At 39.7% G+C, this 142,314-nt stretch overlaps 11 protein-coding genes and 3 long non-coding RNA genes across 43 annotated transcripts; 9 read left to right on the forward strand and 5 right to left on the reverse strand.

Annotated features, from left to right (window-relative positions):
• Positions 1-12,853: 12,853 nt before the first annotated feature.
• LOC135619194 (mannose-P-dolichol utilization defect 1 protein homolog 2-like) lies at positions 12,854-19,464 on the forward strand. Its single transcript, XM_065120960.1, has 8 exons — positions 12,854-13,112; positions 14,312-14,465; positions 14,591-14,663; positions 14,851-14,917; positions 15,047-15,106; positions 17,059-17,119; positions 17,562-17,603; positions 19,050-19,464. The coding sequence occupies exons 1-8, from the start codon at positions 12,960-12,962 to the stop codon at positions 19,151-19,153; spliced, it is 714 nt and encodes a 237-aa protein (XP_064977032.1). The 5' UTR covers positions 12,854-12,959; the 3' UTR covers positions 19,154-19,464.
• A 211-nt stretch (positions 19,465-19,675) lies between these two features.
• LOC108953610 (uncharacterized) lies at positions 19,676-21,104 on the forward strand. Its single transcript, XR_010489331.1, has 3 exons — positions 19,676-19,994; positions 20,083-20,344; positions 20,448-21,104. It is a non-coding gene; the product is annotated as an uncharacterized LOC108953610 (long non-coding RNA).
• A 1,409-nt stretch (positions 21,105-22,513) lies between these two features.
• On the forward strand, positions 22,514-26,023 carry LOC103994429 (probable protein phosphatase 2C 60). 5 transcript variants are annotated; one of them, XM_065120961.1, is made up of 6 exons: positions 22,518-22,665; positions 22,974-23,114; positions 23,305-23,708; positions 23,972-24,339; positions 25,146-25,382; positions 25,553-26,023. In XM_065120961.1, exons 3-6 carry the CDS (start codon positions 23,405-23,407, stop codon positions 25,820-25,822), a joined length of 1,179 nt encoding a protein of 392 aa, XP_064977033.1. In that variant the 5' UTR covers positions 22,518-22,665; positions 22,974-23,114; positions 23,305-23,404; the 3' UTR covers positions 25,823-26,023. The 5 variants fall into 5 exon arrangements, with proteins under 5 accessions (XP_064977037.1, XP_064977033.1, XP_064977034.1 ...); XM_065120962.1 differs by having other exon boundaries at positions 22,523-22,665; positions 22,760-23,114; XM_065120964.1 differs by having other exon boundaries at positions 22,524-22,665; positions 22,813-23,114.
• Positions 26,024-26,849: 826 nt separating this feature from the next.
• LOC103994525 (protein CHAPERONE-LIKE PROTEIN OF POR1, chloroplastic) lies at positions 26,850-44,780 on the reverse strand. Its single transcript, XM_009414889.3, has 3 exons — positions 44,411-44,780; positions 42,326-42,686; positions 26,850-27,232 (listed from the first exon to the last, which is right to left on the reverse strand). The coding sequence occupies exons 1-3, from the start codon at positions 44,744-44,746 to the stop codon at positions 27,057-27,059; spliced, it is 873 nt and encodes a 290-aa protein (XP_009413164.2). The 5' UTR covers positions 44,747-44,780; the 3' UTR covers positions 26,850-27,056.
• A 4,781-nt stretch (positions 44,781-49,561) lies between these two features.
• LOC135619326 (uncharacterized) lies at positions 49,562-52,709 on the reverse strand. The gene is made up of 5 exons (XM_065121227.1): positions 52,550-52,709; positions 52,326-52,448; positions 51,577-51,837; positions 51,310-51,474; positions 49,562-50,207 (listed from the first exon to the last, which is right to left on the reverse strand). The coding sequence occupies exons 1-5, from the start codon at positions 52,676-52,678 to the stop codon at positions 49,893-49,895; spliced, it is 993 nt and encodes a 330-aa protein (XP_064977299.1). The 5' UTR covers positions 52,679-52,709; the 3' UTR covers positions 49,562-49,892.
• Positions 52,710-53,314: 605 nt separating this feature from the next.
• Positions 53,315-59,340, forward strand: LOC103994426 (probable 26S proteasome non-ATPase regulatory subunit 3). 3 transcript variants are annotated; one of them, XM_009414754.3, is made up of 10 exons: positions 53,315-53,437; positions 53,549-53,648; positions 53,757-53,947; positions 56,654-56,791; positions 56,881-57,017; positions 57,151-57,205; positions 57,282-57,392; positions 57,581-57,820; positions 57,896-58,422; positions 59,073-59,340. In XM_009414754.3, the coding sequence occupies exons 2-9, from the start codon at positions 53,567-53,569 to the stop codon at positions 58,403-58,405; spliced, it is 1,464 nt and encodes a 487-aa protein (XP_009413029.2). In that variant the 5' UTR covers positions 53,315-53,437; positions 53,549-53,566; the 3' UTR covers positions 58,406-58,422; positions 59,073-59,340. The 3 variants fall into 3 exon arrangements, with proteins under 3 accessions (XP_009413029.2, XP_018686560.2, XP_018686559.2); XM_018831015.2 differs by lacking the exon at positions 59,073-59,340 and having other exon boundaries at positions 57,896-58,627; XM_018831014.2 differs by having other exon boundaries at positions 53,366-53,648; positions 59,018-59,340.
• A 1,005-nt stretch (positions 59,341-60,345) lies between these two features.
• Positions 60,346-64,782, forward strand: LOC108953536 (uncharacterized). Of its 9 annotated transcripts, none has more exons than XR_010489335.1 (7): positions 60,346-60,923; positions 61,043-62,409; positions 62,658-62,761; positions 62,891-63,028; positions 63,580-64,070; positions 64,180-64,338; positions 64,462-64,782. It is a non-coding gene; the product is annotated as an uncharacterized LOC108953536 (long non-coding RNA). The 9 variants fall into 9 exon arrangements; XR_010489337.1 differs by having other exon boundaries at positions 62,690-62,761; XR_010489336.1 differs by having other exon boundaries at positions 61,043-61,705; positions 62,253-62,761.
• On the reverse strand, positions 63,544-64,747 carry LOC135619196 (F-box protein At4g35930-like). Of its 2 annotated transcripts, XM_065120968.1 has the most exons (4): positions 64,394-64,747; positions 64,244-64,318; positions 63,885-63,994; positions 63,544-63,790 (listed from the first exon to the last, which is right to left on the reverse strand). In XM_065120968.1, the coding sequence occupies exons 1-4, from the start codon at positions 64,745-64,747 to the stop codon at positions 63,544-63,546; spliced, it is 786 nt and encodes a 261-aa protein (XP_064977040.1). The 2 variants fall into 2 exon arrangements, with proteins under 2 accessions (XP_064977040.1, XP_064977039.1); XM_065120967.1 differs by having other exon boundaries at positions 63,620-63,994.
• Positions 64,783-69,983: 5,201 nt separating the features above from the next.
• LOC135619197 (uncharacterized) lies at positions 69,984-72,790 on the forward strand. The gene is made up of 3 exons (XM_065120984.1): positions 69,984-70,494; positions 71,407-71,835; positions 71,920-72,790. Exons 1-3 carry the CDS (start codon positions 70,405-70,407, stop codon positions 72,601-72,603), a joined length of 1,203 nt encoding a protein of 400 aa, XP_064977056.1. The 5' UTR covers positions 69,984-70,404; the 3' UTR covers positions 72,604-72,790.
• Positions 72,791-73,747: 957 nt separating this feature from the next.
• LOC135619198 (SKP1-like protein 1) lies at positions 73,748-79,122 on the forward strand. Its single transcript, XM_065120985.1, has 2 exons — positions 73,748-74,193; positions 78,718-79,122. Exons 1-2 carry the CDS (start codon positions 73,861-73,863, stop codon positions 78,889-78,891), a joined length of 507 nt encoding a protein of 168 aa, XP_064977057.1. The 5' UTR covers positions 73,748-73,860; the 3' UTR covers positions 78,892-79,122.
• Positions 77,367-90,671, reverse strand: LOC135583351 (uncharacterized protein At4g18490-like). Of its 13 annotated transcripts, XM_065120975.1 has the most exons (19): positions 90,588-90,671; positions 90,295-90,452; positions 90,161-90,202; positions 88,530-88,629; positions 88,141-88,264; positions 87,863-88,039; positions 87,544-87,650; positions 87,051-87,459; positions 86,291-86,470; positions 86,101-86,203; positions 85,034-85,098; positions 84,150-84,296; positions 83,919-84,063; positions 82,231-82,292; positions 82,112-82,151; positions 81,815-81,985; positions 79,653-79,804; positions 77,905-78,238; positions 77,367-77,802 (listed from the first exon to the last, which is right to left on the reverse strand). In XM_065120975.1, exons 4-18 carry the CDS (start codon positions 88,588-88,590, stop codon positions 78,190-78,192), a joined length of 1,992 nt encoding a protein of 663 aa, XP_064977047.1. In that variant the 5' UTR covers positions 88,591-88,629; positions 90,161-90,202; positions 90,295-90,452; positions 90,588-90,671; the 3' UTR covers positions 77,367-77,802; positions 77,905-78,189. The 13 variants fall into 13 exon arrangements, with proteins under 13 accessions (XP_064977047.1, XP_064977045.1, XP_064977042.1 ...); XM_065120973.1 differs by lacking the exons at positions 77,367-77,802; positions 77,905-78,238 and having other exon boundaries at positions 79,336-79,804; positions 90,333-90,452; XM_065120970.1 differs by lacking the exons at positions 77,367-77,802; positions 77,905-78,238 and having other exon boundaries at positions 79,336-79,804; positions 90,306-90,452.
• Positions 90,672-91,106: 435 nt separating this feature from the next.
• On the forward strand, positions 91,107-93,380 carry LOC103994523 (SKP1-like protein 1A). The gene is made up of 2 exons (XM_009414887.3): positions 91,107-91,576; positions 92,965-93,380. The coding sequence occupies exons 1-2, from the start codon at positions 91,145-91,147 to the stop codon at positions 93,130-93,132; spliced, it is 600 nt and encodes a 199-aa protein (XP_009413162.2). The 5' UTR covers positions 91,107-91,144; the 3' UTR covers positions 93,133-93,380.
• A 2,075-nt stretch (positions 93,381-95,455) lies between these two features.
• Positions 95,456-97,024, forward strand: LOC135619199 (uncharacterized). The gene is made up of 2 exons (XR_010489341.1): positions 95,456-95,760; positions 95,842-97,024. It is a non-coding gene; the product is annotated as an uncharacterized LOC135619199 (long non-coding RNA).
• Positions 97,025-104,004: 6,980 nt separating this feature from the next.
• LOC135619200 (E3 ubiquitin-protein ligase UPL3-like) lies at positions 104,005-117,954 on the reverse strand. 3 transcript variants are annotated; one of them, XR_010489342.1, is made up of 18 exons: positions 116,728-117,954; positions 116,015-116,125; positions 115,775-115,891; positions 115,465-115,632; positions 115,234-115,395; positions 113,063-113,311; positions 112,860-112,981; positions 111,341-112,757; positions 109,336-109,425; positions 107,507-109,075; positions 107,199-107,426; positions 107,006-107,110; positions 105,166-105,246; positions 105,011-105,079; positions 104,795-104,923; positions 104,574-104,696; positions 104,338-104,497; positions 104,005-104,166 (listed from the first exon to the last, which is right to left on the reverse strand). XR_010489342.1 is itself a non-coding variant. In XM_065120987.1 (17 exons), the coding sequence occupies exons 1-17, from the start codon at positions 117,601-117,603 to the stop codon at positions 104,432-104,434; spliced, it is 5,679 nt and encodes a 1,892-aa protein (XP_064977059.1). In that variant the 5' UTR covers positions 117,604-117,954; the 3' UTR covers positions 104,168-104,431. The 3 variants fall into 3 exon arrangements, 2 of the variants coding, with proteins under 2 accessions (XP_064977059.1, XP_064977058.1); XM_065120987.1 differs by lacking the exon at positions 104,005-104,166 and having other exon boundaries at positions 104,168-104,497; positions 109,339-109,425; XM_065120986.1 differs by lacking the exon at positions 104,005-104,166 and having other exon boundaries at positions 104,168-104,497.
• Positions 117,955-142,314: the final 24,360 nt, after the last annotated feature.

Below are 142,314 nucleotides of genomic sequence, written 5' to 3' on the forward strand. Positions count from 1 at the left end.
AATGCATCTAGAGCCCCCCGAGTAACTCACCGAGGTACCCTTGAAATGAAACTGGCTCGATTTGACCATAAAAATTGGGACGACACTCCTCGAAGCAAATCAGCTCCAACTCATAGACTTCCTGAGGGAAAATGCTGATGTGTTTGCATGGTCCTCCAAGGAGATTCCCAGGATCGACCTAGGGGTGACCCAGCACCACCTCAACATCGACCCCGAGGCTAGGCCGGTGAAGTAAAAGCCAAGGAAGTTCACTCCCGACTGGCAAAAGGCGATCAGCGACGAGGTCAACCATCTTAAAGAGGCAGGATTTATAACCGAGGTGAAATACCCTCAGTAGTTGTCGAATGTAGTCTTCGTAAAGAAACCTAATGGGAAGCTGGAGGATGTGTGTTGACTACATCGATCTCAACTAGGCATGCCCCAAAGACTGCTATCCACTCCCGAGAATAGACCAGTTGGTCAATGCCATCGCAGGCTATGAACTCCTTACGTTTATGGACGCATTCTCAGGCTACAACCAGATTCGGATGGCACCACAAGACTAAGAGAACACTATCTTCATCACCGATAGAGGAGTGTACTGTTACAAAGTAATGGCTTTCGGCCTGAAAAACGTTGGGGCGACTTACCAAAGAATGGTCGATGAGCTGTTCAACCAACAACTCGGGAGGAACATGGAAGTGTATGTAAACGACATGATCATGAAAAGCAAGGTTGCAAGCACACATCTGGTCGATCTGGCGGAGACATTCCAAATGCTCAGGTGGTTCAACATTTGCCTGAATCCCTCGAAGTGCGTCTTCAGGTCAACTCGAGAAAATTCCTCGGTTTCGTCATCCACTAGAGGGGAATAGATGCCAACCCCAAAGGATGTGCAGCGCCTCATCGGGAAGCTGGCAGCACTCAGTAGTTTGTGTCACGATTAGGCGACAAGTGCCTCCCCTTCTTCCGGGCTCTATGGCAGGCCGACAGCTTTGCGTTGACCACGGAATGTGAGGAAGCCTTCGAAAAGCTAAAGGTGTGCCTCGCTCGCTTTCCCCAACTTGCCTCACCCGAGCCGGGCGAGACCCTCGGTCTTTATCTTACAGCCTCGGCACAAGCGGTTAGCTCGGTGCTAACTCGAGAAACGCCACCGACACAACCATTTGTCTATTATATCAGCCACGTTCTCATCAAGCTCGAGGTACGGTACTCCCCGATTGAGAAGTTGACCCTCGCACTGATGAAGATGGCCCAAAAGCTACAACCGTACTTTTAGGCCCACACGATCAAAGTGATGACCGACCAACTATTGCGGCAAATCCTCTCCAAGTTCGATGCATCGGGTCGGATGCTGCGATGGTCGGTCGAGCTCGACGAATTTAACATTCAATACCCCTCCCCCCAGAATGACCATCAAAGCCTAGGTATTGGCTGACTTCATCTTCGAGCTAACTCCTGAAGATCATGCTATTGGACAGGAGCACAACGAGAGCACGTGGACCATGCTGATAAGACCCTAAAGTCTTATCGTCACTCTGATACCAAATGATAAGACCCTAAAGTTTTATCGTGGAAGAAATGAGAGAAATGAGAATGATAATGATCGCTTCGAGGGGATCGACCTCCTTGATTGCTTCGAGGGGATTGGCCCTCCTTGATCACTTCGAGGGAATCGGCCTCCTGGGTTTGTCCAAAGACAGAATAGTATTTTTCATAGATTACTAAAAAGAAGCAGTTACATCCCTATTTATAGAGTTCCACCCAAAGTCCATCAGGACTTGAACTCTAATAATAAATAAATATTAAATAAACCTCTACTTGACTCTAATTGAACTAAACCGACTCAATAAACAACTGGACTAAACAGACTCAATAAACATTATTCAAAAGCTCAGAAAAAGGGTCCTAATAGTTCCTCCCTCTTCAAATCAGCCTTGTCCTCAAGGCTGAGCAGCATCAATCTCTGGGAGCTTCTCTTTCAGCACTTTAGTCATAGACTATCTGTAACGCATCACAACCCGTTGATCAAGTATGATCTCCACTTTTTGATAGTATAAGCAATAAGTCGATCTTTCAATGTAGCAATCATTGCATGAAACTTCTGGCCCTGTATAATCAATTTTATCTTTGAACCTTTGCTATCACAAATGAAAATCTGTCCATCAACGATCTTTACTTCGAATCTGTCATAGTCTTCAATGTGGTGGGCCAATCGGTCAACAGTCTCACTGTCCATAAAATTGTTAGTGCTACCAGTATCAATCAAAACTATAACAGGCTGATGTTCTAGAGTTTCGCTAACTTCCATAGTTTGCGGGTTAGAGTAGTCGGCTAATGCATGCATTGTATATATGATAGGTCCAACATCATTATTAGAATTTATACCTTCATGATCAGAGTCCATATTCTTAGCTTTCGGTTCCTCTCCAATTGGTTCAATCATCAGAAGTTGCCCTTGTTTACATCGGTGCTCCATACTCCATTTTTCATCATAATACAAACCCCTTGCTGATCTTTCCTTGCTAATTTTTTTCTCATGTAGATTTGCAAATGAGATCGCAGCTATCATAGTACGGGGTTGACGAGCCTTAACTTCACAACGGATCTCTAGAATAAGCCCTTTAATAAATGTATCCAGAAGTTGTCGGTTCGACCAATCTCTAGCTTGATTTGATAATGTTTGAAACCTACTATGATATTCTAACACTATAGAAGTTTGATGAATTTTGGTGAGTTGACAATCAACATTCTCATATTCGGATGGGCCAAAGCGAACAAGAAGCCCTCTTTTGAATTGCTCCCATGAAGGAACTCCGTGGAAAGTTTCATACTAATCGTACCACTGGAGTGCATCTCCCTCGAGCTGGATTGAGGCCACTTCTACCTTGGATTCTTCTGAGGTTCTGTGAAAATGGGAAAAAATTTCTGCCTTAGAGATCCAATTGGTCGGATCTCCATATTTCCATCTCGGAAATTCCATCTTCATGTGTGAGTAATTTGTGTCACAATCTTGGGGCCCTTTTCCTGTATTTTCAGATCTTTGCAACGTAGAACTTGAGTCCTCATTTTGTTGAAATTTGCTGAGGCTCTCCAGTAGGCTCTTTTTGAAATCATTAAGTGTTTCTTGCAGTCGATTCTCAATTCTGATTTCCAATGCTTCCATTTGTGCTTTCACCGAATTATCAGTGGCCATTGCGTAAGATTGTAAATCTGTAATCTCAACTCCTATTTGGTGTCGGTCAAGGGCATCAATACTGTCGATGCGAAGTTGCCGAGGAGGTGGACGCCAAGGGCAGTGCTGCGATAGCTGCGTTGGAGGAAGAGTAGCTGCCCTGTTTCTATCGCTGCTTGAGGTGAGAGTGCCGGGGTTGGAAGACGACTACGTTGATGTGGTTGCAGTTGCTGCGACCCAAGGGGCGATCGCCAAGCAACGGGGTTGAGGCAAGGCAGCGTACTTGCTGCGGTTGCTGCGTTCACTCTTGGAGGGCGGCTGCTGCAGAACGCGGGTTGGTCGTTGGCCGGGAGCGACGACGGTGGTTTCAATCGGCCACTGCGGTAGCAGAGGGTGCCACTATTTTTGTTGATGCGTACTCTGTTTTTGTCGCACCACCGAAGGAGTTGGCCGGAAGGATCACGACCAGTAGAGGAGAAGGCTGCGGTGACTGGAAGCAGCGGTGGTCGCTAGCCGGAGCGCAGCGTTGGCGGTGGAGAAGGAGGCAGCGAGGGTCGCGGACGGAATCGACGGGGCTGCAGCAACAGAGGAAGCTCTGTTTCTGCAACCGTTGCAACGAGGGCTGCGGCAACCGGCGGCTGCGGCTGCGACCCAAGGGGGGGGCACGGCGAGGGTTGCCGCTGGGAGGCGGGCGGCGGTGATAGAGCGATCGAGAAGCAGCGGCGGCGGTGGAGAAAAAGGCAGCGAGCGTCGTCGCTGGCCGGAAAGTTGCGATGCTGGAGATGGGAAACAGGGTGCTCTGTTTCTATCGCATCACAACCGGGAGCCGCTGGCGATGCTGGCAACGGCGGTGCGGCGGTGATCGTGCGGCCGAGAAGCAGCGGCAACGGTGGAGAAGGAGGAGTCGGCGGCTGTAGAGGCGACTGACGCCTGCGGCAGCAGAGGGACCGGCGGCTGCTCTGTTTCTATCGCACCACAGAAACAGCGACGCCGACAGATCGCACGGCCGAAGCTGCAACCAAGGGAAGCCAGCGATGGCGGTGCGGCTAGGACAGCGTCGCCGACGGTATAAGCGGCGATGGGTGGTCCGCTGGCTGGGAATCGGCGGCCGCAGCCCTTCTCGCTCGAGCGAGATGCGGGCAGCGAGGAGGCGAGGTGAGAAGGTTGCTGGCCGGGGCACAGCGGCAGCGGTAGGCGCTGACCGGGGAGCAGCGGCGGCGGTGGTCGCCGACCAGGAAGCAGCGCCGGCGGTGGAGGAGAAGGGAAGCAGGGGTGGTCGCCGCCGGGAAGCAAATGTTCCTTCTTGGTTGAGAAAGAACAGCGTGCGTGGCTGCTGGCTTCGCACTCACAATTTTTATTTTTATTTTTTTTAAAGATGACGAACTAAGAACACTGAGAATCACCGCTGTCATACCAAATGATAAGACTCTAAAGTTTTATCGTTCTAATACCTTAAAATCTTATCGTCGAAGAAAGGAGAGAAATGAAGATGATAATGATCGCTTCGAGGGGATCGTCCAAAGACAGAATAGTATTTTTCATAGATTACTGAAAAGAAACAGTTACATCCCTATTTATAAAGTTCCACCCAAAGTCTATCAGGACTTGAACTCTAATAATAAATAAATATTAAATAAACTTCTACTCGACTTTAACTGAACCAAACCGACTCAATAAACAACTGGACTAAACAGACTCAATAAACATTATTCAAAAGCTCGAAAAAAGGGTCCTAACACATGCATGTGGATGGCTTGGCCACTGCCGAAGCGGTTGGGGTCAGACTTATCCTCAAAAACCCGTTTGGAGAAACCTACAAGAAATCACTCGGTTACAATTCTGGGCCACCAACAATGAAGCCAAGTACGAGGCATCACTCCACGACCTACGCCTTGCCCTGGAGATGCATGTGGGCAACCTCAAGGTTTTCAGTGACTCCCAACTGGTGATAGGACATGTCAACGGGAGCTACGAAGCCCGGGACCCGACAATGACGTTATACCTGACAGAAGCAAAAAGGCTCACCCGTCGTTTCAACTGCCTCTCAGTCACAAGAGTACCTCGGGCACAAAATGTGCAAGTCGATGCTTTGGCCAGGTCGGCCTCTACTCGCAGCCTAGAGGCAATCCCAACAACTAAATCCATAGTGGCACCGACAATACCAACCCGTGACATCGCCGAAACAGAGGTATCGCCGAACTGGATAGAAGAAATCCTCCGCTTCAAGAAGGACGAGATGCAGCCCGATGACCTAACGGTCGCGCGATGACCCGGCGATCGCGCGATGACTAAGGCGAGCCCAAGCCTGGTATTGTGAGGTTGGTGGAAAGCTGTACCAGAGAGCCTTCTCCCAACCCCTCCTGCGCTGGCTTGCACCACCCGAGGTCGAAACGGTCCTCGCCGAACTCCATGAGGGGATCTACGGGGAGCACATCGGGGGCCGAACCTTGGCCTTCAAGATTCTCAGACAGGGATACTACTGGCCAACCATGCGCCAAGACGCCCTATCATACATACAATAGTGCCAATAGTGTCAAGGCACGCCCGACTACAACACCAGCTAGCGGTGCCTCTTACCCCGATGGATGCGGCCTGGCCCTTTGCCCAATGGGGACTTGACCTCCTCGGGCCTTTTCCTCCGGCTTCGAGACAATGGTGCTTCCTTATAATCGGGGTCGACTACTTCACAAAGTGGGTTGAAGCCGAACCCCTAGCATTCATCACCGAGAAACAAGTTCAAGGCTTCACATAGAAGAACATTATCAACCGGTTCAGAATCCCGAGGGCTATCATCACCGACAAAGGAGCTAAATTCAACAATGCTAAATTCAATGCCTATTGCCAGTCATATGGGATGCAATTGAAGTTCGGCTTGGTCACACACTCCCAAACCAACGGCCAGGCTGAAGTAGTGAATCGGGTGATCTTGGAAGGCCTCAAGAAGAGAGTCTTGGGCGCACGCGGGGCTTGGGTGGACGAGCTCCCTAGCGTCCTGTGGGCAATGTGAACAACCCTCAAGACCACTTCGGGGGTGTCTTCATTCAGCCTGACGTTCGGGACCGAAGCAGTCATTCTGCCCGAAATGGTGTTCCCGACCTTGCGCACCATCGCCTACGAGCAAGACAACTCCGAGGAGGGCCTACGAGCAAACCTAGATCTCCTTGAAGAAAGAAGAGCCAAGGCGCACCTGTGCACCTTGGCATACAAGAAGGCTATGGCTCGAATCTACAACCGCAAAGTTCGCCCACGACCAATCAAGGTCATAGACCTCGTCCTTCGAAAGGCTGAGGTGAGCGACTTGACCCGAGTGAGGGGAAAGCTCGCGCCAAATTGGGAAGGCCCTTATTGGATCTACGACATGGTCTGAGAAGGGACCTACCATCTCAAGACTATGGAAGGCCCCTATCGGGTCTACGATGTGGCCCGAGGCCCACTATTCGACCATGGCAACGGCCTCCGGGCCATATCCGCTCTTCAACTCCAAGACCTCCAGGTGGAGAGCGAAGTTGACGTCCGACAAATGCTCGATCACCCTCCCAACATCATAGACGCGGTCGATCAGCGCCATGGTATAATGCTGGCCCTGCACGAAGATCGACATTAGAATCCACACGCAAAAAGAAGAATTAAACGTGGGAAGAGCGCCACTACTTACCCAGACAAACGACTTGGCCACCCGATCCATCAGCACATCCGAGGAGGAGCAGTAGAGCTCCTTTGCCAACACCGGGTGAAGCGCTCCCCGGGTAAACTCCTGAGCAGTCGACCCGTCAGCCCGGATCTGATTGTCGGCCTTGAGGTTTGCCCACCATGAGGCATAGGGAGTCCCCGGCTCCCTTTGTGGGGAGGTCGGCCATGCACAAGGCCTGAAACTAGTCGCCCTCAGCCCGAGAGCGGATGCAACACAAGTCCTACATCGACTTTGGGTGCGCCGATGGCCTCCTCAAGGCGTCACGACCAGGAAATCTGGTCGCCCCCTTTCCCTTCGCGCTCCCTGAACCCTCGCTTGGAGGAGCGGCTCCCGACGACCCCAGGGCAGCACTCGTACGAGCAATCGAGCCCGCGTACACCTTTCGGGTCCTGGTCTTCACCCTCTTCGGTGGGCAACTGTTGGGAAATCATAGGGGGGGGCGACATCATATGCGCAGCGGAAGAACAAGAAAACAAAAATCCCCGATTCCCAAAAGGATGTTCATCGTCGTGCGAAGATTGGTGCGCAAAATCCGCAAAAAACACAAAACTGCGTATAGAGATTGTGTTACCTAGGGAGATCGTATATCCCTGTTTCCTTGCAGATCCTTAGGAGAGGGTGAAGGAGGTCAAGCGTCCTCCTCTCTAGCGGTGATCCACACAGCAGGGTTGCGACGACGCTCCTCAAAAACTCCAGGCCTACTCTGAGGTGGAGAGGGAGAGGAGAATAGGAAGGGCAAGCAAAGACTCTAGCCTATGAGGCTGTGAATCCCTCCTATTTATAGAGATCCCGTGTCAAAACCCTAATGGGTCCTTTCCCTAGTGGGTATTGGATCTGCATCCAATAAGACAAGGGCTCCGTCGGATATCTCATATCCGAACCTCTACTCATCGCAATGCCTACCATATGTGTGTGACCCTCTAGGCCCAATATCGAGCTGGCCGTGAGTCATACCTGTCAGAACTCCTTCTAACTCAGTGAATTATTATCTCTGTAATAATTCACTCGACTCATCGACTACGGAAGTACTATGCCACTACGCCGTAGTCCCCAGACGATACAGGGGAATCCAATCCATTGGACCTGTCTGTCCTCAGTTACCATGTACCTATAGTCCCTCATCCATCTAATATCCCAGAGACCGTATATCGAGCATGGTGCTGTCAGACCCATACGGTTTCTACTCGAGTCTCGCTCTAATCTGATTCTCCCGGAGAACTCTTTCTCTCTCAACCCGAATGACCCTGGCCAGGGATTTGTCTGAGCAAGAACACATGGGATATTCCTCTCATGATACCGAGAGTGGATGATCCTCTATCGACACTCAATAGCCCTCGTAAGGTCGACTACCACTCCCAATGACCAGCTGTACTAGATCTGGGAATAGCCAAACCTATAAGTCTGGTATCAAAGAGTGGAGCACTCATACAGGACATCCTTGGTGTCTCAAGTCTAAGAACCAGATACACCACTAGGACTACGGAATCGTTGTCTGACAATAAGGCATCATCAACCATCCAGCATTCCGTAAGCGGATCAATCAGTGAACTCATTCTCCAATGAGCACCTGTACTGTATCCCTAGTGTCCCTACACGAGCAGCTATGAGACCAGCTGCATCCATCATATGGACGGGTATACAGCACACCAGTCTATCCGGTTATCACGATGTCCCTCTCGAGTAACCTATGACCGGGATTATTTAGGATATGTGTTTAAAGGTGAATCGATCTCATTATCGTGATCTCATCACGATCCGATTCCCATTGCACAAATCCAAGGACATCACAATATATATGCATTTATGCAATAGTTATAAAGTGATATACGCCAAAATATAATAAGCAAAAAGATTATATATCAAGTCACACGTGCCATCACTCACGTGATTGGCTTGCTGGGCACCTATGACTAGCAGCAACTTGCCTCCGGAGACCCCGACGTCCTCCTCGGCATGCCCTTCTATGGCGTGCCCTTCTACGAAGCATCGCCAGCACCAGAACCCTTGCCATCCCGAGATGGCGGCACAACGACCTTGGCATGAGACATCGTCTTCACCGACTGGAGGTTCACCATCTCTGCAAACAAAAGATCGGTCGATCAACAACTCGAGGCAAGACGAACGATCTGAAACATAAGAACGATCGTACCCCTAGTGGCTGGGCTTAGTTCCGCCTCGACCAGCCACTCCTCGATCATCTCCCTGATTGCCCGAGAAGAGGACAAAATACCCCTTAAACGACTCACGCCCGCGGTTTCTCCATCAGAAAGAAACAATGGGATATTGTTGATGGTTCGGGAAGTCCATCCAGTGTTGAAACCCTTCCCCCGACTACAACTGATGAAAAATAAGCGACTTTTCCAACCTTTGTTGTTGGAAGGAGCGCCACTGATCTTGAGTCCGCTACGAGCTGTCAGGTAATACCCACCTCGCCCCTTACACAGACGGAAGCAAGCCAAGAAGAGTGTTCGGGTCAGCTCGATCCCCGGTCCCTGATACTCCCCGAGGAAAGCCACCATATAGCGCCAAGAGTTCGGTGCCATCTGGGGCGACGATATCCTCCATTCATGAAGACACTCCTCGATAACGGGATGCAATGAGAACCACAGTCCCGCCTTGAGGGCACCCACGATCAACCCAAATCCATCGGGAAATGGATCATATGGCCACTGACTGGGCTGAGGGGCATAAATACCGTAACACCTCGGGATACAATAGCAATCCTAAATTGCCCGCAAAAGGTTCTCGGTCACCACCGAGTCTACATCATGCCATAACTTGAGGTTTTCAAGCATGGCAGAACCCCCTGCACCCTCCAAGGGCACGCCACCCAAAGACGAGCTAATGACTTCTACCCCCGGACCCCCAGAGGATGGCCCTAGCTCCCTGGCAACCGATCAACTTGAAGAAGAAGACGAAGAGGAAGAAGACGAAGACATCCCGATCTCAAGGTTAGAAGGAAGGAGCCAAGGCATGAAATGGAAGGCTGGGCAACGCAACGACAACTGCTTTGAGAGGAGTTTATAAAGGGGGAGGCACATCCACCGCGAGGCAATGTTTGGGCTCCCCGAGGGAAGAGATGATTGTAGCATTTAAAACCCATCATGACTCCTTGGATTCCCCCATATTCTCCAGTCTCGGAGATCCCGCCAAAAGCCGCTCGTGGCAAGAGGCCTCCCGCCAGAAGCCGCTCGTGACAGGTCCAATCTTTACCCGAGTCACGCAGCTCAACCTCCGACTTGCGACTCGCCAATCTCAAACCTGAGCCCAAGATCAGTCCCTCGGCCAACAGGTCCAGTTTTTGTTCGAGTCGCGCAACTCGACCCTCGACTTGCGACTCACCAGTCTTATACCTGAGCCCGAGATTAGTCACTCGGCCAATAAGTCCAGTCTTTACCCGAGTCGCACAGCTCAGTCCCCTGACCAGCGACTCACCAGTATCATCCTGCCTGGGCCTAGCCACCCGGCTAATAGTTCCAACCCTTCCCAAAGCCAAGGGCGCCACCCACCGAGCTGCTCCACGATAAGCTGGCCCAACTTTCGCAAGCAATCAATACATCTACGACACTCCAACCCAGGCGCGCCCCTCGCCCTCTCGCAAGGACCCCACGACACGCCTCAGTGGGGGGGGGGAGTAATAAGGTATATTTTGGGTCCGGGCCATGTCACAATCAACGCCACGCCATGCCACCTCTAGGTCAGTAAGAGGAGCACTCCCAACCGAGCTAGAATTCGTACCAAGGCATTCCTCGGTACGTCCCATACCGGAAAGCTTAGGACGGTGCCGTATGGTGCCGTTCTACATGTCCCGGGACGGCGACAGCACAAAGGTACCATCTCACCTCTCGAGGATCGGTAGCCATGCTAAACCCGCGTACGGTCGACCCTCGTGAAGTAGTATAAAAACCCTGGTCGGCATCCGACCCAAGGGGAGAAAAAAAAACAAACCAACCAAGCACTGACTTACTCGTTGAGGGGTCAAAGTCGGCAACCACTTAACGAAGGCCTTCTGTGCAGGAGAGCGGCCACCCCTCGAGCCATGACCATCCCGATGAAGAGCCGCCAACCAGCATCTCGATTGAGAGACGCCAATCAACATTCCGGTGCCAGCAGCCCGTCTGAGGGCGTGACCGACCTCGGCAACCAGTTCAACCGACCGAAGACTCCTGACATCGACCCGTAAACTAGACCGTGCTGACTCATCAGTCACGACACATCAAGTTCTTCTTACGGTGACGAGAATTTATCTTGGTGGGAAAATTTTTATTTGTACATTGTTTTAATCTATTACTGTAATATATATATATATATATATATATCCGAGAAGACCTATCTAATGATAAAGATAGCATCTGTTCACAACGGACTAAAAAAGTCTAGAAAGAGGTTGGAGTGTTTAGTTTATTCAAAATTTATAAGTGTCCCAAGAATTCCCTTTTATTACATTGATGGTGTAGTTGCTGTCGGTTATTAATACTTGCATTTAAGTATGATAACATATTCATTTTTAGATAATATTTTGTTTTAATTTAATGATAGAGTATTCTCTTTATATATCATATTGATGTGATATATCTGATTGACGTGTCACCATTATTTAAGATAATTGGGCTTCATGTTTCCAATCATGATTGATCTAAAATAATTATTATAATATTTGTATTATATTATTATTTGATATTTGAAAAGTATCTTCCTAATATATGTGATGCAATGTCTAGAAAAAATAAATATCTGAAGTGCTTAACATATTCTATAAAATATCAAATATTAAAAAAAAATTAATATGACTCAAGATATATCTGTACGTTTGATACATTCATTTAGGATATAAAGAAATCATCTAAATTATCAAACACAACTAAGACATTCGTCTTATCGGTGATAGATCTATTCAGGATAAAAAAAAACATGTAAAGTCTTCTCTTCCGCATAATGTATCCATCCAAAACATAAACAATTATAATGTTCGATACATCATAACTAGATAAAACATATCATTGTATACAATGTATTCGTTTAGAATATAAGCATCAAAACTCTTTATATATCATAATAAATTATTGTTTTTTACATAGAAAGCATTCATCTATTACATAAGCATGCATTTTAATTAGATAAAAGCATCAAAGCATCATATGCATCGTAAATATGCAAACCCTACATATTATGTGTCCATCTTAATCAAAAATATCTAAAAGACCCTATGAGTTATAATAAAAAATATCTAAAATCATGTCCCTACATATATTTATCTAGTAAGAAGGCACCTCAAGTACTTTTAATCATTTTTTATGTAGAAAAACACTATAGATACTTGAGATAGATATTATGTTCTATTAATATCAACAAGCTCTAATCTTGACCCACGATAAGGCATATGATATGATCATTATTATTATTTTAATAGATAATTGGATATTGGATATGTCAGTGCACGTATGGAGTGTATCACCGTAACATAATATCTAAATGATGAACACATACATAATTTTTTACATGCATAATTAAAATATGATACAATGAATTTCTTTATCTTTAAGAAAAATTATTCCTAGTCATACTCTTGGACTACATCTCTTAAAAGAACTTATTTCTCTTTTCTAGACCACTAAAAAAAGAGTCATTGTAGATTAATTTTGCCGTATCGACCAAAAATTACAATATCAAACAACAATGAATTATTTTACTTGTATTCAAGGAACTTTTTTTTTTCATCGTTAGATCCTAAAAGCTTCGAATAATGAATTGTGAGATGAGTGGGGACTGGACGGAATCAACCCGCTTTTTCCACCCTCAGCGCGAGGAGTGAGGCAGACGTATGATTAGGCTCAGGTCTTGCCTACGTGGACAGCGTGGTAAGATTCGGGGTCGTATATCGCAGTCTCCCTCCGTTCATCGTGTGTTGTGCGCCCTTCGCGCTGTATGATTCGTGCAAAATCGATCGGCTCTTTCGGTCCCACAAAAGATACTAGCCCGGATCACTGGACCTGGCGCGAATCTTGTGGCAAGGATTGTCGTAGCCAAAGCAAAGGATCTTCGCACCCAAAGGCGAAGCGGGGCATCGGAAAGAGAGATAGAGAGAGAGAGAGAGGAGACGACGAACGGGAGACGATGGAGTTGGAGATCTTGGGAATCAACTTTGGGTGCGTGATCGGGGCGCTGCGAGCGTGGGAGTTCCCGGAGAAGGATTGCCTGCTTCCCCTCGTCGCCAAGATCCTCGGCTACTGCATCGTCGCCGCCTCCACCACCGTCAAAGTGCCCCAGGTCTGGTTGAGAATGTCCCTCCGATTTCCGAACCCTGATCTTCGTTTCATATAGTCCTTGATCTATTTGATCTCCTTCTTGTTTCTTGGATACGATATTATGAATTCTTACCGGTGCCATTAAGGATCTGGGCTACTTGCGAACTCTTCTTTTGAGAATGCCCCTCCGATTTCCAAACCCAGATTGCGGTGTAATTTGGAGGGAGATCCCTCTTCTTGGTTATTTTACGGGATAGGAAGCCAACGGAGAAAGGACAAAAGAACTCGAGACCGGGTGAGGTGTTTAGGGTTTGTAGATTGGTTGGGGGTGAGACAACTCATTTTCACATGGATCTTTAGAATTGAATTATGCACAAGTGTTGAGATTATGGGTTCTTACCAGAGAGTTAGTTGGCTGGGGAGACGTTTCATGGAATATTTGGAGCGGTCACTCTTTGGGATGGCAGCGGATCTGAGCCCGTCAGTCAAATGGTCATGGCAAGGCCGTGAGTTCTTCACACATGGAGCAGTAGGAAGTGGGCTCTACTTTCACCCTTGTGCCAGGACAAAGAGTGACCTGTAATGGTCAAACATTTCAAGCATACTAGTTCATGAACATTATATGAAAATGTGTTCTTTTTTGGTCTGAAAGTGTAACAAGATGTTAAGCGACACCATATTAAGCCGAGACATCTTAATATTTTTCACTTTTTGTAGTCCATCAACAGCTTTGATGTCCTGACTTACTCAACTATCTCATTGGTCTTCTGATCTTTGAATCTACAAGTGTTATGTTAACGGCATTCTTCTTAATTGTTTATTACCTTTTGTTTGGTAATTGGTAGTAGTTGCATTCTTTATTTTCTGAATGACTCTTGGCATGGTCAATCTAGAATTCTCTGTGCAAGATCGGAAGGATCCAAAACATCATTGTTCTTGTGAAATATATGCAGTTGCCTGCAGATAAGTACCAGGAGAAGGTTCCACATGTACATATTATCTCTAGAATTTAACTTATATTAATATGATCACATATGTGATTTTGGCTGACTTCAGTATTCTTCTTTTGATCTCTTATTGCCATTTACCTCCAGTTGTTGCAAAGTAGCTTTTTGATTGGAGGCTTTGTTTATTTCTTTACTGTTATGACCTGTGAGCATCTGTACATATTCTGTTAGTTTGTTATTAATCCCTTTTATTAATGCTTCTTTCCATTTACAGATACTTAAAATTTTGAAAAATAGCAGTGTCAGGGGACTTAGTGTTGTGGCCTTTGAGTTAGAAGCTGTTGGTTACACAATTGCTTTGGCATATTGTATTCACAAGGGGCTTTCCTTTTCAGCTTATGGAGAATTACTTTTTCTCTTAATTCAAGGTACATATGCTTCATTATCCAAGGGATGTTTTGCTAAAAACCATGCAATTCTCTTATTTTATTCAAATTTAGTATCTGCATCATTTCGTTATGGTTGTTCATGAATTTTATGGTTTCCCTTGCAGCCATAATTTTAGTTGCAATTATCTACTACTATTCCCAGCCAGTGGGAGGTAAAGCCTGGATAAAACCTCTGCTGTATCCTGCATATAATTAGACAACTATGTCATTCAATGTTTTGTGAAATAGCTGCCTGGTATGTCGGGTTAAATTTGAATGCTGACTAATGCTTTCTAAGGAATTGTCAGAGGCCTTTTGAATTTCCACATCTTCTTTGTGATTCATGATGTGCTGATTTGTTTTTCCTCAAGCAATTGTCTATTAGATATTGTGCTGTAGCACCAACTGTTTTAGCTGGCCAGATTGACCCTTTACTTTTTGAAGCCCTATATGTAAGTAGGAACCAGTTCTACCATTTAGTTACATTAAATGTTATTTTATGGGTTTTATATTTTAATTTATTTAGGATTACATTTGTATTTCATATGCTCTTACTGCTGCTGACTTTCATTTTTTTACAGGCTTCTCAACATGCGATTTTTTTCTTTGCAAGAGTACCACAAATATGGGAGAACTATAAAGTAAGTAAACATGTTCGTAAGGTTTGAACTTTAAGCTCTAATTTCTGATGTTCAATCAACATATCCTCCTGTCTATGATAAACATTAGTTCTCTTTTCCTTATAGCAAAACATTAAAAATAAATACAGTGCGTGGTCTGACTAAAGAAGTTAGGCAATAGATCTTCAGAACAAGACCATCTTTAAGGCTTTGTGATAATTTTTGTATAGTGGATATTGCATTAAGTAGGACATCCTTTAGTTTCGAGCTGGTACACAACTTGGACAGATGATTTGTGGATTAGTAGTTGTCATACTTGAGGAATATCCTTATGTCCACACAAGAAATTGGACTTCTATATTGTGCTAGCTTTAGTTGTGCTACTTAAGTATATTGTACTGTATATACAGACCTAACACATTATGATCCATTAGAAGGTGATATGTATTTCATCAGCACATGTGACGATGTTGTATCTCCAGAAGCACTCCGATAGCAGCAGATAGATATAGGAGGAGGAGGATGACGAGGAGATAGAAAGAAAAAGGGGAAAAGTGAGAACAAATAAAGAAGGGATTTATCTATAACTCCCGGATGATTAAGAGATCTGAACTAACACGAAAACCCATAAATAACAATAAAAATCCCTTTTAGGGGCCAGTGCTTTGCTGATAAAAGTTCTCGATATCAGGGGTACAGTTCTGATGCATTGTCATAAAATTGCAACATGACCAGGGAAGCAATTTATATATGTGGTATATAAAAAACACTTGAATTTTTGATTGGTGCTTCCTATCTCATAATTTTTTTTCTATTTCTTGGAGCAACTTTGTCATTCTTCTTAATTCTGTTGGAATATGATTTGCATATTTTTAACTAATTTTGTATGCCTAGTCTCTGAAAAGAATATGATTTCCTAATACCAAGGCCCGCCCTCAATGTATTTTATGGATACCACCAAAAATCCACCGAGAAGAAGATATTATGCACTAAAATAAAGATATTGGTCTTGAGGCTTGAAACATGTCCTCAAAGTTTTTTGATAGTAGAGCTTTTAGTGACTAATACTGCCTTATCGCATTTAGCTAATCTATTGAGACTGGTTGCTGCACATAGTGCTTGGCGTCTTTCAACATGCATGTTTGCAAGTATCTGTCAATCATTCATCCATATTATTTTATTTGGGAACAGGAAGATTTTGCTTTTTTTGGTATTCAGTCTGCTGATCATGGTGTTGAATATTAGTTGGATGGGTCCTTTCCCCCTTTCTGCATCAAGCATGTCAAATCTGGCCGGATGCTCTGTGTTCTTTATTGACTATGTTCAACAAATCTGAGCTAGTATTTTTTTCTTAAATCTGCAATAAATTCTTTACATGCCTGCATTATTATTACTATTTCTTTCTTTTCTTTCAACTGTTGCACAATTGTACACCAATGCTTCCTCTGGTTTTCTTCCTTACTCCATATTTTATTGTTTTTAGAGTATAAACTCTTGCACATGCCTGTACGATTTTTGTTTTCTTTTCTTTCTTTAAATTTGTCACACAAGTGCACACCGATGCTTCATCTGATATACTTTCGTTTATACTCCATATTTTCTTGTTTTAAGAGTATCCATCAGTATCATCATGTTTCTTGTGTTGTATGCTACCACAGTTTTTTAAGTTTATTTTTTCTCTATTGCAAAATTTGTTTGGTTTCCTTAGCAAGAAATAGGCTCCAGTGCAAGATCATTGTCATTTCTGTCCTCTGTTATTACTCTGTGGTTTAAGTTTATATACTAGTCTTTCTTAAAGTTCATTCATAAATTATGAGAGAACAGGACAAAAAAATCCCAGGTTACTGCCAATATTCTTTAGCTCATTATGAACTTATATTGTAAACTTTAATCAAAACATGTTCAATTTAGGTTTCATTTATTCTTTATAAAATGAATGTGTCTTTTTTATGATCCGTGTCACATGTGTGCAGAACAAGAGTACTGGGGAATTGAGCTTCTTGACATGTTTTATGAACTTTTGTGGCTCTATTGGTAAGTCCCAGCACATAGTTCTTAACAAGAGATTAATGAGTTTGTGTCACTCATTTTCATCTCTAAAGCACTCCCTGAGCTTCAGCTTTCTTGATTTTACAATATTGCGGTGACTGACGATGACATCTTTCTTTTGTTTTCTAGGATAAACTAATTTTGACTGTTCTAATTACCAATGAAATTTCCTTATACCAACTTTTAACCATGTTTCAATCTTTCTTTTTCTTGCATATCCACTGGTAATATGTTGCTTACAGTATCTAATATCTTCTGAAGTTCTATTGGTTATTTTTTGGTTAAGAACCTTTACCGGATAGGTCATGGATTATTATAATATGCTTAAACTGCTGAGAATAGGTTATTGTTTTTTTCTGCAACTGTTGCTGCTTTATTCTTCCGGTTTTGATGACTTATGTGAACCTTCTATTTCTTTTCTTTGCAGCGAGAGTCTTTACTAGCATTCAGGAAAATGCTCCACTTAGTGGTATCCTTCAACTTGCAAACATAATTAGTTAATACTCTGATTTCATATGCTTAGTTTCATAAAATAGTTTAGTGCTGCACTAGTTGCCTAAGAACTCTCACATCCATTTTTCTTTTTTCTTTTCCTGATATTTGAGCTGCAGCTTCAGTTTAATAGAAATTTCATGACTGTTCCCTTCATGCAATTTTTATGATACTCTAAATTGTTCTCTTTTGTTTATGACTTTCCACAGCAATTGTTTTGATGCAGTTTTATGTATACTTGGGTTCTCGCCTATTTAATTAAAAAAGATCTCTTGTAGTGTCCGCACATTGCTAACCAAACACTGTACATATATGTCACAAGAATAACCATAACAAATAGGCACCATAAACAGATGCAAGGTCTTAATGAGTTTCTGTCATAAATTCACAATAACTATTATACTTATGTTGAATTTTTAAAAGTTTCCAATTGGAATGAGTAAGAACAGTAACTAAATTCTTGCTCTTTTGCTTACATGACTCTTGCCTAAAATGGAGGCCTTTTTGCCTTTTGACCCATATTTTTAAGAATAGCGATGATTCTCACTTGACCTCTCCTGTCTCTTCCAATACTTACAAGAAGCTAAAGTTTCACCTTCTGTTTTCTCTTTCTTATACATCCTTGCACAATAACAAACTGGAGCTCAATATCTCTTCGATCTCCTAACTGCCCTGGAAAAAACAGAAAAAGAACCAAAAGAGATGGGAAAACATGTACACTGGAAGGTTGTGTAACAAAGGTTACTACTCCTGTGCTTAATATAGATTTAAGTTGCATCTCAAGTCGAGCAGCAAGATGGCAGGAATATCAAGACCATTGCATAAAAGAACTGCTTAAAGCAAGTATCTTCAACCACTTTCAAATGCTGATATTCTAAATCCTTGATAACCGGTTGGTATTATGACTGAATCTTGTTATCATCTGAATGCTTTCTTTACTAATTATATACCTATATATCTATGAATTACATAAATAGTTCTTGAGAAAGTATTGCCAAAGAAGCATGATTTTTCTCTAACTCTGTGCTGTGTGCCAACAACATGGCAACATGGATCACAGTGTTGCCTGGCACACACTAACAATTTGAAAAGGGTATAGCAGGACATGCTTCACACGGTATAAATTCTTGCGCAATGCTACCTTTCACATATTACAACTTCCTGAAATGTCAAGAGATTATTAATCTTAATAGTTTTTCTGCCTATTTATCTTGTCCTTATCTTTTCCATTGAATGTGCAAACTACATACAAGATTGGTTAATTGTTTTGCCATCCTAAGATGTAATTATGTATGTTTATGTGCCATGCATCTTGCTACCAATTTAAGCAAGTCTATGACAAGAAAAATATTCAAACATCATATTCATAGTAGACTTGCTTTGACGAATGAGCTGCCTCAGTTTGCCCTTAATTCATGCCAAGTGATTATGGGTTCGGTCATTGGTATTGCGACGAATGGCACCATCTTGAGTCAAATACTCGTGTACCAAAAACCAGATGCAAAGAAAGAGAAGAAAGTACAGTAAACTACACCATTTTCATCCAAAGATTTGCTGCGACTTGTTACAAGATTACTTGTCAATGGAGCACTGGGAAGTCTTACCTGTTTCACTTTTCAAGACTATGAAAATGCAACTTGTACAATATTTATCCCTTGACCCAAGGCATTTCTTCTTGTAAGGCGACATATTTATAATCTTCATTACTAGTACCAAATGCTTTCTACTATACTGCTCAACAGTTTACATTTTAGATTGAGTTGTAAGTTATAATCATGGTCCTCATTTACATATGACGGGAAGGAAACATTTGATTCAATTATAGCCAGTTTTATCAACGTCTTGATTGCCAATTAACTGTTGTCTCTTATTTCTAGAATATTTTTTTTAAAATAACTTAATATTCATTCTTGTATTATTATGCCAGAGCTTTCTTATCGGCTTCACGAATTGTGACCAACCGAACCACCAACCCCATTTGCACATACGCGTTTAATGTACGCCTTTGATTTGCATCTTTTTCCTGTTAATCAGTGCATCATTCTTGTTTACAAGTTTCTTAGCATTTGCATTAGAAATCCTGGAGATGCTTTAGTCCGTGACATTCGTATTGGTAGGATATCGGGACGGTGACAGAGAAGTTAGAAGAATGTGAGCATAAGGTGTGGATGCCGAAGCTATGGTGCAAGCAATTCATATACGATGTACATAGAGAGAGAGAGAGAGATTGTTTGGATGAATCGGTCCACCCCGACCGCTTTATCTTTTCTCCTCTTGATTGTCCATATATATACGAATGGTCATTTCTTCTTTTGAAACGAGATAGACAGACGCCAGCATGTTGGAACTCATCAGCCCGGAAGATGAGGTAATCTCAGTTCTATTTTTTTTTTTTCCTTGTGGGCTCAGCTGGGATTGGGATATAACCTTGTGATATCTATCTATTCTCCTGTCAGTGTGGATTGAAATGGGCTTCGATAGGACTTATTGGATGTGGGTCTATGGATTTGGGTTGTGATTCAGTGACGAGCCAAGCTGCAGCTGCATTGATCCAAGGCGGACAGGACAGGTATAATGTCACCATATAACAAGATTGAGCTTACGGTGATTGTGGTTTTAGCCTCCCGGTGGTCGGGATGTCTGTTTGCTGGCGATGCGAAGATGTCGATGCTGGTGCTCCTCTACGCGGTTGCAGCAGCGACAAGACTTTTGTTTATGGTATGACTCGATTGAAATGTTCTGCCTCTTCTTCTTCTTCTTCTCTGGATTTCGTTTTTTTGGGACGCGACTTGATCCGTCTGAAACCTATATGCGATCGAAGAGAAGCCGTCACGAGGGACAAGGCCACATGTGACACCGTATTGCAACGATCAAACTAAATATGCTATCAGCATCCGCAAGCAAATGTAACACAATCGGACGATACGGAGTTGCCACCCAAGCAAAAGTTGCGAGGTGAAAGGAGGAGGAGCAGCAGCAGCAGCAGCATCAGCATCAGAGGAGTGACGGTGATCGCATCCTGCTCACAGCGTGCCTCGGGATGCATCTCATCAAAGGAGAACATTGGGTTCCGCTTTAGGGAAGCAAGACAAGGAGCCTTTCCATGTGGATTGTTAGCTGCACGCAGCCATCGCTCGTCCTTGGAGAAAAAGAGGAGCGAGGGTTTCACTCCTCCATCACCCGAGATGACTGACTCCAACCCATAATATCCACCGAGGAGCAGACAGTGCCACCCTGAATCGTCCTCTCCATGTCCATGTCGAGGAACACTTGCTATTCCGAAAGAAAAATACACGTGGTCTCACCTGCTATAGTTCCCATCAGTGTCGGAGTCTTACCTTCATCACCAGATCGACAGGAAGCGCAAAAAAATTATTGCAAAAACAACTTATCGTCGTTGGGCTCCAAGTGTTCTCATGTTTAATATTTTATGTTGGATCTCAGTATTTATTAAATAAACGGGACACTTTCTTTTTCATCACCTGTATTGAATTTATTATTCGCAATTTTTTTTTCCTATATCCATCCAGGATATATTTTGACCAGTAAAATCTTATCGATCATGTTTTTTATTTATATTTATCATCTCGGACGAATGATCAAAATGCTCCGCGTCATCCATCCATCCATCCATCCATCCATTAGATTAATTATTTGATTTAAATCTTGGGCGTCTTCTATTCCACTTGAATATGATTCAGTCTGGACCCTATAGAAATTGGGTCGTGGCGCTCCCAACAATGTCTCTCCAAAGCTTAAGTATATTGATAAGTAAAAAAAATCAAACATTGAATATTCAATGTGTTTATATGTACCTATTTACCCCCTTTTATGGTATGCACTTAGGGTTGTTATGTTCGTTCATTATATAGTTCGTATAGTAACGAGAACGTGACATTCAATCGATACTGTCATCGGCCTACGTACTACATGACTCTTCTCCATGTAGCATTCATCAGACGTAATCAACTGACTTCATTTCTAGATAGTCCAATGCGATACGACCAAATGGGTCTGACATATCAATTAAGTGACTTCAACATGTCAACTCTGTGGAGCCACCATGTGCAGCTAACGTGTTAACATGTACCATTTTTTCATGATAATATCATATATGTAATATTATATATATATATATATATATATATATATATATATATATATATATATATATATATATATATATATATGGTCGAGATCATAGTTAGGTCAGTTTCCAAACAGTTTGGGATAGGCGTGACCAAGCTCGTGTGACAATTGGGTCACAAGTCGGTGGGCTCCAGCACAAATTAGCCCACATGTAAACCTTCTCCAACCACTCACGTCCCCATCCAAACCTAAACCACTTTTATTTTCGCAGCTAAGCAAGTTTGGGATGTGTCTAAAAGTCGGGAGGGTTCGGCGAGAGATCCTATTAATAATATTAACAGAATTTCTTGAAACTTAAGTCAATAAAAAAATAAATAAAGTATTTAGAAAATATTAATATGTTGTACTTAAATTGCTGGTGAGATTTTAAAGAGTGCTCTTTAAGTAAAGTGGGCGTTAAATAAGAAATTAATATATATGATAATTATTTGAATTCATCAATTATTTTGACATCGAGATCGAACCCTCGAGCATTACGAGTGCTATGTGGATGGCACATTAGATGATGTCGATGGACATACATGATGTCGGATGGATGGCGTGACATAATGTCGGATCATCGACATGTGAGAATTGTTATTTTGATAATTAAAAAAAATGCTTTCACGTCAAATAAATCATAAATGAAAAGAAGCACGAGTTAAATCGCGAAAATTTCACTCGGTCAGTCTCTCCGTTACGACCCGGGAGATTCTTATTTTCCATCAAGCTTCCGTCGGGGGCTATATAATCCCATGAACTCGTTCTTCTGAGTCAGTCAACCTAAACACTGCGACGAGTGTCTCCTGTCAGTTATCCCCTGAGCTCCGATGCAGATGAGCAATCAGACGTAGAGCAGAAAGGAGGCACCTTTTGCCTTCTCTCCGCCCTGTTTCTGCGGAATCAGAAAGGTAAGCATCGTGCGTTTGTGTTTCTGATCTCATGGCATCGTCTGTCACAAATTCTAATCTTAGAAACGTGTTCATTATAAATCTGATTTTTTAGTGAGAGATAATGGTGAGAACTGCGACTAAAAGTGTCCTCTCACAGAGAGAGAGAGAGAGAGAGAGAGAGAGAGTCACTGTAAAGAGAGCGAGGAGGAACGATGGCAACATAACCCCATAAACTTTTCCCAAGTGATTCAGTCACTTTTAGTAGCGGAAGAGCGATTCCTTGTTATTTATGCCGAGCTTCTTCTTCTGATTCTTTCCCCCGGCAGAGCTCGACGAAGACGAGCGATTAGAACTGAGGCAAAAAGGAAGCTCCTTCGCTTGTTTGTTCCTGAGGATTTCTTGGACAAGTTTTTTCTTTGCTTCTTCTTCTTTCTCACGCATCCCATGCGATTTGGTGGCTCCCAAAGGTGCGGTTTTTACTGTTTCTTTTCTTTCCCTTTTTTTGCTTTGCCAACAAGTTTTGCTTCAATTCCTTTCTATTTGGTGGTATTACTCCATTGCCAAGATCAAAGAAAGGGGAATGGAACGATCTTGCTGACATTAACGAGGGCAAATCAGGATTTTGAGTGTTCTTTTTCCTCGTTTACCTGATTGCAGGGGAATTTGAAGACAAGGCAGCAATCGTCGAGATCGATGGATCGATGTTGTCGGGTGGTGGAAGGTGTTATGGGGTGAGACGAGTGAGGTGGAGGCGCTTATGGACCTGCTCAGATACTGCTGGGGGCCGTCGTTAGCTCACTATGTCAACTCGGGCTCCGACGCCGTCGGGCGGCGGGACGGGCTGCTCTGGTACAAGGACTCAGGGCGGCACGCGTGCGGCGAGTTCTCCATGGCCGTCGTCCAGGCCAACAACTTGCTCGAAGACCAGAGCCAGATCGAGTCAGGGCCGCTGAGCTCGGGTGAGTTGGGCTTATATGGCACATTTGTCGGGATCTATGATGGGCACGGTGGTCAGGAGACCTCGCGGTATGTCAACGATCATCTGTTCCACCATCTCAAGAGTAAGGTTCTGCAGCCCGAAGCTAATCCTTCTTCATCTGCTTCGCTACCTTTTCTTCTCATTGCATCTGTTGCTGCCGGTGAAAACCTGCCCGCATTCAATCCATTACCATCACCATCACCATCACCATCACCATTTGAGCTTTGCATACTAAATGTGCAGACCGGTTATTGCACCTTCATATGACATGTTCTGATTCTAACACTCAAGAAACAACAACAATCCTCCAAGTTTTCGACTGATTTCGCAGCAAATTGCTGTCAGGATTTGCGTCGGAACAGCAGACGATCTCTGTTGACGTTATTCGAAAGGCGATCCAAGCTACAGAGGAGGGGTTTTTAGCTCTGGTCGCCAAACAATGGCCTGCGAAGCCTCAGATTGCAGCTGTGGGTTCTTGCTGCCTGCTCGGCATAATCTGCAGCGGAACACTATACATTGCCAACCTTGGGGATTCTCGTGTTGTTTTGGGGAGGCTTGTGAAGGCAACCGGAGAAGTTCTTGCTGTACAATTATCGGCAGAACACAATGCAGGATTGGAGTCAGTCAGACAAGAATTGTGTTCTCTGCATCCGAATGATCCTCAAATTGTAGTCTTAAAACACGATGTTTGGCGTGTCAAAGGCCTCATTCAGGTAATGGACTACTTTGCTCACGCAGCACAGAGATCAAAAACTCAACATTGCTAGATCTTAGCTACCACCTACTTATTTTGTTTGAATGATCCTCAAATTGTAGTCTTAAAACACGATGTTTGGCGTGTCAAAGGCCTCATTCAGGTAATGGACTACTTTGCTCACGCAGCACAGAGATAAAAAAACTCAACAGTGCTAGATCTTAGCTACCACCTACATATTTTGTTTGAATGTTTCATCCTTATCATGTTAGTGTTTCTCGAGTTGAATTGCATTTTTGCTTGGTAATGCAGCTAACACTGGTTTCTTCTGTAGCCTAGCTTAGGTGTACGATGGTATAGATCCTGTTTTCTTTATCTTCTTCCAACTTTTCTGCTACAGTTGATTAAGTAATGATCGATACATGCAATTGTTCGTCATTGTCTACACAGAGTTTAGTATAAATTAAGTGAGTTTTTGATGGACATGAACTCTTTGAAAAGACAAGGGTTGCTTGAGAAAAAGATTGAGGATGAGGAAATACATCTGATTTCTTTTTCTATGTTCATTTACTGAATACAAAAACACAGGTGATGTTGGCCAAATAAGACCAATTAATCTTACAATGCACCTCATGCGGCACAGTGAAGTATGTTGATGCCTATGCAACTATTTTTGGTGCTATAGATCGATACACTAGGTTATGTTCTTGATGCTACAACAGAAATAGCCGAATGCTAAATGCTCAGAATGCAAAGATTGTGTTCTTCTCTTTTCATCCAAAAATTGGTCTTGTATCCACAGGATGTATGATTGTTTTGGTGCAGGTTTCTAGGACGATCGGAGACGCATATCTCAAAAGGGCAGAGTTCAACAGGGAGCCTCTGCAAGCCAAGTTTTGCCTTCAAGAACCTTTCAAGAAGCCAATACTTAGTTCTGAACCCTCCATTTCTGCACAACCGCTGCAGCGAGAAGACCAGTTCCTTATATTTGCCTCCGATGGCCTTTGGGAGCACCTAAGCAATCAGGAGGCAGTCGACATCGTTCAACACCATCCCCGCAGCGTATGTTGTGCATTCTTCACATGTCTATTAGACCATTGGTCACTAGACCAGCTCTGAACGTTCGATCTTTGTGCTTCTTATGGTTTTCATATGATTATGGTATAGTGATGAGTTGAGACATTACGGCTTTGTTGAATCGATACTCTTGTATTGTTGGTTGATTGGTGCAGGGGAGTGCCAGGAGGCTGGTTAACGCTGCACTGCAAGCAGCCGCAAAGAAGAGGGAGATTAGGTGCTCCGACCTTGAGAAGATCGATCGAGGGGTTCGCAGGCACTTCCATGATGACATGACTGTGATTGTCGTGTTCCTCAATTCAAATCTTACAAGCAGGGTGAGCTCGATCCAAAGTCCAAAGACGTCGATTAGAGGTGGTGCTATCAGTCTGCCTCCAAACTCTCTCGTGCCATATGCCAAGCTCATACATCACAATAATTCTTGATTTCCTGTACTATAGTAAAGCAGATCCACCTACATGACTCCCTTAGAGCGAAGTCGTTGTTGATGAGAGCTGCTAATAAGATTAAGCAGCTCTTTGCCTGTTTATATCCGCTTCGGTACAAATTACATGATGCGGCAAATCATTTCCTGCTTTCTAGTGCTCCTTGTTTAGAGGAATGCAATCTCTACGAACTTCTAGCTATTCTTTTTGTACTTTCTTCTTTGGGTTTGTCGTTCTTCGGGTTATGGCTAATTACTGCTCTGCTCTTAAGCTATGATGCAGTACATCAAATTCATAGCATTAAATATTAATCTTCCTTCATTAGGTTGAAAATGAGTGCCTAATCTAGAAGAGGCTATCGTGCAGTCTGAGAATAACATAGTTGTCATTATATATCTTGATGTTTAATACAGGTTAATCCCTTCAAATATTAAGATCCTTTACATGCCATTTTGTTTGAAATCCATCCACAAAATACAGGTTTAATATTTCTAATCATGATTAACATTAGTTTGTTTTAAGTATTTTATATATATATATATATATGTTTAAGGATGTTAATACAAATTAGAATTTTAACCAATAGTTATTTTACGAAAGCTAATGAAAATTAAATGCAATGGTGTATATGAAAGGATTTAGGTTTCCAAAAGATGTAAATGCTGAATTTGTAAAAACAAAAAAGTAGAATGACATATACAAAAATCACCTACAAATCCTTGTTTTTTTCAATGAATCAGAGAGAAAACACTTGAATCATTCAACAAATTGCATGGTACGGAAAAAGATATCCTTTTCCGATGATTTCTACCCTACTTGTTACGATGTAATTTACCAGTCCCTAAAAGTAGGAAAAAAATGAGACTGAAAGAAGAATTATTTTAGCTCACTAAACAACCATTTAAACGGCATTCAAAGGCTGTTTGGATTGCCTACATATAATGTGATGATTTCACCAGCACAGACACAAATGCAAAGTTAGAGAACCAAAGTTCAGCAGAACCGTAAACAGGTGATAACTACAGAATTCAAAGCAGCCAACACAAATGCACAATTTGACCTTTGATCTACATAGGTGCATATATCTATACTGTTTTAAAAGATCAAGTACTACATGGTTGCTATGCAAATTATTTTCAACATTCTGGATACAGTTGGTGGCTCTAATCATGATGAACAATGTACAAGAAAAATGGTTTCAGCTAATTGCAGGACACACGACGATTATTTGAACCTATCTTAGATACAAAGACACCAAGAACTGTGACAAGAGAATGAACTCGCTCACGATTACTGCAGGTGAATGAAGACCATAGAAAGGAACTATATCCACCTGCAACCAATGCTCAGCTGCTGATCCAATTACCGCACCTACCACAACGCCCCCGATAGTGATTACCGCTGCATTTCCTGCAAAAAATGGCTCAAAAACCTCATTTCTAGATTCAGAATATGCAGCAGCACGGAACATATTAAAAAGGTAGCAAAAGCATGTGATGACATTAACATTACATTTCATGGTTTCCACTGGTGAGAAAGCTCTGTACGAGGATCGGTCAAGTAAAATTTGTCATTACAAGTTAACCAGACTTCATGCATGGGGCACTTCTGCATTTAGGAATGGAAAAAAGATAGGTGCTCGATGGGAGAATTATCATGGGCAGAACTGACATCCTAAACCTCAAACTAGTACTTTTTGTAATAGTATCTAGTTGTTTTGCTAATATACTCCGTCTTCATGAGAGAAACCTAGACAGTAACTAGTATTTGCTAAATGGCAAGTTCACTTTGCTCTGCAAGTAATTTATTGCAGATTCTTTGTGGCTATATACATAATGGTCATACTGGTCAGCTATAGAACTTTGAACTTTGGTTGATGGATTGAACCATGTTAAGATCCACACCAGCCCTGACCATGGCTCACCAAACACAATACGAGTTCGCCAGTGGCTGTTTAGCTCTTCCATCAAGTAGTTGGAAAGAGGAGAGTCTTGGCTACTGATTGACATGTGGAGGAGAGGAAGAATGGGAAGAAGTGCCATCAGTGAGTTGCCTAACTTAGGACACAACAAACAACAACAAGAAATCATAAGCATCCCAAATCTCAGGGTCAACTCATTGGATATTTTTCCCAATTCACTCGATCCTCGATTGTTTGTTTTATTCATTGCTGACTGTTTTTTTTCATTGCACGACAGATACCATTGGAACAACTAATATGGGTCTAAAGTGATTGCTATTAAAGGTGAGATAGGTGTGTGTGTGGACTTGTGGATAGGTCTAATAGAATACGGATGGTGGAATCACACTATGTTCATACATGATATGGCTGGATTACCATCTGAAAGGATATTGATGAACCAAACAATGGGCCACAGTGACATTTCTCATGTTCATTTTGCTCTTGAAGGAAACATATAGGGTCGAATAATTCTGGCATGTTCCTTAATTACTTTGGAATATGGAAGTTAACAACATCATCAAGGCTCACATGATCTCTAGAATCATTCCCTAATAGATGGCACATGGGACATATCTTATGGAGGCGGCTCCATCTTATGATGCACATATGCATTCATGGGAAGCTCTTCTTACTTGGCCCACTACCTGCATGTTCATAGTTCTGAGTTGGCTATGAAACCATAATTGTCAAAACTCAATAAAAAACATGTGGTTTTTACACCCAAATACAACTCAGGAATCAGTGTTTGAAGGTAGGTAATAACTTGATTAACTTATTTGATAACTATTTGTAGCAAACATCTAATGCCTTTTCAGATCCCAGACAAAGACGTCCACTAGATTGATCCAACATCTGGCCTACTAATGCAATAACTGATATAGCATGTGACCTCAATTGTCACAATTGTTATGCTTCAAGTCTTTTCCTTTGCAAATATATTTAATCTAATAATGTCAAGGTTAAAGGTGTAATTGCAAAGAGAGGAAGGCTAATTAAAATCAGTTTTAAGTCTCACTATGGTTTCAAGTGTTAGGTACAGAATTGATCTTAGATAAGGAGTTTCGACCTTGCTGTTCGGTCATGATTTACGTATACTGCAAAATATTTTTGACATGTAATTGCCTAAATAGCAACCAAGGGCACCAATAAAATATTTTGTTTCTTGTAAAAAAGGTGATTCGACTCTATGGAAGCTGATCAGCTGAAATAAGACATCATGGAGATAACATGAATAGAACAGGCTCTTGCTAGTCATAGGTGCCTGCAAACCAATCACGTGAGTGATGGCACGTGTGACATGACACGCACTCTTTTTGCTTATTATATTATTATGACATTCTCTCACTTTAAATATATATATATATATTGTGATGTCCATGGATATGTGCATTGGGAATCGGATCGCGATGAGATCACGATAATGAGACTGATTCACCTTTAAACGCACCCTAAATAATCCTGGTCATAGGTTACTCGAGAGGGACATCGAGATAACTGGACAGACTAGTGTGCTGTATACTCGTCCATATAATAGAGGCAACTGGTCTCATAGCTACTCGTGTGGGGATACTAAGGATACAGTGCAGGTGCTCATTAAAGAATGAGTTCATTGATTGATCCGCTCATGGAATACTGGATGGTTGATGATGCCTTATTGTCATATAGCGATTCCGTAGTCCCAGTAGTATATCTAGTAGTCCTAAGACTTGAGACACCAAGAATGTCCTGTACGAGTACTCCACTCTTTGATATCAAACTTATAGGTTTGGAAGTTCCAAATCTAGTACAACCGGTTATTGGGAGTGACAGCCAACCTTACGAGGGCTATTGAGTGTCGATAGAGGATCATCCGCTTTCGATATCATGAGAGGAATATCCTGTGTGTTCTTGCTCAAACAAATCCTTGGCCAAGGTCATTCGGATTGAGATAAAAAGAGTTCTCCAAGAAAATCCAATTAGAGCGAAACTCAAGGAGAAACCGTATAGGCTTGACAGCACCATGCTCGGTATATAATCTTTGGGATATTAGATGGACGAGGGACTATAGATACATGGTAACTGAGGACAGATAGGTTCAAAGGATTGGATTCCCCTGTATCGTCTGGGGACTAAGGCGTAGTGGCCTAGTACGTTCGTAGTCGATGAGTCGAGTGAATTGTTATTGAGATAATAATTCACTGAGCTGGAAGGAGTTCTAACAGGTGTGACTCACGACCAGCTCGATATTGGGCCTAGGGGGTCACACACATATGGTAGGTGTTGCGACGAGCAGAGGTTCGGATATGAGATATCCGCTGGAGCCCCAATCTTATTGGATATCCAATAAGCTTCTGAATTATTGGATCCCATGGATATGATCCAATAAGAGCTAATAAGAGATTATTAGGTAAAGACTCACTAATCTAAGAGGCTTGGGTAATTGGATGGAGATCCAGTACCCAATAGGGCAGAATCCATTATGGTTAACTGGGAGCCTCTATAAATAGGAGGGAACTAAAGGCCCATAGGCTGGGGCTTCTTGGTTGCCACCTCCTATTCTCCTCTCTCCTTCTCCTCCTCAAAGAGCAGGCGTGGAGATTTAAGGAGCGTCATCGCAGCCCTACTGTGTGGATCACCACTAGAGAGGAGGACGCTTGACCTCCTTTATCCTCTCCAACAGATCTATAGGGATTCAGAGATATACGATCTCCCTATGTAACACCACTTTCTGACATATGATTTTGCGGGTTTCGCACAACAATCTTCGCACGACGACGAACACATATTGGGAAATTTGGGTTTTTGTTTTTTTGTTCTTCCGCTGCGCATGTGATGTCGCCCCTAGATTTCCATACAGTGGTATCAGAGCCGGGTTGTTCGTGCGAAAAATTGGTTTTGAACTACGTGTGTTGTGTTATAGGAAGACTTTTGTCATCAAATCGTTGACGCAAAAGGTGAGAGAAGGCAGCAATGAGGCCTGGCCACTTGCGTGCTGGTGGCTAGAAGGGCAGCAGTCGGCAGCCTGTAGCTCGCAGGCAGGCAACTGCACGGGCGGGGCAACGACGTCTACAAGCGCTACACCTACGGGGGTGGCAGTGCCCGCAGGGGCAGCACCCCCTCCCCCCGGCATCATGGCCGTCACCGGCAAGGTGGCGACGACCACAACGCACCAAGCGCAAGGAAGGGGTTTAGAGTGTTTGGGCAGAAGGCATTTTTGCCCCTTGGAATTTAAGAAATTCTAATTTTTGTCCTTTTATCCAAATTATAAAAATACCCCTCAGAATTCAAAAAATTCTCTACATGTCCCTAATTTCAAAAAATATTAATTAATTAAAAAAATTAATTAATTATTTTTATTATTATCTAGTAGTCCTACATAACGATATTTACATGTGATGTATGATGTGGACGGATGATTATGGACTATGTGATGTGTTTGTACACGTGATTATTATTATTATTATTGGGGCCTACGAGCCTCCAATTTTATTCTCGTTTATTTTCGAGCCTGCATGTCTATGATTAATTGTAATCACACGAGGAGGCACAGTAGGAGCGTAGAAGCGATAGCGGGACCCACGAGGCCAGGACAGACGATCGCGATGCATGGAGATGCACCGAGATGCTGACAGAACCGACGAGGATGAGATGGACCATCACAAGGCATAGAGATACACCGTTGCACACATAGATCTTGATGTGAGTGATTTGACCCACTAGCTCGGGCCTGATCACATTAGAAAATGATCCATGATCATCTGGTATGATTGCTCATGTGATGTGTGATTATTTATACACTTACTAGATATATATATATATATATATATATATATATATATATATATATATATATATATATATATATATATATATATATATTTTTTTTTTTTTTTTTGTCATGCAATGTAGATATATATTAAATATGTATGTGTGTGACACGTCATATTAGGAGACCAAATTAAAAATCCCCTCCCTTTATAATATTAAGTTAGTAAACATGAGGCAATTAGATTAACCCACGTGGTCTTCCATTGTTATAGGTAGGGACCGATTCTCGACGTAGGTTGAGTTAGTCGAGTCACTCGTGGCTCACCTATTTCGTGATTCGCTATCTTGCCTACGATATAGAGATGCCATCGATGACCTGAGTACATGGTATGCTTAGTCGAGTCACTCGAGGGCATATTGTTGAATTAGACTCATCTTCTAACGATGGTGATAACTTAACCGAACACCATGGATGGTCGAGTCACTCGAAGTCATGGTGATTCGGAGGTCGAACAGGACGGGAATCACAAGGAGTTGTGATTGGCAAGAGTTGCCTACCTTTACGGGCTTAGCGTAATTAGTCGAGTCACTCAAGGTTACGTTAAGATGCCGATTGAATCCCGATCCCCACAAGAGATCTGCCGGGGGTCTCCGATTCACATACCAGAGGGAGTTGTGTGATTCGCGCGAAAATAGTTAGAGTAGATTAAGATAGAAGTCCTTATCTTAATTATTTATTTTTCTACAAAATCTACATGTTATTTATTTATACTACATCTTTATTTTCAGAAATATGTCACATTTAAATCCCTTACGAGGCATACTTGATGTCAACCGCCTCACTGGTCCAAATTACTCTGATTGACTCTACAACCTGAGAATCGTTCTCACGGTGGAAAAAATCGCGTACGTCCTTGATATAGTGATGCCTACGCCCGAGGATGGGGCAAGCAAGGATGAGATCGCTCGCTACGTGAAGTACATAGACGATTCCACTCTTGCTCAATATTACGTGTTGGGCTCTATGACTCCGGAGTTACAGAGATAGCATGAAAACATGGATGCCAGATCCATTCTCCTACATCTCCGCAAATTATTTGAGGAACAGAGAATGACTCAATGATACGAGATATCCAAGTGTCTCTTCCGTGTTAGGATGACTAAGGGGACACCGGTTCAGAACCATGTCCTAAAGATGATTGAGCGGATAGAGAAACTCATAGGTCTAGGGATGGCCCTAGAGAATGACATGTGTGTAGACCTTGTACTTTAGTCCCTACCAGATTTTTTTTCTCGGTTCATAATAAATTTTAATATGAACAAGCTTGAGGTGACTCTCCCTGAGCTCCTCAATATGTTGAGGGAGGCAGAGAGCACCGTCAAGAAAGAGAAACCAGTTCTCTATGTTGGTGTGGCATTATAGGCCAAGTCATATTCATGAGAGAATGATTCAAAAGTTGCTAAAGGATGAATAACTAGATCCATTCGACTATGAGTCATATGCAACTCGCAAGCCTTGCCTTCGTGGAAAGATGACCAACTCTCCATTTAGTGGAACTGGAGAGAGAGCCACAAAGTTGTTAGAACTCATACATAGTGATGTATGTGGTCCCATGCCAACTCATTCTATAAGTGGTTACTCCTACTTCATTACTTTTACTGATGATTTCTCAAGGTATGGACATATGTACTTGATGAAGTATAAGTCCGAGGCCTTCGAGAAATTCAGGGAGTATAAGAATGAAGTGGAGAATCAGACTGGAAAGAGTATCAAGGCTCTTCGATCATATCGTGGAAGTGAGTACTTGAGTACAGAGTTCACCCAGTTCCTCAAGGACCATAACATTATGGAAGTGAGTACTTGATACACCCTAGCTCAATGGTGTATCCGAAAGGAGGAATCGCACACTGTTAGACATGGTGCGATCCATAATGAGTTTCGTCGACCTCCCCATCTCATTCTGAGGATATGCCCTAGAGACCGTAGCTTACCTTCTGAATAGAATTCCAACTAAGTCGGTGGTGTCTACTCCATATGACATATGGAAAGAGAAAAAGCCTGATCTTAAGATTATTAAGATTTGAGGTTGTCCTGCCCACGTTAAAAGACACAACCCCGATAAGTTGGAATCAAGGTCGGAGCGATGCAAGTTCATGGGATACCCCAAGGAAACTTATGGGTATTATTTCTATCATCCCGAGGACCAAAAGGTCTTTGTAGCCAAGAGAGAGATGTTCCTTGAGAAGGAACACATTCTTGGCGGAGACAGTAGGAGCGTGATAGAGTCGAGGAAGGTTAGAGAACCTAGCTCAAGCACCAGTCCATAGCCCGAGTCTGTTCAGGTATCTAGCACACAAGTTCCGACTTTATGTAAGTCCGATAGAGTATCTCATCCTCCTGAGAGATATATGGGACATATTAGAGGAGAGGATTGTCACGAACAAACTTCTAAACAGGATGTTTGATGTAATACTTATATATGTCCGTGTCTTTTGGTATGTTCATGCTTTGCAAAACATATAGAAGGACGGTCTAAGGTTTAGCCCCATTTTAGTTGGGTTTGGTGGTTGTTTTAGGCTTGTAAATAAAGGTTGTGTCATGTGGACACTTGCGAGAGATATTCGGTCTGTAGCGGACCATTTTGACCCTTTGTTGTGCAATCGTTCAGAGCTTGTAAAGTTTGTTTGTAATTTGCATTGGTTATGAAATGTTTTCTGAAATGTTTGCTTGTGGATCCCGTGTGAGGCGCTTTCTTTAACCCGTTTTCTCTTTTGTACGTCCTAAGGGACCATGGGAGGTTTCAGGGAGGCTAACCTTTGCAGACGGACACGCAAGGGTGCCGCACGACATAGGCAAAACCAGCTGCAAAGGCGGGTACTCTTGAAGAATATGTCACAATGCTACTATTTAAGTTGCCATAAAGGGAGCGGTGCGCAACAGAGATTGTGCTGGTAGGGGTAAAGGTCCAGGATCCAGACAATGGTACACCAATTTCAGCGAAGTTGGTGGACTTCGGGAGCTACTAGGCGACGGACTGTCCTAGAGTTGTGTTTCGTTTGAGTGTGACCCGAGAGCGGGTGGACGAAGGCCAATTGCCAAAGGAGCGAACAAAATCGAAGGTGGAAGAGACCATGCGATGTGTTGGCAGAGGCCACACATGGAGGGATCACAATCCGAGTTCATCCCATAATGATTAGACTGCAATGGAGATGTCACCAAGAGGCGACATGGTGTAGTGGATCGTGGTGGAACAGTTCGTGGCAATGCGATACGCACGAATATAGTCCCGTGAGGTATCATACGAAGGTATGATTGAGAGCTATTGGGAGCTCCACTTCGGTGAACAACACGACGACAAGAAGGGCTATGGATTCAAGGAGTGAAAGTCATGGTATCGCAAAGGCGTGCCTTCTGTGCATATATCGAATTTTGCATCGGATGAAAGCCTTGGTCATCAATATATGGGGGCTGTGTACCACCGAGGGAAAAGTTCGAATGTAAGTACTAGTGAGTCCCATGAGAGGGACTTGGTCATGTAGAGATATGATCAAAGCAGCTGAAGAGTTGGATTGCTCTAGAGCCTATATTCGCTTAAGGAAGCCCGGCAAAGTCAGAGGACAATGTCGAGTAAGCGAACGTTGCTACCAAGGAAGCTAAGGAGAATAGAATTGGTGCAAACCCTACAACATGATGGTAGAGGCCATGCATTGGAGTTGTAGTCTGTCTTTCTATCGACCAAGGGGAACTGCTTGGAGAACACAGATGTGTTGAAGTAGGGGGTCGAAAGGGGTGAGGAAGCGACGACAAGTCCAAAGGAACTTAGCTACCCAAAACAAAGCATCGGTTAGAATGGAGGTGGACTCAAAGGAGTGCCACACAAGCAGATCTATAGATCATGAAGAAAAGGGATGCAGATACGAGGTGACGGATGGTAGGGCCATGGGAATGGCAACGCCATGGTACCATAGAGGCCGGACTTCCGTGAAGTCATCGATCCCTTGCTCTCATGGAGGGAGAGTGCTTGATCGTGAAAGGGGTCGAGGAGGTGGAGCATGCAGAGACAAACTCCAAGTACCAGGACAAGGTTAAAGAGCGGAGGCTAAGAAACTTCGTAAGATCGGTGTCAACAAGCTTCTCATTAAGATAGCCAAAAATAAAGGACTCCGGGTCATGCAAGAATGCACGACCAAGAAACGAAGCAGGCAGTACGCGGTGTTGTACCTTTGCTACTCAGTGGAGTAGGTGGCAGGGTTAATGGAGAAGACGGTACAATCCCAGAGGCGACCAAAACTATTAGAGACTTACTCCAAGTTGGGGTGAAAACTTCCTGCATTCTAAAAGTTCGATAGCATTGAGAAGGCGAATCACAGTAGCTAACTCAATGCAAGGAGTGCAAACAATTCAAGTGCTTCAGAAGTGTGAGCAAAGAGCAGGCGAAGGCCAGTAACCAACTCGATGTATGGAGTACAACCCTCAAGAAGACGGGCGAAGTCAAGTAACATTTGCCTTCTCAACTCTTAAGAGAATGGGCGAAACCGAGTACCCCAATTCTCTTATCTATCCAGCAGAGGAGCTCTGCACAGGTTCAAAGACCCTTCGAAGATAATGGAAGATAATAGTTGTCAAATCCTCACCAATGGTGATCAGTGCCACTGAGAGTAGATTATTCGCTTCATTTCCCAACAGAATGTCAATCGAAAGCGGACGTGATGCGAATCTACTTGGAAGTGACAACTAAGTGAAAGAAGAGTCAATGGGCAAATTTTATGGAGGAATGACCCAAAACTTTAAAATGTTTACGAGGCGATGCTCGTTAAAGCTCCAACAAGTATCCACCCAGTTCAAGCAGCACGAGGCATTTGAGAGACTGACACAAAGTAAGGATGATCTTTTCCTTCATCTAAAGGATCCGCGGGAACCAACAGGGATCAACACAACTCAGCCAACCCCACACTAAAGTCAGAGTCATTGGCGAGTTGAAGTAGCATAGCAGATCAAAAGTTCGACTACTCAACAATAGCAGCGGAGAGCAGTTGGGAGCCAAGAGGCGCATTGCAGCTGGAGTAAAAGATTGGAGACTCAACAAAGGCGAGGAGTTGCAATGGCGGCAAAGGCTTTGACGAGGACGTCGAAGGAATGAGTGGGGGAGAATGTCACAGACAAACTTCTAAACAAGATGTTTGATGTAATGCTTCTATATGTCCGTGACTTTTGGTATGTTCATGCTTTGCACAACATGTAGAGGGACGATCGAAGGCTTAACAGCCCCATTTTAGTTGGGTTTGGTGGTCGTTTTAGGTTTGTAAATAAAAATTGTATCATGTGGACACTTGTGAGAGATATTCGGTCTGTAGTGGACCATTTTGACCCTTTGTTGTGCAATCGTTCAGAGCTTATAAAGTTTGTTTGTAATTTGCATTGGTTATGAAGTGTTTTCTGAAATGTTTGTTTGTAGATCTCGAGTGAGGCGCTTTCTTTAACCCGTTTTATCTTTTGTACGTCCTATGGGACCATGGGAGGTTTCGGGGAGGCTGACCTTTGCGGACGGACACACAAGGGTGCCGCACGACTTATTAGGCAAAACCAACTAAGTCCGTGACAGGATGTTGAGGATATTGATCCTTAGACCTACGATGAGGCTATTACGAGTATAGCCTTCGGGAAGTGGCAAGAGGTCATGAATTCTGAGATGGATTCCATATACTCCAACAAGGTTTGAAACCTAGTTATGCAACCAAGGGTATTGTACCCATTGGTTGCAAGTGGATCTTCAAGAAGAAGATTGGAGTAGATAGAAAGGTAGAGACCTATAAAGCAACGCTAGTGGCTAAGGGGTATTGTAAAAGACAAGAAGTTGATTACGACAAAACCTTCTCACCTGTAGCCATGCTAAAATTCATTCGAATTATATTGGTTATTGCAGCACACTATGATTATGAGATCTGGCAAATGGACGTGAAAACTACATTTTTCAATGGCAACCTCGAGGATGAAGTGTATATAATACAGCCTAAGGGATTCGTGTCCAAGGATAGTCCAGATAAAATGTACAAGTTGCTTAGATCCATCTATGAACTAAAGCAAGCTTTCCGAAGTTGGAATATAAGATTTGATAAAACGATCAAATCTTATGACTTCATTAAGAACGAAGATGAGCCTCGTGTGTATAGGAAGGTGAGTGGGAGCGCTATCACCTTTTTGGTGTTATATGTGAATGACATCCTGATCATTGGGAACGATGTATGAGTGCTCTCCATAGTAAAGGCTTGGCTATCTAGACACTTCTCCATGAAGGACTTAGAGGAAGCATCCTACATATTGAAGATTCAGATCTATAGAGATAGATCAAAGAGAATGCTTGACTTGTCCCAATCTAGGTACATAGACACCATTGTCAAAAGGTTTGGCATAGAAAATTCCAAGAGAGGATTTATACCGATGAGACATGAGATATTACTTTCTAGGAGTATGTTCCCAAAGACTCCTGAAGAAAGGGCAGACATGGATATGGATATAATATCCTATGCCTCAGTGATAGGGTCTATCATGTATGTTATGCTATGTACCAGGCCTAATATAGTGTACGCTCTGAGTGTCACGAGCAGGTATTAGGTGAATCCAGGCTTGGAGCACTGGAAAACAGTAAAGTGTATCCTCAAGTACTTGAGAAAGACTAAGGATCTTTTACTGGTATATAGAGGAAGTAGTCTTAGGGCTAAGGGCTACACAAACTCGAGCTTCCAGTCCGATGTCGATGATAGCAAGTTTAATTCAAGGTATGTGTTCACCCTGAATGGAGTAGTGTGCTGGAAGAGTTCCAAGCAAGATACTACTGCTGACTCGACCATATAGGCGGAGTACATTGCTACGGTAGAGGCAGCAAAGGAGGGAGTCTGGATGAAGAAGTTCATCACAGATTTGGGAGTCATGTCGGGCAACGAGTCGATTCCCTTATATTACGACAACAAAGAGGCGATTGCTCAAATGAGAGAACCCGGGTCTCATCAGAAACGTTCTGAGGAGGTTCCACCTTATTAGAGAGATTGTCGCCTAAAGAGATGTAGCAGTAGAAAGAGTTCCATCTAAAGATAACATCGCAGATCCACTAATGAAGTCGTTGTCTAAGATTATCTTTGAGCGTCACAGAGGTCTGATGGGGATCAAACATATAGGTGATTGGCTTTAGTTCAAGTGAGAGATTGCTAGTCATAGGTGCCCTGCAAGCCAATCACGTGAGTGATGACACGTGTGACATGACACACACTCTTTTTGTTTATTATATTATTATGACATTCTCTCACTTTATATTGCTTATTGCATATATATATTGTGATGTCTATGGATCCGTGCATTGAGAATCGGATCGTGATGAGATCACAATAATAAGATCGATTCACCTATAAACACAGACCCTAAATAATCCTGGTCATAGGTTACTCGAAAGGGACATCGAGATAACCGGACAGACTAGTGTGTTGTATACTCATCCATATGATGGAGGAAGCTGGTCTCATAGCTGCTCGTGTGAGGGACACTAAGGAAATAGTGCAGGTGCTCATTGGAGAAGAGTTTATTGATTGATCCGCTCACGGGATACTAGATGGTTGATGATGTCTTATTGTCAGACAGCGATTCCGTAGTCCCAGTAGTATATCTGATCCTTAGACTTGAGACACCAAGGATGTCCTGTATGAGTACTCCATTCTTTGACACCAGACTTATAGGTTTGGAAGTTTCAAATCTAGTACATCCAGTTATTGGGAGTGACAACCAACCTTACGATGGTTATTGAGTGTCGATAGAGGATCATCCGCTCTCGGTATCATGAGAGGAATATCTTGTGTGTTCTTGCTCAAACAAATCCTTGGCCAAAGTAATTCGGATTGAGAGAGAAACGGTTCTCCAGGAGAATCCGATTAGAGCGAGACTTTAGGAGAAAACCATATGGGTCTGACAGCACCATGCCCGGTATATGGTCTCTAGGATATTAAATGAATAAGGGATTATAGGTACACGGTAACTGATGACAGATAGGTCCAAAAGATTGGATTCTCCTGTATCGTCTAGGGACTGTGGCATAGTGGCTTAGTACGTCCGTAGTTGATGAGTCGAGTGAATTATTATTGAGATAATAATTCACTGAGTCAGAAGGAGTTATGACAGGTATAACTCACGGCCAGCTCGATATTGAGCCTAGAGGGTCATACATATATGGTAGGTGTTACGACGAGTAGAGATTCGGATATAAGATATCCATTGGAGCCCCTATCTTATTGGATATCTAATAAGCCCCTAAATTATTGGATCTCATGGATGAGATCCAATAAGAGCTAATAAGAGATTATTGGGTAGAAACCCACTAATCTAAGAAGCTTGGGTAATTGGATGGAGATCCAATACCCAATAGGGCAGGATCCATTAGGGGTAACTAGGAGCCTCTATAAATAGGAGGGAATTAAAAGCCCATAAGCTGGGGCTTTTGGGTTGTCACCTTCTATTCTCCTCTCCCCTTCTCCTCCTCAGAGAGCAGGCGTGAAGATTTGAGGAGCGTCGTCGCAGCCCTGCTATGTGGATCATCGCTAGAGAGGACATTTGACCTCCTTTATTCTTTCCAATAGATCTATAGAAAATCAGAGATATACGATCTCCCTAGGTAACACAATTTTCTGACATGCGATTTTGCGGATTTCGCGCACTAATCTTCGCACGACGACAAACACATATTGGAAAATTTGGGGTTTTATTTTTTTTATTCTTCCGCTACGCATGTGATGTCGCCCCTAGATTTCCCTATAGCTCTCCTCTTATTTTCCTTCTAATTTCTTTTCTTATCCATTTCTCATTCTTTCACTCTATCATGCCTCATCCGGAAAAAAAAAAAAGAGCAAAGCACAATGCAACCACCACTTAACAATAAAGTATAGCTATAGAAATAAGCCTGGTTTCATATCTCTAAAGCATGGGCACAGATTTTTCGAACAAATGCGTGCATATATTATATTCATTTAAAAACTTTTTATACTACGTAATTTAGACCAAGGATTACAATTTCGAATAATACCGCCCGTACTGGGCGATATGTACCGGTCCATCAGTTGACCGGTACATAAACCGCTCGTTACCGGACGGAATATATATATATATATATATATATATATATATATATAAGGCGTCACCCCGCGTGGGAGAAGGAAAAGGCGACGCAACGTCACCTTTTATAAAAATATTTATATATAAATATATATTTATTAATATATATATATATATATATATATATATATATATATATATATATATATGCACGCACCGAGCGGTATACCGCTCGGTATACAGTATCGTATCGTACCGAACGAATGTCGAAACTCCGATACGGTACGATATTTCAATCTTTGATTTAGACAATCTATGATTATCAAAAATACAATTTTATAAGATGCATAACAAACAAACCTTTAGTATAAATTGCAAAATATTCACAAAAATACTTCAAATGCACCTTGAGTATTTAGAGATGTTAAAGATAAATCTGTGTAACTCAAAAGCCTGCATACTTATTGTCAATATTCAGCATGTTTTGAAGCCTAACGAAGCATCCTATATATGCACCACGTGAATAACATTAATAAGCATAGACCAAAATAGTTTGAATATCTAACATGAGTTGGGAAGTATCAGACAAGTGATTATACGCAACATGGATAAGGAATGCATAAACAAGTATTTTGAAGAATTCTTGCTTATCAAACCATGAACGAAATATCCTGTCTGAATCTGAGAGCCGAAAACGTGTTTAAAAATTTGTCTTTTGGTTCCATTTTGATCGTTTTACAATTATCCCAATATGTGCGTAGCTATCAAGAATTTATATAAGCAGACCTGTTGCGAGTATTTTGAAAAACCTTTTTTTTTAATTGACTTCTGTAAATGTCACTGCAACTAATCCTGCACCCTCCCTAGATTAACCACCTTGCCTTTCAAAGGAAAATTCTGATTTTGAATGCATATAATATCATCTTCATTGCTGTTCCCAATGAGCTTTATTTCATGAGTTTAATCAATTACGTTCATTCCTACAAAACATCTATCACAAATTTCTCATTTCCATTATATACATTTTTTCATAGGCCCCTCTTCAGCATCCAACATTCTGAACAGTGTCGTCTATGGCTGTCATAATGTAACATTCAATTGCTAGGAGCACCACCAGTCAGTTATATATTAACATGACCATCTAACTCTGGTACTTTTATGTAATCTGTGAAGTTCTTCTCTCCAACATCTTGTATGACAGGCCCTACATAGATAAATAAAGTTCCTTGCATGTCCTGTTTATTTCATCTAAATTCCTATTGTAACAGATGAAAACTTCATGTGCTCTTGTAAGGTTTTAAATATCAGTCTGATACTGGTTTTGGTAATACAGTCAGGTATATCAGGCAGTACACCAACATGTATCTCCTGGTATCATTGAATTGAATAATAAAAAAAGATGAATTGTATATCTGCCAGTATTGATCAACATCAAGTACTTGGTCAGACTGGTACTTAACAGTCAATATATAAACCTCTCTCTCTCTCTCTCTCTCTCTCAATATATATATACATATATCATCCTACTGACTTTTAGACACTTATACTTCAAGGCTTTACTTCAAAAATCCAACATTTATTTGTATCTTATGTAATATATATTTCTTTATAAATATTAAGCAAGACACTGCAGATAGTTTCTTTGCATTAAACACGACTTTAACTAAAATGAATAGGATAATAAGAATCTACAGTTACTTACCTAGGCTCATTCTCTTCTTTGACAAAAAGTACAAGGAAGCTCCAAAACTTGTAGCTAATAGTAGCCCAGAAACATCAGCTCCAATGTATTGACCTGCAGAAGTTGGGGAAGCGCCACTAACAAATGTAGAAACCATCAAGGCTCCATAAACACCTGCCTGTATGCCCAAATTGTTGGCAGATGGAGATTCAACAGAAACAGGAATGTTCTTGACCATCTTCTGCAGCCACTCTGGCATTGCACCTGTTGCTGTACTTCTTATAGGTTTAACATCGGCATATCTAATACTACTGTTTGCAACTTTGCCAGCTCTCCGTTGTGACAACCTCTGCATGAGCAACATGTCATATGCAGCCTCCACCTAAAACATAGTAACTAGCATGGCTTTAGGAGAAAACTATTAACACAATGAAGAAAGAGCAACATCATTTTTAGAGTGCTTTACCTAAGAAATAATAGGAACTTAGTCTAAGCAACATATGTTCAGTTCTATAGACCAGGGTAGATATAATCAGAAACTAGCTTGTATCATACTATCAGCTTGTTACCATCTGAACCAGCTCATGCTAGTAAGAATGGGAATGCCAGAAGTTTGCCATGAAACATTAGAGTGCTTTACAATTGTTCCAGGATTCAACTTTAAAGAAAAATACTCTAAGGCACTCTGTGGTATTGGTAAACGTACAGACGAAGGGGGAAAGAGAGAGAGAGAGAGAGAGCAGTGTACAATAGCAAAGCTTGGGGTTTCCTGCACTATGGCAGTAATTTCAATAAAAGAAAAAAATTTCATTTAAATGTAACCTAACTCACTAAAGCTTATCAAAGAAAACCTTCCTTTTTGTTGACTACAATTATGCAGGAAACTGGCCTTGAGAAATTTCAACAAGTTTAGCTGTGCATGGATCGTTTGCCTTTGCATAATTCTTGCATTTCCTTGTGTTAAGATCATAATCCTTATAGTCACCATAAACAGACACAGGATACGAAAACAACATGATCCAAACTCATGGTATGTCAATGTAAACAAGTGAAAACTAAAGATACACTACGATAGGTATATGATAACAGAAAATTATTACATATATATGACATAGATGATGCTTCTTATCTATAAACATGTCTATGTCACTTGAATTTATCTAACAAAATTGACTTGACAATAAAAGCATTGGTAAGCTTTATTCCTTCCCTTCCTACAAGCATCCCAAAAAATCCACTGGACCAACGAACAAAATGAAAGATAACTCAGTTTCATCTCCAATGGAAGCCTCTTTTTTAAAACCTAGAAGGCATCATCTGGAGATACCAACTCACAAGATTAACATTGGGCCACATATTTCATCACTCAAATGACTGATATAAGCACTATCATATCAGCAAATCAAGGGAAAGTTTCTATCATTTGCAAATGATAAGTGGAAAATAGAACATTTTCATTGTGTCATACCTGAGATACCCCTTTTAAACTCTACAAACCACAAAGAACTCATAAATGGCAAATTAGATCAAACCCTGAGGCAATAAGAAAACTAGAATTGCAGAGGATTACCTAAACTACATGTATCATCATTTGAGTTATGCATTTTGACCATTACCTAAACTATATCTTTTACAGGTTTCACTCTATATAGCATACCAATTATCAGCTAATTGAAGTTACTTGCTTTTCCCAACTGATAGATAAAGATCGAATATTTCCATTGACCATTACCTAAATTATGCAATTAAAACCCTACAAAGAACCCATACATGGCGAAATAGATCGTACCCACGTTCCAATAGATACCCTAGAAGCTAATAGGCAAACTAGAAATGTAGGCAATTATCCAAAATTGCCACTTACTACCGATCAGGAAACCAACGTAAACGATTTATGGAACCCAAAATTATACTTAATGAAAGCAAACTGCTTTAATATTACCCTCTTTCTTGAACAATAACCCTTTCTCATCGCGTTATGCTCTGCATTCGCCGGGATCACTTTCATTCGATGGCCAGCAATCACAACAAAATCCCACCAGTGAGGCACTAAAATACGACCCATGCTAAAAGATATCAAAGATTCCGAAGGAAAGAGGAAGGAACCTGGGCAGCGGATTCCACGTCGTCCTTGCAAGAGGCGAGGACGGCGTTCTTGGCCCGAAGGATGTCGTCAAAGGAGGCGCTTTCCGACAAGCCGAGGAGCTTGAGAGCGTTCTCCACCGTCATCTCGTACGGGGCCGAGGAGTCGTCGGCCCTCGACCCCGCCGCTGGCGGCCGGCCAGCCGGGCCGATCCGGCGGTGGAAGATCCCCGGTCCCCACCACCGTCTTCGCCGCCACTGCTGCGCGACGCCGCGGGCGGCAACGGGGAAGGTCGCGGCCGTCTTCGGCAATGGGTGGACGCAGAGCACCGGACCCGAGAGAGAGAGAGGGGCCGCCATTCTTTTGTCTTCTCGCTCTCGCTTCTCATGGTCCTACTTTTTATTATTCTTTATGGAGCGATATATAGTTTTTGTTGTTTGTTTTTCGTAGAGCGACATATAATTACGTTCGGTACCATCGTGTTTTTAATTTTTCCTGCTTTTAGAAAAAAAAAACACTTTATAGAACGATTTACAATTAACGTCAGGTAGATTTGTTTTTGTTTTTTGTTTTTTACAGAGCGATATGTATTCGGCACCATCATGTTTTTATTTTTCTTGCTTTTAGAAATAGAAAAACACGACTAATGTTTCCATTTTGTTTGTTTTTCTCTCCACTTGGTTTTGATGATCCATGAGTTTGAAGCATGGGTTGCTACAGAATTCAAAATTTCTATGTAAGAAAAACAAATTAGAATGTCCATTGTAATCAAATCTCCAATTTAAGCATAATTTTTTTAATAAATTTTAAAAATAATTATTTAAAATCTCGAGTAGGAATATTATTTTTATCAGTAAATTAAATGAAAATAAAAATTAAATAAATATACAAATAAAAAATCGTACTCTCATCTTCATAATTCTCCTTTTCCAAGTCTAGTAGTGAGATGAGTGACTAAGGAGAGGTAGGTTCTTTGTCCTTCTCGAAAATATTTTTTTTATTTTTTTGATGTATTTCAAATTTTGTTTTTAGATTAAAATATATTATGATTATTCGTATTATATGTCATTTCTAAAATTTTCTTCTATTCCTTTATATATCTATATTTTTATTTTTATATTAAAAACATGTTTTAATTATTGATATTATACGAAGTTTCTAAATTTTCTTTTATCCTTTTAAAGATTTAAAATTTTATTTTAGGATTAAAATATATTATAATTATTCATGCCAATTGTAGTTTCTAAAATTTTTATCTTAGATGCATAATAGTTGATTAAAAATATTATTCTCTCTCTTATGTAATTTTTTTAATCGATTACTATTTATTATTTTTTAATGAATCAGAATAAATATTTTGATTATAATTTCATAATATTCGTATTTTAAATTTTAAGAATTTAATTAGAATTTGGATTGAAATCAACTAGCCCAACCAATACTAAGTTGACCCAACCTAGTTTAGCTCATTGTCTTTGATTTAGGCTCAAATGTTAATTGAATTAAATCAGATTTAATCAATTTAGATCAACTCAGAATCCTTCGGAATCAATATGACTTATTACAAATCTATTTAACCTAAATTAAATTTAATCTGATCCAAATTATATTAGCCTACGAGCATAAGAGGTCGATTCAGTTATATCTAATTAAATTAAATTTAATTGGACTGATTGAACTAGGATTCAAATCGAGATTAACTAATATTATTTGACATCAATAATATTTGAAAAATAAATTAATATTTTTTAACATATTATTTCATCTCACGTATCAATATGAGATGATTTTGTTTCTAGGTAAGTAGGACGATTTACTTCGAGGATTAATGAGCCATCAAATAGATCGACCAGACGATTGCTCCGTTATAGCTGTTAAGAGGAATATGTCATATTTTAGCGAATAAAAGATATTTTTTATATGTTGTTGGGAGTTTGATATAGATTTATCTTCATGTATTATGGGGGTGAGACATAAACTCATCTAATAGGATAAAGTTTATTTATCTGTTAATATACAAATGGAGTATACACTAGTAAAATAATTAACTTTTGGATATATATTTGTTTTACAATTGACTTACAAGAGTTCCTACTCAATATTATTAAAAATTATATTTTTTTTTTTTTATTTTCAGAACAACCTCCCACTAGAATAAATTTCAATAATAAATACACCATCCATTATCGTTAAGTAAATTCAATTCATTCAATTTTATTTTTGAGTCGACAATATTATGTGTCTTGATAAAATCCATAACTACTTTTGATTTATATTTTAATAAATAAATAAATTATAATATATATTTATAATATATATATATATATATATATTAATAAAAAATAATAATATTTATTTACTTGACTCTCGATTTACTCGTATTACAATTTTATATATAAAAAAAGTGTCTAGGATGTGACATGGATGATTCATCCATCAACCTATAATTATAATTAATGATGTCGAAGAATAATACTTGTTCGTCGAATTATTTCTTAACTACTGTCTTGGAGCTAACTCTGGATTGTTAGAGCCTTCCCTCATCGTCTAGTGTGTTTGGTTGATCTAAAATGTCCCCAATGAGACTACCGATACTGAACTAAAGAGCTAACTCCAGACGTTGAATTGTTAATTGTTAAGAGTCCTCCTCATCATCTATTGTCTTTAGTTGATATAAAATGTCCACAGCAAGACAACCTACGATGAGCTAAAGAGCTACCATTTCACTGTTCTTCTTGGAGCAACAACCTTTGACTCGTGTTGCGAACAATTACAATCATCCGATTGGTACCTTGTGATATCAAATCATTATAACAAATCTGACTTTATGCTTCGATCGAACAATGGAGTTTGTATTCTGACTGTGTACTTTTCTTCTTGATGCTAGTTGTTGAAAATAAGAATTGTTAGACTTTTAAAACATGCCCTCGAACACTGTGTTGTTGCTGAAATGATTATCAAGGTGTAAGAGGAAAATGTTAGATTATTTAATCTTTTATAATTAGATAAGATATATAATAAAATTAATTAGATTTTGATTACAGATCAATAGAAAAGAAGTCTATATTATAATAAAATTTCTTATGGGATATCGATGAACTCTCCTAGTAACTTATCTTAGACCATCTGTTATTGTCTATAAATAGACAAAACCTCTAAAATTTAGATGAGATATGTTATACATCTCATAAATGAAACAGTTGAGGGATTACAGTTTCTTTCACAATCTTCATAGTTCTCCTTGTAGATTAGTAATTGTTTTAGATCTAAAGACGGTGTCTTTGTAGATCACACATAGATCATTTTCAGATAATATCAAAAGGTATGTATCGTAAATCCAGATCTAATGTTATTTTATTTCAATCATAATATAAAAATTTATTTCTATATTATATATAGTATATAATAGTTTTTATGGTTATAGAAAAAAAAACTTCATACGATTTGATGAATTGTGTAAGGAGTGTTTTTTTTTTTTTGTCCAATTGAACTTTTTCAGCATGGTAAATTTTATCTGTTTTGTTTTTTGGGAAGGGAACATGCTAACTAGTTGGCATATTTGTGCCACGAGAGTAGGACTTAGCTTGTATATTAGATTTCTTCGCTAACATATTATTTTTTTTAAGAAATATAATATTTTCTTAAAACCCGTGTGATCGGAATTTTAATGTTGTGTCATAAAATAAAAGAGATATATATGTCAAATAATTTTGTCAATAGTACAGCTCTATTTTTTTTTTAGTTTATGGTTGACTTTGCAAAGGACATCCATTTTTATTTGAACACAATAGTTTTATGTGTATAAAATGACTAGCAAACATAGAGCATTTATCACAATAACTTTTGTAATTCCAGGATTCCTTTCTACTGCATAAGCTGCGGCTGCCTGTAACAAATACAATCTTTGGTCCACAGTCTTTGGTAATTCCTTTATTCCCACCCTTGCCTAAAAGAAACCTCATTCTTTGGTCCACAGTCTATAATGCTTCTGCTTTGGATATTGCAGTTATACAGCAATACTTTGTTCAAGTTTCAAGTAAACCTTGCTACATCTTCAATATAAACATGCTTCAATTAGTGAATGTAAAACATTTCAATCAGACTGGCATTTTTGCTACTCCACATATTAATCTCTTATGTCAATCATGGACATCAAACTTTGTTCTATAATGCTACATGCCTAAAAGAAGCCTTATTCTCTGGTCTACAGTCTATAATGCTTCTGCTTTGGATATTGCAGTTGTACAGCAATACTTTGTTCAAGTTTCAAGTAACCTTGCTACATCTTCAATAATAAACATGCTCCAATTAGTGAAGAATGTAAAACATTTCAATCAGACTGCATTTTTGCTACTCCACATATTAATCTCTTATGTCAATCATGGACATCAAACTTTGTTCTATAATGCTACATGCCTAAAAGTAGCCTTATTATCTGGTCTACAGTCTATAATGTTTTTGCTTTGGATATTGCAGTTACACAGCAATACTTTGTTCAAGTTTCAAGTAAACCTTGCTACATCTTCAATATAAACATGCTCTAATTAGTGAATATATAACATTTCAATCAGACTGGCATTTTTGCTACTCCACATATTAATCTCTTATGTCAATCATGGACATCAAACTTTGTTCTATAATGCTACATGCCTAAAAGTAGCCTTATTATCTGGTCTACAGTCTATAATGTTTTTGCTTTGGATATTGCAGTTACACAGCAATACTTTGTTCAAGTTTCAAGTAAACCTTGCTACATCTTCAATATAAACATGCTCTAATTAGTGAATATATAACATTTCAATCAGACTGGCATTTTTGCTACTCCACATATTAATCTCTTATGTCAATCATGGACATCAAAACAGAAAAAAATGTACATCCAACCAACTTATGACCTGTCAAGTGCCTCAATCAATAGCTGGTGACATGGCTAGGCTGGCTGTGTGGTGGTGGTGTTATGATTCTAACAATGACAAGCATCAGATCTAAAGATTCAAGAATCAGTTTTAGAAATCTAAAATGTCAAGATTATGATAGTCATTAATGATTAGCAATCTGAAAAATAATCCATCAAGCTCTCCAGGAGTTAGAAAGGTTAATTTGCAGAATCTCACAAGCTACTGCATCAATGCCATCCAATGGAACAATACGACAGCTTTCAAAACAAAGTTCATGGTATCTGTAAAAGAAAATATTCTCGCTATTCACAATGTTGACGATCCTGATAATTTGATTTATGCAGTTCTGAGTTAAAAGCAATAGTTGCGAACACAGGTCACATAGATGCATTCTATCTCAATACTACTCAAGTTTATGCAATACATATTTTCAATACAGTATTGGTCACATATCCGCTGATTTCTGAATAAACAAACAATTATCCTCTTTTTAGGACAGTAAATACGTTTTAAAACAAGAGTAGGTGGAAATGAAAAAACAAGTCCGTGGCACAAATAATAAACAATCATCACAATTTTCATGGAAAGGCCATTTTCTGCACGTCATTTACGTATCGTGATGGATTTCCAAGTGCTCATCAAGAGATGAGAATAGTCCCAACTTACCTGTTGATGGAGTAAAGGGAACTTCACAATCACTATGGCCATTCTCGTCATCTATGTCTGATTTTGGCATAGGAGAAGAAAAATCTAGGCACATCCCATGTAAAGCAGCTTGCTCATATGATGCTGATAGATCCTGAGATGTTAGGTGATGATACTCTACAAGCTGGTGAAGGCATTGATTCTCTCTCATTAGATTAGCATTCTCATTTGCCAATCTGGACTTTTCGGCCAACAGAACCTCCAGTTGAAGTCTCACCTACAAGATAAATGAATATATTACACAATGAACCAAACTAATAACAAACCAGTCAGCTCTAAAACTTACTAAAGACACAGAAAATAGAGAGATATTCCACAAGGAGACCAAGAATGTAAATCCACCAACAACAGTTTGTGACAAATGTTAGGAATAGTTTGTCTGAGTACAGAAGCCATTAAAAGCATGCTTGCTTTGAGCTAATACGGGTGCAGAAATGGAAATCTGAACATCAGCGGAGGACAATAGGTGCCCTTTACCTCCTGGGAACTCAGAAGTTTGCAACTTGGGTACTACAGTTCCAAAAAACAGAGACGACTAGGTTGGGAACTACAGTTCCAAAAGCAGATAAAGCAATTGTTAAACGAAAACAAGATGACTTAAGTTGGTCCATCAATATTTAAGCCAATTAGATATTAACTCATATGATGCATACTATGCCATTGTCCGGATCCATTCGGACGTAAAACAAAGACGACTAAATTAATCAACAACTAAACTCGAGCCACCTGAATCAACCTAGGTTTGCTTCATTATCTTACAGACATCATAGCAGTCAGTGAAATTCCTAATAACTGTCAAAATTTGAACCTTAAATACTCGATTACATTGAAACCGTAACTGGGAGCAGACATTATCAAAATAAGTATGTCCACTTAAGTAATAGGATCTAAAGACACATGCTAAGATTTGATGTAACAAAAGAAATATAAGATTAGTAAATATTGGTGTTCTAAACAATGCTCATGCATATATTCTTCATCCTACAATTCAGATCTCATATTGTACATATCATTTTCTTCGTTAGCAAATCGAGCTCACACTTAAAAAGGGATGGTCAACATTAATACAACCGACATAATCTATTTTAGAACTAGCAACTTATGGTATCCATCAGCCAGAATGTATTTTCTTCATAAACCAGTAATAAAGAAAAATGTGTCATGGACTACTGGGAAGAATCATTTAAAGTTAACCATTGCCGGTCCTTGTCAGCAGCAGAAGTAAAATTAGACTATGTGCATTAGATATAGGAGTCATTCCATGAAAAACATTATTTATTCAGAACTGATGTATGAGCAAGAGAAGAAAAGTGGAGTACCAGGTCATCTTCCTCTGGTCTTACACCTTTGTCAAAATCTTCTTGAAACCTCCTATTCTCCTCCTCAAGCAGGTTACATCTCTCCTGCATGAAAGATAACTCCGACTTTATGGTTTTAAGTTCTCTTGAGAGGTATGATGCCTTAGTGGCCATCATAACTGCAAGCTGCAATTTGCAAATTTGAAAGCATATGAAGGTGAGAAAAATTAACAAAACATGCAACCTTTAAGATAAATTGGAGAAAGCATATATTATCTATCGACTGACAGTTTTGGCCTTCTTCATTGTTGCATTTTGCATTGGATATGATGCAATCTCATTATCTCCTTCATTAGAATTTGCCAACTTATTGTTGCCTGCAGAACTTTTGAGAGCAGCTGCCTCATGCTTATTAGAGGAATTAGCTTCGTACTTGGTCTGCTCAGTGGAATCACAATGTCTCTTGGCTTTTGGTTCTTCACTTTCTGTTTTTTGACGTTCTCTCGGTAGTTCTTCTGCTACCGAGGATTTGGTTAGATAAGTTACTCTCTGTCAGACAGAAATATGGGAGCACTCAGAAAAAAGGGACTGCACATTTGACTGTAAGGCTAAACGAGTTAACCAAGCCATAACAAAGCATTCAATATCTACGGCTACAATGCTGATGATTTAAAGTAGAAGTGGGATGATTAATGCATCATTGTATCTACGTGACAGACGAAAATGAACAGCACGATACAACCTTGAAGGAATGAAGTCTAAAGCATGTTTATAGTGATAAATGGTGAGTCAAATTCATCCGAGTTGCCTTTCTGTCACGCGCATCGATCACTTGTATCGTGCTATTTCTCCTACAAAAATTCCCACTAACCAATATATGTTCACCTTCTTTTGTAAAGCGTAAACCAAACTCCCTCAATATAAGCAAGGTGTCGAATCACATAAATATCAGAACAAAGTTAATTGGAAATTTGACATCTACGTAATTCTTTGACCCATTCTAGGTAGAAACCCTCAATAAGTACTCAGCCTTGTACCTGCTGCGTGCTGCTTAGAGTGCTGGAAAGCTGGGACAAAGACGAAGAGACCGAATCGAATCCTTTTATCAGAAGCTCAGAGTCTTCCCTTAACCTCTTCCCACACTCCGATTCCACCCTACACTGAAAAGAATCTCATAAAAGATTATTTTTTCCTCTCTCTTAGCTCAAGAAACTGGATCAGAAGCAAAAGAACAGAGGATCGAAAAGGTCGAATTCCATACGGAAGAGGAAGGTGGGAGGTCGATCTTGGGCCCACAATTATCGAGAATGGAGTCGACGCGGTCGCGGAGTCTGTTCCAGAGCCGCTCGTCGGAGGAAGGGCTGATGGCAGGAGCCGCAGAAACCTCCATGGGTGCGAGGAAGAAGCGATCGAGATCGAGGAGTCGCAACGGCTAGTAAGGATGGAGATAGGAAGAGCGAGGGATATTAAATAGGGCTTGGAGTTGGACCGTTGGGGCCGGGAGCTGTTGCCTACAGTTTTCTTAACGTTGGGATCTTCTTCGAACTCGCTTCAAGATTCGCGTAACGATCTAACGGCAGCAGAGGTCGTTGGCGATAGCGACGACAAGCTTCGGAGGCCCCACTCTCTGGTCGGCTTATAGCAGACAGGAATTCAAAATTGGAAACAGGAAACACCGGAGAGAACAGAGTGGATTTTGCTTCAAGATTCGGGCCTTCATCAGCCCACTACCTGCCCTACTTGGTCGCGTTCAGCCCAGTGGCCAGATCAGATCGGAGTCTCAACGACATCAAGATGCGCACCATATGCGTGATCGACTGGGCTCGGCTGTCTCCCTTCGATCATCTCAACGCAAGAAGAAAGAAATCCCTGTTGCGGTCAATACGGTCGAACGAACCAAAGTAGAGTCGGATGGTTCGGTTCTCTTGCTTTTGGCTCTAGTCAACTCAAGCCAAACCGAACCAAACCGGAGGCCAAATCGGTTCGGTCGAACCTTTTTCGAGGTTCATCTTAACCCGATCGACTCGATGAAATAATCATCGTTAAAGGACGTTGAAAAGGAGCAGACTGGATCTTAGTTTACTTGCGACGAAAGCAAGGACCCGGTGACCTACCCCCAAGCTCAGTTTCTCGTCCTCTTCGCCTCGTTGTGAGATTCTCACGACCTCTTGTCCCCAAATCCCACTTCCGTTCCCCCATCTCTCTCTCTCGCTGATCTGTTGTCCTTTCTTGTCTCTTCTGAATTTCGCGAAATCTTAAGGGATTTCAAGGAGGAAAGATGACTGCCGATGTGGAGATGAAAGAGGTCCAGGCGTTTTCCAATTCCGTCTCCTCCGCCGGCGTTCCTTCCACTCTTCAACGTGCGAATGCTAAAAGAGAAGATTTTTGTTCGAATTGCATGCAGTTAATTCGAATGTTTTGATTTATTGACATAAAAGAATGTAATTGGTGATGTGGATTGGGTTCAGATGTGAAGGAGATCGCGTCCCTGATCGAGTCTGGTGCGCAGGCCAAGGAAGTGCGCCGGATCGTGCGTGCGGTGCGCCTCACTATGATGCTCCGTCGGAAGCTCAGGGCCCCCCTGGTAGCCGCGTTCCTTGGCTACGTTCTTACCCCGGCCTCGGAGGTCTTTGCTAAGCTCTCGTCCTATCTTCCCAAGGTACTCTTCTTATTTCCCCCCCTCTTTGTTCCACAACTTTTTAGCGTAATTTTTTCCTTGTGTGGCTAGAAATTATGCTGGTCGGTATGTCTCAAGGTTGTTCAAGTAATAGGAAAATTTTGTGCCTATAAGATGTTAGTCGTATCTTTGCTCGATGTAGCTTCAGTGTGTTCTTGTGGCCAGGCATTGGTCATGGAGATCCTTCTTAGCTGTTTGTAACAATTTTAAGGTTGTAAGATCACAAAGATTATTTCTGGCTTGTATGATAGCCTGGACGCAAAAATGACTAAAAAGTTCAAGTCATGAACATTTGAAAGCATCATCATGCTAGATTGTGTGATATACAGCGTTCTGGGAAACTTAATTCTTCAGGATGTTGAATGCTCAGCTGTTTTTGGCCTTCTTACGGGAATGGTGGATGATAGAATCATAGATCAGCAGTAGAAGCAAGATGTTTTTTGGTCCAAATTTAGGGTCTAGATTTGATTTATGATCTAGTTCATGGCCGAGGGTTGATGCTGGACATGATATTAAAATCTTTACCTGAGCGAAAAAGAGAGGTAAAAAGAGAAATTTTTTGTTTCCATGACAAACAATTATAGCAAAAGCAATGCTCATTTTTAACCCTAAAACTCCTTTCTATCATCAGAACATGTCAACTATTGACATGTTAACCTTCAGCTAGATGATTTTATGGGAAGCATGACTAAATGTCTTGTCAACTAGGTTCAAAAAGGGTGGAATGGAGGTTGCGGTGCTTGTTGACCAATTTTTTCCATCTCTCAGGCTGTCTAAGTCTTAAGTGTGACCTTCAATTTTTTCGGTTAGAGAAAGAAATCAATATGGAAATTTTTGATATCTTTCAATTCTGAAATCTAGTTGTCCACACCTAGGTTAATTGTCTGCTCTATGTGTAGGGCACCTTGATGCTGGCTGCTACTTGTATGTTGGCATGGCTATCGTTTACAGGATGATATTAGTATTAAATTTCCAATTGGTTGACCATAGAAGCCAACATCAGATGTCTTTGTTCTCTATCAGCCGGTTGAGTATGGAAAAAGATGGTCAAATGGGTTGTATAACTAAGGTTTAGTCATTTCATTGATTTCAGAATGACTTATCTTATAAAGTTCCAGTGTTCTTAGAAAGATTCATGAAAAAGGTCTGCAGAAAGGTTTAGCTTATTACAGTATGGAAATCTTGTATCCTTGGTGATCATTGTAGAAAACATTTGAAGAAAGGTCCAAATATGATGTCAACTGATTTGGTTATACTCAATGAATTTTGATCAATTTTAATCGATATTTGGCCAACTATGGTCATTGATCCAGGATGTCCCTATGTCAAGAACCCATATTATATTGACTTTTGGCAGTTCTTATACTGGTTCAGTTCAACAAACCATGATACAAAATTTAGACATCCTTATTTTTTAAGTAATTTTAATCACAAAAATGAACTTTTAGATTCTATTGTATTGGCCTGAAAGGTGCCAATTTGTGTTCTTTCTTCTACTCCTGAACTTGAAAACAACGTACATATTTCTTGGCTTGTAGAAGGCCAATACCTATGTACCAACACTTTCAAGCCAATCTCGATTTTTTGATGTCTACTTTTGTCCTTAGTTATGCTATGTAAGAACCAAATAAAATGTACTTTTAGATTCTATTGTATATGCCTGGAAGGTGCCAGTTTGTGTTCTGTCTTCTACTCCTGAACTTGAAAACAACGTACATTTTTCTTGGCTTGTAGAAGGCTGATACCTATGTGCCAACACTTTCAACCCAATCTCGTTTTTTTGAAGTCTACTTTTGTCCTTAGTTATGCTATGTAAGAACCAAACATTAATTATTCATGTTTCCTGTTAAATTGTTTTTGTTATTCAAAAATTTCTTGACCTTTTTTTTCCAAGACCATTCTCTCTTTTTCTTTTCTCTATAAGATATCCGTTATTGAACTCATGCCTTGCCTTTTTCAGAATATTTTACCCCATGTTAGTAACAAAGTATAGATTTGAACAAAGGGCTTTTTGATTTGAGATACAACAATGTGCGTGATTCTGGGAGAAATTACAGCAGTCTGAGGGAAAAATAAAGTTGCCGCTTTTTTTGAAAATTCACATATTTGTTTTGTTTTGAACATTTCTTGAACTTCATTTTTAGTTCGGAAACAAGTTTGAGATCAGATAAATGACCTATTAAATTTTGCGTAGTCACGTTGTCAGGTAATTGGTTCATCCTGATTCTTTGTTGGCATAATTTGATCGATGTTATTCTTTACTTTATCAAGTTTCCCAGTTAAGGTTGTGTATTAAATGAGCTTAGATGGAAGCAAGGAATGGCATTTTGCTCAAACCGGTACATACATATCAGTACCTACCAGTTTGCATATGAACTGGCATGCTGACCTCCCAATTTCTGACGGTCCACGTGCGAGACGGGGTTTACTGGGAACTGGCACATGGATCGCCCAATTTCGGATGGTCCACATGCATAGCAGGGCTTGATAAATGTGCTTTATAGAGGTCTACCTGTGTAATTTTGTGGGAGTTTTATTTCCATTTATAGAGGTCTTGTTAGAAGATAGATGTGCTTTATGATGCATGGAGTTTATTTGTGATGCATCAAACTGAGGTCGGTGACCACTTCATATTTCTGCATCTGGAAAGTTTTACTAATTTAGGCTTGTCTTTTTTCCCATTTAAAGGATGATGACCATGACATGGATGTGGATACAGCAGCATCAGCAGTCCAAGGTCCAGCCAAGCACTCTATACCGGAACTTGAAATTTACTGTTACTTGCTTGTTCTCATATTTCTTATTGACCAAAAGAGATACAATGAGGTGATTTTATTACATCGTAATTCTCTTCATTTTGTTGCTGAAATTGAAATGTTAAATTTTCTGATTATTTTATATCTATTGTGTACCAGGCTAAAGCATGTTCTTCTGCTAGTATTGCTCGTTTAAGGAACATGAACCGAAGAACTGTGGATGTTATAGCTGCTCGCCTGTATTTCTACTACTCATTCACTTATGAACTCACAAATAGTCTAGCTGAAATTCGTGGGTGCGTACAATGAACTTTTATGTCCTCATGAAATAGTACTTGTCTAGTGGAATACTGTAGGACTACAGGATAGCTAAGAAATCAGAATTTTTATCTACTGCTGATGTTTCCATTACATTGTTCTTCCCATCAGGACCCTTCTTGCTTTGCATAGGATGGCAACTTTAAGGCATGATGAGTTGGGTCAGGTTTGTTGCTTGTAAAACATGAAGGTTGTGAACTATTATGAAGTTCATATTGGCTAACCATAATGGGTGATTGCAGGAAACCCTTCTGAATCTTCTACTTCGCAATTATCTTCACTACAACTTGTATGACCAGGCTGAGAAGCTGAGGTCAAAAGCACCACGTTTTGAGGCACACTCAAATCAACAGGCAAAAACCTCTTAGAACTTAATGTTTTCAACTTTTGCATGAAAAAATGTCATGAATGAAATTGTTTTTCTTCTTGGCTTTATACTTTTTGCCTTAGATGACATTCATATGATGATTATGTATTTATATCACGACACTGATCATTGTAAGAGCATAATGTTAATGTTTTCTGTGTTTCTCTCCTGCAGTTCTGTCGTTATCTACTCTACCTTGGAAAAATTAGAACCATTCAGTTGGAATATACGGATGCCAAAGAGAGCCTCCTGCAAGCTGCTCGGAAAGCACCAGTTGCTGCACGTGGGTTTCGGATCCAGTGCAACAAGTGGGCTGTCATTGTCCGTCTACTTCTTGGAGAGATCCCCGAAAGAACTGTTTTCATGCAGAAAGGCATGAAGAAAGCTTTGACACCATATTTTGAGCTTACTAATGTGAGTATTTGCTGACTGAGAAACAATACTTGATTGCAACCTTAGTTACTGGGAGTTCTATTTTTGTGGTTTTAGGCTGTGCGGATTGGAGATTTGGAGCTATTTAGAACTGTTGCAGATAAATATTCAGGAACTTTCAGTTCAGACAGGACCCGCAATTTAATTGTCAGACTACGCCACAATGTGATAAGGACTGGACTCCGCAATATTAGCATTTCATACTCTCGTATTTCCCTTGCTGATGTAGCTAGAAAACTGAGATTGGACTCTGAGAATCCTGTGGCTGATGCAGAAAGCATAGTGGCCAAAGCCATCAGAGATGGTGCAATAGATGCAACTATTGATCATGCCAATGGATGGATGGTCTCTAAGGAGACTGGGGATGTCTACTCGACTAATGAACCTCAGATTGCATTCAATTCCAGGATCGCCTTCTGCCTAAACATGCACAATGAGGCCGTGAGAGCACTGAGGTTCCCACCAAACTCCAATAAGGAGAAAGAAAGTGAAGAGAAGAGACGGGAGAGGCAACAGCAAGAGCAAGAGCTTGCTAAGCATATAGCAGAGGAAGATGACGACTTCTAATCGAGTCCCAAGAAAAGGTAATTCAAGTGCTTTAGGTGCATCTCTTGTACTGGAATTTGCATTGCTTTATGAGATGGTGAAAAGGAATCAAGTTACACTTTGTTCTTTGCAAAATGCTTTTGTCCTTGCTTCTTTCAGACCCCAAGCTTGCTTTTGGCATGTGATGGTCGACTTCAGATTTCTTTAAAACGCTGAATTAATGATCTCATTTTCTTTATTAAAGATGTGTGGCTTCCTTTGACTGAGATAATTTGTTCTTTTAGTTTGCTTTGATCAATGGCATTTTAACTTGTTTGGCTGCTGTTTAAGGAGTTTTCTGAATGGCTTTTCTACAAGCATACTTGCACTTGGTGCCACCATTAGATACGCAGCTGTTTTAAGGATAAAACTTCAAATATTAGTTTGAGTTGTGAATGTTGGTATTTGGTTTAGAAAAATAAATATTATTGATCAGGAAATCATAATATTTTCTTATAGTTACTTTCCTCTCTTTGTTAATTGAATTTCCTGTTTGTGGTACTTATCTTTCCTGTTGTTTCTTCGCCCCCCCCCCCCCCCCCCCCCCCCCCTTTTTTACTCATCTGCTTTTGAGTGTTTGATGAATTTACACAGCATCAGAATCCTTAATGCGCTGGCGTGCTGAAACATGCCACCTTGCTCCCTTCAGGTTCTTGCAGCTGTTTAACTTGTTTCTCTCTCCAATGGATCAGCATCCAAATTAAGGTTGTCGCAGACATCTATTTTGTATTGAACGTTGAACTCTGTTGGTTAACACTGGTTTCTGGTCATTTTCATTAAGTCATAAGGATCCGACCATACAATTATTGTTAGTGTGTTTCGTATGTGAGTTTTATATGGGATATGCAGTCCCTCATCATGGTACATTGTGAATTAATCTTCCTTGATGAAATTAGATTAAATTAATTTTATTTCAATTTTGCTACATTATTTACAGAACCCGCTAACATCTTGATTGGTTTGATGTTTCATAAAATCATATTTTTAGTGTTGTCATCCCGCTCTGAAGCTCGGGAAAAAAAATTTCTGATAAACTACGCATTTTTATTATTTTTCAATATTTTTAGTGCATTTTTTTATGACTGAAAATTTCAATCGAACTGAAATAGATTATATAATTGTTAACTTATTATTATTCCAGAAATGGTAAATAAAAAAATATTTAAACATTGAGAAGGATGATTTGTTTTAGAAAATATTCATTTTTCTCAATCGATAAATTTCATTTTACTATTTTTTAAACAGTACCTCTAATTAAGAAATATTTAAATTATCTCTCAATTTTTTTTGTCAGTTATAATGTTTTGATCACTACAATAAAAAAACTGTTAAATCTACTTGAAAGCATTATAAATGATCTAAATAGATTGTTAATCTTATTCAAACATTGATTTAAATAGACTTTTTATGTCAATCAAATCAATTATAAATTTTAAAATTAATATTATAATGATCTATGAGCAATAATAATTAAAAAATTATAATATGACATCATTTATAAATTTTTTAATAACATTTACAGTATGTTTAGCATATCGATAAAACACTATAAATGTAATTGAATAACACTCTAAATGAGCTCTATGAAAATACTATAATGGTTGAAAATTGATTTTTTAAAAATAAGAAAAAAATTTGACAAAAAAAAATTTTAGGGGTATTTTAGATTTTTTTAAATTTAAAGTATTGTTTGGAAAAATAAAATAAAAGGTGGCATCGTTTGATAAATACCTAAAATATGAATATTTTCTAAGAAAATCTCTGAAGGAAAGAAAAAAGAATAACAACTTACTTTACTCAATTTGATCTATTTATAGTAGTCAATTAAAAATAAATATTAGTAAAAAATGATAATGGAAAATTGATTTTGTGTTCCTCGTTGATGTACGATGTTAGAGAGAGAAAGAGGAGCGGGAAAGAGAGCATTCGCGCTCACTCTTCGGCGTGTGTTTGGAACGAAGATAACTACGAATTATCGAGCGCCTGCCCCCAATTCGAATCCCTTCTCGTCCCCATTCCGATCGCCGAAGCTCCCCGACTCGCAGCCCTATCCCTAACCCGTCCCCTCCCTCCTCTCCCTTCGTGGCCGCTGTCTCCCCCGCCGCCGATCCCTCGACCTGCCGTTCACTGCGCTCCGAATGGGCAGCTCGCCACCCTTGGGCTAACCACGTCGTCCTCAACGACCTTAAGGGTTCTGCCGCCGCGACCCCACCTCTACGCTGCCGCTGGCCACTTTGATCCCCTTTCCGGAGCCATCCGATCGGATGCAGCCTCTGGAGGACGTGGCGCCGTCGTAGTTGGAAGCGGCCGCCCAATGGCTCGATCGAGGTGGGCGCAGCTGTGATGGGAGAGCCGCCGCTTGGCTCGTCCTTTCCGACTCCCTTAAATATCCCCTTCCGATGCTCTGAAACCCCTTTCCGATGGAACGCCATCCTCTTCGGATTTCCCAGGTTTTGGTCAAGAATTCGACGAGTTTTAGATGGAAGTGATTTAAACCTATGTAAGTGACTCTAATTTATGATTCAATTTTGTACTTGGGGGCTAACGATTTCGTTTTCTTCACCAAAGCCAAACTCGAATCCATCTTCAACCGTAATTAATGTGGTATCTTCACGCCAGACGTCGTTGGAACGATGCAGCGTGGATAGTAACAATGGTGCACCTCCCGATGGTAGAGTGGCGTCGCCCTCACCACCACAGACGTCGTATCTTATGCCTCTGGCGAACTCGAAAAAGCTGGCAGCCACGGAGCTCTCGGCTCGAGACCAAACTACCAAGAACGCGACCAATTGGGACCATGGTTCCGGGTTGGGATCAACACAACAACTACGGTAACAGGGTGCCCGGCCCTACCTTGGACCGCCTGCACCATCTGTCATTCCTCGGTCCTCCGCAGGTGCAGCCTTATGAGAATCCAATGGCCTTCCTGGTTTGGTTCATACGATGATGACAACGTTCTTAATCTACCTTCAGATATGCCTTATCCTATCTTTTATGTTGCCACGCAGCCACCCACCTTCTGGGGTCTGCCCGTTGTTGCTCATCCGGCAGGTGCAGCCTTCTGAGAATCCAATGGCCTTCCTGGTTTGGTTCATTCGATGATGACAATGTTCTTAATCTACCTTCAGATATGCCTTATCCTATCTTTTACGTTGCCACTCAGCCAGCCACCTTCTGGGGTCTGCCCTTTGTTGCTCATCCGGCAGTGCCCCTTGCAATGGTTATTTCAGCTGTTGAACCGCAACGTGCTAATCTATTGAAGCAGATAGATTACTATTTCAGGTGAATATTTGGTTCACAACTTGTAATGATCATATTTAAGGGATCTGTGCCTATATTTTATGTTCTGGTTTAATATTGGCATATTTTTCTGGTGATGAAGATAAAATCGTTGCTATACTCCTCCATTCTGACCTCTGGCCTGTTACTATCTTAAGAACCTTTATGTCTGACCAGATTACCATTTGGTTGTCACCTGAATCTGGCCCTTGGAATTTTCTTTTACTGATTCTGGTAATCACTCGAATCGAGTACTGATTAATACTCATTTGAACTTGAGATCAAGCATATTTCTGCTAGTGTTTTTCAAACATATTTAGTTGATTCTTGTTCATGATTTTTTTCATTAGAAATCTTATAATGAGCCATTAGTTATTGAATATTTTTCATGGAATCTTTTATGGATTTAGGGTACTTTTTTTATATTTGTAACTTTATATAGGTATCTATAATGTTTATGATTTGAAAGGCATATACCATGGTCGTGTAACTATGACATATATTCGATAAGGGTTCATGATCTCTAACTGTGACTTGTCTTTTGCGTCAGACTTTTCTTTTTCTTCCTCGTTGATGGTTTCTACAGGTCCAAGATTTAATTTGCTGATGTGATATACAAGTTATATATGCTGCGCAGAGTTCTAATTGACGTCAATATAACAGACAGCTCCGGTCGATACAAAGTGACTTACCAACGGCTCTGATTGGTACAAAGTTATTGGCCAATGCATGTATTGAATTGATTTACATTGTTTCTGTTGATCTAATGCATTTTGATCTAAAAGTCATCGATACTGAATCATCTGATATTATCATGAACTTCCAATCTTAGTTTGCTTGTGTAGTTAGGCATCAGATATCTTTTATGGATGTTTAATATGGTCTAAACTTGTTTCTATTGGCTTATTGTTTCTTGAATCTTCTTTCAATTCACTGCCCAAATATGTTGTTGCAGTATTGAAAAACTGCTCTTGCAATATTGTTCAGATCAGACAAAAAACAAGCAGCAAAAAATTCATGTTGGATATGTTGCAGTTGTCATCTGTAGTCGAAGTACAGGTACCTTCTTTATACCTTTTCTAGGTTAATGCTTGTGAGCTACCGCTTTATAGAAGTTCATTTGTCACAAATGGAATAATCGACAACGTTTTTCATCTTTGTTTAAAATCAGTGTTATGTTTGCCTCAGGTTGAATCAAAAAAAGAAAAAAAAAACTATAAAAGAGCGGATTTGAAGAGAAGATGTTGATGCGAGATGTCTGGTGGTGATGACCTTTTTCAGTCAATTGAACATTTAAAAGCTGATCCTTTAAAAGGCTTCTTTCAGGTATATCCACAATATTCAACACTTGACTAGTATATCCACAGATGCATTATTTATTAAGCACGGAAATAAGTCATTCAATAGAACATTACAAAGCTGATCCTTTAGAAAACTCTTTCAGGTATATCCACAGATGCATTATTTATTAAGCACGGAAATAAGTCATTCAATAGAACATTACAAAGCTGATCCTTTAGAAAACTCTTTCAGGTATATCCACAGATGCATTATTTATTAAGCACGGAAATAAGCCGTTTAGAACATCCTGGGAACAAGTAGAAGAGGCAAACAAAACACTTTATATAGGAAGATCTATACAAGAACCCAGCCTTTATCCAAGCAAAACATGGTGTATATATATATATATATATAGGAAGAACTACCTATACAAAGAAGCCAGATGCCTCTTTAATGCACTTGTAGCCAACTTGTTCTTTGCTCATAATCCTACCTCACCTACAGATTATGAACGACCAAAAGGCATATACATATGATAGGCAGAAATATAGGGGAAAACCTCAGCGAAGCTTATTCTGGGCTACTGCCTGACACAGCTCGTCCTCGTAGAACAGAACTCGAGTGGAAGCTACGGGCTTAAAGATTGGCCTCGGCAGACCCGGTGGCATGATTCGCCCCGGACGGAGTGTCGACTCCTGGAACAGGACAGCTGCGATCTGCCTCATGTCCATCAGGTGAAGGCGAGGACGAGGGCCGTGTCTTGGAGCTTTCGGTGTGTGCGGGGTTGGCCTCTTTCCATCTGCCTTGCTGGAAATCCACAAGGATGTAGTAAGCCGAGAAGAAGAGGAGGAATGAAATGAGTAGGAACGACGAGCTGCAATGTGTCCATCGAGTCATGTACCTCACAAAAGGCCAATGTTCGGTCGGCACCGGAGTCTTGGTGTTGAGCATCTCTTGCCTGGACCGGTCTGGGGTCGTGTAATTGAAATGCAATTGCCTGGCCAGTAGTACCTAGCCCAAGATTCAATTTTGAGTAATCGTTGAATCAGATGCAAGGCACCAGCCATCTCAATTGAAAAAAGATATGGTAAAATCTATGCAGCTTCCAATCACATCAATTTTTTTTATCCATGTCATAGCCGCCATGATTTAGAGTTGGATTTTTCATAAATACTAATCATCTATCCGTTGATCAGTGGTGCTGCAGCTAACGGATGCAGTTGGAAGGGAGAGAAGAAGCAAGCACGAGAGAGCACTTACAGCTGTTCGAATTCTCTGGGAAACATGGAAAACAGCTCGTAGCTGATCATGATGCAGGTGGCAGAGGATTTTGACCTTCCAACGAGAATAATCATGTTAGTATATTCCAGTACAGTAAAATACAACTACTGAGAAGAAACAATTACATACCAGAATATCCATAGGAAGAGATTCGAGTCTTGATTGACTATCACAATCTACACTCTGTGGTGTTTTAGGTGTCAGAGGAAGCTTCTGCTGCTTAGCATCATCCATTGCGAGATGAGAGCTGACCCTAATGGGAGACACGATCGGTGAATCGCTCTGAATGACCTCATCCCGATTAAGCAGATCAATCTTCGCCTTCTCTGACTGCAACACGATCCTTTTCTTCCCAATATCCGTGCACGATTTGCTTGAGCTCCTGCTATATCGGATCTGAGCAAGCGCACCAGGTTTTAGGTACTTGTTCTTTGTGTTCTTCACTCGCTTCTTTTGTTTGAAAGCCATAGATTCAACACTCATAGAATACACAAATAAATCAGAAATCCTTATGCTTCTTCAGTATCCCTTCAACCATTCTAAACTTGGAGCTACAATTTAACTCAGCCAAAAATACAGAATTTCATGTCAGATGGGTCACTCGATAATTCCACAAAAAAAAAAAAATATATATGGTACTTTATCGAACAGAGAACTAAGAGACAGGTAGGTTTAGCCTGATGCAACAAAGCATGATACATGAGGAACTACTATAACACAGAAACATAAGAAGGTGAAGGCCACATTTCTACTCTTGATAATACTAAATTCTCGATACACAAGATAAGTATCTGCAATGAAAAATTGGTAAATTCATATGCATCCATAAAGGCAATGTTTTTGTCAAGGTTTTTAAGAGCCATTTGCAGTCTGATTCTTACCATTTTTTATAGAATAAAAGAAAAGAGGAAGAAAGATGGATAAAGCAACAGTGTTTCTAATGTAGATTAAACCCCCTACAGATATAGAAAATGGTCATGAATGAGCCATGAAGAGATCTAATATACTCAATGTAGAAGCCTCCTTACAAGTATTTGAGGTAAAAGCACAAAATACACCAAGAAAGCTGTTAAAATCAAATAAACCACAATAAACTCTGAAACTTGTTGAATCTGGTGATTCATGTCTCTCTTGGAAACGACACCAAATCTAGAATGGTTAGAGAAACAGCTACATCACTCACTGATATTGGTTTCATCTTCACACAAACCAATTGGAAACATATAAACCGATCATAGCTATCAAGGCAACTGAAAACAAAAAACCAGTCACTAAGAATAAAACTCACTGCATACATACCACGATCGATGTCTACCTTGTTTGTCCCTTACTAGTATAGTACATTCAGTGATCAAACTAAAAGTGGCCAATATTTACTCTTCCTTGTACAAATCTCTCATTTCATTGTCATACAATTCGCCAATGTTGCAAAAATGCAAACAATAACCATTTCCCGATCGACTCCCAGACTCTTCAATCCTCCCCTTTTTTTCACTACACTTGGAACAAACCCCATCGATCCCCATCCCAAAGACCACACACTGCGAACAAGCAAGCGCTACTAGCTACCACTGGTTAGCGTAATCAACAGCGTTCATCCATTCCAGTCAAAAATACCAGTTTGAATCGATGGCATTCCAACTAACAGTCGATCATTTCTCTGATGAATGAAAAATGATGCGGCAATAACAATGGAAGCATGACTTACAAGATAGCTCTACCATCCGCCTCCAGGCCGTCTTCACCTGCAACCCAAGACATCGGTAAAACTCGCACATCACAACATCGGATGATATATATAACAAGGACGGCGAGCGAGGAACCGGCTTACCTCCGCACCGGAAAACAAGCGCCAGAATCCGAATCCTGTAATCCAGATATCCCAAACGAAGCAACAAACCACGAAACGAACCCTAGCCAGCCGCTCGCGTCGGGAGGGAGGATGGGAGAAAGCCATGGGGGGCCGCGGGAACTTTTTATTCTCCTCGTTCGAATTCCCCGCGGATTCGCGCCAAACATTTTCGACTACAGTCGCGACTCGGGAAACGAAGCGGAGCGATAAGGGGCAAAAAGCGGAAACAGAACCCTAACGGACCCTAGCCCCACGGGTGGGTGGACTCCGACGTGGCGATCGATCATTGGTCTGGGTCACGTCATTGAGGGCACGCCGTTAGGGCCCGCGGACGGCGTCTCTCGTCCGCGTCGGACGGCGGAGACCGCGGCTCCTAAACTAATTCTTGTTTTCCTTTTTTTCGCTTGTATTTTGAGAGGGAACAAATTGGGGATTTCGATTTTTCGAAAATCATTCGTGGAGGGAAAATCCCGAATTAGTAATTTTTTTTTGGCCCAAATTTAAGTGATACACTGAGATTTTTTCTTACGATGGGCGGCTGTGATGGAGCCGAGGGGCCGAACAGTTGCCGCGAAGCCTCGGATGCTCCTGCTTTGGTGGGTAGACAAGACAGCGATGGAATCCGATGTCACTTCTTCAGGTGTGTGTATATATATATATATATATTATAGGATAAGATATATATATATATATATAATAGGATAATAAAATAGACTAATCTACCATGAGAACTAACAAATGAAACTGAAGTGAATATTAATTAATTCAATGATTATAAATTCGTTACCTGATGATTTTACAAAAAATACAAATTATACATAAATCCCTTCAAAAATGAATGATATTTGTATTTATCCCTCCAAATATAAGTTTTACATTATTTTTTAAAAATAAATTACATAAATAAAATCAATTGCGATTCATATAAGGAGGTGAGTGCCACAGTCGTCATAGTAAAATACAGTTGTTAACGGAGAACTTTGCTAGTAAAAACATTTGATGACCGGAAAATAAATACCATCCAAAAGTTAAAAGTGTTTTGCTTTTTCCCGGAAGATATCTCCTGTTTTTAATGTTTTTTTTATAAGGTGTTTTTATTTCCTCGTAGCAATCACGCCATTGGCCTTTTCTATCTCTCCTCTTTTGTTATCGTTGCTCGCTCCCCCTTCTATCGTTGCGGTCTTCATTCCCTTCACTCCCTTGTCGAGGACATCCTCGACCAACTCTCGACCTCTTTTGTTCTCCTTAACTCGGGCTTTTCTAAACTTAGAGTTCATCCGCCTTAATGTCGAACTCTTTATCATATCATAGATTTATAAATAAATAAATATTATTTTATATTCATAATTTATATATTTTTTACTTTTATATTCAAATATTTATCTTTATAATAGTAAATATTTTATTAACCAGAAATCATACCTCCTTACTAGAGTCATAAGTGATACAAATGCAAACTAGTAAATTACTCTCAAGATAAATATATATCAATAATCACATATATTGGTAGGAATATTTGAAAAATTATTTAAAAATTTTAAAATAATATAAATAATAATACTAATTTTATATAATAAATAAAATCATGCATAAATTATATATAATACATACAGAATAGTCAAATGATATAGCCGTACGTTACACCCGATGATACACTCTCCTAAAAATGGATGGTAAAACATACTCCATGAGATGAATTCCTCTTAATAGCAAATGGAGGTAACCAATATTGTACTCTCAGTAACATATAAAGTGATATTCCTCATCCATCCAACTGGAGACATGTTCCTCCATAGATGAAGGAATCATCATGTCCGACGACCTACTAATCCCGAATAGAATCTTCCTACCTGCTCTCAATATGGATACATAAAATAACCATGATTATTCATTTATATTCATCTATTCATTCATGCATCATTTGATATATGATTTGCCATATTGTACTTCCAACGTTGACTAATAGCATAGTTACATATACTATATCGTAACGATCATATTAATATTATAAACTAAAAAAATAAAAAATCAATAATTATTTTTAAATGATACATTAAAATAAAACTATTAAGTTCATTAAATCATAGATATTAATATCTAAACGGTCCTCCATCAGTTAGAACTCTAATTAGAATAGTCCAATTGACTTGAACCAAGCACAATTCAATTATGACCTAACGAAACTGATCTCAAATCCTTATAGAACCAGTTTGAAATTACCATAGACCGGTCTAATTTAGATTTGATTAATTTTGATTATGTTAATAAGTTTGAACTAATCAAGTTGGTATGGAATCATTCTAAATTAGTTTTAATCAATCAAACCTATCCAATTCAATCAATTAACGAGTTTAAACCAATAAAAAGAGAGAAATTGAACTATATTGGGTCATGTCTAAGTGGACTGGGTTGTACATGATAATATGAGTTGGACCATGCTTGACCACACAGGTTGGGTTTTATATTGTTATATGAGCTGAGTCGTATATGATCATAGGGGTTTGGTCGACTCGATCTACTAGATTAACCTATCTCAAGTCAAATCCAAATTAGACTTATCTTCTCAAATTAGATTTAAATATTTTAAATTATTTAAAAATAATTTAAATTTAAATTTAAATTCATGATCTTAAATTTAAAAGTAATTAAATAATAAAATTTAACACATAATTCTTAAAATATAGTTATATATAATTAAATAAATTAGAACTGTTATGTTAATCTAAAAATAAAAATTATAATAATCAAATCAATATTGAAATTCACTTAAACTTAAGATACAATTATAAGTTATATAATTATACTAATATCCTAAATCAATTATCATTATTTATTAATCATAAAATTTTAAAATTAAAATATTATTATGTATCATAAAATTATAACAATAATAATATCAAGTATTTTATAATATGAATTAAAGTTAATTAGAAAAGAATAGAGGATCCTACCTCTCATCAAGGATATTCTCCTCGGAGAATCTTCTCTTCAATCCTTTCATTATTAGGCTCCATGTGAAATGAGGAAGGAAGAGCCTTCTTTCTATAGAAGAATATGAGCTTCTTTGAAAGGCAAGAAATAATTTAATTTTTATTTTTAATTAATTAATTTTTTTTTATTTTCACACATAAATATAGAAATATAATATTCATTTATTATAGTTCACATATAAAAAAAATAAATAAAATATTTACTTTCCAAAAATTATATTACTCATTAAGAAATAAATTAATTAATAATTGAATTGATTGACAAAATTTCTAACTTGTCCATATGATTAAGGAAATTAATTTTAATAATTTCTTTAACCATAGTACACTAACAAAAAATAATAATTTTAAAAAATAATATATTATTTATAGTGATTAATTTATGTTAAGAGAGAAAATGATTTGTGATTACACTCTCCCTCTTCATTCCCCCAACTTTCGTATCCTCTGAACTCTTGCCATCCCTTTCTCTCTCGATTTTTTTAACTGGTATACCCTCTGCCTCAATTGCCTCCTACACCACCCCTCGAGATCGCCCATGACACCCTCTACACCACTCATGTGGCCCTGGTATTACTAATCTAGTGTGTGATGTCTATTATGCCTAAATTGCCCGACGTGCTCCCTTACTTCTTCCTCTCTTCTATCACTTTTACCTCTCATATTATCCAAAAGTCGAGTGAAAGCGTTAAGATTGACGACTACCATATACGGGGAGGACCCAACGACCGATGTGACAAAGATGCGAGAGATATTTATGAAATTAAAAAAAAAATGACATCGACTATGAAAAATAAAAATAGGAGATGTCTAACAAATTTTTTTTAAAAAAAGAGACTTTTTATAAGAATCACCCCATGTTCAAATTAGAATGGTTAAAATAAAATAAAAAAATCCACTCACACCTTTTTTTTTTTCTTTTTTTTTTCTTTCTTCACGGTCTTTCATGAATGAACAAGAAGTTTGGGGATTGGGACAAATAATGTTCACAAAGTCCAAGACATGGAAAAGGAACACTGCCCCGAGTTCATCGGCAGCAAGGCTGTCAAAATTCGGCAGAATAAAGATAAAAGAAAAAGAAAAGAAAAGAAAAGAAAAGAAAAGAAAAGAAAAGAAAAGAAAAGAAAAGAAAAGACGAATTAAAGGCCAAAGAAACCAAAGAATAAAGAGGAAAAGACGATGAACGGGGTTCAACCCCAAACACACTACATGCCGCCATTTTGCCTCTGAGGCGGAAACAAAGGAACGAACACTTGCCCTCCTCTTTTGTCCGTTTCGATCCGCTTGTTGGTGCCGAAATGGAACCCTTGTCTTTCGTCGCAGACAAGATCAAACGGTTCGGGAAGGCGGCTTTCACCACGCGCTCGAATTCGCTCAGGCAAAATCCTGTAATTTACTGCTTCTCCTTCGGTTTTGGTTGGTTTCCTGTCATCGCATCAAACAAATAATCCCGTTCTTTGGATCGATGCATGGTATTGTTGTCGAATTTGTGGAAGCTTAGTTGTGCTAATCTGGTAGCTTTATGTCGATCGATCTTGCGGCGCATTGGTACAGTTGTGTCATTGCGATCTTGAGCTGTTTTGCTTGTAAGGTAGGGTTACTCTCTTCGGTCCTTGCAGTGTATCAAGCACCGGGCCTGGCCTTGAGCGAATAATGTTGGAAATGCCCTTTTCTTTTATCGTCTTCTGAAGTCATTTTTCATTGCACCCAAGCCCACCACGAAAATTGAGAAGCTGCATCGCTGCTTGGTCTTCTGAAGTCATTTTTCATTCCTCTTTTGTTCTCATTTTTTGATTCTTCATGTGTAGATAAATCTACTGCCCGTTCATTGTAGGAGAAATTGCCAGGTCTAACTGTTGCAGCCATCCATTAGTTCCGAGGTGATCAGGCATTTGTGAGAAGGATCTACCATATTAATTGTTTGAAAAAGAGAGACCAAATGACATTATAGTCAGATCCCTTTTTTCTATTTGAGTGAGTTAATATATCTACTTGATACATGAAGTTTTTTTTTTTTTTTGATTTAGTAGTAGCTCTAAGAAATTACACATTGGAGCATCTGTAACTGTGAAGCAGGAAAGTCAGTGATTTCTTGAATTGATACACATAAAGGTCTTACATCTTTTTTCTTGTAGATTTCAGAAGTTAAAGGGTTTATTGGGTCTACTCATCTCTGCTAATTAATTGTCTTTGGCATATTCTAACTTTTGCTATTTGTCTAGATATTCATCGCTTTGGATGTATTTAAAACTCCTCAGTCTGACAGCTGTTATTATGTTTAATTTTGTTTACTTTTGTAGGTTGAAATAGTGAAAAGTTTACGACAAGAAGCACATTCTGAATTAGTGAAGCTAATGGAGAGGCAGGATAATGTCGAACACTTGCTTGCCTTTAAACTTGGCAAAAAAAGGCCATTCCACGAAGTCAGCATACAGATGAAGGGAATAATCAATGTGGTTGGATTTTTATTGTTTGGAGAAAATGATTTCCGGCAGTCCTGTGGTGTTCTACATCGAGCAGGAATCAAGACGGGCATCCATTCAAGATTAATGTTTGAGAAGGTTGTCGGGCAGAAAAATGATCTTGTCGCAGAGTTTGTGACCAGCCGAGAGCATCCTCTATCACTGGAAAGATTGATGTACTCAGCACACATCAATAAATTTTCTTCAGCCACGATAGCCTTAGGCGTCGAATGCAACGACTTTACCATCAGTCCTAGTAGTATGCAGGTAACGACACCTGAAATGTTTAGATTGATCTAAAAGAGTTCACATATATCAGTGCTAACATACATGAGTTTTATTTTCACACAGGAGCAGTGTCTTAATGGGTTCATTCCATCTGGGCCACCTTTGTTTAACCAGAATCATGGTTGTGCTGCTGGCATAGTGCTTAAAGGAACAAAGATAGCAGGTTCTTTAGCCGAGTTGGTTTCTGGGATCGGAATGCAACGTGATGGCACTGGGCAGAGCAGTTGCTTGACCACATTCGGGCAAGTTTCTTACCAACTTTTTGAACGAGTAAAAGTAAATCTCTCTGGTGTCTGGCAAAAACCTGCATCTGGGTTTATCAAACTTGGTACGCTTACTATACCACTGAGCAATTTGAAACAACATACAGGAGCCGAAGCATCTCATGCTATTGCCGTGACAGAACCAGCAGACGGCGACTTAGCTAACTCTGCTGCTGGGTCGATCGCTATAATGTTGGATTCGGAGGTCGACGGTAGTAACAAATTAGGATTTTGGTTGGAGGTGCAGAAATCTAGCCCAGGTTCACCGAAGTTGGGTTTCTCTTTATCTAATACCCCTTCTGGTGAGCTAGGATGGGGTGTGAAACTGAGAGGAACGAGTAATGAGCAGTTGACCCTTCATATGGAAGGGTTTCTCATGTTCTGTCTTGGTGGAAATTTTGTGTTGCAACCTGGCCTAGTATATGTGATTGAAGGGGGAACTAGAACTCCTGCATTCATATGTCAATCAAGCTGGTCTTTGTAATCATTTCCAAAGTTCTCGTCGCTGTAGTTGATGTTGTTGCAGTTATGGTGACACCAATTTTGCAAAGAAGTTCGTTCCACTGCTGCAGTTTCTTCATCTGGCATTCGAGCTGTATGATCGATTACAATGTTTAAAATCGCACTCTGATATCGATTTTGAGATATTATCCAAAATATATTGTGAGGAGTTCAACTGATATTTGAAATCTTGATTTGTGTGTTATTATTGTCGCAATATTTTGGAGGTTCATTGCAGTGCTTTTGTAAAATTGCTCTCCATCATCTCATCTCGGTGGAATAATGAGAAAGAAAAATGTAGTCTAAGGAGCATAATTTTTTATAGTTCAGAGGAGGAAGAAGCGATCGCAAGCAAGATATTCTTGTAATTACTCCATGATCGAACTTTTTTATGTTTCGAATTATTATCATTGAAATCATGGTTTAAGATGCAATCTACGATTAACACAATAAGATCGAGACATGCTTATTAAAATCTTTGTCAACCTATTATTTTCGGACAGATCATATCATTATGAGATATGATAAAAAAAAATATACTAAATATGTTTTATTAATGTAACTAACATCTAAAGGGTATGAATTTTGATACAAAAGGTTTCGCCATATAAAACTGAAGGACTCGAATAATTTGATCACAAAGGGCTTTTTGTTGTACAGACACGGGTAATAAACATTTTTTATCTTTAAACTTTCTTTTACTTTTAATTTTTGAATACTTTGATAATCTTTCTCCGGACAACATGATAATACTTGAAAATTAAATTAGGTTAGGTCAATTTTGTCAAGTTAAATTATTAGACAAATCTGTACATAATCTTTTATAGGAAAATGAGATACAAGTAGTACCTTTCGTTTTCAATCGAAGTAAAAATTTTCCTTAAAATTCATATTTTGAATGCTCAATGATATTACTCACGCGATAGATAATACTCCAAAAATATGTCACGTTGTCACATCAATTTCGTTGAACCGATTTGGCGACCAAATTACAGATTTATCTCTTCGATTATAATAAATAAAATTCATAATATTTGATTAAATGATCGGTGGGGCCCAGGAAGTTGTCCAGAGGCTTCCAAACATTTTCGAGTTCCCACGTGGACTTTTCTTTTGGTGGGTTTCATCATCGACGCCTTTCTTTGAGAGTTGACGGAAATCGGTAGCAGCGGAGACTTGCGACTCTCCGGGGCGAAGTCAGCGGAGATCTCCAGCGCAGCGAGCGATCCGATCCGATCCGATGGCGTCGGCTGTAGCGGCGGACGGGGAGAAGAGGAAGGTGACGCTGAAGAGCTCGGATGGGGAGGAGTTCGAGGTGGCGGAGGCGGCGGCCATGGAGTCGCAGACCATCCGCCACATGATCGAGGACGGCTGCGCCGAGAGCGGTATCCCCCTTCCCAACGTCACTTCCAGGATCCTCGCGAAGGTCATCGAGTACTGCAACAAGCACGTCGACGCCTCCTCCAAGTCCGGCGAGGACGGCGCCACCGGAAGCGTCGCGGACGACGACCTCAAGGCCTGGGACGCCGAGTTCGTCAAGGTCGACCAGGCCACCCTCTTCGATCTCATTCTGGTTTGATCCTCTCCCTTCGCCCTTTCAATTTTTGAGTCTGCACCTCAGTTGCGATTATCTATGCCGATTTTTCGAAGTTCGACACGTTATCCTTCTGGATTCTGCATTAGAGTGTGCTCCTTGTTACTTGTGCTGCCTGATTTTGAGCCATATGGATCATTTGATGAAGCCCTAAATCTTTGATCTCAACGGATTTTTACCAGGAGTAGGGTAGGGTTAATGACTACTCTGTGTCGACTTGCTGCCTACATCGATGTTGGGTAATTAGCTGCTAGTGTGATGATTGATCCATGAGAATCCAGGATGTGTTGCTCTCTGTGGTATTTCAGATCGGGGCTCAAAGTAGTTAAGCAAGCGAGAGGTTTGATTTTTACCTTAGACTCCTGAGGGTGTATGCTGATCCCCATATCTCGACATAAACAAGCCTATAATTTTGGTAGCTGATCGCCGCTTTGGGCAGCCAACCCAATTTACCACATACAATTCCCGTCGACAACTTGAATCCGTAATTTCTGCCACGGTGAAGTAGCAACTACGTGAGTTCTACACCGATAGCATTGGCTCCGATCTCCATTTGCACAAGATCTATTTGGACTTCGAAATAACATGTAGTGCTTCTGGAGTAATGCATTTCTGGCCTCATCGGATATATGTATGATTGGGCCATTAGTTGACTTATGGGACTACATGAAGGAAACCAACTGCCAGCATCGGATCTCTACTAAATCAGATTCGATAAGGATCTTGAGCGTTTTAGGTACTTAGATAGAATAGGATAGTTGAAAATAGATACTGAATGTATATTGTAGCCACTTGCTTTATTAGATATCCATAGTCTTGATTCAGTTCTTTCAAATTAAGATGAATATATAACTGAGTTAAAAAAAAAGATTCAAATCTCGACAATTTTTGAACCTTTAAAAGAACACCAAAAACACCTAGAAAATTTGACGATATAATATATGGACGAAAAGCTAAGCCTAAACCAAATATTTCAACTCTAGATCCCATTTGATTTTTAAGGTCTGACTTTTCTCAACACAGCTACAGGTTGTCGTTGGATGGATCATTCTTTGTGTATATTTATGTATATTGAATGACTTTGTGTATTTCTATTCCTGTATCAATATCAAAAATAAATTCCAAAATAATTCAAGAAAAAAAACCTTTGCTGAAATTTCCTCTCATTTCCCCCCTTTTTCCTTTATTCTTTTAAAATTTCATGTCGTAAAATTGAAATCCTGGAAGCTGGGCACTTGATGTAAATCCCCCTTCTCTCTCTCTCTCTCACACACACACACACACACACACACGCGTGCGCGCGCGCACACACACACACAGTGAACTTGAGTTGCGGTGGTGCATGAATATGCAATCAGGTATGCTTCCCTTTCCTCCTGTCACCTATCCATTGTTTTCATTTTTCTTCTTCCTTTTCCTGTTCTCCATCTCCGGTTCCAAAAGGGCAGCATCCACGTGAACCACCTGTTTTTCCTTTCTTCTTGTCTTCAAGCATAAACATGGATCGTGATTCTTTGTGGTTTGGATGGTGTATACTTCAGTTCTTGGACCAAAAAAGGTCTGTGAATTGGGTCATGCGTGAATGGTTTTTTATTGCATTAATTCTTTATGCTTCGTTCTCTTCCTCAAGATTCTCCACTCGAGCTATCTACTGGAATTGGACAAGAGCCGTTATATGCGATTGAATCCTCAAATAATTTGTTATAACTGGATCTGTTGATATATATCCAATGACTTATAGAAGATTATTCATCTTTTGACTTTGAAAAATTGGAACAAAAATATATATGATATCAGTATATGGCTTTTTGTACACACTACACAGTATATTGCTTTTGACCACTGATTCCTAGTGAATGGAATTCCTATGTTGATCCGATTTGTGGTTCTTGTGTTCACCTGTCTTTGTCAATTTGTTGTTATTATTCTCTTTTTCTCCAATATTTATTTTTCTATAATCTTGATTTGTGCTTCTCCTTTCTTTTTTTACTTCTGCATTTATCTGTTATCCTTGACGCTATTATTGCATAAATGAAACTGGAAAATATAAATATAATAAATTTGAATTCAATATGCTGTGGTGAAAATCTTTGTATTATGATTTTTTATCTTGATGCAAGGTCAAGGCAAAGTTAAGAGTATTCTTCCATTACTCATGTTTTATGATAGATCAGCTGGTGAAAGAGATGTGATAGTATCAAGTTGTAAATATTTAAAAGGGTTAGAGCATTAGATGGGGAGACCTGGTCAGAGCACTAAATAGATGCTAACTTAGGAGATGAAATAGGGTGATTTGGCAAAGGAATTCATTGCCTAATATGTTGGTAGGCTCCATAATGATCCTTTCTGGTCAGCATGTTATATGGTTTCAGGACAGAGAATGATGGCATGTTTGAGTGTGTTTATATATCATGTTGTTGTTGGTGTGTGGCAGCCAGAAAGTTCCCATGCTACGACTTATGTATCAGGCCATCATTAGACTCATGAGGTGTGTCATGGTAAATCAAACCAGTCGATAAAGGATGAGGAAAGTTAATCATGGAAAATTTAGAAAGATAGATTAGGAAAGTGATCTGTTAATTTGGGAAGGGAGTGTTATTGACAAGAGTTGAGGACTTGGTATCAACTAAAAAAGGGTACAAGTTGGGAATAATTAAAAGGGAAAAAGGAACTCTATTGACTTGGCTGGCATTAAAAAAAAAAAACTGTTTCAGGCTTTGATTGAGTAGCCCAGTTTCTTTTTTTATGATTTTGATTTAATTCTCCCCAGATGGAATGGGTTTATTTTAAGTGTGTTCTTAGGGCATCCGAATTGAGTCTTCACATACCTCACAAATTTATGCACTGGTCATTGGTAGCCTTATGATGAAATTGAACCAGAAGCGGTAGTCTTTTGGAGGCAGGGCTTCATTTTCTTTTTTACTCAAACAGCAAAATTGGCAGATCTGCTTTCTTCTCAGAATACATGGGACATATTACAGTCTTTGAACTTGTCCAGGAGACAAATATTCCAAATGACATTCTTGATCCTCCAAAGAGAATAGTTTCTTCTGGTCAGTAATTCAATCGTATTTGTAGAATTAGAATCTACTTGAAACATTGGCACCTGCTCCTCAAGTGCCAGTTTCAAGTCTTCAAGAACAGCAGCCACATCAAAGTAGAAGCTATCCCTCTTTTTTAGGTAATTGCCACATACAAATACAGTTTCCATTAGTCCCTTGCAGTACAAAACCTATACCTCCATCATTTACAAGATCCGACATTCCATCACAATTTAGTTTGTACTAGCCTAGTATTGTCTCTCTCATTTCACATTGAAATGTCTTTCTCAGGGGGTCCCTCAGAGGAAGGGTTTATCAACATAGCCTGTCGGAGAGCAACTTTGCCAATACCAGGAGAACAACAGGAGCCTTTGAATAAACCTTTGTCTCGGGCTTTCATAGCATCCGAAAGATGTATCAATAACAGCCTTCCAAGCAGCATACATAAAAGGTGACTCACCATCTCATTCCATGAGCCAGGCCCCAATCCTCCTAGTTAGCAAGAAATTTAAATTTGATACCTAGCCTATACTCTCAAAGTTGCCACCTGTTGATACCGAAGAAATATCAGAAGATATGGTCAGTGGACTCACTACAGTTGATACAGAAAGAACGGACATTAGAAACACACATACAATGATGTTCTGACCTATTAGAGTTTGGGAGCAGTGATGCAGATGCTACCAGGAGAATAGCTTTATACTGGGCATGATTGGAAATTTCCACAAACAATGTTGTGCATCCCACTTCTCTAAAGAATGAAAGCGTAGAGATTGCAAGAATAGAACTGCAGATTTGGTGGTACTTCCAAATCCGAATGTCATCACTGAAACCTGAAGATATATCAATTCTGAGCACTCCATCATATAAGCGAATTCTAGATTGTCACTTTTCTTTGGGTGGATTGCTAGGGGAAGACCAATTCATCTTCACTTCATGTTGTGGGTTTCTTGAGGTGGTGAGCCACCCAGTTATAATTGCACCTGTTATCACATGGATGTTATGATTCACCTGCTAACCAATTTAGTTTCTCTGAGATCTAGTATTCAAATATCTAAAATAGAGATGAATGGTTGAAAATTGTGGTACAATGTACCAAATGATGTGGGAGTGGCAGAAGGGGATTTCTTGTAGCTGGCAATGATGTGGGAGCACTCTCTATGTTCAATAGCAAGCCATAAGTTCAGAGTATCATGATTGTTTCATAAATGACTGCTTGATTGTATGTCGATGAATGAATGTCATTGGATGTGGTGGTAGAATTTTTCATATAAAAAAATCATGGTCAACCCTTGAGCTGTAGTTAGTGAAAATCATTGAGTTCACACCACACTGTTATTTTTGCCTTTGTTGTTTGTCAATCTTTTGTCAGATATAGATGCCATGACACCTTTTTGCGGCTCAACTTTTCAGGTTTTGCATACTGACATGGCTGATTATATTTCTGTTCTGGAATCTACAGGCTGCAAACTATCTCAACATCAAATCTTTGCTAGACTTGACTTGCCAAACTGTGGCTGACATGATAAAGGGCAAAACTCCAGAGGAGATTCGCAAGACCTTCAATATCAAGAATGACTTCACACCTGAAGAGGAGGAAGAGATCCGGAGAGAAAACCAATGGGCCTTTGAGTGAGGAGCAGCGCTTAATTGCAAGTTCCTTAACTGAACAGCTATTTCACGGTTTAGTCAACGGGTTGTGTGTTGCGGACCTATTTCTGTTGGACCAAACTTTTTTACTTGGGGATGTTGATATGTCATTGATAATTTGGCTGTATTAAATAGTTGGTGTCGGTTGTGGTGTCGGATGAGGATAGAACAAAGACATCGTACTAAGGGGCTGATGATAATTTATCAGCTTCATTAATTCTGGTCTTCCATCAACATGAGTCTTAGTGCATGGAAAAAGTAAAAAAAAATTAACGGACTACTTCGCGAAGATGACTCACACCAAACCAACGAACCAGGCAACCAGCTGGCTGGATATCTGATTCGCTAGTTTACGAGCATAGTATACGACAAAAATAAAATTTGGTCCAAAAAAGAAAAAAATCTTGTACGTTTTCCGCAATGATGTAAATGCCAGCGACAGATCAATCACGATAGGACATCAAATCCAAACCATGAACAATTTGCTTTTCCTAGGGTAAGTGTCCGAGTGCCATTACAAATTGATCTTTACCTAGGGTTATGAAAAAATGCAACTTCATCCGGACCAAGTACCGGAAATGAAGACGTTGAAAGTGATATTTATAGAGACTAGTGATGGTTTGCTTGTCGATGATAGGATATCATGTTTTCCAGTAATCTTTGGACTGTAAACTGGCAGCAAGCCTCTGGAGCGCACGAATGTTTTGACGGTCAAGGAAAAGAGTCCAGATAAACATAGAGGCGTACCTGGGAACGAGAAAGAAGAGATCATAGAGACAGAAGGATATCTTCTCCTCGATCATGGGATGGTTCAGCATCAGCAGTTTGTTGTTGATGACGACAGCACGAACCATTAACTCCTTCGCTTCGTCATGTTTCTTTTTGAGCATGTTGCATAGCTGCAATGATCATCCAATGAGCAATTATATCTTGGGGATTAATGACATGCGCATTTTTCGCATACAACTATCTTTTGCTTCAACTTCCGGCAACGTACTCACTGTCCAAATGCTTATCTCACTTTAGTTCATCAGAATGAACCTCAATGATTGACATGATGTTGGAGTTTCAGAGTTAATTTATCTCATCAGAAAACATTTTAATTGCAGGGTCTAACTAGCTAAATAAGTAAAGAAATCGTGGCTTATATGATCCTAAATTATTTTCAGATATAGAATTCTGTAATATAAATTGCTGTTATTTCTAAATAACTTCAACTTCTAAATAATTAGATATAGTACTAATCCAATTTCTAAATAACTTCTGTAATAAAAATTGGATTGAAGTTATTTAGAAAGAGAATACAAGAGGACCATTGCTCATTTCTTAACCTGGGGGACTAGAGCTCCAAGTCATGAAAAGAACCTCTATTAGAGGGAGCCTTGATCTGCCCTTTCTTATTTAGAAAAAGAATCCTAAGGATGATGAGTAGTATTTCATCAATTCAACTGATCTTTGACAATTGCATAAATACATAAGGAAACAAACAATATAAAATCTTCCCGGACCCTCACCGGAAGGTTTACAATGCAAGGCTTCTTCAGATCCTCAATGCTTCTACCCAGGTCCTTCATGATAGTTGTTTTGCATACTATGTTTTACCAATTCTCTCAATAGTGGCTCACAACATAGTGTCCGCGTCTCATCATGACTTTGATTGCAATTTCTATAACTATTCTTTCCTATAAATTTTATCATTACTTTAAATCTACCAAGATATCTGCTTTATCCCTTCCAATCCAAATACGTAACACAGGTCGTTATATGCTTTCAGTCTTTCTTTATTTGAGCGAATAATTTTTTTTTTTATTTCTTATATAATAATAAGATACTGTCACAAAGGTATTAGCTAATCTAGTTGGTAAAGACTTTGGTAGTTTATCACAAGCATTTGGATTTGAATCCCACCTTTATCACTTACCCTTTACTAAAAAAAAAAGACACTGCAACACTCAGGCAACTAATAGATTAGAAGTGTCGATATGTTGTTGCCTGGATACTTTGGTTTCTTGGCCAATATGAGGTCCTATTAACTCATTTAAAGATTTTTGACTCTAACAAATATGATGTGAAAAATGTAAAACAATTCACTGCATAGTATCATTTTTCAGCATAGCTCGAATGCTTTAGATATGGTCCAATATCTTGTATATAATGAGCTTATTATAAACCATGTGCCTCTAAATGCATAAGCTACTATTATACGCCCCAAAGTCTTATAAACTAACCTACCTGCCACACACTTGTAAGACTAACGAGGCCATCACATGTTTCCCATGTCGTTGACTGACGTAGGCCTTCTTCCATAAAAAAGATCAACACGAAAATTGGCATTCAATATTTATTTGCCAGATAATTTTCATTTCTTACCAAATCCCTTGAAGCAACCAATCAATTTTCCTGTGGAAAAAAAAAACAATCTTTAAGAATGTTTATTGATACTTCCACACATGTTTTCCTTGTCTTAATCCAACTTAGAACTAGAAACATCTGTTTGAAACATTAACCTTTTTCCTCTTTTTTCATTTTAATATTGGGTCCTCCGTTTTATTTTGAAGACCTTAGTTTAAGCTTCAGGACTCTTTTTACAGGTACTAAATGCTACTCAAGTTGTTTGCAAATACTAAACATTTGGATTTTGTAACCATAACATCTAGCCAAGAATGAATATAAGATTGCAATAAATAATAAATGAACAAATGAACACACAAACAATATTACCACAGAAAATATGAGACATTAGGCCATGCGTCAAACAAGTTTGCAGTTTTCAATTATCGACAATGAAATAGGAAAAAGGCAAAACCAACTAACGTTGCATACTGATGAACTAATAAGCACATATGACCAATTTAATAATAACTCATATGAAATCATTCAGCAAACATCAAGGGAATAATGTTACTTACATCATCAAGCTCCTTTGAACAAGATTCAGCTTTCTCTACATTTCCATGGTCTTCTATTTGTACAGGAACTTCAATGTCCATGTTTTCTAGCTCAGAAGCACCATTTAGAGAACATAGATTCTGAAAAGAAGCATCATTTCTAGAACTTTCTGGATTTTCTTCCCTTTGTACCTAAGCATCAGAATTGGGAAAATAGACATGACTATATGATAAAATACACCAAAAATATTTTCAACTAAAAAGAAGTATGATAAATGGGATCCTAAAAGATAGCCCTTCGCAAAACCTAATATGTACCATTTCAGTGTCAGATCCTGGGGAGATTACTAATGATATCCTGCATGTCAGGACAGCTATCATAAATTAAACACTCGGTGATGACAATAATTCAAATAGACAGAATGCCATCAACAAACCTTTCAGGTGAAGAGCCAATTTGTTTAGATGTATTGAAGGCCTTTGGATCTGTCAATGGCTCCTGAAGGAAGATGGAAGTTCTATATTACAACTACAAAATTGGGGGAAAATGAGTAGAAAATTTCAAATACAGTATCTTCTTTAAAGAACATATCATTGTTTCAAGAGAACAATAGTACAACACGTGATCCCCAAATATGACAGAAATATGGCATGTATTATCATCTCTTAAATAGCCTGCTTCTAAAATGAGGTCACATGATAGTCACATACTAGGGAAGGCTATTGACATAAGACCAACATAAAGATAAGGGAAACTAGGAAAAAATCATGTCTGTGCAATCATTTAGAGAAACATAATACTAAAAAGAAATATAAAAATGCTCTAATTTTGAAAATTAAACAAAAAAAGAAAACATGCCTTCACAGTGCCTTTAGATAATAATTAAACTGATTGTTTTGCTTAAGAAACATCAACTGCCCATGCTTGACACCAGTTCAGATATTTAGCATGTGTCTATTTGAATGATAAAAATATAAATATGCAAAACACAAATAATAAAAACTGAAGTTAGAATTTAACAACAGCAAAACTTAAGGCTAAATTGTTTCATCTGTAAAAATGCATTATAAATGCAAGACTTAGAATAACTAAGGTACAATAGCAGGTTCTTTTTTGAAAGATCTGGTCGAATAAGGAAAGATTAAGAAAATGCGAATGGAAGATAGGTTGAATTCATGAAAGATCTTCCAGAAGGTCATCCATTGGTCACAAAAAACAATTCATAAATATATGGGGCAATGTTTGTTTGAAGTGTTGGGCTTTATGAGTTAGTTCACGCCATTATTCATCATAAAATGCTTCATTAGAACAAAAAGAAAAAGATCTCAGTCATAAGGCTTAATCACATATTTATATGTAGGAGATACACAAGATTATCCTAGAAATTAGAAATTTTATTTACTAAATTGGAACTTTAATCCAATTTTTATGGTAGTATGCCATTAAATGTCTATGTTACTAAAAAAACTTGAACCAGCTTATAAGGATTTGATTAGTACACTATCATTAGTATTTTGAGTCAATGGTTCATTCCATTGCTATAAAAGCTGATCTAGTATTGTACATTGTGAGTGGTTCAAATAAAAAATGACTACCTATGTATGTCACTAGCGACACATCATGATGTGGAGCCAAAGCCACCACTAAGCATGGGTCTCACGTGCACCATGGTATAGTTTAATTTTGGACTATGTTTTGGTTTCAACAAAGATGTCATCTTTTTAAGTGGGAGAAATTTTAATCCTTGTATCAGTTTAGTAACACAATGAGAGTGACTGAAAACTCAAATCAGTTTATAAGGGTCTGGGTATTAAAATTGGGCTCAAGCTTATCCCATCAGATTGAACCGTGACATAAAATGTAGTAAATCTTCCTAATTATTTTGTCCTAAAAGCTACTTGTCTTCATAGTAGTAGGAAAAACAACCAGCTTCTTGATTCATTAGGATGCTGTAATTGCACCAAAATTGTCCTCAAGTAAGGAATCAGAATGATGAATTAAAAGCTTCTCAACATGTCAAGCATATCCATTCATGAAGAGATCTAGGATAATAAGGAAAAAGCAGTACTATTTATGTTTCATGGCATCTAGATACTTATGAGAGTTTTTAGTAAAAGAAAGGACCTTGAGAGTCTTCATCTTCAGAGATGGGCTTAACAACACAGGAGAGATGACCAAGTTGGACGGTAAGTTTCCCTCTGTTCCTCCAACTGTGTTTCTTCCTTTGCCCATTGAAAAATTTGCTATGCTGCTGTTCTCTTTTCTCATTCTAGGGATTAGTTCAGTTGATAAGTGACTTCTAAACATGTAAAGAGACTAACTAGATTAGTTATGAAAGGGATCCTGATACTCCACCTTGAAGTCATCAAGCTAGGTAGATGTTTTTTACCATCCTTCTGAAATATATGTTGGCCCTCAAAAGGAATGTTCTTTGGGCTACTCATAGATGTGGTTGAAAGAAAATTGGGCATGATAATCTTTGCAGAACCGGTTGAAGTAACCCTGCCAGCGAACATGAAAATTGAGAGTTAGAAACTAAAAGAACAGGTTTGCAGCCCCAGGAACAAAACAAGTTATCATAATCTGATGTACAAAAAACCATAATAGTGATTGAACAACAAGGTATGTAATTTTGAATAATACCGCCCATACCAGTTCATCAGTTTACTAATACACGGACTGCCTGATATCGGACGAAACGAAAAAAAAAAATATATAAATAAATAAATAAATAACTAAATAAATAAATAAATAAATAACTAAATAAATAAATAAATAAAATAATATATATATATATATATAGTATTTCGAACGGTATACAGTTTCGTACTGTACCGAGCAAACGTCGAAACTCCGGTATGGTACGAAATTGCATACCTTACTGTACAATATAGTGAAGTTATAAATATAATATATGTACAAACAATATCTCTGTAAACAATGTCCTGTATACATGTATGCAGAAGAACGGGAAAAAAAGCCTAATGTAAGCAATAAACCAACCAATTTATGGAACATATTGATCATTCAGAATAACAAGCAGTGTTATTCCCTCGGATCAATTTAAAATTAGTTGACAAGATATTTGTTTTTTTACTTGAGCATCCTTTATGGAGCCTCTTTCTCTATATGAATCTCATCCTGTTAACTAACTATTAACTTTTGTTGCTAATTTATCATAATTAGATACACAAAGAGAGATACAAGAAACAAAATGAGGTTTGGTGTTGTCAGTGAACCTTCCCTTGGGTGAAGAATTGATGTGTTTTAATGTACTGAATGCCTTTGGATCTGTCAAAGATTCCTGAAAGAATATAAATGATAGAGGTTATATTTTAAATTTTAAATTACAGAAACAAAACAAAAAGCCTGAAACTCAGTGTTTGCTTCTTTCAAGAGTATAATTCTACTTCAGAAAGATATAAATTGCATACAATAGCGAAGAAGAATATGATATAACAAACTAGCCTGCTTCAACAAGGTTACATGACACTAAAAGGAAAGCTAAAACTTAACATGGCATATATTTCAGGTGCTTTGTAACACTATGTAAGCTTACTGGCTTGCTTGAAAAGCATCAAATGCCATCATCAACACCAATTCAAAAATGTAGCATAGTTGTTCTAACCTTTTAATAAAAGGCTGTATATGCAACATAGAGAGCAAGCTAAATATGAAGTTAGGATATTTGAAACAGCAGATATTGCTAATGAAGTGTTGCACCTGCAACTTTGCATTTAAAGCAACGAGTATAGAAATAATATAATATCACAAGTTGACAAAGAGAATAGGTAATTATTTATGTGAAATTCATGAATCAAATAGAATGGGACATTTAAAACGTTGGGTTTTTTATGTGTATTAAGTTGTTTAACAGAAACAACCTACAAACCATATGTTTCACTGGAGCACTGTATCATCTTGTCTTAAAAAAAAAAAAGTTTATATTCAGTATGCAAAATATCAGACATGGTCCTACAAGTTATTGCTCAATGTTTTGATAATTTGATCTGATTTATAGAGTTGTTTGTCATTTCATGTATTTGTTAAAGCTTCTGCCTAGCATGACCTTCCGATTATGAAATCCTTTCCTAGTTTTTCAATACTAAATGCTGGTTATACTCATAAAAGTAGGACAAGAAGCTAACATCAATTTAAATTGGGATTTTTTTTAGATGTATAGTTATGCCATGACAGCCTATACATTAGATTCACACTGTCAAGTACATCCAGTCATTAAAACAGATGTCGAGAAAAAAAGTTTCATCTGCCATTCATGGATCTGAAAATGAGCCAAAGAAAGGACCTTGGAAGTCTTCCTCTTCAATGTCAAGTTTCTCTCCGAAACTATAATTGTATTTATGACTCCATTAGATGAAGAGTTTGCTATATTGCTGTTTTCCTTAATCCTAGAATAGATTAGTTCAGTTATTACTTTGTACAACTTGCAAATAAACATACTAGAGTAGTCATAAGCAAGGATTCTGATATTCCACCTTGAAGTCATTGAGTTAGGTAGATGATTTTTATCATCCTTTTGCGATATGTTCTGGACTTCAAGAAAACTGTTCTCAGGCCTATTCACAGATGCAGCTGAAAGAAGATTAGGCATGGCACTCTTTGCATTAATGATTGAAGTAGCCCCACCAGGAATCTTAGAAATGGGAAATTGAAAACTGAAAAAAAAGGAGGTATGATTAACATGACAAAAAACCATCTACTTAGCTAGCAAAAATTCAAAAAACCGAACTAATTGGAGTTACAAATTAGTATAATATGTAATATGTATATAAACAATTCACTGAAGATGCAATTACACCAGGTAGAAGGAAAACAAGGATATGTTTAAGGTTATAGAGTAGACAAGCAATTTAGAAAAAAAAATCTCAAATAAATTAAGAATTAAGATTGATGCAAAATATTCATAATCACCAGGAATCATGTACTATTTGCCTCTTCTGTAAGTTTCTCACCAACTGCCAGATGTACAAATTGCAAAATCCTAATTCCAACAAAAGCTTTTGACACAGTGAAATAAGTGACAAAGGATACCGAACATAAATGCCAATAACTTCCTAACTATAACTTTGTCCAACAATCAAGCTTACAATCATTTTGTAAATGGTGATATGTTAATTTAGCACAATAGCAGCTGTTACTCTTGACAAGTCAATTACATCAAGAAATTCATAGAGGCCAATCAAAGAAAGGGAAATCAATATTTAAAAGAATATAGATGTCAACTAACATCCTTACCAAGAAGCATCAAAATGTTTATTCGTGACCTCTTTGACAGAATTTCGTGAAGCTTCATTGTCAACTTGAATTGAATGATCTGTGGGTTTACTTCCTTCAGTTATAACATGTTCATCAACCTCATGATTCTGAAGTGTGCTACTGCAATCTTGTGATCCTGTGATATTATTTGGTGGGCAGCACCTCGAGTTGGATGACTTTACAGGACTAGAGTTACCAGATTGTAAACCATCAAGCAATCTCACACCACTATCTTTTTCTTTGGAGGTGTCATTCTTTACAGAATCCAGACAGAGCAGTTCTTTATGACCTTGACAAAGTGCTTCTTGTGCTGAACCATGTCTAATGACAGCATGATATGGTCCATCAGGCTCCAACATATGAGCAGATGTTGAAGTGGATAAACTTTCTGTATTTGATAATATTTGATTCCCATGACTTTCAAGTGAGTGGTTACTCACAGCCAAATGGTTTCTTAAATCAAAATGCTTACCATGCTTACGCATTTCATCAGAACAATGAGGCCCGCTATCATCCATGCATTTACTGGAACCCGTTGCAGTTTTCACCAATTTTGTATCAAGATCAAACTTATCCAACCTACAGCCACAAAAACAACAACTTGGCAATAGAAAAAGCTATAGATCCCAATTGTCTTGGTCAAAATAAATCATGATGAGAAACAATAAGACCCAGATGCATCAAATATGTAACATGATCAGAGAGGTACCTGACCAAAGGATTTCACAAATGAAATACAAAAGATGGATTATAAAACAAATTTAAATTATACGGGCATCCTGTACACATACACATTAAAATCAAATGCAAAGGAGAATTTCTCTTTCTTTAGGTCTTGCTTTCTGGGGAGAGATTCTTGTTCATTGGCATTTGCAGTCTTCTTGAGTGGAATAGAGAAGTCCAGATCAGAGATATCCATTCCAAAAGATGACAACTTTCCAAAGTCACCACCAAGATCGAAGTCATCACTGGAAAAAGTTAGCATTAAGTTCACTACTTTATCAAATGCTGTGTGGAGAATTACATTATGTAGGAACAAGTGAAAAAGTTATGCAAAATATATCCTAACAGTTTGTCAAAGTTAAAGGAACTTTTTCTATTTTGGGGAACTGTTTCCACATCAAGATCCATCGCCTGTTTTCCTGGTTTTGATGATTTCCATGAGATGAGGAAATCCTTTTCAAAATCTTCTTCTGCAGTAAAGCAAGATGTGGGCAAGTTAAAAGGCCAAAAACTTGATTCACCATTGGTAGAGATTCAAGGAAATATAGACCAATAACAGTAAAATTACAGCCTTGTTTTCTGCATAACTTTCTGAATAATATTTCCACCATTTGTCAGATCACAGTCAATTCATTCGTAAGAAGGTCTATAGTGAATAAACTTTGTAACTAGAAAGTATATAATTCAAGAAAATGCCTAAAATGAAGATATAAGCATGCATCAGTAGAAACCTACCTATTGATGGACTTTTCATTTTTGGAGCAGAAGTAGGAGCACCTATCTCTTGTTCTGCCATTTCTTTGCTTGAACAGGCCAGACTGTAGTGAGATTGAAACTACAAAATGGAAGTCGACCAATGAAGTCAATCGAAGAGATAAAAGCTATAGGAATAGAGATTGTTTATCGACTTTTATATGTTGTTGATCAATGATGAATTATGAACCAAATATGCTGCTTTTGCAGATAACTTTAGATCGTGTAACCATTTATTTGCTATCTATGTTGCTTCACGATAGCACAAGCATCAGTCCAGCATTGTCATACACTTACAAAATTCTTTAGATATTCAAAGAAATACTAATCAACATTTAAAATGAAAATAGATAGTATAATAATATGACAATACATGAACTAAACCTGATATTATTTACCAAAAAAATTTATTAGCATATCTGCTGCATTCTTGAATCATTCAAGCCATATAATTAATAATTCATAACATAACACACAAGAAAACATATCTAGCTTTAGTTACAATTTCCTATATGAGGTTATGTAATGTATACTATAACCTACTATTGATAGAAGCCCAAACTTGAGCTATCCTGAAACTCTTGGCTGCAGTTCAAACTGACTTTTGGCTAGTAGCAAAGCTTATAAACTCCTAAAGTTATACCCTACACTGAAGAGGATTAGAAACAATTTCTTCTCCTAATGAAGTTTAAATGGACCTTGAACTGTTACTTGTTATTCTGAATTGCTTAAATACATTGCTAAAATAATACCAAGTTTGTTAAATAATGGAATTTGATCATCAAAAGCTATTCCGCAGAAAAGAAATAATAAATTCCCAATTTAACATGCATTTGTAATAATGTGAAGGAAACTTCAAGAAACAACTCCTACGAGACCATCTGTGTGGAGAGATAAGCAAGAAGTTTCCATAAGCAAACGTGATCATATGAGTATGCAGAAATAGTTTGGAAAAAAAAGAAGAAAAAAGAATGCAGAAATAATCAATTCACAATGTGATATCAGAGACTAGATGATACATTGCAATATTAAGGATCGAGATATGACCCAGACATACTATAGTCTGTAGGCCAACAATCAACATTATGAGATGTAAACGGAGAAAGCAATTTGGGTCATATAACTGTATTGCCTGACCATACAAACAGTCAGACTTTCTGATAATTTTTGAAGTAGAATAAGTGCTCTCAGTATGGACATTTACTTCATATTGAAGTCACAAGAAACAGCAGGGAATCCATGAATAAAACTGGATCTAGGGCAATATTTAAGCATATTATCCATGTTAATCGATAATCCCTAACACAGAGCACCACAAACTGTACCCAATTCCGGAGTCAGAACATTTATATAACATCGGATAGCCAACGAAACAAATCTAGGACATCATGCAATAGCTAAGTGAATATAAAAGAAGAATCAAACCCCAATTATTATATTTATATACGAGATCATAAATGAGAAGAAAGAAAAGGAAAAGTCCATCCGATGGAAAACATAACATGATTTTTCCTCTATGATATTTCGAGAACGAAACCTAGGGTTATCACGATCTTGTGAAAGTAGGGTTCCACAACGAGAGATCTAACTAGCGAGGGAGAGCGATAAAGGACCTTGATCTTTGTGGTGCCACCTCCTATCTTTATGCTCCTGTCCTGGTAAGACAACAGAGGAAGAAGATCGTGTTCTATCAAAGATCGCCAAAAGAGAAATAATACGGATCCGATGATCCCACCACAGGAAATACCTAGATCTCACCGATGAGAGGGAGAGAGCTCAAAGGACCTTAGGATCTTGGCGTCATTCTCTCTTTCCGCTCCAGTCCTGGTGAAGACGACAGAAAGAGGAGATCATTACATCATGATCTAGCCAATTAGACGGAGAGAGATCGAAGGACCTGGGATCCTGGTAAAAACAACAGAGAGAGAAGATCGGTACTCCACCAAAGATCGCTGACAGGGAAACAAATTCATGGATCCAACGATCGCAAGAAAGGAAATTCATAGATCAAACGAATGAGAGGACGAGAGATCAAGGGACCTGCGATATGGCGTCGTTCTCCCTTTACCCTCCTCTGCCGAAGAAGTCGGATATCTCGTTTGTTGGCTCGCCCAACACGCTGCACTCTCACCTTATTTATGTGTTACGAGAAAGGCGGGAAAATGACCGGTTGAGGACATCACCTGTGTCTTGCTTAGGACGGTTGCTCATGAGAAACGTCTGGAATTATCATATTAGCCGTCTGATCATCTCAAATCACGATCACGATAGCAGTTGAGGTCAGTAAATAGAATATTTTGTTTTCTCCTTTGTTATTTCACTGCACCCTCACCTTATTTATGTGTTACGAGAAAAGGCGGGAAAAAGACCCGTTGAGGACATCACCAGTGTCTTTCTTAGGACGGTTGCTCATGAGAAACGTCTGGAATTATCATATTAGCCGTCTGATCATCTCAAATCACGATCAGATTGCAATTGAGGTCAGTAAATAGAAATTTTTGTTTTCTTCTTTGTTATTTCACACGATTTTCCCCTCTATAAATAAACACACACACGAGAGGAGAGGAAAAGAGAAGAGAGGAATAAAAGGGGGAAAAATGAAGAGAGAGGCAGAGGCAACTGAGTCACCGCTTCCTGCAAAGAAGAAGAAGGAGATTACCCTGAGAAGCTCAGACGGCGCACTCCTTTCCGCGGACGAGTTCCTGGCAGAGCAGTCGGCCGTGGTCCGTAGAGCTATCAATTCCAATCCTGCTGATATTCCTCTCAACGTTCCCTCCGTCACCGAAAGCGTCCTCCATTTGGTCATCGAATTCTGCAAGAAGCAGGCCGAGTTCACCGCCGAGATTAATGTCGCCGCCAGTGCAGGCAAGAAAGCTAAGGGCGTCATTGTCGATTCCGTAGAGAACACTACAGAAGGTAAGGACGCGATCGCCGTCGATAATGGCACGGCTGCCATAGAGAAGAAGAGGAGGGACTGGGAGGAGGACTTCTTGTTGGTCGACCACGACGTTCTCTACTACCTCATCATGGTGAGGACCCTCTTGCTTGATTTCTTTTGATGTCCCTTGTTCTTGATCTTGATCGACCTCCAATATCTATGCTCCGCCGCATATATGCTACGACTCATGGGTGTATCATTCTCCTTCTTCTTCTTCTCCATCAACTGCAGTTTGTGTTCATTTCTTTCCTATGGATATGCATTGAGCCATTCTTGATTGATCCCTCGTGTTTATGCCACTGCTGGACTATGTTTGGGTAGGCTTTGACCTGGATAGTGGAATACCATGATATGTTAGGAGTAGGCACGAACGGAAGCCAAGATCAAGCAAAGAAACGTTGATTTAGTAGGACGGAATCGGGTGGGTGCTTTAGGTTGTGGACCTGAAGCTAACTTTACTGAAATGGGATCGACATCAAGAATTTTAGCGGAAGATTTTTTTGTGGATGTTGTCATTATATAATATATTATTACTAGTTAGTCCTTGATCTTGTTGGAAAAAGGTTATTTTAAGCTCAATTTTGAGTTATTTATGGAAATTTAGGGATTCTTGAAATTGATTTCTGTAGTACTTTGATGGCAATCGCTTGTAAAGAACAGGTTCGAATTACCTTGATATTTTGAAGGAGTAGAAGATATAGGCCTCAGTCTTGACCTTTTCTAAGGAGTAAAGAGGAAAACCCACCCCCCAAACCTTGCACCAAATGTTGATGTTTCTTAGGGAGTACCAATTAACTTCACGACTCATTGGCATAGAAGAGCTGATGGAATGTAGTCCTAGGATGATGAGTTCATGTTGGGAATGAAGCTAATAGAATTAGATGAAGCAGAACAAGGAAATTTATTCTTGAATCTTATTGCTGCAATAGAACTTCTTTACTAGGTTCTTGTAATTTTCTTGACATGTATGTATTACAGTTTGTTGTTGCTACCTTGGTTAAGATGTAGTGTGTCATCGGACTGTCTGACAACTTTGTCAAGGATAATACAAGAAGTTTCTGCTTTGTATTGTCAATGTTATAGATTTTCTTTTTCTGTTTTGTAGTGGTTAAATTTGTCATCCTATATATTCTTTGTTAGGGACTGCTGTTCAAACTTATCCAGAGAAACTGAGAACTTGGAACCCTTGTATTGAATCTCTGCTCATTCTTGCTTGAAATCACTATCTAAACTGAAGATTTCCCAAGAGTAATAATGTCACAGGTTTGTGGGGGATACCTGGTAGTAGATTCATTTTGTTCCCTTGCTCACTTTGGTAGTACATGCAACATTGTGTTTCGTCAGAAGCATTGCCTTTAGACTATGAATTTTGAGATCGAATGAAACTGTTCTTATTGAGGTCATGCCACTCCTTTTAGCCAATTCAGGGTGCTACATGTACCAAATCTATCAGAAGAATTAATTGTTCCGATTATGCAGGCTGCAGATGATCTTGAGATCGATAGCCTCCGCAACCTGACATGTAGGAAGCTTGCTGACTTGACGAAGAATAAGAGTCCAGAACAAATCCGAGGGATGTTAGGCATTGATGACGACTTCAGTGAAGAGGAAAAACGAGAGATCATGAAGGAGCTTCAATTGTTTTGAGACTGATGATCTGATGGGCTGCTCATTTGTTGCCAGTGGAGAAGAATATGATTAGTATTAGGACAGAATTCTTCTGTTCACTACAGTGGAAACTGAAAACCTGAGTCTATTCCCTCGAATAGAGAAGAAAATAGTAAACCAGAGATTTGATCCATATAATATCAGACTTAGGACCATTGCTTCTCCTTGATCTTTTGTCATATAATCTGAGCATCTACAGGTGTAGCTATTCTTCTTATGTTGATATGCAGCTCGAACTTTTGAATTCCATAAAACTATGGTTGAAACATGGGGAAATTGTACATTTGCATATCCTCTATGTTGCACTTTCTGGAGAGGCTTTCGTGATATAGATTCTGATGAAATGGCGTGGTTCTCTTGGCAGGAAAAGTGGCGTGTGCCTCCGGAGACTCTCTCTGCTTAAGGATTGTGTGTGTCCGCGTCGTGGCACTTTTGCTCAGCTATCCCGTCCCTAGCGTCCATGCAGCACATCACGAGGCGCATGGGTATGGAACAAAACCTCGCGCACAGCCACTGCTTTTCTACTTGTGGTTTCTTTCGCGAAGTAATCCTTACATGAATAATTTAGGGTTAATTTATCTTCTAGTTTGGTGTTACAGCAGCTTCGAAGCTAGTTTTCAGATAAGGTTCCACAAGATGTGCCATTTAGGTTCACTAACTCAGGCTATCCACGTCAACCTACGGGTCATGTCACTTTCGATAGACTTCTTGTTTTGAGTGTCGGCTTTAAATGGGATTAAGTCTTTCCGTCTCCAGTTATAATTATCACAAGGTAAAGGTAGCCAAATGAGTCAGAGCCACACATGCTGCATGTCACGGTTCGGGTGCCTGACCTCAAGGCACAAGCCATGGAAATGGCATGTCCAACCCTAGAAGTTATCAGAGATTAAAGTGCAAGTTGGATTTTCTATCTTAGTGGGCCATGTGTGAAGATCCAATGATTAAATGGATCTAACTTTAATGATCCATCATGTCCATGCTATTGGATCGGCCAAACGGGCCAATAGGTTCCACTGGGCAAATAGAATGTGCACGTAATACGTACGCTAAGGTGACACTTCCGGCACGTAAATGTCTTTTAAAAGGCGGTCGACGCTGCTAAACCAAATATAATGTAGAAACAGCAGCACGAGTCCCAGCTACGGAGGTCCTTTTCCTTGTGATGGTGGCCGTGCTTTTAGTTGAAATCGCAACTTGGATAGGATGTGGATGTGGGTTGATCTCAGAAAAGCTGGTCGGTGCTCACCCAACCAGAGACACATGGGAGGGGATAATATTCCGCAGAAAAGCGTTTCCCATTACGGGAGAAAGACTAGAAAAGGGTAGCGTGGACCGCTAGGAAAGTCTTCTCTAGGCATAGGACAGGAACCCGAGACAATAAAGTAGCAGAGACTTTGATTGCCTGTGATAAACTTATACTCACCTGCTGGGCAAGATGACGATAAAAAACAATTGGGCTGAGAAGCACGTTTTGTGGTTGGCATTGACCTGTTTTGGACACGAAAGTCTCTATCTAAGAAAACTGACCCTTCTTTCCTTCTTTTTTGATTATTTAAAGGAAAAGAATACTGTGCTTCTTAAGAAACCCAAGACCGTAAAAATGCTGACTTCCGATCTCATGTTTTTCCCGTTTCCTAACGCGTTGAGATTCGTCCACACTCATCCTTGGCTTCTCAAGTCGTAGAAAATAATTGTGCAGACTCCCAATTCCCCGTGCCTCCCAAGTCATGCCTTTGGAAACCTGAAGTGGGGAATCATCTACGCCAAAGAAAGCCAAAACACTCGACCAAATCTTGGTTGCCTCACATCGTTCACTTCGAAAAAGATATCAAATCTAATTTCTAACAGGCGCACACAAGGTTTCGGACGTTGGCTTGCGATGCACATGTTAGATCTTTTTCATTCTGGGTCGTTCGGTATTATGGTTGCCCAATGCATCATTCATCCACCATCTTCTATATGGCTGCCTGGCGAAGCTTCCAAGTTGGATAAAAAATATTAGATATATATATATATATATATATATATGTATATATAATGTACATATACAGACAGACAGAAGACAGACACATGTATACCAAAATCAAGTGGCACCAAAGCATACGCGGGCAGCATCCATCACTTTCCGCGTGCCCCGGTCGAGGAGGCTTGAGAGCGAAAGCTACGGTCGGATGGAGGTGCATCTCTCCTGGATCGGACGGTCCACAACGAAAGGTCGGTGGCCGTCCTCGTTTAATTAACTCACTTAAATTATTGTGCTTGTCCCGCGATTCCAAGTAGGAGAGAGAACCCTCGGTCGTCACAGCTCCTACAGTCCTACTTTAATCATCACTCGTCCTATTTCATCATGTTGTTTAAAACAAAAGACAGTAAGATCGTCCCCCATGTCCTTGTATAAAACAGCAACTGCAACATCTCAGAATCATAGGTGAGGAGAGGAGAGGAGAGGAGGGGATGGGCGGGGGGAGGAACTCCTCGTTGTTCGTTCGTACTCCTTTGGTGGCTGGTACCTGAGGACGGGAGGAGGAGTATTTATCGATTGCTTTCTGCAACCAATCTATACTCACAAACCAGATCATTGATAGGAATAATAGATCTGATCTTCCTGTGTGTGTGTGTGTGTGTGGTTTTTTTTTTTGGGATTAGGAAGACGTACATATATAACACCGATCTGTATGGTTTGTACAGCCTTTTGCTTCCGTTGCTATATACCACCACCACCACCTCTTCGAGGAGCTCCATGGACAGCATCCTCCTCGACCAGTCCCAGGTGAACCCAAGAAAAGTTTCTCTTGACGTCGCTGCTGATTCCGGAGGAAGGTTTGTGCCGAGAGCTATACACGGTTCTCTCGGCTCCTATTCTTCCTTGACCCAACATTTACCAGACCATCATGCTGCAGTAGGTGGCTCCCGGTCATGCGTGTCGCAGCCTCTGCAACCGCCGCAGCGGCAGCTGCTTTATGCTTCTCTTCCCTCTTCGTTTTGCGCTGATCTAATGGGAGGAGTGCCTCCTCCTCACCATCATCATCTCCCTCCTCTGCCACACCTTCAACAACCGCCTCTTCTCCCCCTTCCCTTGACCAAATCAGCAACCCTTCCCCCGTCTCCCAAGGTGACCAGAACGAACACCGGTACGGGGATGGCTCGGTCGAGAGACCACAGGACGAAGCCGAAGCCTTGGGCGAGTTCAAAGAAGGAAACACAGCCGTCGACCAAGGCCGCTGTTCAACCCCGCGAGCCAAAAGACGAGCCCCAGAAGACGATGAGAGAGGGGGTGGCCATCGTGTCCAACAACGGGGAAGGGAAGGAGGAAGAAGAGGAGGAGATCTATATGGAGTCCATTTACTCGCTCTCTCCGCCTCCGGCCAACCTTCCTCTGCCTAGTTTCCTTCTTACCAGGCACAGGGCCGCCTGTAACACCCAAGTTATCATGGAAGGTGGTGCTGGTGGCCGCGGTTGAGTGGACGCCGAAGCCGACGACGTCCTCCACCCCAAGAAAAAAAAAACATTGTCGTGATATTTCCTTTCCTTTTTTTTTTTTTTTTTCTAATTCCACGTTTCGGCAGACTTCAATTGCTGAATCATGGGAATGCAAGTTATGAAGGGGAAGAAGGGCCATAGTTTTGTGATAGCCCTTCTTGTCTATGGAAGTGTGGATCAAGGTCATCGTCCTGTATGTATCCTCTTTTTATTGGGTTAAGATAGGGTCTGTGTCCATCGCTGTGTGTTCACTTCTTATGGCCTTCTTTTAAGTAAGGCTTGGAAAACCTGGGAGCCCCTCCCTCGATTTGCTTTGTTCACTCTTTAGCTTTAATCGCTGTACCCACAGTGGCTTTGTAGTATAAATAAACAGACTCTGTTTCTTTCTTTACCCTATTATCATGATGTCTAAGTTCTGATATAGCATTGGGACGCCCCAATGTCCTATTTGCAAGTGCTGCTTCTAACCATCTCCTTGCAAAACATACACAACAGTATCTTTCTCCTGCGCTCTTTCCTTGATGAAACTTACGTCAAGTATTAATACTCGGGCGGCGGAATTCCAATATACGCCCCTAATAGAAGCCATATCTTCACTTCGCACACAACTTTGGCAGCAGTGAAGATCCAAGTCAAAAGAATTGAAGGGAGGAGAAAAGAAAGAATCAGTGGCCTTATCGACTCACAACGAGAACAAATGAGAACTCACAGATACATAACTGATGGGATAAAAAAATAATTTTATATATGAATAAATATAAGCATATTGTAAGATACAGTAGAATTAAGCAACAAATCCCTCCAACGGCTAAAAATCATGAGGTAAATCAAAGAAAATTTATTATAAAAATAATGTATATATAAATCTTAAAGTCTATTGTTCAAAACCCAAGCAACATTCGCAAGAGAATAATTAAGATATAAGGATTATGTTACTATGCATAATATCTAAAATCTTCCCAAATGATCACAACAAAAATACACTGTAAATCTAATCTAACTTGAGATGAGAACACTGTCTGGATGATTGAGATTAGCCCATGTGTTGTTCTTATCTTCTTTCATTTTCTTCTTCTCTTATTTTTCTGTCCTCAATTGTCACTGTTGCTTCTCTCTTTTTCACAACCACCACTGTCCCCTTTTTCTATCCTAGCCGTCACACATCTTGGTTAAAGGAGTTAGGATTTAGGTTAAAAGAGAAGAGGTTTTAATAGCTATGGGCTATGGGTTATTAAAACCCACTATGGGCTAAACTAATGAGCTATCTGCCCAACAACCTCCCCCTTCAACCCATAAGGGAGGCTATCTCATGACTCCTCTATGTGAAGTCATGCCGATCAATCGTCTTTTTATCTCCTACCTTTCTTTCGGTAAGATATTTGTCAACATGTCTGTTTTATTATCATTTGTGTGAATTTTTTGAAGTTGCAATTGCTTCTTTTTAAGTACATTTCGAATCTAGTAATATCTGACATCTATATGCTTTGATTTGGAATGAAAGGTTGAGTTCTTACACAAATAAATGACGCTCTGGTTGTCATAATGCACTATATAATTTTCTTGTTTCAGCCCCAATTCTTATAAGAATTCTTTCAATTATAATATTTCTTTGCAAACCTCTGTAGCAACGATATATTCTGTCTCTGTGGTGGAGAAAGCAATACACCTTTACAATCTGGATTGCTATGATATAACTTCCCTTGCAAAAGTGAGTACAAAACCTGATGTAGACTTCTTCGTATCAATATATCTTGTCGTATTTGCATCTATATAACCTATCAACATAGATGATCTATATCCAAAGCTTAAACAAACCTTAAAGCTCCCTATGAGATATCTAAAAATTTACTTTATTATTGCCTAATACTCATTGCTTGAATTTACAAGAAATCTACTAGTAACACCCACTGCATATACGATGTCCGGCCCTGTAAATACCATCGCATATATTAAACTTCCAATTGACATTTTATCTTTCTCCTTATCACTTGACGGGCTCTGCTCTAAGCATAACTTAAAGTGACATGAGAGGAGAACTAACTAGCTTTGTATTTCTCATACTGAACCTTTTCAATACATTCTCGATGTATTTCTACTATGACAACCAAATCTTTTTGTTTTTTCTATCATGAAAAATCTGTATGTCCAGTATTTATTTTGCTAGCCTTATGTCCTTCGTTACAAAGGATTCACTGAGTTCTTTCTTTAACTTGTCAATTGTAAACATATCTTTCCCAAGGATAAGCATGTCATCAATATAAAGTAAGAGAATAATAAAATCCTCACCAAACCATTTGATATACACACAATTATCTGAAGCCATTCTTTTATATTTATTTTTAATCATAAATGAATCAAACTTTCTATACGACTATCTTCGAGCTTGCTTCATACCAAACAAGCTCTTTCTCAACTTGTAGACAAAATTTTCTTTACCTTTGACTTTAAAACCTTCTAGTTGCTCCATATAAATTTCCTCCTCCAAATCACTATGAAGGAAAGTTGTCTTCATATCTAACTGCTCAACCTCTATGTTCAAGCTAGTAGCAATACCAAGAGCGACACGAATAGAATATATTTTAATAACAGAAGAAAAAATATCTTCAAAGTCAATACCTTTCCTTTGACCAAAGTCTTTCACAACCAATATAGCTGTATACTTTAGTTGAGAACAATGTTATGGAGTCTTCAACCTGAAAACATACTTGTTCTTCAAAGCCTTCATTCCCTTTGGTAGTTGCATCAAATCATATGTGTGGTTCTTTTGTAGAGCATTCATCTCTTCGTACATAGCAACTAACCACTTCATTTTCTGCTCACTTTTAACTACTTCTTAGTAACTCTCTAGTTCACCTGCATCAGTAAGTATCACATACTCATCTGTAAAGTATCTTTTGGAAGATTGTCATTATCCAGAAGATTTTCTCAACTGAGGTTTAGTGGGAAGTTGCTCTCCAACTACTTCTTGCTCAACATGTCCTATAGGTAGATTAACATCGGGCTATACACCATATTCCTACATATCTCCCCATCACCCTAATATATTGGAGGAGTAGCTGAGTCATAATCTACTAATCCTTCTGCATAAATCTTGGCTGGTGCCTCCTTCAAATCCTCAAGGGTTTGATCCTTAAAGAAGACAAAATCTCTATTTCTAAACACTTTATGCTTTTCTGGATCCCAAAACCTATAACCAAATTGATCATATGAGTAGTCAAGAAAAATATATTCTTTGTCTTACCATCCAACTTGGACCTCTCATTGTTTGGAACGTGTGCAAATGCACGATTACTAAACACTCTTAAATTCCTATAGGAAACATCGTTCCCTGACCATGCTTACTCTACAAAATCATCATCTAGGATTATACAGGGTGACAAGTTGATCACATCAACTGCAGTCCTCAAAGCCTCATCCCAAAACTTTTTGGGTAGCTTGGCCTATGAAAGCATACATTTTATCTTTTCTATGATAGTGTGGATCATACTCTTTGTAATTGCATTATGCTGAGGTGTACTAGGAACAGTCATCTTATGGTAGATGTCATGTGATCTGCAATAATCATCAAACAATCTTGTGTACTCACCACCATTATCTGATTATATGCATTTCAATTGCCTTTTTGTCTTCTTTTCAACTCTGGTATGAAACTCTTTGAAGATATTAATAATTTGATCTTTAGTGTTCATAACATATACCCAAACTTTCCTGAAAAAATCATCTATAAAAGTGATAAAATAAAGTTTGCCACTGATACCAAGAACATTAACAGATCCGTCAATATTTTTTATCCTCAAAGGACCACATACATCTATATAAACATGGTCCAAGACATGCATTTTTTTAGATAAAGCAGAACTAGCAAAGGAAACTCTATGTTGTTTACCAACCAAACAATCAATACAAGGGTTTAGACGTGTACCTTTGAGGTATGACAATACCTCTCTCTGGAAAGAACTTACAGCCCCTTCTCGCTTATGTGTCCTAGTCGTTGATATCATAACTCAATGCAGAAGTCTTTTTCTATAACATTCAACTGCTCGCCACAAGCTTTAGCCTACAAGCTGTACAAAGTATGATATTTCTTCCCACTAGCTATAATAAGAGAACCCTTACTAAGCTTTCATTGTCCTTTGTGAAATCTACTATCAAAGTCTTCATCATCTAACCTTCCAAGTGAAATTAAATTCAGCCTCAAGTCAATCACATGCGTCACATCCTTAAGCACTAACTTGCAACCAAGATTGATCTTTATGTAGATATCACCCATGCCGATGATGTCTATCATGTCATAGTTGTCCATCTTAACAATATCAAAATTTTCAAACCTGTAGGTAGCAAAAAAACTCCCTCCATAGTGTAGCATGATAAGAAGTACATGTATCAATCATATTGATTCTCGTAATGTCCTTTCTCACAACAATTGTAACGAACAATATCTTTTCTTGATATTGACTTGCTTCTATCCGTGCATGAGCCGCTTCTATCCTTAGACTTTATTATTTGTTCTCTAAGATAAGTACTTGTGAATCAATCTGAGATATTGCTGAATTCTTTCTTCTCAACTCCTCATTCAACAAACTGTTTGTTACTTGATTCATAATGACAACACCATCCGGTGCATAATTATAAAGGAAAACCACTATTGCCTTCCAACTTTTTGGCAATGAATTGAGAAGTAACAATGCTTGTAACTCATTATCAAGAGACATTTTCATAGAGGATAACTAGTTTGTGATACTGTATATTTCATTCAAATGCTCAGCAATAGAAGTGTCCTCTTTATATTTCAGGTTCACAAGTTTTCTAATCAAGAAAGCTTTGTTGTCAGTCGTTTTTCTTTCATAGAGACATTTTAACTTTTTCTAAAGAAAGTATGTAGAACTTTCAGTAGAAATATAGTGAAAGATACTATCATCGAGCCACTATCGAATAAACCCTATTTTTTAGTTTAACCTCTTCCACTCATTATCTATCATAGTTGTGGGCTTTGTATTATCCTCTTGCAATGGTCCATACAAATCTTTGTAATATAAGATATCTTCCATTCTTGGTTTTCATATCATCAAATCGTTTCTATTCAAGCTAATCATGTGAGAAACACTACCTACCTCCATGTTCGAACACAAAAATTAAATACCACTAAAACCCTGTCCTAACACCAGTTGATGGGATGAAAAGAGAATTTTTATATACGAATAAGTACAAGCAGTTGTAACATAAAACATAATTAAATTGAAATCACAATCAAATAGGATACCAAGATTTACGTGAAAAACCCTTCCAACGTGAAAGATAAAAACCATAGGGCAAGTCAAAGAAAATCCACTATAAGAATGCTGAATATACAAATCTCAAAGTCTCTTGCCAAAAACTCAAGCAATAATCACAAAAGAATAACTGAGATACAAGGATTATGTCACTGTACACAATATCCAAAATCTTCGTAAGTACTCATAGCAAGAATCCACTATAAATATAATCTAATATAAGATTAGAACACTGATTGAATGATTGAGATCAACCTATACGGTATCCTTGTCTTCTTCCCTTATTTTTTTTCTCTTATTTTTCTATCCTCAATTGTTATCGTTGCTTCTCTTCTTTTCACAACCATGCTGTCCTCTTTTTCTACCTTTTAACTGTCGAGCCTCTTGGTTAAAAGAATTAGAATTTAGATTAAAAAAAAGATTTTAATAGCTGTGAGCTATAAGTTATTAAAGCCTTGTGTTACGACCTAGTCAAACCTGTTCGCATATAGAAGTCTTTAAATTCTTGGTTTCATGAATCATGCTTGCACGCGTCCAAAGAGGACGCAAAAAGTAACACGAAGATGTTCGACAATAACCAAGAATGTGTGGATCCAACACACCCAATGTTCAAGCATTATTCCACACGCCTAAAAAGCTCAGGCTGGGACTGGTATGTTACCATATAGGAACTCGACGGATGGCGCTTCAAAACTTCGAGCCCATCAAGGTTCTAATTACGTGGTGCACACCGAGTTCTATATGCTTCGCATCGCACTAGTTTAACATAGGGCTTCATTCATCACACTATCCAGAGGTTTGGTCAGCCACCCAGACCACTACCACGTAGAAAATTTCCAAAGTGCTAGCTCATTTGTTTTTAGTAAAATACCTAATGTCTGCTCATGCTGGCTGCATCCTACTTTTGCATTGTTGTTCTTGAAAATATTTTGCATCCCTTTCTAGCACCGATTTACATAAGCTAATTACATATTATACTTTATAGTTGTCCATTTATCCTAACGACATCAGTTTTAATAACGAAAATATATATATATATATAAATAAAAAAAAATTAACATTGTAGAGGTGGTGACAGAAAATGACGTTACTAGCATCGATGCCGACATAATTATCGAGTTGCCCTTTCACCCTCGTTGCCCTCCGCCTCCTCTCCCTCTCGTGCTCACCCCTCGAAGAGGTGAACGAGATGAAAGTGATGGCCAAAGACCTCATGGTTGCCTCTGCCTCGTCCACCTCGTCTCCCCCTAGCACACACCTCTCAAAGAGGTGGACAAGGCAAAGACAATAGCTAGAGCCCTCACGACTGCCTTCACCTCCTCTCCCCCTTGTGCTCAACGCTTAAAGAGATGGATAAGAGGTGAACACAAAGCCCTCACAATCAAAATCACCATCGGCCCGCCCACCTCCTCGAGGGGTGAACACAAAGGGGAGAGGAGGTGGACACTAACAATGGCAAGAGGGGTGAGTGCAAGAGAGAGAGAAGATGGACACCGACGATAATGAAAGGGGTGAGCACTAGGGAAAGAGAAGGCAACGTACTGGGCAACAACGAGAACGACAATGGAAAAAAAATCGCTCAACAATTACGTTGATGTCGATGCTAACAACGCCATCATCTACCACCACCGAAATGTTAAATTTATCCTTTTATCTTTTATTTTCATATTCCATTAATAAAACCAAATATTTTATTTTCACCGTTAAGATAAATGAATCTAAATATTTTATTTTCGTAACTATAAAGATATCAATATAACTTTTAAAAATATTGACTAGCTACAAAAAAATAATCTATAATTAGCCCAATTTACACCATCATTTTTCACAAAACAATAAAAACTAAAGTATATATACCCTGCTGGAGAATAAAATAAGAACAAGACTGCCCAACCAATGGATTTTGCTTGTAGCAGCTGAGTCATAAGTTTATTTGGATAGCCAAAGGAATCTTTTGCACTCCTCTTAAAAGCCTGAAGTTTCTACCTCCACCAGACCCATTCAAACAGCAGCAGGTTTTATTCCTCAACTGAATCTGTAGAACCAAGTGCTGGTTCTAACTTTGATGATCAAACTTTTGATATATTAACGGATATCACAATAGAAGAGAATTCAATGCATCAATTCCTTTCCCTCTGGTCATTAACACAGGCTATCAAGTTGCTTTAACAGGTAATCGATCATGTTTTATTTACATCAATCGGAACACAGGGCTCTATATCCCTTTCAAACTCCAAATGTTGTACTGGACAATCAGAATCACCTGAGTGAGAAACTAATATTATTGAAGCACAAAAAAGTATATCGACCAGATATAAAGGGAAAATTTGTTGGGCATAATAATACAAGAATAATTAGAATATACATGCCGAGCATCATGATAATTCCATAACAACAACAGATCTGGTGTGACCGATCAAAGGTAGCAACTGACCTCATTGTTACTAGTCTCCCTTTGGTTGAGAAACAGATGATGCTGAGAAGAATGGGCACAAGACAGTACCTGTGCTGATTGATGAGTCTCACGTTTATGACAGATCAAATGATCCCTGGCCTTCACTGATAGCATAAAGAAGCTTCTTGTACATTATTCCCTAAAAATGGATTTCATCAGAGAGGTTGCACAAAATGAACATCAAAACCCCTAAATTTTGCAAAGACAACAAAAACCTTGGTTGAGTATGGGGGAAGTTTCAGGTAGTTAGCACAGGTCATAACACTGGGTAAGTCACCATCAGCTGACTCAGTTGCCCCAGTTCCATTTGTTGTTCTATTGGATAAATTTGAAGAATGCTGCCATTAACAGCAAAATCACATTGGTATACGACAGCATTACAGAGTGAAGAATATAAGAAGCATGATGAACTTCAACCATAATGAGCGGGATATACCTTTTTCACTATAGTCAACTTTGGATTTAGTGCAGCCAGGCCACCAGGTGGAAGCCTTGGAGCACCAGTCACAAACTGGCAAAATGCGTGCTGCTGCTCTGGTGTAAATTCCCCCATTATCTCAAGCAGCTAAAGAAACAAAATGAATCATAATATACAAATTCATCCATCGATACAGTACATATTAAATTCTAAACAAAGAAAGAAAGTACATACATTGACGATCGCAGGGCTTTTAGCTGTGTATCCATGATCAAATTTTATATGATCAACCAGCGTCTCAGGCTGCACAGAACATGGAAATGACAATTCTGTTGTTATAAGTTTAGAATAGCATAATAAAAGATAACAGCCAGCATAAGATTGTATACCTTCCACAATTCTCTGCGACCACAAATTAGGTAGTCAAGTTCATGTGGACAAAATATTTGCAAAGACGATATGTCAAAGACCTGAAATGGAACGAAAACAAAAATTGTTACTCCTGGAATACTTGCTGGTGGAAAAAAGATCCAAGTAGGTCAAACAATGACAGTAGTTTAAGGAAAGTAGTTCAAAATATGCTTCTTGAAGACATCATCAATCGCCATATATCTGCATATCGACTAAAACCAAATTCTTAGGGAACTGGCATCGTGCCATGTTGAGGAAATATTCACATGTAAGCTGATACAAACTAGGGCACGCCACATTAAGTGGTATAGCACTACAATACAACATTGAAACAACAAAGAGACACACAAGATTATCGCAATATGATGAACAAAACTGAATGCCCACTCGTATTATAGTCAGGGAAGGAGTTGGTTTTGTGATGGTCACATCAACATTTCACGTGATTAAAAATCTCCTAAGAGAAACTAAAAACAAAATGTACAAATGGAGCTTTTCATGCTTTCCCCAAGCGATGCTGACAATAAACTGACAAATAATACAAATCAGAAGTTCAGACCACCAAAATTGAGCATTCCTAGCATTATTGGTTGCTTTAAAATAGTGTAAATTTAGAATACAAATTAAAGCTCATACTAGACAAGATGGAGGTAAGGACTTGGAATGTTCAAATACCAAAGTGGCATAGGAAACTACCAAGACAACAGAGCATGCAGGAATCTACATTTAGCAGGAAATATAGTATTAAGAGGGACATTGTGGTCCCTGTAAGATTACCTGTATTCGTATGATATAATTTGATCTTATTGTTGGCAACAGTCATTATTTTTGCTTTGAGCCATGGAGCTTCTTTTCATATGTGTATATAGCCACAACGAAAGCAAGTTACGCTGGCTTTTATTTCGCTTGGTTCATTGATGAGGATAATTGTCTAAACCAGTGTCATTATTAGCCGGAACTGGTGTTGCCATGCAGGCTAGTTTTCTGTTCATTGATGCACTTCAACTACATTCTGAGCTTAGTGGAGGTTCCAGGAGTTATGCTGTTCTAACAATGACATTAGGTGATCAAATTTCATTTTATTCCAATAATTGCAGAAGATTCGGCCTCTTCACTGATAGAAAATGGTATGGACTCTTTTGTTTGCTTTTATATGTTTGGTTGTTGGACGATTGGTTCCAAAAATTAAGTTACATAAAAGTCCAATAGTCTTATCTGTTGCTAATAACCATTGGAAGTAGTCTATTATTTTGGGTGAAACACCAGAGAAATAATGAAAATTACATCCTTGACTAATTTACATTTTCCTATTTAATCATTGGTTGTACCACCATCTGTTCGTTTTAGTATTTTAATCACAACACTAACATATTGACATAGTTAGCCTTATTTCTTGGCAATCTGAAAAATAATGTGATTGCAATAGTTTTAACAAAAAGAAATAAGATGTGACTGTAACAGTGTCTAACAAAAATACCCTTCATACCTAAGATGTAGTTAACAATAAAAACAAAAGCAGCCTTAGCCAGTCTTCTCCAATCTTAGGTGTGGCATCCTCAATGATCACCCCTTCTTGCTCGGGGGATACTAAAAGTATATATCATTAGTGGGTTTTAACTTTTTATGTGGTTATTCTAGCAACAAAAAATAGAATAATGAAATTGATTCTTAAAATGTCACAGCTATATGTCTTGAGGATGCAAGAAACAGAACAATGCAAACCAGAATACAAACTCAACTTTTGCTAGATAAACTAAAGTGCAATGTAAGATCTCGGAAACAATCTTTTTAAGCAAAAAAAGAAAAAACAAAAGCTACCTGATTGAATCCTGCTCTAAATGCATCCATCTGCCTCGTAATTCCTGTATTAGTAATAGCATCAACAACCAAGGAAATGTACTCCTCCAAATTGTTGATATTAACCTGAAAAATGATCTCATCAAATACTAAAAAAGGTATCCTGGAAGTTACTGAAATAGAGAATATAAAACTATATTTCCTAAGCTCTCACCACAGTGCTTTCCTCTCCTTTAAGTATGTAATCAGGATAGCCAGGAAGAGTAAAATCTAAACATAAGTCTTCAATTGGAGCACCATGGAATTGTAAATCAGCAGTTGTCTTTCGACTGTCACCAGCAGTTGCATCCATAAACTGTTTGCAATGAACAAGAACTTGCATTTCTTGTAATGTCTTTCCAAATTCAGCATCAAATGACAAGATGTCATACAAATCAAGCTCCTGCAATCAGACATTACTTTCATTGATTGTTTATGATGACTAGATTTAATAGACACTTATGCAGGTACTCTATAACTTACTTGACCCAATACAAGTTTGTAAAATGCTGTAGAAAGTGGCAGATCCAAAAGCCTCCCATCTTGTAGAGCTTTTGCCATTGTTTGACCAACCAGACGAAAATACTCTAAAACCTTTGAAAACTGGCTACCATCAGAAGCACCTACATTATGCGACCAAGGACGAGGAAACAAACCAAGAGGAGCTTGTATAATATCTCTTCTTTGAACAGAAAAGTTGTCATTATGTATCTTCATTACTGAACCATCATCAGTCTTTCCATCTTCCATTTCACCTCCATCAATTTGCATCACATTATTATCTGATCCATAGTTGGATCTCCATAACCCCAATTCAACCTTTTGCAAATCGTGACTCAACAAAGTATAAAATTCTAAGGTTGGACCCAACCCTGTTCCAACTTCACCAAAATATTCTACTTCAAGGACAGCCTTCTGACTAGAATACATCTCCATAACTTTTACTGCAGAGTCCAAGATTCTATTTCTAGAAACACGAACCTTTTGTCTTTGCAGTCGACCAATGCGGACCTCTCTTTCATTTGCTGAATTAGGATTATCAGCATTTTGTTGTTGCTGAAGTCGATGCAATGCACGAGATAGTCCAAAAGCTGTAGAATAGAAATACTGTCTTCTGATCTCAAAGGGAAAGAGAAAAGGGCATGCTTTTGTCATTTGGTAACACCATGGAGGAACACTACCACTACATAATGCCAGAGCATCCTGAATTTGGCGGGAAAGTTTCGGCGTTAACTTGGTATTAACAAACTCTTTTGGAGGGACACTTATACCAGTCCTATATAGCCCATCCACACCAGTAATCTTACCCTCGGCAAAATCATCACTTACTGCTTGCACTCTCAGGCGAGGAGTCAGCTGATTCAGACACTCTAAAACACGCAATAATGCCAATATATTATACGTAGGATTAGTTTTTTCAAGATCACAAGGAAGATCAGCTTGCAAAATGCTATCCAGTAGTGACTTCTTTTGCCACCTATTTTCACAGCTAGAATTGGAAGCAGAAGCAGATTTCGGAGTCTTTGACATTGAAGAAGTGGAGCCTCCTTGAGAAGTCCTGTCAGCCTGGCCATCAGCCTTTTGGTATGTGATGGTAAATACATCATTGCAGAATCTACTGCCATCACTGGGTAGATCAGATCCATTAAATCTTTCATCATCCTCTTCATCAAGAACAAGTTGACGTTGGAAAGCTTGATAAATGGTCCAATGCTTGCTAAGCTGCTTCCCTCCTGCTGTGAATATCAATTTGTTGCAGTTATCACTAGCACCAGTGCCTCGACCACCTCTGATACCTCTGCTGCTTAAAGAAGCAAGCCCAGCCATAGCAGCAGCAGCAAATGACATTCCCCTTGAACCAAAAGCATTTCCACTTCGTAGTTCAGTGGACTCTGAGTCTCTTGTAGAGATAGCCCTATCACTAGAACCTGATGAAGGTTGTGCCTGACTACCACTTGCAGAAGGATCAACAGCCGCATCATCAGCAGGATCTAATTTGACATCGTGTACCTTCTCTGGTACACAAACAGGAAGAGTCTCATCTTTGAGCTCCTGAAAGTGTGATAACAAATCAAAGCATCAATGGCAAAACCACCAAGATTGGATGAAACATGACCAACTAATTTGAAAATGTATTATTATAAATTTCAACTCCTAGACGCACATTTTACATTACAGTGAATCAACCAAACTCGCATAAGCAGATTATCACTATATTGAACAAATCAGTACTAATGAAACATAACACTAATAGTAAAAAATGTAGAAGGACAGTAAATCAAACACAAAGGAAAATAAATAGTTTGACATACCACCTCCTCATGATCATCGTCTTCATCATCTGAGACATCCTCCTCAATCATAAGAGCATCAATCTCAACAGGAGACATGTCCATCTCATCCTGTACAGCATCAAGATAGTTCAATAACAAAAAATTAAAGCAAAAAATATTAGTAGGCGATTGATGGGTAAGCCCCCTAAAACCAGTACTGGTCCATAACCCATGCAGCCACCCAATAACCAGAACATCACCTATAAAACATCTCAACCTTAATGATGTAGATGAACTCCAAATTACATGCAATTTTGATTGATCAATTGCTTTGTCGTATTTCAAATTGTATCTATAAGATACCACTGTTAGAAGGCACCAATCCGCAAAAACAATATTAGCAAGAAAAAACATCTGAAGCTTTAAAATATTAATAAAACCCTTAAAGAAGCACCAATTTAAATTTCTATAATACAACTAGTTCCCAAAGTAAACATAGTTCAGATAGACCTTGGTGCCACTGCAAATCATAGTGACAGAACTTGACATTGTAAATCCTTGAATTTAAGAAATTTAAATAGTAGAGCATCTTCAGACTCAGAGTAACCACCACTTCAAAATTGGCATCATTGTGTAGATATTTTGCATTCAGAAATTTGGAATGGCTTCTACATACTATATTTTCATATTGATGAAGCATTCAACTCAATTATTATTTGCATTTTGAAATTGAAAGAAATTGGACCTTTACATATAGGATCAAATGGTCTAAATCATAGGTGTTCTGACTCAAATACGAAAGCAGGAAATACATGTCCAGAAAACTTCATTAAATGCCCCAACAAACAAAACTAAGTGAATTCAAGCTAGAAGTTACAGAAAAGAGTAAACTAAGAGAATTGTCATTAAGAACAATCTTTGGACTCTCAGGTGTTTCCCTTTATAGAACTAATGTCAGAAGAGTACCCATGTATCTTTCCCCCAAAATGATTGGGAAAAGAATCTTATCAGTTATCATCAATGTCGAGTTATTGTTGTCATTATCATTCTCATCACATATAAACCTCATGGGTTTAGAATTTACAATTTTGGTTATAATCAACAATATGGTGCTTTGTCTTGTTCCAGGAATGGGTCAGAACTAATTGTTTCAAACATTACCAATCAAAACATGCAACCATGATATCTGATATGTACACACAAACAACACACCAATACTTTTGAAGTCTAGAAGATATGATATGCACAGAGGCCCATTGGTTAGTCATGAAAGTATTTTATTTTGTCTTGTTCTTCTTATTTTATGCACGTGGCTAAATCTCAACAGTCATTTTCAATAACAAGTGCCTTCTCTAAGACCTGGCTTTCTTTGTGACAGTTTCACCAAGAATCTTGTCACCTTATAGCAGATTCTTCTTTTGTGCAAAATACAATCATGTCAAGCTTCGTGAGTTTTATCTAGCAGCTTTCTCAAATATGTACATATACATACATATATGTGTATACAGTCCCAACAGAAAAGAGTTGGAGGAGAAAAAAAGCTTTACCTATCAGATGTGATAAATCTGATAGAGGTGAAAATACGAATTAGACTTCTCTACTACCCACATAAATGGAACAGCAAAACTTACTTTACCCTTGATAGTTGTGCAATAGATGAATATTTGCATGTGTATATAAAAGAAACTATTCAATATTAACATGGTCATAGAATAATAAAGTAGCAAATGTAATCAAATATGATAAAATACGCAAATTTCAAAGAACTCCAGATCCATCCTAAGATCTGGTTATTTCTTTCTTTTAAAAATTCTCACAGTACACTGTTCCAAACTGATAGTTTTAGTGAAAAAGTTCTGCATGATTATCCTGTATTTGACTCGGCAAATTTCAGTTCAGTTAAAGGTTGTTGCCTTAAATTGTGGCGACTATTTACTAACAAAGATTACAAAAAAGGTTCCTGGTTAGCATTTTTGTATCAGGACTAGAATTACTGCCTATGAAAGTATATCCCAAACAGAAGGAATCAAAGATGTGAACCAACCTCAGATCCAGAGTCACTAAGTGCAGGTTTCATTTCTGCATCTTTATCTGAAGCAACTCTTCTACGAGTAGCTTTTCTTGTTTGAGGTCCTCTGGCTTCCTCAGATGTAGATTTCAAGACTGCCTTACCCTTCCCTTTAGAAGAATTTGAACTTCCCTCAGCAGCATCATTTCTAGCTGGACCTCCAATTGCTACTGATGACCTAGATCTAGTTGAAGGGCGATGGCCAGAAGCAGTTGATGCTGACGATAATTGGGTACCAGCTCCAGTAGCTACAGATCCAGAATCAGAATTTCCTGCTGATGCAGAAGACTTTTGTCCAGAGTCAATCCGCTTAACCCTTGGCCAAAGGAACTCTTCGACAACTGCTAGACTTGCCAGTGGTTCGATAAGTACAATATTTGATGAGTAATCACGAAGAGATTTCTCACCCGGTGCTCGACATAAACGCAACTTAAAATGCTGAGACAAGGCACTTAGACCTGATGACAGACGTGCACTTCCACTGGTAGATCTAGACAAATGGCTAAGGACAACTGGAAAACGTTCCAATGAAGTTAAAGCATTTTGAAGCTTTTGAACCAACACAGTCATGGGAGTTGTGTGTCCTCCCTTTGGTTCATCTGGAAGAGCAGTTGCGATAAATGACCTGTACCTCCTCAGTGCTTGTTTTCGAAGCTTTGGCAAGTTAGCTTCAGAAATTTTCTCCTTTCCAAATGTTCCACAAGACAAATAACTAAGAAGTGCCAGAACGACTCCACTTCCAATAAACTCAAAAGTGGACACGTCGCCTTTGCTAAGTTCAGCCAACATCTCTGATATTGCTCCATCTAATTCTTCCTCGATGCTAGATGATATATCAAAGGAAGAAACTAAGGAGGCTTTAGATTTGCCTTTGCCTTTTGTCCTTACAGTCTCAACACTGGAATTTAATTTTGTGCAAAGATTTTTCAAACGAAGAAGATCATCTGTAACTCCAACTTCAGTTGCACCAGGATATGCAGGAAAAAATTTATCTTTGAAAGACTTGGCACAAGCACTGACAGAAGCACGAAGACTAGAACTTGGAGGTGGGATTTCAAATAAATTAGGAGGTGAGCCGACAACTGATAGTGAACGCTTTGATTCATCCACTGACCCAGTTTCTGTATTCAAGCCACCACTACGTCGCCGATAACGCCGAGAACGTGAAGATATTACAGGTGCAGAATCACCATCCTTCTCAGAGATGGATGTTTGAGAAGGAATGGAACTTGAGGTATCTGGGCATATCAAAGCATCCACTGCATGGACAACCCCTTCTCTCACAAATATCTTGGAAAATGTACCTGGAAGCTTTTCCATCAGAACCTCTGCTATCTGAAGAGCAGGTATCAAGACTTGTGGATCTTTCCATGCCAAAATGCCTGCTAAGAAGCTGCAAACATGGAGCAAAGAATCAGCAAAGACTAAATTATGGCAGTCAGAAGCTTACCTCTGAAAATGACCTGAACAGAGTACAGAACACGGAAATCAACACCTGGATATGTTTGTGGCACTAAGTAAAGATTGAATCATATCAGCTGAGCTGAAATACATCAACTTTCCGATAATAGCCAGACACTTGTGGCGGACTGAACCATTTACACTAGAAGCATACACCTACGTGACAAGATGCTTGGGTCAACATTTGGGCAGCAAAAGTACTTACAAGAGCAAAAGTCCAAACACCAGTATCCAAACCTGTGTTAGAACAGGGAGTAAGTCAGTTCCAAACTGTTGCAGAAGTTCAGGTTGTTCTTGCAGTAACTTTTCACGGGCTGAAACATCATTTGTTGCTAAACCAGGCTCAACTGGTTTACCAGGAGTGATGCCTGTGGATTTCTTTATAGATGATCCTTTCACAGTAATATTGTAGAATATTGGTGTAGAAATAGTTCCTTGAGGCAAGGGAGGAAGAAGCTCATCCACAAGGTTCACAATCTCATAAACCTAAATGGTAGAATGCAACACAAATTAGATACTGAATAAATCTAATGATGATCTTTCTAGTTTCTACATGAATGTAAATAGAACATTGAACTCACTAAATTTGTTCCCTGTACAAGCATTTCTACACATTTCATGCATGTGCTGAGAGAATTGTAATACAAAAATCTTTAAAAGATAAAAGTTTGCAACCAATTTACTTATTGCACTATCAACTTCCATTTGCTAGCATCATCAGATCAGCAAGCAAGCAGGAATCAAAATATTTTCATGGACATGAAAATCATGAATGCTTAGGTATACAATAAAAATTAGACGAACACATTTTGTAAAAATACAAGTCCATTAATGAACAATATAGGAAGCTGGGAGAACACATATTAAACCAAACACCTGTCATTGAGGAGTCCTATCATGTGACTTGTATTACAGATAAAAAAGGGCTAATACCACTCCACATTCGATTAGCCAGCTAGTCATTAGTCAATCTTAGAAGACAAGCAGCCAGCTTGAACTACAAAGAACATAAGTTTTGGCAGAATCAGATTGGTCAATAGTTTTGCAATAGAGACTCTGAAACACTATCCATGAGACTCCAAATACAGTGTTAGTTGATCTATTCAGAAAGAAAGCGTTAACATAGAAATGCATAGAAAGCATGAAAAATAACCCAAAACACCTAAATTTAAAATTTAGGTCATAGGGTTAGATCAAATTGCTTCCACTATAACAATCACATGATACTAACCAGCCAACAAGGCTTTACCAATTTCACTGCACAGCCATAAAGTTCAGTGACGCTTCTCACAACTGAATCTTGGGACAATAATTTGATTCACACTAAAATTTAATGAATCAATTAAAAGTTTGGTTTCAGATTATGCTGCTCAGACTTGGCACTTTAGCCTGCCGGATTTGCATAAAGAGAAACCTGCAATGGTATGAAATACAAGTTTGACTGAACCAATATTTTATGACCTTAGCCGACATTGACCAAAACTTGACTGGACACATTCTAAATTGCCCAGACTTAGCCAATTCAGGCCAATATGTAGCTGGCTAGAAGAATAAGAGCCATTGTTAGAAAGGAAGAAAAATAAGAGAGAAGAAGAAGCAATCAGCTGCCTGTCGACATGCCTCTGCTGCCAGAGGAAGAGGGGATGAGGAAGAAAATTATGCCACCAACCATCTGCATCCACTTGTCCACTGTGCTTTACTACTATCAGAGAGAGAGAAAAAGAGAGGAGACAGAGAGACGAAGAAATGCCCTCAAAACTCACATCGTGGAACTCATGGGATTTGAGACTAATGAGTCAAGGGTTCCAAATTCATGGGGATTGGATCCTTTTGGGTATCCTTAAATATCTCATGAAAGCCCATCTCAATGGTAAGAATAAAGGAAAGAAAAGATGAGGATAACAAAAAAGAAAAAAAAAGGGAGAAAAATGAAAATTATTTCAACAAACCTTGAAATAACTTCAACCTATTTTTAGCTTGAAACAATTTTAAATAAATAATGTAAAAAATAAAAATTAAAGTAAATAAACATATAATATTTTAGATTTTTTTTAAACATATGTTTTATTTAGAACTATATGTTGAAAACATCTTGATTAGCACTCTTTCCAAGTTGTAATACCTAAATCCTATAGTTAAACAAAAACTGTGCATGCTCTATGATCCATGTTACACTCAGTGCATTTGCACCTGAGCCGGAGCAGCCTTAAAAGTGTGATCAAATTTGGTTCTGAGAATTCAATGATTTGAAGCTTATGATGGCTATTATGTATCCCAGCAATTTAAGATCACCTTGTTGAACATGTAACATACAGCAACTCATAGGCACAACAGTTTGTCAACAAAAGTCACTATTAAAGAATACAGTGACTTTAGCACTGGATGAAACCACATAAAAAGTAAGGTACCTGCTCAGGTGGCCTTGTCAAGGCAGGTGAAACAGAAGCACCAGCAACAAGCCCAGAACCAGAGAGAATGTCTTTAAGAGTGCCACTGATTCCTAAAAGTAGAAGAGTTTTAGCTGCTAGTGGGGATCCACTTGCACATGTTGACAAGAGTCGGATTAAACCCTGAAATAATTTTTTAGTCAATACTGGTGGGCCTCCATAATAAATTATTACAATTGCCTGTATGCGTACCGTGTATGTCGATGTACTTAGAGAGGCTTGTCCTCCTGAATTACTAAGAGATATTAGCCCAGCAGCTTGTGCAACTAATCCATGTTTACATAACTCATCCAGTTTCTCAGGAGATGAGGCAAATGCTTCTGCAATTCGTGTCAAGCAGACAGAAGCATGTTCCAGCACCTGTCGTTGTAGCCAGCAGTAATCAAAAGATGAACATGAAAACTATCTTAGCTTATATAAACCCATAACACAAATTCATAATCCTACAGTCAATGACTCAAAAAAAGAGGCTTAGCATGTTAAATGCAAAGAACAGAATAACCTTTGAATCATGATAATTAAGAAGATTGATCAGCAGTGGAACTGCTTCCATCACAAAGTCAGCTGCATCTGATGGAAGTTTCTTGCACATATTTGCTGCAGTCGATAATGCTACTCTCTGAAGAAGAAATAAAGTGGCCAAATGATGATAACATGAGAGACCAATCATGACAAGATAATTATACAAACACCTATACACTATCTCCAATATAAAATTTTTATAATTATACAAACACATTACCTGAACTCCTGTGGAGAAGAAATCAAGGTAAGACAGAACTGCCATAAGTGCGCCGGCACGCAAACATGCAGTCGGGTGTTCTTGTGATATCTTCTTCAGTGCTTGCAGAGACTGAAAAAAGTATAAGTGATTCAAGAGAATGGTAGATTAACTAGGTTCTAGGAACAACCAATAAGTAAGAAGCCAAGTAAAACTTGCAATCATTCCACGGAAGAGACATAGTCGCATATATTAGTTGCACTTCTAGGCTTCTTGGAGGGAAAAAAATTTACCCCACAAAGATCATCTTGATTTCATGAAAATCAAAACATAATTCCTTTACTAGCCAGTGTCTAAGTATCACAATTACTTTCACCTTCATACCCTTTTTTTATTTTGACAACGAATGAACCCAAATTACACTTAAGAATGAAAGCATATGATGCATTCACAGTAAGTGATTTGGATAAGGCCACATTCTGAAGGTCCAGGATCAGAATATAAAACTATAATCTGAACAAATTTGCTTTTCATACCACAGAATCGACATGTTGGTGGACTGGTACATACACTAGTGATGCAAGTGTTGTTATTAAAATATGATTGCTTTCAGGCCACAAATAAATGGAAATTAGGCAACCCAGTGTTATATTTTTGTTCACGATGGTGCTTTTTATATCGATATATACAAACAAAATGCTGAGATGATTACAACATAAAAGAATTCGGCGCACCTGTTCTGCTAAGTCCATGTACTCAATTGTGAGGAGACGGGCACAAAAACATGGCACAGCACCATAATGCACCACAGCAGAGCATGATGATGGCAAGACGTCACAGAGGTGGGTGAGAGCCCTTGCAGCAAGTAGCATAATGTCAGGGTTGCTCTCATGGTTGAGTAGACCCACGAGCACGGGCACGAAGGAGTCCACCGAGAATGAACCAAGAGAATCCTCAGTCCCAATTGACAGCATCTCACAAAGCTGGGTCAGGGCCTCCACCTGCCGCCCTTCCTCTCCATCAGCCCTCAGCCCCGTCAAAATCTTCTTCAGCCGTGAGCTCTGCTGAGAAGAAGAGGAGGCCAACAAGGCCGACGATGGCAGCAGATCATCGAGCCCTGCGCCTAATTTCCTGAGAAGCCCTTGAAGTGCACTGCTAGTCGAAGTGAGATTCTGGTGGAGAGCACTAGCGCCGCCCTCGCTATCATTATCATCGTCAGCTCCCCCACCATCAAAGTTCAATCCCAAGATCCTCCCTGCATCCCGATCCCTGGCCCTGTCCCTGTCCCTGGACCGGGAAGCTTCCGGCTCCCTCTCCTTCCCCTTATCCGAGGCATCCCTATCCCTATCACGCTCCGCAGGAGGGTGGTGGTTTTTGCCAGAGCCACGGCGACGGCCAGAGGAGTCGCCGGCAGAGGAATCCATAGGGCCGGAGGGTGGCGGAGGAAGAAGCGGCGGCGAGGAGTTTCGGGAGCGACGAGAGCGGGTCAAGATGGTCGAGGGAGGCGGCGGGTTGGTGCGGGAGCGCTTGGACGGGCGACGGGCCGCGGGGGGCTGAGAAGAGGGCGCCGACGAGGAGGCCTCCGCCCGCTTCCGGCTGCGTGTTTCCATACAAGAAGGGACACCTCCCTCGCCCTTGGCCGAGGCGGCGGCGGCGATCAGGGTTCCGGCGGGAACATCAAAGATCGAAGGGTTAGGGTATTATAGAATCAAGGTTGGATATAATCGATTGAATCCGGCGGAGATCTACACGACTTCAAGATGCCTCTGCGATTTATCGATCGCCTGCGAAGAAGGGATTGGAAAGACGACAAAGGGAAGGAGGGATTGAGATTGATCGAGCGATTCGAGAGAGAGAGAGAGAGAGAGAGAGATGAAAAGGTAGGAGAAAGAGGAAGGGAATAGAGAGAGAGAGAGAGAGAGAGAGAGAGGCGGGGGGCGATGTGGGGTGATGGGGCTGCGGTGTGGGAAGGCTTCGTGGCGGTGAGAAAAGGTGGCTTGGAGGTGGTGGTGCGGTGCTTATGGACACAGTATATGCCGTTGTGGCGTGGCTTTTAGGTCTATTGGCTTTTGGTTGATCAGACCGCCCCTCTTTTTCTTTCTTTATTTTTTAGCGATTTACCGAGAAAATATCCTTCTCCAATCGTACTTACCGTCTTTCGTAATTTCCCATCAGTGATCTTTTCTTTTAAAAAACTTTTTAAAAAAATAATCCCCAAAGCTGTAATGTGTTTTTTCGGGAGAATTTTTTCATCCCCAAAAACTGTTTAGCGTTTTAAAAATATTTATAGTATTTTTATGAATATAAATACTATAAAACTAGCTAAAAAATATTATATAATATTGTTTATTTTAAAAATATCATATAATATTTTTAAAATAAAATACTATATAGTATTTTTTTTATTTATAGTGTTTTGCAAATAAAAATCAATCCAAATTTTAGATTTGGGTAAGAAATAATGGTGACTTTTTAAAGAATATTTTTGAAACATTAAAAATAGGAAGTGATGGTTTATGAATTTCAATAAATAGATACCATTCGAAAAAAAAAAACCAAAAAAGATATTTTCTCGCGCAATCACCTTAGAAACTTTTCCTTTTGATTTATCATGTAATTATCTTTTTATTTTTCCTAGTTTTGAAAATTCAAATATGACACCTCAACCGTTATTATTTATTTTCTAATATTTTGTATACCTTGATACGGATACATCTCATTAATCATTATTTATTTTATATTCTTAATATGAAATAAATTTCCTGATTCAAGGAGGAGTGGACCGTTCTCAATTTTCTTTTTTATCTTAGCTTAAGTTTCGAATCGATCCGTACTATAGTTGAATAATAAATGTTTTAATATTTTATATCATGACGTAAAAATTAGTATATCATATTAATGTAATATATTATATTAGTTGGTTTGAAAAAAATATTTAGGTCTTGTTTTAAAAAAAATCTGATTAAATTATAATATTTAGGGCGAAATGATTCGAGTCGGTTCATATTTGCTTAACTCAGTTTTGATTAACTCTAGATTGGTTTTTGATGATTCCACATCGATTCAAGTTGGTTCATGAAATTTACATCGATTTGACTTGAACCCAAGTCAGTTTGAAATTAGGTTATTTCAACTTGAGTTCAAATCAATTTTAGGTCTAGTGAGCTCACTATCTTTCAAAGATTCAGTATCTTTGAATCCAACAAAAACAAATATAATGGACTTTACTTGATGTGATGTGGTGGATTTTGATGATTTTTTAGAGATATAACAAATTCTTAATTTTAATCCTTAATTAAGACCGAGTTTGATATCATTTGTCTCATGTGTCTGCTATGCCTAGTCAGCAATCCAAGTTGCACATGCTTTATGTAAGAAGCTATAGGCCTATCATAGTATAGAATTCTCATTAGACTTGATCTTTCATGTCATCCTACGTATAATATATGTTGACATTTTTGACACATTTGAATGTCTCATTGATTGCATGCACGAGTGCATGTGCCCCAAGGATAAACAAATAAATAATTATATGGTGATTCAATTGGGATATTAGTAGATTGTCAAATATGATTATTAAATAATATTTTAATTCATTATTAGAAAGAATGTGTCTCCGTAGGGTGAGAGGTATAACTCCATTTATAACTTATTTTTTATCATTTGTTGAAAGAATGTCATTTTAGATATTGAAATTGTTATGCATCATCAACAAAAGATTCATCAGCATGTATTAAGTGTTTCAAAGACTAAGAAAAACGAGAGAGAGAAGATGAGGAACAGACGATGCGGAGGAAGAGAAGAAAAAAGAAAGAAGAGGGAGGGGAAGGAGGGTGGAGGAAGAAGAGATGATAGTTACCGATGAGCTTGAAGCATACCCATGACCGTCAGCACACAATAAGCGTAAAGGATAATGACAAATGGCAACAATGGGGATGCATGCAATATCAGATAACAATGCATTGAGAAGAAGGCTTATGTTTGCTAATCGATAAGGAAAATTATTTTTTATTATTTTTTATTTTTAAGTAAGTTGTGATAGGGCACATTATGGATCATCCTACGGGGACCTGACCCCCGCCACATCTGCCCAAGCACAAGATCTCGGGAGGGAGATAGAGCCACGATAGATGTGTCGCCGATAATCCGAGATGCAATGGCCATCTCCCTGCACCATTCGGTGTCGTGCCAACCAGTCCCACCGAAACAAGGATTGGTAGAGCCACGATAGATGTGCCATCGATAATCCGAGATACAACGGTCATCTCCCCATGCCGTTCGGTGCCGGGCCAACCAATCCCATCGAAACAAGGACTGTCCCAGGAAACTTGGGACAGCACCGCATGGCGCCATCCCACGTATCCCGGACAGCGAACACCCGAAGGTACATTCGCCGCTCATCAGGTTTGGCTGTACGACCGACCCCCGAGAGTCACAATAAAAATCCCTTGCCAGCATCTAACGAGAGGCATGAGAACATTAGTAGAATACTAACTCAAGCTTTGCAGGGGCTCAAGTCGAGATCATCCCCATCCCGACCTAGGCCTATGCATAGGAATCCAGGTGCAGCAATGGCAAATGAGTTCGAGGGAGAAGCACATCACCACCAAGTCCAATCTCGACCCGACCAACCAAGATCTTCGCCCTCATGACGATCCTGGACGTCGCCAGTCGGACCAAGTTGTGTCGGCCATGTAGTCACGGCTCGAGGTTCGTAGAATATTTTAGTGCTAGAAGGAGGGCCGATGTCGCAAGAATGTTTTACAGCTGACAAAGAAGCTCGCCTCGTTGAAGAACCATCGGTAATCTAGAACACCCATAAGCCCGAAGGGCAGCCGTCGGCCACTCAAAGGGATGCTAACCCAGACGTCGGATCGCTACTAGCACCTATTCAACGATCCCACACTCTCCCCCTCAGAGATACTATGGGACCCTCGGTCATCTCGCCTGAGGCATTCCTTGGTCTCGTAAAGCAAGTGCAAACCATGGCCAGAATGATGCAGACAATCACCTCGCTTATCCCGTAGCTCCTGCAGTTAGTGGCTCCTCCCCCGTCCTTACCTGCCTTCACCTTGGAGCTACCCTATATCCCTCCAACCAACCCAGTGGCACAAATCCCGACCCATAATGAAATTAAGGAGCAGGTCGGGGCGAGAGCTCCAAGAGTGTCGCCCGACCAAAGCGCCTTACATCCCACCAGGTACCCCCATCGTATCCTGAGCTCGATACCCTATCATCGGACTCAACGGATGACTCGTTTAGAGTCTAGCTGTCTATAATGAACCGTCACCTGGATGAGTTCCAATGAGAATTCCTCAAGTCTCGAGGCAAAACAAGAGAAAGCAGTACGGGAATATCCCCTTTCACATAAGAGATCCAGGATAAGCCCATGCTGCTCAACTTCTGACTCCTAACATTGGAGACCTACGATGGTGGTTCCGACCCAACAGAACACGTTGTCGCGTTTCGAGCCCAAATGGTTCTCTATGGCACCTTCATTGCCCTGATGTGCCGGGCATTCCCCACTACCTTAAGGGGGCCAACGCGGACATGGTTCAGTCGACTACGACCATCCTTGGTCTCGACCTTCGACCAGCTCACAAGAGAATTTGAATAAATTTTCTTGGCTAGCATCTGACCTAAAATCCTCCATGACCACACTTCTCACGTTGTCCCAGGGCGATGGCGAATCACTCTCTCAGTTCGTCGCCCGCTTCGCCAACGAGATCCGAAGAGTCCTTAATGCACACCCCTCCTTGGTCATTCAGACGTTTCTAATGGGCCTAAGGTCCTCAAGATTCTTCTGGTCTCTAATCGAGAGGCACCCCACGGTAGCCCTCAAGATACTCCAGCGCGCCAACCAGTACGTTGTGGCCAAAACTTTGCTGGTCGGAAAGCAGGAAGACAACAAAAGGTCGCGAATGGAGCAAGCCTAAGGAACGATCTCGGGCCCACCTACGGTGCAACTCCGAAGGAGAACTGATTGCCCCAAGATGCCACTCCCGAGGCCCCCTCTTCCACCCTTAAATGCTTCTTGGCTAAAATCTTTCTCCAGATAAGGGAGAAAGTGCTGGTCAAAGGTACCCAGCAAGCCAATCACGTGAGTGATGACATGTCTGACTTGACACGCAGTCGTTTTGATTTTTATATTTTGACATTTATCACTTTATATTGACTATTGCATATAAGTATGTATATATTGTAATATCCTTGGATCTGTGCAATGGGAATCAGATCATGATGAGATCACGATAATGAGACCGATTCACCTTTAAATATAAATCCTAAATAATCTCGGTCATAGGTTACTCGAGAGGGACATCGAGATAACTGGACAGACTGGTGTGCTATATACCCGTCCATATGATGGATGCAGCTGGTCTCATAACTGCTCGTATGGGGATACTAGGGATACAGTATAGGTGCTCATTGGAGAATGAGTTCACTAATTGATCCACTTACGCAATGCTGGATGGTTGACGATATCTTATTGTCAGACAATGATTCCGTAGTCCTAGTGGTGTATCTGGTCCTTAGACTTGAGACACCAAGGATATCTTGTATGAGTGCTCCATTCTTTGATATCGGACTTATAGGTTTGGATGTCTCAAAGCTAGTACAACCAGTCATCGGGAGTGACAATCAACCTTACAAGGGCTATTGAGTGTTGATAGAGGACAATCCACTCTTAGTATCATGAGAGAAATATCTCATGTGTTCTTGCTCAGACAAATCCCTAGTTAGGGTCATTCGGATTGAGAGATAAAGAGTTCTCTGGGAGAATCCGATTAAAACAAGACTCGAGTAGAAACCGTATGAGTTTGACATCACCATGCCCGATTTACAGTCTCTAGGATATTAGATGGATGAGGGACTATAGGTATATGGTAATTGAGGACAGATAGGTCCAATAGATTGGATTCTCCTGTATCGTTTGAGGACTGTGGCGTAGTGACCTAGTACGTTTGCAGTCGATGAGTCGAGTGAATTATTATAAAGATAATAATTCATTGAGCCAGAAGGAGTTTTGACATGTATCACTCACGACCAGCTCGATATTGGGCCTAAAGGATCACACACATATAGTAGGTGTTGTGATGAGTAGATGTTCGGATATAAGATATCCGCTGAAGCCCCTATCTTATTGGATATCCAATAAGCCCTTGAATTATTGGATCCCATGGACGAGATCCAATAAAAGCCCATGAGAGATTATTGGATAGAGATATACTAATCTAAGAAGCTTGGGTAGTTGGATGAAGATCCAATACCTAATAGGGGAGGATCCATTATGGTTAAGTTGCTAGGGATTCTCTATAAATAGGAGGGACTCAATGGTTCATAGGCTAGAGCTTTTGCTTGCCTCTCATATTCTCTTTCCCCTCTCTACCTCAGAGCAGGCCTAGAGTTTTGAGGAGCATCGTCACAACCCTGCTGTGTGGATCACCGTTAGAGAGGGGGACGCTTGACCTCCTTCAGCATCTCTTAGAGATCTACAAGGATTCACGCATATACGATCTCCCTAGGTAACACAATCTACTCTATACGCAGTTTTAAGTTTCGTGGATTTTGTACACCAATCTTCGCACAACAACGAACAAATCTTTGGGAAATTGGGGATTTTGTTTTCTATTCTTTTGCTGCGCATGTGATGTTGCCCCGAAAGATTTCCCAATAGCAGTATCAGAGCCAGGTTATTCGTACGAAAGATTAGTTTTGAACGGCATGTGTTGTATTTGTGCAATGCTTTTGATGTCAAAATTGTTGATGTTATAAGTGAGGAAGGGCAGCAACTGTTGCTACCCTTGCTGCGCTCGAAGATGGCAGCCTGCCATCTTCATGCAGGCAGGTCGCTTGCACGCGACAACTGTTGCTGCGCATAGTTGCAACCGCAAGCCACCGACCGCTCGCAAGCAAAGCTGCTTGCGGTGCGCAAGGGGGGCGGCGGCTGCAGGAACAACCCCGCAGGCAAGGGTAGCCCCCCGTCCCCCCACCGCACATGCCACCACTGGTAGGGTGGCGGCGGTGGTAGCAGTAAGGGAGAGGGAGAGGGGTTTTGGGTTTTGGGCAAAAAGATAGTTTTGCCACTATGAATTTCTAAAATTATAGTTCTATCCTTTTTGTCTAAATTACGAAAATACTCCTCAAAATTCAAAAAATTTCCTACATATCCCTGATTTCAAAAAATATTAATTGATTAAAATATTTAATTGATTATTATTTTTATTATTATCTAGTAGTCATACATGATGATGATTTATATATGTGATGTATGATGTGTGGCTGGATGATCATGAACCGTATGATGTGTACTTATGATTATTATTATTTGGGCCTGCAAGCCTCCATATTTTTTGTTTATTATTGGGCCTGCATGCCTATGATTAAGTTGTAATCATACAAAGAGGCGTAGCGGGAGCATAGAAGCGATAACGAGACCCATGAGACGGACGATTGCGATGCATGAAGATGCGTAGAGATGTCGATGGAACCGACGAGGACGAGATAGATGATCACAGGGCATGGAGATGCATCGCTGCACATATAGATCTTGATGTAAGTGATTAGGCCCACTAGCTCAAGCCTGATCACATTACGTTGTGGTCCATGATCATTTGGTGTGATTGCTTATACTCAAACTATATATATATATATATATTTGTATGCGATGTAGATATATATTAAATATGTATATATGTGAAATATCATATTAGGAGACCAAATCATAGAAACCCCTCTCTCGATAATATTAAGTTGATAAACGTGAGACAATTAGATTGACCCACGTGGCCTTCCATTGTTATAGGTAGGGACTGATTCCCGATGTAAGTTGAGTTAGTCGAGTCCCTAGAGGCTCACCTATATCGTGATTCGCTATCTTGCCTACAATATAGAGATGTCACCGGTGACCTGAGGACATGGTATGCTTGATCGAGTCCCTTGAGGGTATATCATCAAATCGGACTCTGTTAGGATCAGGGGTCGGCACTAAGAGGGGGGGGGGTGAATTAGTGTAGCGATAAAAACTACGTCGGTTTGAAAAACTTCATACGATAAAAATCATTTTTGACGAAAAATCGATTTCGAAAACTTAACTTGAAAGTGTACGTAATGAAATGAAGTAAGCACTTAAAGAGGTTTGTAGTAAGGTAATAGCAAGAATAAAATGCAAACCAGAGAACACAGTAGTTTTAGAGTGGTTCGGTCAACATGACCTACATCCACTTTTGGCTTCCTCCTCCGATGAGGTCACAAGCATCCATTAGAGGCCTTCCTTCAATAGGCAAAGACCAATCACCTTTTACACCCCTCTTCTCCTTTTACCGGGTTTAGGAGATAACCCTTACAAGCACTCACTCTCCTCTCTAAACAGAAATCTAAGTTTAAGCTAGAGGAGGGAATACACTTATGATCGCAGTAATGTTTTCTCTCTTTTAATCTCTCTGTGCTTGTGTTTTAACCAGGGATGAGAGGGGTTTTTATAGGCTTCAAGTTGATTCAAACTTGGAGCCTAAAACTTTCCCATCCCGGGTTCCCCGGGCACGGGCGGTACTACCACCTGCGTTAGGCAGTACCACTGCCCAGGTCTAGCGATACCACCACCTGAGGGGTAGTGCTGGGTAGTACCACCACCCAGATTGGTGGTACCACTGCCTGGCACCCTGCTAGGGGCGGTACAACCGCCTAGACTAGTAGTACCACCGCCTGACATAGTCTCAAAGACTGTGCTATGATGGTGAGACTTCTTGGGGCACTGTTTGGGCCTCTCATTAGGTATAACATAGTCCTTACATGGGCCTTGCTGGCCCCTAATTGGGTTGGCCCAAATCCAAACACAATTACATGCTAACTATGAAATCTAAGACATAATTTGAGCTAAACAAGTCCATAAGTCTATTCTTCCGGCGAGCTTCTAGCGATCTTCCGACAATGTTCCGGCGGACTCATAGTAAGCTTTTGGACTTCACGATGATCTTCTTGGCGAGTTTCGATGAGCTTCTCTAGCAAGCTTCGAGACTTCTCGACTAGTTCCACCATAACTTCCGACAAACGTCCGGACTTCCGACGAACTCTTGAACTCCTAACGAAATCGTGTCCTTGACTCTGAGACTTCATTTTGCTTCATGCCTTACTATCATAGTTAATCCTGCACATGTAAAACATATTTTGATCTAGACAATTAATACTAAGCATTAATCATTTTGTTCGACATGTCATTGGTCCCTCGACGCTTCGTCCGATTCTTCGGCGCATCGTCCTCTCTTGCAGCCTATTGCCCAATCGGTCAGTTGACTCCACAACTCCGATATCCTTGGCGCAATATCTGATCTTCTTGGCTCGATGCCCGAATCCATAGCCCGAAGCCTTCTGTCGATATGTCGACCGATCCTCCGGCCCGATGTCCAATCATCTAACATGTTTTCCTCCAACACAACATGATTCTTCCTACTTTAATTGTCTCATCCTGATTGAAGCATCCTGCGTCACTCAAAACACAGATTAAATCATAAATACTATTAATTTTCATCATCAAAATCCAAGATTCAACAATCTCCCCCTTTTTGACGATGACAACCAATCAACGACGGAGTTAACCTTAACTCCCGGAGTTTAAACAAACTCCCCCTATCAATATGCCATATTAATAAAAACTCTTGGATTCAGCAACATGTCAGTATCAAATCATGCATAACATCAATATACTTCTCCCCCTTTGTCATCAACAAAAAAGAGAAGTTCAACTATTCATGTGTTTGGAATACAAGTTCAATTGCATCATAAATCTCCAGTTTTATAATCATGCAAGCTAATGAAAATTTTGAGTTTTGCAAGTTTGTAAATTTTGCTAGATATTCAAGTTGCAAGCTAGCAATTTTTTGCTTTCTTTGTAATGTTTGAGCTAGCAATTTTGCTTCCGTTGCAAAGTGCAGGTTAGCATGTTTTGTATCTTGAGATAGGCAAGATTGCACTTTTGGTATGCAAATTTATAGTATGCAAGCTATCAAATTTTACACTAAAAAAAAATTTAGCAAAATTTTATATTTTTTGAGATGTGCAAGATGGACTATTTTGCCTCTTTTTGAAATGTGTAACTTGGCAAACATTGCTTCTCTTGAAATTTGCAAGATAGCACTTCTTGCTTCCTTTTTGAGATTAGCAAGCTAGCAAGTTTAACTCTTTTCAAATTGTGCAAGCTAGCAAATTTTGCTCCCCCTTTGTCATTGTCCAAACGAAGTGAAGACTCTTTACATCAATTTTCAAATTATGATAAAGGTAAATAGCATAAATGCAAATTCAAGTCATAAATATCAAAATAATTATTTTATCATGAATATTTCATTATTGCATGCATCATTATCACAAGTTGTATTGCATACATAATATCAAATCATCATGTATATAAAATATAAAATCATCATTACATGCATGATTCCAAATTATCATTCTAGAGTATTATTTTAGAAAATGATAATTATTGATTTTTATATTATTTTTAAAAATCATAGTGTTACATGCATTTTTATCTAAGGGAAAAATCATAATGTTGCATGCATCATTCCAAAATATTTCAAGCTATACAAGCCATAAATACAAAGAAATCATGTCATGAAGGATAAGACCAATTAAATCCCAAAAGACATGATTCATATAGTAAATCTCTTCTTTTAGGAAAAAATTGTAGGAGTACATAGAAAAGATCTTGAAAAAAATCTCAAGTTATAAATTTTGAAAAATCAAGATAAATCTCATTTAAATTTAAATAATCAAATCAAGATCATTTTCAAGAGATTCATAAAAAAGTATAGATAGATTCGTTAATCTCTCCCTTTCTGAAAACTCGATAAAGAATCTTTCAAAGAGAAACCTATCCTCTTTTTATTTATTTCATATGGGCATGTCTTTTTTATTTATACCAAATCAAAACATGTATCATGTTTAAAATCGAAAGTGCAAGATTTATTATGACAAAGATCAATAATGCACTTTTAGTATGGTAAAAATCGATAATCCATAAATTACAAGATTCATCATGCATAATTTCAAATTATAAAATTATTAAACATGATTTCAAATCAATATGCTCAAGTTTTTATATGAAAACATACATCATAGTTTAAAACTGAAAAGGCCACGTTCATTAAATAATCGATAGTCCATAAATCTTAAAAATCTTCATGCATAATTTTAAAAAATAAATTTATTAGGCATGATATCATCAAATATGATTTCATAAGGTATTTTTAATTAAAATCATTTTGTTTATCATAAACATGTTATTTTCATGATTATTTTCAAAATTACTAGAATGATAGGCATGATTCTTATTTTTTATTTTCATTATTAAACATGCACTTTTCAAGAAAATTAATTCAAAACTAAATTAAAAAATAACTCATAAAATATATCATGTAAATTCAAAATAAACTAAAGGCGTTTTGATTACCTCAACATCGAAAGTCGTTAAGGCGTAGTTTGCCACCTCGCATTTGTTGATTTTCTCCTCGTTTTCGAAGGAGCTTGATTCATCCCACTTTGTGTTCTTCTTCTTGTGTTCAAAGCATGTAGTTGCGTTCTTTTTGTTCTTATTCTTTAATTCTTGTTTCATAAACTTTTTAAATTTCTTAGTGAGTAGTTCATGTTCACCATCACTTGAGCTTATGCTCAAGTGGTCTTCAAATGTTCTAAGTTCAAAATCCTTCCTATTCTTTGGAAAGTAGTTCTTAAGTTCTTTACGTGCATTGTACATCATTTAATAGGTAATCAAGGACCTTATTAGTTCTTCGATTGGAAATTGGCTCAAGTTTTTCGATTCTTGAACAACCATTATTTTTGAATCCCAACTCTTATTAAGAGAACGCAAAATCTTGTTTATAAGTTTAAAATCTGAAAAACATTTGTCAAGAGCATTTAAACAATTGACGACATTCGTAAAATGGGTGTACATGTCAACAATGGTTTCCCTCGGCTCCATTCAAAAAAGCTCAAAATTATGTATTAAAAAATTAATTTTTGAATCTTTAACTTTGCTAGTTCCTTCACGTGTGATTTCAAGAGTGCGCCAATTATTGAAAGCTGTTTTGCAAGTAGAAACACAATTAAACTCATTTATATCTAAGGCGCAAAACAAGGCATTCATAGCCTTTGAATTTAGAGAAAACGTCTTCTTCTCCAAATCATTCCAATGGTTCATTAGAAGAGAAGACAAATGAAAACTAGATTTGACTCTATGCCATAAATTGAGATTCAATGAAAGCAAGAAAACTCTCATTCGAGTTTTCCAGTAAATATAGTCTGTCCCATTGAAAAATGGAGGACAAATGAGAGAGTGACTCTCTTGAAAGCCGAAAAGAGTCATTTCTCTTGAGTGTTAAACCAACAAAAAAATCACGAGGCTCTGATACCAATTATTAGGATTAGGGGTCGGCACTAAGAGGGGGGGTGAATTAGTGCAGCGGTAAAAACTACGTTGGTTTGAAAAACTTCATACGATAAAAATCATTTCCGATGAAAAATCGATTTCAAAAACTTAACTTGAAAGTGTACGTAATGAATTGAAGGCAGTAAGCACTTAAAGAGGTTTATAGTAAGGTAATAGTAAGAATAAAATGCAAACCAGAGAACATGGTAGTTTTATAGTGGTTCGGTCAACGTGACCTATATCTACTTTCGGCTTCCTCCTCCGACGAGGTCACCAGCATCCACTAGAGGCTTTCCTTCAATAGGTAAAGGCCAATCACCTTTTACACCCCTCTTCTCCTTTTTACCAGGTTTAGGAGATAACCCTTGCAAGCACTCACTCTCCTCTCTAAACAGAAATCTAAGTTTAAGCTAGAGGAGGGAATACACTTATGATCGTAGCAACGTTTTCTCTCTTTCAATCTCCTTGTGCTTGTGTTTTAACCAGGGATGAGAGGAGTATTTATAGGCTTCAAGTTGATTCAAACTTTGAGACTAAAACTTTTCCATCCCGAGTTCCCCGGGCACGGGCGGTACTATCGCTTGTGTTGGGCGATACCACCGCCCAATGTCAGTCGACACTAACACTATCGTGAGTGGTACCAACGCTTGGGGGGCAGTGCTGGGCGGTACCACCACCCAGACTGGCAGTACCACCGCCTGGCACCCTGCCAGGGGTGGTACAATCGCCCAGACTAGCGGTACCACCGCCTGACATAATCTCGAAGATTGTGCCACGACGGTGAGACTTCTTGGGGCACTGTTTGGGCCTCTTATTGGGCCTAACACAGTCCTTACATGGGCCTTACTGGCCCCTAATTGGGTTGGCCCAAATCCAAACCCAATTATGTGCTAACTACGAAATCTAAGACATAATCTGAGCTAAACAAGTTTGTAAGTCTATTCTTCCGGTGATCTTCCGGCAATATTCCGACGGACTCCCGGCATGCTCTTGAACTTCATGACAATCTTCTTGGTGAGTTCCGATGAGTTTCTCTGCCAAACTCCGAGACTTCTCAGCTGGTTCCGCTAGAAATTTCGACGAACTCTCGAACTCCCAACGAAATCGCGTCCTTGACTCCGGGACTTCATTTTGCTTCATGCCTTGCTATCGTAGTTAATCCTGTATATTTAAAACATACTTTGATTTAGATAATTAATACTAAGCATTAATCATGTTGTCCGACATTTCATTGGTCCCTCGATGCTTCGTCTGATTCTTTGACGCATCGTCCTCTCTTACGGCTTATTGTCCAATCGGCCAGTTGACTCCGTAACTCCGATATCCTTGGCGCATTATCCGCTCTTCTTGGCCTAATGCCTGAATCCATAGCCCGAAGCCTTCTGTCGATATGTCGACCAATCCTCCGGCCTAACGTCCAATCTTCTGATATGTTTTCCTCCGGCACAAAATGATTCTTCCTACTTTAATTGTCTCATCCTAATTGAAGCATCCTGTGTCACACAAAACACAAATTAAATCATAAGCACTATCAATTGGTTTCATCATCAAAATTCAAGATTCAATAGACTCATCTTGTAACGATGGTGTTGACTTAACCGAACATCATGGTTGGTCAAGTCCCTCGAGACCATGGTGATTCAGAGGTCAAACATGATGGGAATCATAAGGAGTTGTGATCGATAAGAGTTGCCTACCTTTTGGTCTTAGTGTGATTGGTCGAGTTCCTCGAGGTTACACTAAGACGCTGATTGGATCATGATCTCCACTAGAAGTCTGCTGGAGACTTCCGTTTCATATGCTGAGGGTGTCGCGTGACTTGCCAATAAAATAGTGGGAGCATATTAAGATAGAAGTCAATATCTTGATTATTTATTTCTATAAAATCTGCATGTTATTTATTTCTATTGTATCCTTATTTTCAGAAAATGTCGCTTTCAAATCCCTTACGTGGCATACTTGATGTCAACCGCCTCACTGGTCCAAATTATATGGATTGTCTTCGCAACTTGAGAATTGTTCTCATGACGGAGAAAATTGAGTATGTCCTTGATACAGTGATGCCTACGCTCGAGGAAGGGGCAAGCGAGGATAAGATCGCTTACTATGTGAAGTACATTGATGACTTCACTCTTGCTCAGTGTTACATGTTGGGCTCTATGACTCCTGAATTACAGAGATAACATGAAAAGATGGATGTCAGATCCATACTACTACATGTCCGTAAACTATTTGAGGAGCAGGGAAGGACTTAGCGATATGAGATATCCAAGAGCCTCTTCTGAGCTAGCATAACTGAGGGGACATTAGTTTAGAACTATGTCCCAAAAATGATCGAGTGTATAGAGAAACTCATAGGTCTAGGAATGATCCTAGAGGATAACTTATGTGTGGACATTTTGCTTTAGTCCCTACCACATTCCTTTTCATAATTCATAATTAATTTTAATATGAATAATCTTGAGGTGACTCTCCCGGAGCTCCTCAATATGTTAAAGGAGGCAGAGGGCACTATCAAAAAGGAGAAGCCAGTTCTTTACACTTGTGAGACCAAAAAGAAAAGGAAAGCAGAAAAGTCCCTTAAGAAGGGCAAGGGCAAGGGCAGACCAGGTAAACCAAAGGTTACTAAGAAAGACCCGACAAAGGACAAAGGCCAGTGCTTCCACTATGGCAAAGATGGGCACTGGAAGAGGAACTATAAAGCGTACCTTGCAGAGAAGGCGAAACAGAAGTTTGGAGAAGCTTTAGGTACATTCATGATCAGTCTCCATTTATTAAACTCTTATGATAACACATGTGTATTAGATATCGGTAGTCCTTATTATATATATAATTCATTGCAAGTTCTGGCAAGGCCTACAAGATTGGCGAGAGGCGAGATGGACCTCAAGATGGGCAATGGAGTAAAAGTTGCTGTAGTAGCTATTGGCGAGGTTGCCCTACATCCGCATGGTGGAGCTATTATTACATTAGATGCATGTTATTTTGTTTCTTCTATTATCAAAAATATTATCTTAATTTTGTGTTTGACAGTTAGTGGATATAAATTAGTTTTTGAGAACAATAGTTGTTCAATATTATTAGATAATGAGATTATCACGAAAGGAACATTGCATAATGGTATGTTTATGCTAGACACTACTCCACATATCATGAATGTAAGTGTGTCTAAGAGGAAACAAGATGAGGTGAACAGTGCATACTTGTGACATTGTAGGGTAGGTCACATCTATGAGAGAATGATTCAAAAATTGCTAAAAGATGAATATCTAGATCCATTCGACTATAAGTTATATGCAACTTACGAGCCTTGCCTTCGTGAATAAATGACCAACTCTCCATTTATTGGAACTGAAGAGAGAGTCACTGAGCTGTTGGAACTTATATATAGTGACGTATTGTCACAGACTTAGCTGGTTTTTCCTAAGTCGTGCGGCACCCTTGCGTGTCCGTCCGCAAAGGTCAGCCTCCCCGAAGTCTCCCATGTCCCTTAGGACCCAAGAAAGAGAGAGAACAGGTTAGAGAAAACGCCACAATCGGGATCCATAAGCAAACATCTCCGAAAAACACTTCATAGACAATGCAAATTACAAACAGACTTTACAAGCTCTGAACAGTTGCACAACAAAGGGTAAAATGGTCCATTATAGATCGAAAATCTCTCGCACGTGTCCACATGACACAACCTTTATTTACAAGCCTAAAGAGGCTACCAACCCAACTAAAATGAGACTATTAAGCCTTCGGCCATCCCTCTACATGCTGTACAAGGCATGAACATACCAAAAGACACGGACATACATAAGCATTACATCAAACATCATGTTTAGAAGTTTGTCCGTGACATTCTCCCCCACTTATTCCTTCGACGTCCTCATTGAAGCCTTTGTCGACACTGCAACTCCTCGCCTTTGCTGAGTCTTCAATCTTCTGCTCCAGCTACAATGCGTCTCTTGGCTCCTAGCTGCTCTTCACTGTTGTTTTTGAGTAGTCGAACCTTTGATCCGCCATGCTGCTTCAACTCACCAATGACTCTGACTCTGGTGTGGGGTTGGCTGAGTTGTGTTGATCATTGTTGATTCCTATGGATCCCCCAGATGAAGGAAAAGACCATCCTTATTGCGCCAGTCTCTCAAATTCCTCATGCTGCTTGAACTGGGTGGATGCTTGTTGGAGCTTTAACGAGCATCGTCTCGTAAACTTCTGAAGTTTTGGGTCATTCCTCCACAAAATTTGCTCATTGACTCTTCTTTCATCTAGTTGTCACATCCAAGTAGGTTTGCATCACTTCCGCTTTCGATTGGCATTTCACTGGGAAATGAAGCGGACAATCTACTCTCAGTAACACTGATCACCGTTGGTGAGGATTTGACAACTATTGTCTTCCATTATCTTCGAAGGGTCTTTGAACATATGCAGAGCTCCTCTACTGGATAGGTAAGAGAATTGGGATACTCGGTTTTGCCCATTCTCTTAAGAGTTGAGAAGGCAAAGGTTACTTGACTTCGCCTGCCTCCTCGAGGTTGTACTCCATGCATCGAGCTGGTTACTGGCCTTCGCCTGCTATTTGCTCACACTTCTGAAGCACTTGAAGTGTTTGCACTCCTTGCATTGAGTTAGCTACTGTGATTCACCTTCTCAATGCCATTGAACTTCTGGAATGCAGGAAGTTTTCACCCCAACTTGGAGTAGTTCTCTCATAGGTTTGGTCGCTTTTGGGATTGTACCGTCTTCTCCATCAACCTTGCCGCCTACTCCCCTGAGTAGTAAAGGTACAACACCGCGTACTGCCTGCTTCGTTCCTTGGTTATGCACTTTTGCATGACCCGAAGTCCTTCACTTTCGGCTATCTTGATGAGAAACTCATTGACACCGGTCTTACGAAGTTCCTTGGCCTCTGCCCTTCAGCCTTGTCTCGGTACTTGGAGATTGCCTTTGCATGCTCCACCTCCTCGGCCCCTTTTCATGACCAAGCGCTCTCCCTCCATGAGAGCAAGGGATCAATGACTTTCACGGAAGTCCCGCCTCTGCGGTACCATGGCGCTGCCATGCCCATGGCCCTACTATCCGTCGCCTCGCATCTACATCTCTTTTCTTCATGATCAGTAGATATGCCTCTATGGCACTCCTCTGAGTCTACCTCCATTCTAACTAATGCTTGATTTTGGGTAGCTAAGTCCCTCTGGACTCGCCATCGCTTCCTCGCCCCTTTCGACCCCCTACTTCAACACCTTTGTGTTCTCCAAGCAGCTCTCCTTTGGTCGATGGGAAGACAGACTACAACTCCCATGCATGGCCTTTACCATCACGTTGTAGGGTTTGCACCGATTCTGTTCTCCTTAGCTTCCTTGGTAGCAACGTTCACTTACTCGACCTTGTCCTCTGACTTATCGGGCTCCCTTAAGCGAATATGAGCTCTGGAGCAGTCCAACTCTCCAGCTGCTTCGATCATACCTCTATATGATCAAGTCCCTCCCATGGAACTCACTAGTACTTGCATTCGAACTTTTCCCTTGGTGGAACACAGCCCCCATATGCTGATGACCAAGGTTTTCATCCGATGCAAAATTCGATGCACGCACAGAAGACCCGCCTCTGCGGTACCATGGCCTTCACTCATTGAATCCATAGCCCTTCTTACCGTCGTGTTGTTCACCGAAGTGGAGCTTCTAGTAGCTTCCGATTATACCTCCGTATGATCTAGTCCCTCACGGGACTATGTCGTGTGTATCGCATTGCCACGAACTGTTCTACCACAATCCGCTGCACCATGTCGCCTCCTGGTGACATCTCCATTGCATTCTGATCCTTGTGGAATAAACTCGAATTGTGAACCCTCCATGTGTGGCCTCTGCCAATACATCGCAGGGTCTCTTCCACCTTCGATTTTGTTCGCTCCTTTGGCAATCGACCTTCATCCACCCACTCTTGGGTCACACCTAGATGAAGCACCGCTCTAGGACAGTCCGTTGCCTAATAGCTCCCGAAGTCCCTCGACTTCGCTGCAATTAGTGCACCATTGTCTGGATCCTGGGCCTCTGCCTCTACCAGCACAATCTCCGTTGTGCACCGCTTCCTTCATGACAACTTGAATGGTAACACTATGGCATATTCTTCAAGAGTACCCACCTCTGAGTCCTCTTGCCCCGTGCTAAAGCCTTCTGAACCCAATTTCATCTCCGCAAATTGAGTCGCGTTAGTTCCTCCATCAAATGCTTCTCCGAGATAAGGTGTATGTGCCCAGAAGCTCCCTTCGTCTTCGGCACCATGCAAGATGAGTCTGCTCCGTCAAAATGAAGGACCCATGGAACAACATGATCCTACTCTTGCCTCTGCAAGAGTTCATGTCCTTGACCTCTATCTAAGGAAAGCACTGTACCTTTGCTCCATGTTCCAACTTCTATGCTGGCTCCCTTCATGCGGCTTGGGTACTTCGCCAAGTTACACTCAAGTTGCTCCGCTCCTCGTTTTTGCATTGAGTCGATGGTGGCCCTCGCGTCCACCATTCCATGGGTCAGCCCTCTCTTGAGTCCGATCTCCATATCGACTCCAAGTGTGCCTTCATTTGAGTTGCTTTGGGTCGCTCCCCCACTTGATCTCGCAATGCATCCACCAATGCATTCTCTCGAGCGAGATCATGCGACGACTCCTCACCACTTGCTCAGTCCATTGAGCTTCGTGGAGTTGTTGTTTATTGAGGTACTCCTCCTCAACATGTATGGTCCGTCGCACATGATTCTCCCTTTAGAGAGCCGGGACTTATCCCTCCTGGATAACTGTCCCATTGGAGCAACATCTCTCTTCGTTTCGGAGACCACCATCCCCTTAGACTACTCCGATCTGTTGAACAAACTATGCATTGTTCTGCCTCCTGCAAACGCACTTGCTAGATTGCAACTCCATGTCAATACAACCCCCCGCTGCACCACTCAAGGCCTAGCAACATGCTGAACTCGTTGCACACTTCAGCCTCCTACGGACGTATCCTTCACATGCCGAAGAGAAAGTTTCAATGCTCCATGGCGCTGAGTTTCGGTCGCCTTGGGATGGCCGCAAACATTCCATCGTCCGCATACAAGCCCATGCATGAGTACCGAATTCTTTGAGTTAGCAATTCCCCTCACCTCTGTGAGCTTTGCACAACTCTTTCGATCGCTGAGCAACTCATTCCACCTTGCATGGTCTCATCCTTTACCAAGCGCCTCGCTTGCCTTGAGCACCATCAAGTATAGTTGTCAACGTTGAGCCATAGCTCAAACTCAGCCATCCCAACCTTTGTGCGCTCCACATTCTTCCAAGCTTGTCTTTTCTCATGGTGCCTCTTGCGCGAAGGGTTGGCCATTCCTCTGAATGCCAATCTCAGATGCCTGCTCCTCCGAGCGACTCCTTTTCCCTACATCTCCATGCTCGTTTTCCCCTAAACGGTCGCGCGTGTGCTGACTGCCCTCAACGCAGCCCTACTAGATCCCCCACATTTTGCATGCTAAGTGTTTCTATGAGTACTTGTCCCACTCTGATACCATCTGTCACGGACTTAGCTGGTTTTGCCTAAGTCGTGTGGCACCCTTGCGTGTCCGTCTGCAATGGTTAGCCTCCCCGAAGTCTCCCATGTCCCTTAGGACCCAAGAAAGAGAGAGAGAACGGGTTAGAGAAAACGCCACAATCGGGATCCACAAGCAAACATCTCCGAAAAACACTTCATAGACAATGCAAATTACAAACAGACTTTACAAGCTCTGAACAATTGCACAACAAAGGGTAAAATGGTCCATTATAGTCGCACGTGTCCACATGACACAACCTTTATTTACAAGCCTAAAGAGACCACCAACCCAACTAAAATGGAACTATTAAGCCTTCGGCCGTCCCTCTACATGCTGTACAAGGCATGAACATACCAAAAGACACGGGCATATATAAGCATTACATCAAACATCCTGTTTAAAAGTTTATCCGTGACAGTATGTTGACCCATGTCAACTCATACCATCGGTAGTTACTCCTACTTCATTACCTCATTGATGATTTCTCAAGGTATAGATATGTGTACTTAATGAATTACAAGTCCGAGGCCTTTGAGAAATTCAAAAAGTATAAGAATGAAGTATAGAACCAGACTGGAAAGTGTATTAAAACTCTTCGATCAGATTGGGTAGGTGAGTACTTGAGTACAAAATTTACTCAATTTCCCAAGGACTATGAGATTTTATCCCAATGGACACCTCCTTATACACCTCAGCTCAATGGTATGTCTGAAAGGAGGAATCGTACGTTGTTAGAGATGATACAGTCCATGATGAGTTTTGTTGACCTACCTATCTCATTTTGGGGATATGCCTTAGATACCACAGCTTACCTTTTGAACATAGTTCTAACTAAGTCGGTAGTGTCTACACCATATGAGATATAGAAAGGGAAGAAGCCTGATCTTAAGGTTGTTAAGATTTGAGGCTACCCTACCTACGTTAAAAGATATAACCCCGATAAATTAGAATCAAGGACGGAGCGGTGCGAGTTCATGGGATACCCCAAGGAAACTTATGGGTATTATTTCTATCATCTCGAGGACCAAAGGTCTTTGTAGCTAAGAGAGCGATGTTCCTTGAGAAGGAACATATTCTTGGTGGAGATAGTGGGAGCATGATAGAATTGAGCGAGGTTGGAGAACCTAGCTCAAGCATAACTCTACAGCCCAAGTATGTTTAGGTACCTAATACACAAGTTTCAACTTTACGTAGGTCTAACAGAGTATCTTATCCTCGTGAGAGATATGTGAGACATATTAGAGGAGAGAATGTTGAGGACATTGATCCTCAAACCTATGAGGAGGCTGTTATGAGTATAGACTCCAGGAAGTAGTAAGAAGCCATGAATTCTCATATGGATTCTATGTATTCCAATAAGGTTTGGAACCTAGTTGATGTGCCCGAAGGTATTGTACCCATCGGTTGCAAGTGGATCTTTAAGGAAAAGATTAGAGTAGATAGAAAGGTAGAGACCTATAAAGCAAGGCTAGTGGCTAAGGGGTATCATCAAAGGCAATGTGTTGACTATGACGAAACCTTCTCACCCATAGTAATGCTAAAATCCATCCGAATTCTATTGGCTATTGCAGCACATTATGATTATGAAATCTAGCAGATGGATATGAAAATTGCATTCCTCAATGGGAATCTTGATGAGGTTTATATGATACAACCCGAGGGATTCGTGTCCAAAGATTGCCTATATAAGGTGTGCTGATTACTTAGATCTATTTATAGACTAAAGCAAGCTTTCCGAAGTTGGAACATAAGATTTGATGACGCGATCAGATCTTACGACTTCGTTAAGAACGAAGATGAGTCTTGTGTATATAGGAAGGTAAGTGGGAGCGCTATCGCCTTCTTAGTGTTATATGTGGATGACATCCTAATCATTAGGAATGATGTAGGAATGTTATCCACAGTAAAGTCTTAGTTATCTAGACATTTCTCCATAAAGGATTTAGGGAAAGCATCTTATATCTTGGGGATTCGGATCTATAGAGATAGTTCCAAGAGGATACTTGGCTTATTCCAGTCTAGATACATAGAAACTATTATCAAAATATTTAGCATGATAAATTCCAAGAGAGGTCTCATACCGATGAGACATGGGATATCGCTTTTTAGGAGTATGTCCCCAAAGACTCCTAAAGAAAGGGTGAACATGGATAGGATATCCTATGCCTTAGTGATAGGGTCTATCATGCATGCCATGCTATATACCAGGCCTGATATAACGCATGCTCTGAGTGTCGCGAGCAGGTATCAGGTGGATCTAGGCTTGGAACATTGGAAAGTAGTAGATGGTATCCTTAAGTACTTGAGAAGAACTAAGGATCTTTTATAATATATGGAGGTAGTAGCCTTAGGATTAAAGGCTACACAGACTCAAGTTTACAATCTGATGTCGATGATAGCAAGTCGAATTCGAGGTATGTGTACACCTTGAATAAAGGAGCAGTGTGTTGGAAAAGTTCCAAACAAGATATTACTGCTTACTCGACCGCAGAGGCGGAGTACACATTACTGTAGTAGAGGCAGCAAAGGAGGGAGTCTAGATAAAGAAGTTCATCATAAATCTAAGTGTCGTGCTAGATAGCAAGGAGTCAATTCTCTTATATTGCGATAACTACAGGGCGATTATTCAAATAAGGGAACTTGGGTCTCATCAGAAGTGCGTTGAGGAGGTTCCACCTTATTAGAGATAGCATGACCCGAGGAGATATAATAGTGGAAAGAGTTTCATCCGAAGATAACATTACAGATCCATTGACAAAGCCGTTGTCTCAAATTATCTTTAAGCGTCACAGGGGTCTGATAAGGATCAGACACATAGGTGATTGACTTCAAGTTAAGTGGGAGATTGCTAGTCATAGGTGCTCAACAAGCCAATCATGTGAGTGATGGTATGTGTGACTTGACACGCAATCGTTTTGCTTTTTATATTTTGACATTTATTACTTTATATTGACTATTGCATATATACATGTATAGATTGTGATGTCCTTAGATCTGTGTAATGGGAATCAGATCGTGATGAAATCACAATAATAAGACCGATTCACCTTTAAACATAAATCCTAAATAATCCTGGTCATAGGTTACTCAAGAGGGATATCGAGATAACCAAACAGACTAGTGTGTTATATACTCGTCCATATGATGGATGCAGCTGGTTTCATAGCTGCTCGTGTGGGGACACTAGGGATACAGTACAGGTGCTCATTGGAGAATGAGTTCACTGATTGATCCACTTACGGAATGCTGGATAGTTAATGATACCTTATTCTCAAACAATGATTCTGTAGTCCCATTTGTGTATCTGGTCCTTAGACTTGAGACACCAAGGATGTCCTGTATGAGTGCTCCATTCTTTGATACTGAACTTATAGGTTTAGATGTCCCAGATCTAGTACAACCGGTCATCGGGAGTAGCAGTTAACCTTACGAGGGCTATTGAGTATCGATAGAGAATCATCCACTTTCGGTGTCATGAGAGGAATATCTCGTGTTCTTGCTCAAACAAATCCCTGGTCAGGGTCATTCAGATTGAGAGAGAAAGAGTTCTCCGGGAGAATCCAATTAGAGCAAGACTCGAGTAGAAACAGTATGTGTTTGATAGCACCATGCCTGATATACGATCTCTGGGATATTAGATGGATGATGGACTATAGCTACATGGTAACTAAGGACAGACGGGTCCAATGGATTGGATTCTCTTGTATCGTCTAAGGATTGCGGTGTAGTAGCCTAGTACGTCTGCAGTTGATGAGTCGAGTGAATTATTATGGAGATAATAATTTATTGAGCTAGAAGGAGTTTTGACAGGTATGACTCACGACCAGCTCGATATTGGGCCTAGAGGGTCACACACATATAGTAGGTGTTGCGATGAATAAAGGTTCTGTTATGAGATATCCGCCGGAACCCCTATCTTATTGGATATCCAATAAGCCCATGAATTATTAGGCCACTACGCCGTAGACCCCAAATGATACAGGGGAATCCAATCCATTGGACTTGTCTGTCCTCAGTTACCGTATACCTATAGTCCCTCATCCATCTAATATCCCAGAGAACGTATATCGGGCATGGTGCTATTAGACCCATACGACTTCTTCTTGAGTCTCGCTCTAATCAGATTCTCTCGGAGAACTCTTTCTCTCTCAATCCGAATGACCCTATCTAGGGATTTGTCTGAGCAAGAACACATGGGATATTTCTCTCATAATGCTGAGAGTGGATGATCCTCTATCGACACTCAATAGCCCTCGTAAGGTCGACTACCACTCCCAATGACCAATTGTACTAGATCTGGGACATCCAAACCTATAAGTCTAGTATCAAAGAGTGGAGCACTCATATAGGACATCCTTGGTGTCTCAAGTCTAAGGATCAAATATACCACTAGGACTACGGAATCACTATTTGACAATAAGGCATAATCAACCATCTAGTATTCCGTAAGCGGATCAATTAGTGAACTCATTCTCTAATAAGCACATGTACTGTATCTCTAGTGTCCCCACACGAGCAGCTTTGAGACCAACTACATCTATCATATGGACGGGTATACAACACACCAGTTTGTCCGGTTATCACGATATCCCTCTCGAGTAACCTATGACCGGGATTATTTAGGATCTGTGTTTAAAGGTGAATCGATCTCATTATCATGATCTCATCATGATTCGATTCCCATTGCACAGATCCAAGGACATCATAATATATACATGCATATATGCAATAGTTAAAATAAAGTGCTAAATACCAAAATATAATAAGCAAAAAGATTTCGTGTTAAGTCACTCATGCTATCACTCATGTGATTGGCTTGTTGGGCACCTATGACTAGCAATCTCCCACTTGACCTAAAGCCAATCACCTATGTGTCTGATCCCCATCAGACCCCTGTGATGCTCAAAGACAATTTGAGACAACGACTTTGTCAATGGATCTGCAATATTATCTTCAGATGGAACTCTTTCCACTACTATATCTCCTCAGGTAATGATCTCTCCAATAAGTTGGAACCCCCTCAGAATACTTCTGATGAGGCTCGGATTCCCTTATTTGAGTAATCTCCCCATAGTTGTCATAATATAAGGAATCAGCTCCTTGCTACTTAGCTCGACTCCTAGATCTGTGATGAACTTCTTCATCCAAACTTCCTCCTTTGCTGCATCTGCTGCAGCAATGTACTCCGCCTTTGTGGTCGAGTCAGTAGTAGTATCCTGCTTTGAACTCTTCCAGCATACTGCTCCTCCATTCAAGGTGTACACATACCCACCCCGAATTCGACTTGCTATCATCGACATTAGACTGAAAACTTGAGTCCGTTAGCCTTTAACCCTGAGGCTACTACCTCGATATAC

This window comes from Musa acuminata, chromosome BXJ2-8, assembly GCF_036884655.1.
Source record: "Musa acuminata AAA Group cultivar baxijiao chromosome BXJ2-8, Cavendish_Baxijiao_AAA, whole genome shotgun sequence".
Classification (NCBI taxonomy): domain Eukaryota; kingdom Viridiplantae; phylum Streptophyta; class Magnoliopsida; order Zingiberales; family Musaceae; genus Musa; species Musa acuminata.

Coding starts and splice junctions, on each gene's coding strand:
- LOC135619194 (XM_065120960.1), top strand. CDS start 12,960: ATGGAGTTGGAGATCTTGGGAATCAACTTTGGGTGCGTGATCGGGGCG. Junction 14,918..15,046: donor TACTTTTTGAAGCCCTATAT/GTAAGTAGGAAC, acceptor ATTTTTTTACAG/GCTTCTCAACATGCGATTTT. Junction 17,604..19,049: donor GGAAAATGCTCCACTTAGTG/GTATCCTTCAAC, acceptor ATTCATGCCAAG/TGATTATGGGTTCGGTCATT.
- LOC135583351 (XM_065120973.1), bottom strand. CDS start 88,590: ATGGCAGAACAAGAGATAGGTGCTCCTACTTCTGCTCCAAAAATGAAA. Junction 87,460..87,543: donor TGATGAAATGCGTAAGCATG/GTAAGCATTTTG, acceptor TATCAAATACAG/AAAGTTTATCCACTTCAACA. Junction 84,297..85,033: donor AATTCTTCACCCAAGGGAAG/GTTCACTGACAA, acceptor GTTCGCTGGCAG/GGTTACTTCAACCGGTTCTG.
- LOC103994525 (XM_009414889.3), bottom strand. CDS start 44,746: ATGGCGGCCCCTCTCTCTCTCTCGGGTCCGGTGCTCTGCGTCCACCCA. Junction 42,687..44,410: donor ACGTGGAATCCGCTGCCCAG/GTTCCTTCCTCT, acceptor ACTATGTTTTAG/GTGGAGGCTGCATATGACAT. Junction 27,233..42,325: donor AAAGAAGAGAATGAGCCTAG/GTAAGTAACTGT, acceptor CATTTTTTGCAG/GAAATGCAGCGGTAATCACT.
- LOC103994429 (XM_065120965.1), top strand. CDS start 23,405: ATGGACCTGCTCAGATACTGCTGGGGGCCGTCGTTAGCTCACTATGTC. Junction 23,709..23,971: donor TCTGTTCCACCATCTCAAGA/GTAAGGTTCTGC, acceptor AATTGCTGTCAG/GATTTGCGTCGGAACAGCAG. Junction 24,340..25,145: donor GTGTCAAAGGCCTCATTCAG/GTAATGGACTAC, acceptor GTTTTGGTGCAG/GTTTCTAGGACGATCGGAGA.
- LOC135619326 (XM_065121227.1), bottom strand. CDS start 52,678: ATGGAGGTTTCTGCGGCTCCTGCCATCAGCCCTTCCTCCGACGAGCGG. Junction 51,475..51,576: donor CAATGAAGAAGGCCAAAACT/GTCAGTCGATAG, acceptor TGCAAATTGCAG/CTTGCAGTTATGATGGCCAC. Junction 50,208..51,309: donor GACCAGAGGAAGATGACCTG/GTACTCCACTTT, acceptor TTTATCTTGTAG/GTGAGACTTCAACTGGAGGT.
- LOC103994523 (XM_009414887.3), top strand. CDS start 91,145: ATGAAGAGAGAGGCAGAGGCAACTGAGTCACCGCTTCCTGCAAAGAAG. Junction 91,577..92,964: donor TTCTCTACTACCTCATCATG/GTGAGGACCCTC, acceptor CCGATTATGCAG/GCTGCAGATGATCTTGAGAT.
- LOC135619198 (XM_065120985.1), top strand. CDS start 73,861: ATGGCGTCGGCTGTAGCGGCGGACGGGGAGAAGAGGAAGGTGACGCTG. Junction 74,194..78,717: donor CCCTCTTCGATCTCATTCTG/GTTTGATCCTCT, acceptor TGGAATCTACAG/GCTGCAAACTATCTCAACAT.
- LOC135619196 (XM_065120967.1), bottom strand. CDS start 64,747: ATGAGTGTTGAATCTATGGCTTTCAAACAAAAGAAGCGAGTGAAGAAC. Junction 64,319..64,393: donor CTCTTCCTATGGATATTCTG/GTATGTAATTGT, acceptor TCTCGTTGGAAG/GTCAAAATCCTCTGCCACCT. Junction 63,995..64,243: donor CCCAGAGAATTCGAACAGCT/GTAAGTGCTCTC, acceptor ATCTTGGGCTAG/GTACTACTGGCCAGGCAATT.
- LOC135619197 (XM_065120984.1), top strand. CDS start 70,405: ATGGAACCCTTGTCTTTCGTCGCAGACAAGATCAAACGGTTCGGGAAG. Junction 70,495..71,406: donor ATTCGCTCAGGCAAAATCCT/GTAATTTACTGC, acceptor TTACTTTTGTAG/GTTGAAATAGTGAAAAGTTT. Junction 71,836..71,919: donor TCAGTCCTAGTAGTATGCAG/GTAACGACACCT, acceptor ATTTTCACACAG/GAGCAGTGTCTTAATGGGTT.
- LOC103994426 (XM_009414754.3), top strand. CDS start 53,567: ATGACTGCCGATGTGGAGATGAAAGAGGTCCAGGCGTTTTCCAATTCC. Junction 57,018..57,150: donor AGTCTAGCTGAAATTCGTGG/GTGCGTACAATG, acceptor TCTTCCCATCAG/GACCCTTCTTGCTTTGCATA. Junction 57,206..57,281: donor GGCATGATGAGTTGGGTCAG/GTTTGTTGCTTG, acceptor GGGTGATTGCAG/GAAACCCTTCTGAATCTTCT.
- LOC135619200 (XM_065120986.1), bottom strand. CDS start 117,603: ATGGAAACACGCAGCCGGAAGCGGGCGGAGGCCTCCTCGTCGGCGCCC. Junction 104,924..105,010: donor AAAGCCCTGCGATCGTCAAT/GTATGTACTTTC, acceptor TTGTTTCTTTAG/CTGCTTGAGATAATGGGGGA. Junction 104,498..104,573: donor TTCCCCCATACTCAACCAAG/GTTTTTGTTGTC, acceptor ATCCATTTTTAG/GGAATAATGTACAAGAAGCT.